This window comes from Staurois parvus, unplaced genomic scaffold (assembly GCF_062004578.1).
Source record: "Staurois parvus isolate SC_StPar_1 unplaced genomic scaffold, SC_StPar_1.0 ptg000609l, whole genome shotgun sequence".
NCBI classification, from domain to species: Eukaryota; Metazoa; Chordata; class Amphibia; order Anura; family Ranidae; genus Staurois; species Staurois parvus.
This window is the reverse complement of record NW_028318405.1, coordinates 694,047-802,006: the sequence shown is the minus strand read 5'-3', so window position 1 is coordinate 802,006 and position 107,960 is coordinate 694,047. Positions and strand designations below refer to the sequence as shown.

Genomic DNA, 107,960 nt, shown 5'->3' with positions numbered 1-107,960 from the left:
ACAGGGTATCAGCAGGGCAGAGGATAGAGCCAGCCATTTGTAGGGCATTGCACAAAAGCCTTTATTTTGTGGGTACAGTGTAAAGGGGCCGGGTGAGGGTGAGGACAGGGTGTTGGCAGGATAAAAGATTAGAGGTCAACAGGAGAGTATACAGGAATCAGTAGGGCAGTGTACAGGGGGTCAGTGGGGGGGGGGGGACTGGGGTCAGTAGAGCAGAGGACAAGGGACAGCAGCGTAGTGTAGAAGGAGCCAGCAGGGCAAAGGATTGGACGTCAGGAGGAGAGTGTACAGGAATTTGTAGGGCAATGTACAGGGGGTTAGCAGGGCAAAGGATGGAAGGTCAGTAGTAGAGTGTACAAGATTTGATAGGGCAGTGCACAGGGGGGCTAGTGGAGGACAGGGGTTAATAGGGAAGAGGACGGGGACAGGAGGACAGTGAACAAGGGCTTTGTGGGGGGCATCTGAAATCAGAGAGGGTGTATCCTACCCCAGAAATCCCGGCCCACCCCAGCAATCCCTTAGATTCGGCCATGATCTGACGAGTTCCATCTTGATACAATTTCCACTCTAGAGTTACATAAATATGAAAATACTTAAATTGCTTATATGAGAGAAAAAAACTAACATTGTGGAAATGGGTATAAGATGTCACAATAATGGTGGTGGAAGCAATTGTTTACGCTGGGTATACGTATCAAAAGTCAGCAGGGGGAACCGGACAGATTTCGGTACAGGTGTACCACTGCCTGTTCAAAGAAAGTAGGTCTAATGATCGTCTTCTGTTGAACAGTCATGCAGGAAAACCAGCATTCCAGCACTGATCAATATATTCTGATGGGGAGGAGTCACCCGGTTGGAATACAAAAACAGAGCACTAGAGATCCCTGCATCCGCATCACATATTTTGATGTGAGGATCTATGAGGTTTTGCTTTGGGGTGGAAGGAAGGAAGGAAGGGAGGGGTGGGTGGAAGGAAGGGGTGGGTGGAAGGAAGAAAGGAAGGGTGGGTGGAAGGAAAGGAGGGGTGGATGGAAGGAAGGGGTGGGTGGAAGGAAGGAAGGGGTAGATAAAACGAAGGGAAAAAGAGGTGGGTAGAAGGAAGGATGGGTGGGTGGGAGGGTGGGTAGAAGGGAGGAATAGGTGGGCAGAAGGAAGGAGGGGGGAAGGTAGGGGTGGTAGGAAGGAAAAAAGAAAGAAAGAAAGAAAGAAAAAAAGAAAGAAAGAAAGAAAGAAAGAAAGAAAGAAAGAAAGAAAGAAAGAAAGAAAGAAAGAAAGAAAGAAAGAGAGGGGTGGGTGGAAGGAAGGGGTGGGTGGAAGGGTGAGTGGAAGGAAGGAAGGAAGGAAGGAGGAAGGAAGGGGTGGATGTAAGGAAGGAAAGAAGAGGTGGATGGAATGGAGGGGTGGGTGGTTGTAAGAAAGGAAGGATGTTTAGAAGGAAGGGGTGGGTGGAAGGGATAGAGGGTGTTTGGGTGGAAGGAAGGGAGGAGTGGGTGGAAGGAAGGAAGGGTGGGTGGAAGGAAGGAGGGGAGGAAGAGAGGAGTGGGTGGAAGGAAGGGAAAGGTGGGAGGGTGGGTAGAAGGGAGGAATGGGTGGCCTGAAAGAAGGAGGGGGGGAAGGGAGGGGTGGTTGGAAGGAAGGAAGGAAGAAAGGAAGGTAGAGAGGGTGGGTGAATAAGTGGAAGGAAGGGAGGAGTGGGTGGAAGGAAGGGTGGCTGGGTGGAAGGAAGGAAAGGAGGAGTGGGTGGAAGGAAGGGTGGGTGGGTGAAAGAAAAGAAGAAAGAGTGGGTGGAAGGAAGGAAAGGAAAGGAGGGGTGGGAGGAAGGAAGGAAGGAAGGAAGGGGTGGGTGGAAGGAAGGGTGGGGGGAAGGAAGGAAGGAAGGAAGGAAGGAAGGAAGGAAGGAAGGAAGGGGTACGTAGAAGGAAGGGAGGGGTGGGTGTAAGGAAGGAGAGGATGAAGGGAGGGGTGAGTGGAAGGAAGGGGTGGAAGGAAGGAAAGAAGGGAGGGAAGGGTGGGTGGAAGGAAGGAAGGGGTGGGTGGAAGGAAGGGAAGAAGAGGTGGGTGGAAAGAAGGGAAGAAGGATGGGCGGAAGGAAGGGGTGGGAGGGTGGGTAGAAGGGAGGAATGGGTGGGCAGAAGGAAGGAGGGGGGGAGGGAGGGGTGGTTGGAAGGAAGGAAGGAAGAGAGGGGTGGAAGGGAGGGGTGGGTGGGTGGAAGGAAGGAAGGGGTGGAAGAAAGGAAGGGTGTTTGGAAGGATGGGGTGGGTGGAAAGGAGAGAGGGTGGAAGGAAGGAAGGGTGGGTGGAAGGAAGGAGGGGAGGAAGGGAAGAGTGGGTGGAAGGAAGGGAGGGGTGGGAGGAAGGAAGGAAGGGGTGGATGGAAGAAAGGAGCGGAGGAAGGGAGGGGTGGTTGGAAGGAAAGAAGGAAGGAAGGGAGGGGTGGGAGGAAAGAAGGGGGGGGTGGATGGAAGAAAGGAGGGGAGGAAGGAAGGGGTGGTTGGAAGGAAAGAAGGAAGGGAGGGGTGGGAGGAGGAAGGGGTAGATGGAAGGAAGGGAGGGGGGGTAGGTGGAAGGAAGGAAAGGTGGGCGGAAGAAAGGAAGGAAGGGGTAGATGGAAGGAAGGGAGGGTGAAAGGATGGAAGGACAGGAGGTCAGATTCACTATGACTCCTTCAGAAGCATCAGAGCTGTTGGCTGCAGTGTTCAGTTTCCCGCCCACACATCCTCTGAAGCTGCACGGACTTGAGTGGGGGTGGTCACAGGGGGATGCAAAGCAGATCCAGCCACTCTCCCCTCTTCTCCTATTGGTGCAGAGGATGGAGGGAGAGGCTGGGCACTGAGAAGAACACAGCAGATGGGAACACAGCGGCGGTGGAAGGGGGAGGGGGTGCCAGAAAGAAAACTGAACCGTTCTCTGCAGAGGTGGGGGCAGCAAGTAGTGCCGGGACTAGGGGTGTGTGGGAGGAGTGGCAGTGGTTGTGGTGACAAGCAGTGATCTCCTGTATGGCTTTCAATAAAGCAGCTGGAAGCCGGATCTCCTCCTCTCTTTCCTGCGGCTTCCAGCTGCTTCATTGAAAGCTATACAGGAGATTGCTGCTTGTCACCACAACCACCAACCCTCCCACACACCCCTAGTCATGGCATTGCTTGCCACCTCCACCTTATTTCGACTCGCGGGTGAGTGGACATTTTGTGGACTGCAGCCTGCAAGGATGGTTGGCAACTCTCCTCTGGGGGAGAGGGGGGGGTTCAGACCCCCCTGACTTCCTCCTTATCTATGCCCTTGCCATCCTTAAAGGTAAGACTGGTGACTGTGCTTTGAGTTTTATGGTGGTACCATTGTTAAGGGTGAGACTGGTGAAGGTGATACGTGTTTTATGGTGGTACTATTGATAAGGGGAAGAATGGTCAAGGGGATATGAAGGTGATTTATTAATCCAATTCTGAATCATTCTGCAAAGGACATTAGGGCATGGTGAAACATACGGCTTTTTCTTCAGGGCAGAAACAGGTAGGAACCTGTAACGTTTGTTAAAATCCCTGCAATGTACACAGATCACCCAGAGGGGATTGTTTTTTACCTCAGCAAAAGTGGAGTTATTATTTAAACTATATCTCCATCTAACACTGGTCTGTTCACAGGGTGAACCTTATGGATTGACATACAGTTTAAAGAAATCATATCCATATGGGGTGGGGATGATTTAAAAAAAAAACAGTATGCCCCCTCCCAATCCAAAAAATGTGAATGTTTGGTGACCTCCCAAAAAAATCTATACCGTAATCTTATACTGCTGGTCAATCTCACTGCTCGATAAGGGTCTGGTATAGGTTTTTTTTGGGGGAGGACTCCAAACATTTTCTTTCTTTGTATTAGGGGGAGGAGCCATGCTTTTTTTGTTTTTTTTTTAATCATTCCTACCCTATTTGCCTACATGGCTGAGGATTTCTGACCATGTAAGTAGGACTGATGACATTACTAACTGTTAAGAAGGCAGTGGTACCTGCATCCACTGGCATGCTTAACAACCATGGCCAGCAGGAAGTTATCATGTATAATAGTGGAAATAATACCGTTTTTAATGGGGGAATGGTTTAGTGGCTTTAAATAAATTCCTCTGTAAATTACCTTTTTTCTCAGACTAAAGAAAAACAATTTATATTTCAGCTATCACAGGGCAAAAACTCAATGGATATGGGAGAAAACAAGACACAAGTAGCCATGTTTGAATTTGCTGGTTTAACTGATGATGAGAAACTTGTCCCATTCCTCTTTGCATTCTTTTTGCTTGTCTACATGGTGACCATCCTTGGAAATGTTGGGATGATAGTTATTGTTCATATCTCTCCAAGTCTTTACACTCCGATGTACTACTTCTTGAATTATTTGTCTATGGTGGACCTCTTCTACTCTTCAGCAGTGACTCCCAAAATGTTGTCTGACCTCCTTTCTGAGAGGAAGCAGATTTCCTTCATTGGTTGTGCTCTTCAGTTCTGCTTCTTTGCTGGTCTGGCAAGTACGGAGGTCTTTGTCCTGACAAGTATGGCATATGACCGATATGTGGCTATTTGTCATCCGCTCCACTATGTCTCGATAATGACCAAGAAGAAATGTCAAGAGATAACTCTCACTGCTTTCTTATTTGGCATTGTGCAGTCAACATCATCAACCAGTTGTATGTTCACTCTGCAGTACTGTGGTCCAAACCTGTTGGACCATTTCTATTGTGACATCCCACCAGTACTCAAATTGTCCTGTTCAGATACTCATTCTTGTGACATTTTAAATGTGTTCTATGTATGTGTTGGCACAGTAAGCACATTGACGACCATCCTGGTCTCCTATACTCTTATTATGTTGGCCATTCTACAAATGAAATCCACCAAGGGTCGACAGAAGGCATTTAGTACATGCTCCTCCCATCTAATGTGTGCTACCATATTTTATGTCACTGTTTTCGTCACCTACTTACACCCCTCTTCTAGCCATCTTGACAAACAAAATAAGGTGGCCTCTGTCTTCTATGCAATGGTGACCCCAATGCTGAATCCTCTTATCTATAGTCTGAGGAACCAGGAGGTGAAAAGGGTTATATTGCAATTATTACAAAAACATGAACATTAATATGGGTAAAATATTTCTATATGGAAGACCTAAACCCCATATACAATCACCGGACACTTTATTAGGTACACCTGTTCAATTGTTTGGTAACGCAAATTGCTAATCAGCCAATCACATGGCAGCAACTCAATGCATTTAGGCATCTAAATGTGGTGAAGACAACTTGCTGAAGTTCAAACTGATCATCAGAATGGAGATGAAAGGGGATTTAAGTGACTCTGAACGTGGCATGGTTGTTGGTGCCAGACGAGCTGGTCTGAGTATTTAAAAAACTGCTGATCTACTGGGATTTTCACACACAACCATTTGTAGGGTTAACAGAGAATGATCCAAAAAAGAGAAAATATCCAGTGAGCAGCAGTTGTGTGGACGAAAATGCCTTGTTGACATCAGAGGTCAGAGGAGAATGGGCAGACTGGTTCAGGATGATAGAAAGGCAACAGTAACTCAAATAACCATTTGTTACAACCAAGGTATGGAGAAAACTATCTCTAAATGATGTTTTTTTAGTAGAATAGTTATTTGTGAGCCACCAGGAGTTAACTTACTCTATTATTAGTGTTAATTGTGTGCTTAAGTGAATATTAATTAAATATTGGATCGCCAGGCACTAATTACACCCTCTCTAGGTGTATGAAATTTAACTATGAATTCTTATACTGTACCGCGCTCCAATATTATCAACCTTTTGTGATTAACCTTTTTTGGTTGTGTGAATTTCTTAATATACCACCTATAATCCAATCATTACTTACTTCTATGGTGCTTAAATATACAATTAACATAAATTAATTTATAAATATGAATTAGAAAATTATATGTGATTATAACAAATATTAATAAAAAATTAATGAAAAATTGGAATGTCAATTCTATGTGAATAAAATAATAAAAAATTAATAAAAAAAAAAAAAAAAAAAAAAAAAAAAAAAGAAGGGAAATGTCAATTATTTTCTTTGAATTTGAGATGGTGTTGTTATTCAATTTAGTTAATGTGATAAGTCTGTGTTGGCAGCTTGAACCTCTCCCTCGTCTCCTCTCCTCTCTTTGTGCTTTCTTCACTGGCTGCTTTGTTTATTCCTCCATATACGGAACATGCAGAGAAGGGAAAAGAAACATAGTGTCTTATCCGGGATATAAGTGATTTATTGCTCTTTGATCTCCCACTCACATTGTGTAAATGTAAATAACGCTTTGAATACAATGTAACAAGATCCTGCTTCAGCCAGGCTGTCTGAAGCAGGATCTTGTTACATTGTATTCAAAGCGTTATTTACATTTACACAATGTGAGTGGGAGATCAAAGAGCAATAAATCACTTATATCCCGGATAAGACACTATGTTTCTTTTCCCTTCTCTGCATGTTCCGTATATGGAGGAATAAACAAAGCAGCCAGTGAAGAAAGCACAAAGAGAGGAGAGGAGACGAGGGAGAAGTTCAAGCTGCCAACACAGACTTATCACATTAACTAAATTGAATAACAACACCATCTCAAATTCAAAGAAAATAATTGACATTTCCCTTCTTTTTTTTTTTTTTTTTTTTTTTTATTAATTTTTTTTTTTTTTTTATTAATTTTTTATTATTTTATTCACATAGAATTGACATTCCAATTTTTCATTAATTTTTTATTAATATTTGTTATAATCACATATAATTTTTTAATTCATATTTATAAATTAATTTATGTTAATTGTATATTTAAGCACCATAGAAGTAAGTAATGATTGGATTATAGGTGGTATATTAAGAAATTCACACAACCAAAAAAGGTTAATCACAAAAGGTTGATAATATTGGAGCGCGGTACAGTATAAGAATTCATAGTTTTATCTCTAAATGATGAACCTTGAAGCAGATGGACAACAGCAGCAGAAGACTGCACCGGATGACACTCCTGTCAGCTAAGAACAGGAAACAGAGGCTACAATTTGCACAGGCTCACCAAAATTGGAGAATTTAAGATTTCAGCTGCAACATTCAGATGGTAGGGTAAGAATTTGGTGTAAACAACATGAAAGCATGGATCCATCCTGCCTTGTATCAACGGTTCAGGCTGGTGGTGGTGATGTGATGGTGTGGTGGATCCATCCTGCCTTGTATCAACGGTTCAGGCTGGTGGTGGTGATGTGATGGTGTGGTGGATCCATCCTGCCTTGTATCAACGGTTCAGGCTGGTGGTGGTGATGTGATGGTGTGGTAGATCCATCCTGCCTTGTATCAATGGTTCAGGCTGGTGGTGGTGTTGTCATGGTGTGGTGGATCCATTCTGCCTTGTATCAACGGTTCAGGCTGGTGGTGGTGGTGTCATGGTGTGGTGGATCCATCCTGCCTTGTATCAACGGTTCAGTTTGGTGGTGGTGTCATGGTGTGGTGGATCCATCCTGCCTTGTATCAACAGTTCAGGCTGGTGGTGTGATGGTGTGGTGGATCCATCCTGCCTTGTATCAACGGTTCAGGCTGGTGGTGTCATGGTGTGGTGGATCCATCCTGCCTTGTATCAACGGTTCAGGCTGGTGGTGTCATGGTGTGGTGGATTCATCCTGCCTTGTATCAACGGTTCAGGCTGGTGGTGGTGGTGTGATGGTGTGGGTGAGATTTTCTTGGCACTAGCAAGGTATACTTAATAAAGTGGCCGGTGAGTGTAGATAACATTCAGATTGTAAACAGGTTATTATAGACAATTGCCCTTTTCCAGATATTACTGTTGTTAACTATTTTACTCATTTTTTTTAGCTCAGTGATACCTACATGCACTCACTCCAGCGTGGGAAGCACATCACTGCTCTGGACTGCCTTCCTTGTAATCTCCATCAGAAGCCTGATCAAAGCCTGAATAAAGAACTTCATGGCCGAATCACCATAAAGCTTGCATGTGATTTTAATACTTGGGTTTAGATCAACATACATTGCTTAGGCTGAACTATGGATCAGAGGCATATTTACCACAAGGCAAACAAGGCATTTGCCTAGGGTGGCATTTTTCAGGGGGGCAGCACTGCCCCTGGGGAAGAAGCGATGGAAGAAGGGACACATGTGGCTTGGGAACCACATCCCCCAGAGGAAGCTACGAGTCCCTGTAGTGTAACGCGTAGGGGAGGGGCAGTTGGGAATCTGTGTACCGGTCTCAACACTCACCCCAAAGGTTTGATTTCTACCTTAAGTCCTCTTTTGAGGCTATCATAGAGGCAGCAGCCCAGGACTGAAAGTATTTTCCTACACAACATAGACACTGTTTTCCTGCGAAGGAGAACTCCCTCTGGTGCAAATGGAGAGTCACCAATATCTCACTTCTAATAGATCAGTGCTACCACACATATGCACCAGCTGCCTTTTTAACCAGTTCCTGACTATAGGAGATTGATCGCTGAGTGGGACTTTTGCTGATACGGGTGGACGTCATATGACGTCCTCCCGTATCACCGACTTGCATGTGCCAGTGTGGCTGCGTTGCAGCGAGATCTGTCACTGGCTGTGTCCACTGATCTGTGTACCGGCCTCAATACTCACCACAAAGGTTTAATTTCTACCGTAAGTCCTCTTTTGAGGCTATCAGAGAGGCAGCAGCCCAGGACTGGAAGTCTTTTCCTACACAACATAGCCACTGTTTTCCTGCGAAAGAGAACTCCCTCTGGTGCAAATGGAGAATCACCAATATCTCACTTCTAATAGGTGCTACCACACATATGCACCAGCTGCCTTTTTGACCCGTTCCCAACTCTAGGTGATTAACGGATGAGTGGGACTTTTGCATATACGGGTGGACGTCATATGACGTCCTCCCGTATCACTGACTTGCATGCGCCAGCCGGGACGTGTTGCAGCGAGATCTGTCACCGGCTGTGTGCACTGATCTGTGTACAGGCCCAGTTCTAGTACCATGTGGCTGCTGTGACCAATCACAGCAGGTAAAATGACAATTGTAAACAATGGATGGCTTCCTTTCATGCCATCCATTGTATACAATTGTGTTGCTAGCTGTGATTGGTCACAGTGATCACATGATACAGAATGGGCCAATCACAGCCTATCTGTGTCATGTGATTAGTTGTGGCCAATCACAACTAAAAACACTGAATGAATATATTTCATTCAGTTAAATACTTGCCTATAGCAGTGAAATTAGCTTTTTTCAGTTTTTTTTTTCACACGCTCAATAGTCCCTGACCAGTTATGGTATGACGCTGTACTGCACAGTGACAGTATGTGAAAAAAACAAAAATGTGATTTTTTTTCCCCAAAAAAAATAAGCCAAAGAAAAGACAACTTAAAAATTCACTTTTAGCATTTTTTTTTTACACACGTTCACCAGTCCTTGATCACCGCCACACCAGTTATGTGATGACGCTGTACTGCAGTGACAGTATGTCAAAAAACAAAAATAAGATTTTTTTTAAATTTTTTCAATTCCCAAAAAATAAGACAAAAAAATGACAACTTCAAAATTCACTTTAATCATTTTTCTTTACATGCGGTCACCAGTCCCTGATCACCGCCACACCAGTTGTGATGACGCTGTACTTGCAACTGTATATGATGACGCCATTCTGCATGGTGACAATATGTGAAAAAAAAATTGTGAATTTTGTGTTTTTATTCTTCATTTTCAAAATAATTGTTAAAAAAATTATAACTTCAGAATTCACTGTTTTAATTTTTTTTTCCACACGTTCACCAGTCCCTGATGACCGCCACACCACTTACAGTATATGATGATGCCATTCTGTATGGTGACAGTATGTTGAAAAAATGTGAATTTTTTTTTAAATGTCTTCATTTTCTAAAAAATTGTGACAAGAAATTGCAACTTCAAAAACTTGCCATGCCTCTTACTAAATACCGGCTGTCTGCTTTCCAAAACGGGGTCATTTGGGGATATCTATACTGTCCTGCCATTTTTGGGCCTCAAGAAATGAGATCGTCCGTCAGTACATTAGGACTGATCGATTTTCAAATCTATATTTCGAATATATACTGATTTTCCTACAGACGAAATAATAAACACTGATTTGGGTTATTTTCACCAAAGAAATGTATAAGAATACATTTTGGCCTAAATTTATGAAGAATAATTACTTATTGGAAAAACTGGATTTGGAAATGAACGTTTTTTTCCCCCCCATATTTTCTGTCTTTTTTCATTTATTTAGCAAAAAATAAAAACCCCAGTGCTGATTAAATATCACCAAAAGAAAGTTCTATTTGTGTGAACAAAAAATGACAAAAATGTAGTTTGGTTACAGCGTTGCATGACCGTGCAATTGTCATTATGTGAGTGCCGAAAGCTAAAAATTGGCCTGGGCAGGAAGGGGGTAAAAGTGCCCGGTATTGAAGTCGATCACCGGGTCCCGGATGGTAATTACTCGCTGGCTCCCAATGATTGCTGAGGATCTCCGATGGGGAGGAGAACTGTTTGTAAAGAAAACAGTTCTCCTCGCTGTCATCTGCTCCACAGCACAGCCATCCAAAGCAGTGTGCTTACAGTGAAGTACACACAGCACACAGTTAACCCTTTGATCGCCCCTCATGTTACCCCCTTCCTACCCAGTGCTATTAGTGCTTTTTATTAGCACTGATCACTATATTGGTGCCACTGGGGATGTCAGTGACACCAAGTTAGTTCCCCCCCCCAGTGTCAGAAGGCCCATCGCAGTCCCGCAATAAGTCGCTGATCGCCGCCATTACTAGTAAAAATAAAAAAAAATCCCAGTATATATACCACCAATTGTAGACGCTATAACTTTCACGTAAACCAATTACTTTACACGTATTGTGATATTTTTTAGCAAAGATACGGAGCAGAATACATTTTGGCCTAAATTTATGACGAAATTTGAGTTTTAATTTTTTTTACTGTACATGTTTTATAGCAAAAAGTCAAAAATATTGTTTTTTTTCCTGAAAATTGTCAGTCTTTTTTTTGTTTTTAGGTCAAAAAATAAAAACCGCACAGGCGATCAAATACCGCCGAAAGAAAGCACAATTAGTGGAAATAAAGGACGTAAATTCAATTTAGGTGTAGCGTTGCATGACCGTGCAATTGTCAGTTAAAATAACGCAGCGCCGTATCACAAAAAAATGGACTGGTCAGGAAGGGGGGGGGGGAAATCCTCTGGAAAGCAAGTGGTTAACTTATGTATTTAATAAATTATCATGATGAGTTTTGCCCCCTTAAGATGTTGGCTTCATTATAAAGGCATGACTCTGGAAACATATGGGTGGGTTGTTCGGTGCCTTAGATGGCCACACACATTTTCCAATGGTGCTGCAAGCATAAAAAACATTCAGCCTTTGCAACCACTTGAATGAGCAGCTGATGATGATGATGATGATGATGGCAAAAACAAAAACTGACAGTTCTACCACCCTGAAACCCTATTTTAAATGAGGTTAAATACCTTGCCCCACTCAGAGCCCCACTCAGAGCCTCTACAAGCCATAGGTACACAACAGTCCAAGATCAGGTAGCTTAACAGATTAAAGTCTCTTCTTCTTTATTGAAAACAATGTTGGGGGTAAAAACCAAGAACAAAACAGTTGATGCATTACAGCCTATGCAGGCCTTACGGTTATGATGAAGGCCTACATAGGCTAAAATACATCAACTGTCAGGGTCACAAGCTGGGTTCAGTAACTCACGGGCAGCGCGGTACAGAGGATCAGGCAGAAGGATGGTCAGGCAAGCCAGGGGTTCAGCAGGAGATGGTCAGCAGAGGTCAGGATCAAAGCAGGGTCAGCAACTAGGCAGAAAGGCAGGAACACAGGATACCAGGTACAGGGGCTCATGGGAAATATACACCAAGGCACTGACTGCAGGTCTGGCCATTCCTTAAATACACCTCCTGCAATCAGCCCCAGGTGTTGGCTGATTGCAGGAGTGAGCTTCTGGCTGCTGAGAGCACCCGCTGGTCAGCCCTGGTACTGCAGCCCACACGGCAGGTGAGTCCCACCACCAGTGCTCTTGATCTTAGTTTTTACCCCCAACATTGTTTTCATGATGATGCCCAGGGGCGGACTGACCATTTGGAAACTCGGGCACTGCCCGAGGGCCCGGGGTCAGTAAGGGGCCCCATGAGATGCCCCTGGTACCTTTTTCATAGGCTTTTTTGAGTTTGGGCAAGGACACAGGGGCCCCATGATCCCTTATTGTCCAGGGGCCCCTTGAGTTGTCAGTCCGCCCCTGGTTCTGCCACTGCTTTCTAAACTTTATGATGAAGGCCTACATAGGCTAAAATGCATCAACTGTTTTGTTCTTTTCCCCCCAATATCGTTTTCATGATGATGATGATGGATCCCTGTTCTGCCACTACTTTCTAAACTGCTTGATCCCCACTGACACACACTTGGTCGTGTACTAAAGCTGTCTATACCTGTGGATTCAAGGATTAGCAGATTACCCCTATTTCAGAATACTCAAGAAAAAGGCCACTGTCGGGGATCTGGGTGTGACCAGAGATGTGTGGACTGACACAGGGAAGTAGCAGGCTTCAGGAACACAGGCGTAGTCAGGGCTGGAGAGGTGGAATGGTCAGGCGTCCGTAAGGTACTGTCAGGCACCGCCCGGCGGGATCTCTAGTGACCCACAGAACAGGATTCCCCAGGGCGCGGAGTCTAAGCCCCAGTCTGCCTTTTCACCAGAGCCCCTGATGGTGGGGATGGACTTGGCGCAGGACTGAGACCAGGTTGCGGCCCCTGAGTGCACCCAACTGTGGTAGAGGGGTCCGCCGAGGGTATGTACCGGGGGAAAGCCTGATGTGAAGGGGCTGGCAGGTTTGCACAGTAGTGACTGGATCCGTGCCGGATGGATCGTCTGGGTAGTGTCAGGCATAGTCAGGCAGGCCAGGTCAGCAACGTGCGGGCAGTGAGGTACCGGAGGAGCAGGCAGAGAATAGTCAGGGTCACAAGCCGGGTTCAGTAACTCACGGGCAGTGCGGTACAGAGGATCAGGCAGAAGGATGGTCAGGCAAGCCAGGGGTTCAACAGGAGACGGTCAGCAGAGGTCAGGATCAAAGCAGGGTCAGCAACTAGGCAGATAGGCAGGAACACAGGATACCAGGTACAGGGGCTCATGGGAAGCATACACCAAGGCCCTGACTGCAGGTCTGGCCATTCCTTAAATACACCTCCTGCAATCAGCCCCAGGTGTTGGCTGATTGCAGGAGTGAGCTTCTGGCTGCTGAGAGCACCCACTGGTCAGCCCTGGTACTGCAGCCCACATGGCAGGTGAGTCCCACCACCAGTGCTGAGTCCATTCCTGACAGCCACAAAGAACTTGGAAGTAAATCAATGGAATGTATTAAGGCAAGTCAATGCAATAGGGCGTAAGTCAACAAACAGATAAAGTCACAGACTCAAGAGAACTATGATAAGAAAAAAGGCAATGTACCAATAACTTGCACTTAAAGAACTATAGCAAGGGTAATATGAATTATAACCGGATAATTAGAGTATCTAAACATCAATAAGTTCAGGGTAATAGAAAAGGGTCCTGGTGTACACCTTGTGCATACAACCCCAGTAACAAATACACATTCCTAATGTAAGGGTACCCCTAGAGGTGGTAGAAAGTACCTGTCACCTAGTGACTAATGTTGGCCGGCTTTCAGTGGGGCCCTTCTTTGAATGGTGCACTGTCCCCTTAAGGGTGTTAGTGGATAACAGAGGTTATGCTGCTAAGTGAGAGAAGTCTTCATTTGGGCTAACAGAGTGTGGTAGACGTGTAGGGCATGTAGTTCAGCTCACTACTTCATGATAGGTGGCTAATCAAGTCCCAAAGACTTGGCGATCAGCAACTACCAGTAATTAGGTCCTGGATCCTCACACAGGCTGCAGTCTTAGCTTCAACCCTGAAATTGCACAGACTCTCTCACTCTCAAACTCAATCTCTGGAGGCAGCTCTAGTAAGCTCTGGTGCAGATTTGTCCCCTCTTCCTGGTGTTCAGAAAACAGGAACAGCGACAGGTCCTCTTAGCTCCTGTTTAATGGCTCCTCAGATGTGAGACACAGATCCCAACAACAGATCTGTACCCATTTCACTCTCCCCTGGACTGCCCTGATTTAGATTAGTTTGCCCGGGAAAACAGTGAAGCTTCTTCTCCAAGTGCAAGGATTTTTGGGAATTGAAGTCCACAGCCTGTTAGCCTCAATTAACAAGTATGGTATAGTCCCTTTTAGGAACTGCACTCCTAGAATCCATTGCTTCTGCCCAGCGAGCTCTCTCTGACACCTTTGGTAAAAAAAGCAGGCAAATTGCAAAGCAATAGTCATCAGTATTGCCTGTGATCTACCTGCAGCTAATCTTGTTCCCTATTACTAGCACCCAATGCCTTGTTCTGCACTGCATGTAGACAGGACCAAATGTTCGGTACGCCACAGTAAAGTAAATGCACACAAAGACCAAGGAATGCAGAACACTGTATTAGAACAGAATCCAACAAGGTGGCAATAGGCCCTGAATATCATGGCCCAACCCAGTATTACAGTTTCTTACAGTAGGATTTATTGACCACAGTCTCTATGCTGTAGAAAACATGAGAGCAAGTTTATGATACCCATCAGCATCTGGTGAAGGAAGTGGCTGAAAGGTGGTCCGGCAGTGAGGGCACTTGAGAGGCTGAAAGAGTTCCACACCCAGACCCACAGGCTTTGCCAGTTGGTGGAATCAGGCCTGAGGTTCCTACTTTCTCCCTCATCCACCGGAAACCTTTCCATGTGCTAAACACACTGTACCTCACCACGGGTTCCTATGTCTGACCCAACTATTTCCCAACTGCAGTGGGATAGTGGTATTTATTAGTCCTGCCCTCACCAACAATGGCCGTGGAGGTTATTCAGCACAGCCACTTCCCAACTGCAGTGGGATAGGGGTATTTATTAGTCCTGCCCTCACCAACAATGGCTGTGGAGGTAATTCAGCACAGCCACTTCCCAACTGCAGTGGGATAGTGCTATCTATTAGTCCTGCCCTCACTAAAGATGGCTGTGGAGGTAATTCAGCACAGCCACTTCCCAACTGCAGTGGGATAGTGCTATCTATTAGTCCTGCCCTCACTAAAGATGGCTGTGGAGGTAATTCAGCACAGCCACTTCCCAACTGCAGTGTGATAGTGCTATCTATTAGTCCTGCCCTCACTAAAGATGGCTGTGGAGGTAATTCAGCACAGCCACTTCCCAACTGCAGTGTGATAGTGCTATCTATTAGTCCTGCCCTCACTAAAGATGGCTGTGGAGGTAATTCAGCACAGCCACTTCCCAACTGAAGTGTGATAGTGCTATCTATTAGTCCTGCCCTCACTAAAGATGGCTGTGGAGGTAATTCAGTACAGCCACTTCCCAACTGCAGTGTGATAGTGCTATCTATTAGTCCTGCCCTCACTAAAGATGGCTGTGGAGGTAATTCAGCACAGCCACTTCCCAACTGCAGTGGGATAGTGGTATTTATTAGTCCTGCCCTCACCAACAATGGCCGTGGAGGTAGTTCAGCACAGCCACTTCCCAACTGCAGTGGGGTAGTGCTATCTATTAGTCCTGCCCTCACTAAGGATGGCTGTGGAGGTAATTCAGCACAGCCACTTCCCAACTGCAGTGGGATAGTGCTATCTATTAGTCCTGCCCTCACTACAAATGGCCATTCAGTGAACACGTGTGCAGTCGGACAGTTGCTCCCCAGATGACTCCTAGGCCTCGGAGGAAAATGAGCTCCTTTTACCTCCATTATCCCCAGAATGGTGGCTGCCCAGACAGTACCATCTGTGCAGGGAGGCTGAACCACACCTGTGTACATGTGTCTATGTGGAGATGGCAATCTTGGTGGAGGCAAGGCTTTCCTGCCTCATGTCAGAGCCTTCAACAAGAAGGATGCAGCAGAAGCGGGGAGATCTTTGTACTGCAGATCATCAGGTACAGCTCCCTCTCCAGCCATAAGAACAGTGGACAAAACAGAAGTGACCACCAAATCTCCCTGTAAGTCTGGTGCAACCAGCAGTCCAAGGCAGCAGCATCTTAGATCTCACACTGCAGATATACAGCTATGAGACTGTAGTCACAAGGGTTCCTAGGCACATTCACATATCAGGAAGGCTATACTATTTATCAGGAGGCATTCAACGTAAAAGGCACATTTTTCATACACTTAGGCACAATTTTCCTTCTAACATAGCAAATGTTCACATTCTAATTTCAGTTCTATTTTAATCTTAGTATTTGCAAAGAATATTTATTTTTTAAAATAATAAACATGTTATACTTACCTGCTCTGTGAAATAGCATTGCACAGAGTGGCTCCTCTTCTAGACTCCTCTACTTCTCGGTGCACTACCATAGGAAGCTGCTTTCTATGGAGACCCTTCTGCCTGCTCACTCCCGAGCGTGGTTATGTGCGTCTATTGACACACATGCGTGGCTCTTCCCCGCCCCCCGCTCTCTGCTCACAGGATATGACTGACAGCAGCAGGTCTGTCTGTCTTTGTGTTGGAGACCTAAAGGCAACACCTGCGGTCATGGGGGAGATCCTCCAACTGTTGTCCAACCAGCCTGGAATGGAGCTCACCAGAAGGAACTGTGCTGTGGCACTGGAACTCAGAGTCAGCCTACCTACTCTGCTCTATAGTTCCTCCCAATAGTTTTTATTCTGACATGCGACTTAACCTCTAAGCTAATGATCCCAACGTGGGCACTGGAAGCCTAACCTTATTCTAGCCTATGCTAGTTATTGAGCCCTAAGGGAAAACTAGCTATAGAATCCCAAACCAGAAGGGACAGGGTTAACTAGACTAACATGAGCTGTGTATAAACTCTATTGCAATAAACAGATTCACCTAACAATATACTGGAAGATGGCTACTACACATACGGTAGCAGAGACCTAGCTATCTGGAACTGTACATGTAAAATAATAACAAGGACTGGGCAGAGTTACTCTATCTGTCACAAGGATTTAACTATACGCTCAGCAACATGATTGTCCCTTCAGTCTTGGGGTTTAGCAGCACGGACAGGACATGTGGCTGAGACTTTCAGCCACAGCACAGTTCCTTCTGGTAAGCTCCATTCCAGGCTGGTTGGTCAACAGTTGGAGGATCTGCTCATGACCTCAGGTGTTGCCTTTTGGTCTCCAACACAAAGACAGACAGACCTGCTGCTGTCAGTCATATCCTGTGAGCAGAGAGCGGGGGGCATTGCAGAGCCAAGCTGTGTGTGTCAATAGACGCACATAACCTTGCTGAGCAGGCAGAAGGGCCTTCATAGAAAGCAGCTTCCTATGGTGGTGCATCGAGAAGTAGAGGAGCCCACACTATACACTCAGCAACATGATTGTCCCTTCTGGCTTGGGGTTTAGCAGTACGGACAGGACATGTGGCTGACACTTTCTCTATCCCTCCACTTCCTTTTTCTGGGGTTTATGGGGTTTCAAAGCCAACAACCCAGGGACAGGAAGTGAATACATAATATATGAGTATTTAGAGGCATTTAGACAATAGAGTGCCGTAGATCCCTGCATGACAAATATTTGAATAATTGAGTAAAACAATTTCCGTGGTAAATCGTGTTTTTCAATGCAGGCCGAAGACCACTGGGTGTAATTTGCCCTGAAGTGCCTGTGTCCCTAAATCAACTGCTAAAGTCCATCAGCTGGAAGATGGGCAAAGGTAGGGAATACAAAGGGCCATTTACCCTAAGTTCACACCTGTGCGAGTGATTGCCACTGTGGGACCACGCCTGTTCCCGCAGGCGCAACCACCCGCACAGACAAATGGGCTGCCATTCAGGAGATGCCTGCGAGCGCCATTTATCCTAATGGCACCCGCATACACTGGAAATTGCAGCAGCTGCTTCTTGCACTGGGAACTGCACTGCACCTATGGTTTCTGTGCAGGCTGCGATTGAAAAAAATGGAGGAGGGACCTTTTCCCAGCAGTTCGGGAGGCACACCAGGGCCGCAATACCCATGGAAAATACGGCTCACAGAGCCCCAGTAGTGCCCCAGTGGGGTTAACCAATCAAGAAAAAATTTAGAAAAAAAGGTTTTAAGTCAAATAAAGTCTTCAAACTTCAGGTCAAATAAACTAAATAAATAAAAACTATAATAATAATAATAATAATAATAATAGGAGAGGCGTCCAAGTCAAACCGGGACTTCTGAGTTTATATAATAAAAGAACAAATTTCAAGAAGTGGAACTGCATTATTTTTCAACATACTCCCCTGTTACATTTATACACTTATTCCAGCATTTACCTAATGCCTGTAAAGTTTTGACATAGAAAGATTTGTCTGAACCATCCTAGGATGACCGGCTTCACTTCATCATCAATGAGTTCACCGTTCCCACATAAAGATTTGTCAGTACACCTGAACCATCCTAGGACAGCCGGCTTCACTTCATCATCATTGAGTTCACCGTTCCCACAGAAAGATTTGTCAGTACACCTGAACCATCCTAGGACAGCCATCTTCACTTCATCATCGAGTTCACCGTTCCCACAGAAAGATTTGTCAGTACACCTGAACCATCCTAGGACGGCCGGCTTCACTTCATCATCATTGAGTTCACCGTTCCCACAGAGAGATTTGTCAGTACACCTGAACCATCCTAGGACAACCATCTTCACTTCATCATCGAGTTCACCGTTCCCACAGAAAGATTTGTCAGTACACCTGAACCATCCTAGGACAGCCATCTTCACTTCATCATCATTGAGTTCACCGTACCCACAGAAAGATTTGTCAGTACACCTGAACCATCCTAGGACAGCCATCTTCACTTCATCATCATTGAGTTCACCGTTCCCACAGAAAGATTTGTCAGTACTCCTGAACCATCCTAGGACAGCCATCTTCACTTCATCATCATTGAGTTCACCGTTCCCACAGAAAGATTTGTCAGGACACCTGAACCATCCTAGGACAGCCATCTTCACTTCATCATCATTGAGTTCACCGTTCTCTGAGGGGCTCCAGAGTACTTGTTTGATGCAGAGGAAAGTGGCTTTTCTCTTTTGTTTGTAAACTCCATTTTGGGACCTGGAGCCTGAAGATTTCAAAGTGATTTGGAAGAGATGAAATCTCCAATCCTGGGACCAGTTTTGTGTCCGGAGGACCGACCGCTGTACGGGACCTCTGTATGAGGTCTCAATCATGTGATCACTGATTGGCCAATCAATGATCACATGAATTGTAGTAAGCAATGATGTCACTTCCTGACATCATTGCTTACTACGTGTGAAATCTGTGAATGATCACAGAGGTCACATGGTACAAGGCTATTCACAACAGCCTTGTACCATGTGACAAGCTGTGACCAACCACAACTCTCACAGTATTTCTCAATGGCTGCAAGAATGCAGCCAGAGAAAAGGAGAAATGATTGCTTTTACAGCCTTTATGAGTGTAAAAGCAATCAGTGCAAAGAAAAAAGAAAAAAAATCTTCATCACCCCCCACAAGTAGTACAGTGTCCCTATGGTGACACTGTACTGCTCGGGTGACAGTATGTTTAAAAAAACAAAAAAAAACCCATAAATAATAATATAAAAAAAATAAAATGTAAACATTTTTTTTTAAAAATTATAATTTTTGGTTATAAACTAGTTTGGGTTCTTTTTGTTTTACTAAAAAGATAGCTGAATACGTTTTGTCCAAGATTTTCAAAGAAATATTATTTATTTGCAAAATTTTGTAAGAAAAACACTTTTTAAAAACAAAAAATATGGACTTTTTCTTTTATATAGCAAAAAAATAAAAATCCCAGCGGTGAATAAATACCACCAAAATAAAGCTTTATCTGTCTCATAAAATGCTAAAAAATTCATATGGGTACAGTGTTGCATGACCGCGCAATTGTCATTCAAAGTGTGACAGCGCTGAAAGCTGAAAATTGGCCTGGACAGGAAGGGGGTGAAAGTGTCCGGACTGGAAGGGGGGGAGTGTCCGGACTGGAAGGGGGGGAGTGTCCGGACTGCAAGTGGTAAGTAAAATAAAGACTTCTTCAAACATATTTTGTTATACACAGTGCATTTGTATTACCCCAAGAAGAAGTTTGTGTTTTCTATTGACAATGACACAAAGGGTGAATTTTTTGCAGTTTGCAAACAAATATATATATATATTAATAAAAGATATAAACAGATCCAGTAATTGTCTTGCTCCTATGTTAGAACAAATACTGATTTGCTCGGAGCAGAAGAGATTTAGACTCTCGGGAAACGGAATCTTATATAACAATAATGTGTTTGTGATGTGGGGTCGATGCACAGACTTCTTGTGTATAATGATCAGGAAAGTGACTACATGGCTGACAACGGTGCGCAGGATGTTCCAGGTGATGAAAAATCAAATGTCAATAAAATGAATGCAGCAATCCAATAATACTGGAGAAATGTAAAGCTTAATTTCGCTGTTACTCTGAATTTCAGACACACAGCGACATACACATTACAAATATATACACATTATATACTGCCAGACAAACATTTTAGTATTTATTATTATTATTAGTATTATATTTAATATTATTAGTATTATTATTAGTAGTAGTAGTATTGTTATTATTATTTGTATTATATTTATTAGTAGTAGTAGTAGTAGTAGTAGCAGTAGTAGTATTTGTATTATATTTATTAGTAGTAGTAGTAGTTGTTGTATTATATTTATTAATATTATTATTTGTATTATATTTATTATTATTATTATTATTATTATTAGTAGTAGTAGTATTTGTATTATATTTAGTAGTAGTAGTAGTAGTATTTGTATTATATTTATTAGTAGTAGTAGTTGTAGTATTATATGTATTAATATTATTATTTGTATTATATTTATTATTAATATTATATTTATTATTAATATTATTTGTATTATATTTATTATTAATATTATTTGTATTATATTTATGATTATTAATATTATTATTATTATTATTAAAAGTAGTAGTAGTAGTATTATTATTTGTATTATATTTATTATTATTAATATCATTTTTATTATTATTAACATTATTTGTATTATATTTATGATTATTATTATTTGTATTATATTTATTATTATTATTATTATTATTAGTAGTAGTAGTAGTAGTATTTGTATTATATTTAGTAGTAGTAGTAGTAGTAGTAGTAGTATTTGTATTATATTTATTAGTAGTAGTAGTTGTAGTATTATATGTATTAATATTATTATTTGTATTATATTTATTATTAATATTATTTGTATTATATTTATTATTAATATTATTTGTATTATATTTATGATTATTAATATTATTATTATTATTAAAAGTAGTAGTAGTAGTAGTATTATTTGTATTATATTTATTATTATTAATATCATTTTTATTATTATTAACATTATTTGTATTATATTTATGATTATTATTATTATTAAAATATTTTTATTATATTTATTTTTATTATTATTATTTTTTTTTATAATCTTCATATTATTTTAGTATGACCTTTTTTTTCAGATTTTATTCAAACCATAAGTAGCTAAATGTGTAAGTGTCCTCTGAAATGAAAGCATGGAGATAACAATGAAATTAATTGAAGAAATCTAAACGTGGAAGTCCAGCAAAATCAAAAACTGAAATACGACGGCGTCTGACAGTAACACAGCAGTTTTTGTTTTCCCGAGTCCCCTCTGCTGACATAGTTTTATTATGTACCGATCGTGCTCTAGATATATTATGTTTCTACTTCTCCGAACAGACCAAGTTGTCCAGCAACAGGCACATTTACAGGGACTTATAGCACTGCTGGGGGTGCTTCCAAAAAAATAGGGCAACTGCTTAGAGTGGTGTTAAATCCAAAAGAACATTTCTTTTGCAGCCTACCAATGCTTAGATGTGGTGACTGCATTTGTTTTCATTTCTAGGCTTTCTTTCTTTTATTTTCTTCTGATAATCCAGCCAGTAAGTCTGCTGTTTTTCAAAAGCTCAAGCACTTCCAGCAGAATGTGTCAGTTACAGGGCTGAGGCCAGGGCTTTTTTTCAGTGGGAACATGGGGGACCGCACTGGATTTATGTAATACCAAGGGGTGCTGGAGTGTGCTGGAGGGTCTATTGATGCTGGCTGCTGGGGGATCTATTGTTACTGGCAGGGGTGCTATTATTGCTGGGGTGGATTTATTGTTGCGGGGGGCATTTTGTTGCAGGGAATCCATTGTTGCCGGGGGAAACTATTGTTGTTCATGGAGGGGGTCTTATGTTCCTCAGAGGATCAATTGTTGCTGGGAGGGGTCTATTTGGCCAAGATTTATAATGAAATACTATTTATTTGCAAAATTTTATAAGAAAAACACTTTTTTTCTAAATTTTTGGACTTTTTCATTTACATAGCAAAAAAAAATTTAAATCCCAGTGTTGAATAAATACCACCAAAATAAACCTTTATTTGTCTCAAAAAAATGCTAAAAATTTATACGGGTACAGTGTCGCATGACCACACAATTGTCATTTAAAGTGTTATAGTGCTGAAAGCTGAAAATTGGCCTGGACTGGAAGGGGGTGAAAGTGTCCGGACTGGAAGGGGGTGAAAGTGTCCGGACTGGAAGGGGGTAAAAGTGTCCGGACTGGAAGGGGGTGAAAGTGTCCGGACTGGAAGGGGGTGAAAGTGTCCGGACAGGAAGGGGGTAAAAGTGTCCGGACAGGAAGGGGGTGAAAGTGTCCGGACTGGAAGGGGGTGAAATCGTCCGGACTGGAAGGGGGTGAAAGCGTTCGGACTGGAAGGGGGTGAAAGCGTCCGGACTGGAAGGAGGTGAAAGTGTCCGGACTGGAAGGGGGGGAAAGTGTCCGGACTGGAAGGGGGGGAAAGTGTCCGGACTGGAAGGGGGTGAAAGTGTCCGGACTGGAAGGGGGTGAAAGTGTCCGGACAGGAAGGGGGTAAAAGTGTCCGAACAGGAAGGGGGTAAAAGTGTCCAGACTGGAAGGGGGTGAAAGCGTCCGGACTGGAAGGGGGTGAAAGCGTCCGGACTGGAAGGGGGGAAAGCGTCCGGACTGGAAGGAGGTGAAAGCGTCCGGACTGGAAGGGGGGAAAGTGTCCGGACTGGAAGGGGGGAAAGTGTCCGGACTGGAAGGGGGGGAAAGTGTCCGGACTGGAAGGGGGTGAAAGTGTCTGGACTGGAAGGGGGTGAAAGTGTCCAGACTGGAAGGGGGTAAAAGTGTCCGGACAGGAAGGGGGTGAAAGTGTCCGGACTGGAAGGGGGTGAAAGCGTCCGGACTGGAAGGGGGTGAAAGCGTCCGGACTGGAAGGGGGTGAAAGCGTCCGGACTGGAAGGGGGTGAAAGAGTCCGGACTGGAAGGGGGTGAAAGCGTCCGGACTGGAAGGGGGTGAAAGCGTCCGGACTGGAAGGAGGTGAAAGTGTCCGGACTGGAAGGGGGGGAAAGTGTCCGGACTGGAAGGAGGTGAAAGTGTCCGGACTGGAAGGGGGTGAAAGTGTCCGGACTGGAAGGGGGTGAAAGTGTCCGGACTGGAAGTGGGGGAAAGTGTCCGGACTGGAAGGGGGTGAAAGTGTCCGGACTGGAAGTGGGGGAAAGTGTCCGAACTTAAAGTGGTTAATTAGAACACAATAGAAGCCAGCTTCCAGACCTGGTCAGAGCTGTACACAGCTAATTAGTCTTGGCAGGATGTCTGTTTCCACAAAACCATGAAAAACTCTTTCCTCTGCCCTATCGTAAAACAATAATAACTCAGTCAAGCCATCACACATGACCTGTAAGGCCATTAAGGCTCTGGAGCGTGCCATAAAATGTCTGTTCCACAACCTAACAATTCCACATACAATTCCTAGCATTCAAGAGGAACAGGGCACATTAATATCAGGTATAAATAATTCATTAAGTTATTTATTTATTTATTTGTACTTTTTGCTTTTTTTTTCCCATCTAAATGGGCAAACAAAACCCTCTTGAGAGAGCTTTTGGACAGTGACAGGTGCTCTTTACAGTGACATCAAGGGTTTATTAGACCCCCCCATGTACCCCCTGCTGTCAGGGGATAACCTGGAGAAGGAATGTGCTGGACCTGGCACACTTGCCAATATCCAGTATGGCTGTGCTCATGCAGGACTGCATGCAAACGTAATGGAATGGAGCACTGGCACACACTGGTCACGACAGTTCCTGGTGCCTTCTGGTCTTTATAAGGATGGCAGATGCACTCAGGCTTTGCTGATTGGCCTTCAGCTCCTTGTAACCCGTGTTCCTGTGTGCTTAGCACTTTTAGATTCCCTGTTACCGACTTGCTTCTTGACTTACTTTGACCTTCACCTTGCTTCTCTCCTCGCACTGACCTTGACTTGCTCCATGGACCTACTCCTGCTGATTCCTGTATATGACCCTGGCCTGCCCTGACTACGTTCCTGTTCACTCCTCTGCTTGAATCCTGTGATTTAACCTTGGCTTCTGTTCCTGATTACATCTCCTGTCTAGCCTTTCCTGCTGTGATCTGCCTTTACATTCCAGTGTGTCAAGGACCAGCTGTGTCAGGCACCATCGCGACGCATGGGTCTACACATGCGTAGGCGTCTGTCAAGACGTGCAGGTAGCAGGGCAATAGGACCCAGGCGCACCCGTCGTCTTGACAATACTAGGCAGGCACTGGGACCTAGGCGGCGCCTGTCAGGTGCAGGGCGGGCTACTTAAACCAGCCCTGCACAGACGCTTGTTGCCGAATGGTCTTTTGTATCCTGTTGCCTGTGTTGTGAGTACTCTGATCTGGATTGTCTGACCTTGTTGCCCTCTCCTGTCCTGACCCCTTGGCTTGCCTGACTCTGCTCCTGGATGTTCCCTTATAGATCTGTTTTTTTGGTATTGACCCTGCGTGTGACCCGACTATCCCTTGCCTATCATCTTGTACCTCACCGACCCGTTAGTTATCGACCCGGCTTGTTTGACTCTGACTTTGCTCGTCCGTCCATCCATCCCTCAGATCCCTGGGCTCCCTCACATTAGACTCTTAACCCACTGGAGCCCTTGGCCGACTCCTCTACTCTGGTAGAGATACCTAGCAGCTGCGACCTGGTCCCGGAGCGCTCCAAGTCCATCCCCACCATCAGGGGCCCTGGTGAACAAGTGCTCCGGTACTTAGACTCCGCACTCTGGGGAGGCTCTATCAGGGGACTGATAGAGGTACTGTCAGGCGGTCTGTTACAAGTTGCCTTCACCACCTGGCTCTCATCTGAAGAGGCTTTGTCACTACAATCCAACCGGCCACAGTACAGCTGGCATCCCATGCTTCTTTGGGCTCAGCATCCCCTGTCACCATCCTCAGGGGTCTTGTGCACTCAACTGCAAGGAAAGCCCTCTCATCAGCTCGGCCTCAAGTCCAAATACATGGCACCTGCCTTCCAAGGCAACTGATCAAACTCAAGTTGTGTTTGTTCAGCTGTGTGCCTGGTTGTCCTGGCCAGGGAAAGACAGCTTTGACAAAATCCTCATCGCTTGCGTTGTTCATTCATCAGGGGAATGAATGTTCCTTCATCTCCTCTGTGGGAAGCCATCCTGACCATTAGTGTTGGGCTAGATCAGGGGTAGGCAACCTGCGGCTCTCCAGCTGTTGCAGGACTACAAGTTCCATCATGCCTCTGCAAGTCATAGCTGTAACTGTGAGTTCTGTAATGTTGCAATGCCTCATGGGGAATGCAGTTCCACAACAGCTAGAGAGCCGCAGGTTGCCTACCCCTGGGCTGGATGTTCAAGTCGAACATAAGTATGACTCGAACATTGGCCGTTCATGTGTTTGGTCACCCCTGTCCCCTTGAGACGTCATCACAGTATTTAAGAACTGTCATCCTGGCTCAGCTGTCAAACGGCAGGAGCCCGCGTCGAGAGTGGAGCGGTTTTTTTTTTTACATTTTTCGGATTGGTGGTGGTGATGGGCATTGTGATTGATGTTGTATCAACTTCGAGGGATATTTTTTTAATTTTTGTTTTTAATAAAGGATTTGTCAAAGACTGTCTCCTGTCATTTTTTATACAGAACTTTTTTTTTTTGAATGAGTAGCGGTACTATGTACCCCCTACTCATTCACATGGGGGGGGGCAGGATCTAGGGGCCCCCTTGTTTCGATAAGCCTCTGACCCACAGGCCCAACACAACCACTGTACTGTTGTGGGGAGGAGGCCCTTGTCCCCATCAACATGGGGACAAGGTGGTTTGGGGGGGGGAGCCCCCCTGCCCCAAAGCACCCAACCCCCTCATCTGCTGCAGAGCAGACACAGACATAGCCCACTTTTTTCTGTGGGCAGTCGGATGGAAATGGAAAGTCACCTAATCCACCAGATGGATGGGGAATGTTTTTGGCATACAGGATCGGATCGTATGCCGTCGGGAGTCAGCAGACACTTGTCCACTGACACCCGTCGGTCCATAGAGTTCTACGTGTGGTCCGATCAGGTCCACCATGAAAAACTGACAGGCTGACCTGATCGAAATGTCAGTGTGAAAGAGGCCTTTATGGAGAAATCTGGGGTCAAAAAGATCCCAAATCCCTCCTCTGCCCTTAAAAGCATTCAATCACACGAAGATCGGGGCGATTGCACACTTTTATTTTTTAAAACTAGTTTACTATATAATGTAGATGAACAAAGCCAATCCGGTCTTTGTTCGGCTCCGTGACCAGTTGTCAGCAGCCCCGGCTGGTCGATTGGTACTACCGGTGGGACAGGAAATCCCGGTAAAGCCACTGCTTGTAATAGCGATCGAGCAGATAGTTAGTTGCTCTGTTTCTCATTGCAAGAAAACTGAGTGTCGGCTCTAAGAAATGGCATCAGGCAGCTGCAGGCATTATTTCAGTAAAACCACCTGAAAACCAATGATGTGCCAGATACTTGACTGGCCTGCAAGTGGTACTATCCCCACCCCATTTGCTTACATGGCTGAGTATTTCTGGTCATGTAAGTGAATAGGGCTGATGACCTTGCTGGCTTTTAAGTACTCAGTGGTTCCTGTACCCTCTGTCATCCTTAACAACAATTTACTGTGAGAAGCTGTCATATATAATAGTGGAAGTAATACATCTATAATGGAGGTGAATGGTTTAGTGGCCAGACTTCAGCTTTAAACACGTTTTTCTGTAAATTACCTTTTTTTATCTCAGATTAAAGAAAACCAATTTACGTTTCAGCCATCACAGGGAAAAAGCTCAATGGATATGGGAGAAAACAGGACGCAAGTAGCCATGTTTGAGTTTTCTGGTTTAACTGATGATGAAAAACTTGTCCCATTCCTCTTTGTGTTCTTCCTGCTTGTCTACATGGTGACCATCCTCGGAAATGTTGGAATGGTGGTAATTGTTCATATCTCTCCCAGTCTTTACTCTCCGATGTACTACTTCTTGAACTATTTATCTTTGGTGGACCTCTTCTACTCTTCGGTAGTTACTCCCAAAATGTTGTCCGACCTCCTTTCTGAGAAGAAGCAGATCTCCTTCATTGGTTGTGCCCTTCAGTTCTGCTTCTTTGCTGGTCTGGCAAGTACAGAGATTTTCATCCTATCGAGCATGGCATATGACCGATATGTGGCTATCTGTCATCCGCTCCACTATGTCTCAATAATGACCAAGAAGAAATGTCAGGGGCTGGTTCTCATTGCTTTCCTAATTAGCATTGTGCAGTCAACATCATCAACCAGTTGTATGTTCACTCTTCAGTATTGTGGTCCAAACCTGCTGGACCATTTCTATTGTGACATCCCACCAATACTCAAATTGTCCTGTTCAGATACTCGTTCTTGTGAAATTTTGACTGTGTTCTTTGTATGTTTTTGCACAGTAAGCTCATTGACGGCCATCCTGGTCTCCTATACTCTTATTATATCAGCCATTCTACAAATGAAATCCACCAAGGGTCGACAGAAGGCATTTAGTACATGCTCCTCCCATCTAATGTGTGCTACCATATTTTATGTCACTGTTTTCGTCACCTACTTACACCCCTCTTCTAGCCATCTTGAGAAACAAAATAAGGTGGCCTCTGTCTTCTATGCAGTGGTGACCCCAATGCTGAATCCTCTTATCTATAGTCTGAGGAACCAGGAGGTGAAGAGGGTTATATTGCAATTACTGCAAAAACATAAACATTGATATGGGTAAAATACTACTTTATAGAAGATCTAAACCCTAACTTGATGATATTTAGTTTAACACAGTTTGTCATAGACAATTCCCATTTTCCAGAAATGACTTGTAGCACCTTCCTACAATAGGTTGCTAGAAAGATTCAGGTAAAATTAGTTTTTTAGCTCCTCTGTAATCATTGGGGCAGAGTGTGATTATTTTTGGCTGTTCTGGTTCTCACTTACTGTAGGCTCAACTGCTTCCCGCTGCTTTCTGGTGGATTCTAGAATGTAGTAGGTTGGAAAAGGCAGACCATTGACCTTAATATTTATTTGGTCTCAACCAATCCCTGGGAAATAAGGATGCCTCGTAGATGGCTGAGGAGTACATAAATAGTATGGGGTCTGGAGCAGCCAGGAAGGGAAGTTCCCCAGCCTGAAGGGCTGTTGCCCTTTGGGCAGTATTGGTGAGGTTTGTAGGAATTCATCAAGGTCCCAGTGCAACAAAGGGGCATATTCTCTGGAAATAGCTGGAGCCAAATCTAGGGATTTCACTGAGGATCTGGTCTGGGAATTCACTGGAGAAGTGATTGGCCAATATGGGGCCAAGTATCTGGGGACATTGTGAGTACAGGCCTGAGTGCAGGATCCTAGTGACTGTTCATTTCTACTTTCTCTTTGACCATTTTCTCCAGTGCTGCTGGTTTGGGACCTTACCGATCCCTTGAGGGTCTCAAAGTTCCTTATCCCCCTACAGTCTGCTAAGAGGGGGCTACCTTAAGGAGAGTAGACAAGTCAAAGACTGCCCTCTGATTATAGCACTGTTCTGGAGTATTCTGGAGTACCCTACAGCTCCCTGAACCCCAACCAAGTTGAACTGGCAATGAAACATCTAACGACACCCTAAGTTTGAGCATTGAGCTGTGAGATTGGCTATGCTGCTGTGCACCTGTCTGCTTCTACACCAAAGTGGGAAGAGAACCTGGGACAAACTAGCGGGCCCATCAGAGGGCTAGTGATACATACTGTTTTTAATTATGTTCTTAATTTCCTTTAGCTCTGAGGCTGATCTATTCAAGCCACTTTCAGCAACTTCCTGTCTACATGTGTGGTATGCATATTATTGATCCAGACTGACTCTGGCAATGGTAGGCTGTGCCCAAACAATGTTTATTGGCACAGACACTTGTGGTCTCCACTAAGAGGGCATGGGACAGGACAATTAGGAGACGTCAACCCATAACAGGAAAGCCTGAACAAAGACAATCAGGGCAGGATTGCAAGGCATTATTTCAACCACTTGCTGCCCACCTACAATAATTGTACTGTGAGCAGATAGCAGCTCCAGGCTGGGGAAACATACCTGTAAATCTTTCTTCTGGGTTCAAGGTGTGAATGTCCTCGTCCTCTGCTGGCCCGTACTGTGGTTGGACAGAGCAAGAGTTTGGCAGCTGATTTCAGACAATAATTTTTATCATGCCAGGAACAAACATTGAATAATATTTTACCAAGATTGCCAACTCCTCACAACCTTTTTACTGACAGATTACATATTTATTGACAACCTTAAAAAATAAACTTCACTGCAAACTAAAACATCCAATGTTTAAACAGTGCAAACAATACTTTTAATACCCCAACAAGTAAACCATTTTTATAGTTTTCCCACTTCCTGTCCAGCCAATTTACATAGACAGCCAAGTGGATGCTATGTTGTTCCTGGAGGATATACTTGAATTTTAGAAATATCTTATTAACTGGCAACTTCTTGTAAAAAAAATAATTTTCATTTTCTTTCCTGCATTTTCCAAAAACTAGTGGCAAAAAATGATATTTTCAAAAGACCCTCTATGCCTTTCAGAAAATACCTTGGAGTGTTTGCTTTCCAAAATGGGGTCACTGATCCTGGTGCTCCAGGGCCTCGAGGAATGTGAGAGGTAGTCATGAAATTTGACGTGTAATTTTTGCTTCTTAAAAGCCCAAAGGTGCTCCTTGGATTTTGGGCCCCTCTATGCACCTAGGCTGTGAAAAAAATCTCACACATTTGGTAACCCTATAATTTGGAGGAGTAGCAGAATGTGTTTTTTTGTGTTCAGTTGCAAGAAAAAGTATGTGAACCCCTTGGGATTACGTGGAGTTTTGCATGAATTGGGCATAAAATGTGCTCTGAACGTCATCTAAGTCACAACAATAGAAGAACACAGTCTGCTGAACATAATACTACACAAACATTAGATGTTGCCATGGTTTAATTGCACATAACATGTAAACATTCACAGTTCAGGGAGGAAAAAGTATGTGAACCTTTGGACTTAATAACTGGTTGACCCTCCTTTGGCAGCAATAACCTCAACCAAACGTTTCCTGTAGTTGCAGATCAGACCTGCACAACGATCTGGAGTCATTTTGGACCACTTGCAACTGTAATTCTAAGTATGTCTATGCCATGTGTGTGAAATAACTTGTCAAAAGGGCATTTGTAAAAAAAAACACATTTTATTTATTTTCTTCATTTTCCAAAAAAAGGGGGGGGGGTATTTGTACTGTCCAGGCATTTTAGGGCCTCAAGAAATGAGATAGGCAGTCATAGGCATCAGAAATTATCAGTTTTCAGATATATACCATAGTTTGTAGAGACTATAACTTTCACACAGACTTAGTAATAAACACTGATTTGTCTTTTGCTTTTTTTTTTTAACAAAGAAATGTAGCAGAATACATTTTACAAATTTATGAATAAAGATTATTTATTTGTTAAATTTTGTAATAGTAACAAAGGAAAAAATTACCTTTTTTCATATTTTGTATTTTTTTTCTTTGTTTATATCGCAAAAAATACAAAAACCTAGTGGTGTTTAAATACCACCAAAATAAAAATCTATCTAGTTGTTAAAATAATAAAAATTTAATTTGAGTACAGTGTTGCATGACCGAGTAATTGTCATTCAAAGTGTGATAGCACTGAAAGCTGTAAATTGGCCTGGACGAGGGGGGTAGAAAGTGCCGGTATTATGGTGGTTAATAGTCAAGCAGAGAGAATGACAAAAAATCAGCATGGACAATTGAGTGTTTTGAAGTGACGACTACTCTGGTATTGTATTTTCTCTTTGTTGCACTGAGGCTAGGTTCACACCTTGCGTGTTGCGATTGATGCATTTTTCCGGTGCACTTTGCACTGCGTTTTGCATTTTTTAACATGCATTATTGGAATGTTTTTTGATCTGTTTTTGCCTTTTGCATTTTTTTTGCCAATAGGAAAGTATTAACTTTGATGCCACTTTGATGTGACTTTGGATGGGCATGACTTTGATGCAACTTGGATGTGACTTTGGATGGGCATGACTTTGATGCCACTTTGATGTGACTTTGGATGGGCATGACTTTGATGCCACTTTGATGTGACTTTGGATGGGCATGACTTTGATGCGACTTGGATGTGACTTTGGATGGGTGCAACTTGGATGCATCTTTAATGCTTCTGATGCTACTTGAGTGCCAAGTCACTTCAAAGGTGCATCAAATTTGCACCACATGAACAAAACTGTTGTACTTTCCTATTAGCAAAAAAAAAGTTGCACAAAGTCACACCTATCCAAAGTAGCATCAAAGTGGATACTTTCCTATTGGGAAAAAAACAAAATGCAAAACATAAAAAAGTAACTACATGGGTTTCTGGAGAGTGCCCTTTAAAATCTATTGAATCAAATACGTTTGATTTAAAAAGTTCTTTCCAAAAATGCAGCGGCTTAGAAATGCATAGATGTAATTGAGTCCCATAGGAAACCGTGGAACTGGACTGTAGTGCATTTCTACAAAATGCACTAGAAAACACATAGGTGTGAACCAGGCCTTAATATTCCAAACTACATCACCGATCTGGTATCCAAATACCACCCAAAACGCACTCTCCGCTCCTCACAAGACCTCCTACTCTCCAGTTCCCTGGTCTCCTCTTCCCATGCCCGTCTCCAGGACTTTTCCAGGGCTTCCCCCATCCTTTGGAACTCCCTACCCCAATCCATCAGACTATCACCTACTCTCCTCACCTTTAGGCGTACCCTGAAAACCTATCTCTTCAGGGAAGCCCACCCCGCCCTCAGCTAATTACTGAACTCCTCCACTCTTCCTACCACTCCATCCCCCACAGGTATTTCTTCCTGTACCACTCTCTTCTCTCTCCTAGATTGTAAGCTCCAAGGAGCAGGGCCCTTGAACCCCTTGTGTATCGCATTGTATTGTTACTGTACTGTCTCGTGTACTGTCTCCCATTATAATGTTATAATGTACAGCGCTGAGCAAACTGTTGGCGCTATATAAATCCTGTATAATAATAATAATATCATATGTGAGACTTTTTAAAAGTCAGTAAGGAGGTCTATTTATAAAACATTCATTGCATGAGTGTTAGAAGCTCCTTCTAGTGGCCAAAATGTGGTATAGTTTTTTGAACTATCTCATTGAGAAAACTATACCACATTTTGACCACTAGAAGGAGCTGGCGATACAGGTATTAATCTCTTGGAGAAAATACGGGACATTTCTACCAACTTGTAGGAATGCTTCTGATGTTCATGCAATGAATGTTCAATAAATAGACCCCTCAGTGGGAAATAGGGCACAAAAAGGTAATAACAACTAGTGTGGTGTGACTCATTAAAACAGAGGTGTCGTTTTTGCAGTAAGCAATGTGACAAAAGAAAACACAGCATTGATGGCATCATTGGGAGGGAAAATGTTACAGCATTGGTGGTTTCAGAAAAAGAAAAAATAATGAAAATCAGTAGTTCCCGGGAGGAAAGACAATGCCTCATGCCAGTGGTAATATAGAGGGGAAGACTGCCCTGGCATCAGTGGTGTAGGAAGAATGGACATGTAGCACTGCAAATTTGCAAGCAGAGCCTGCAAAAAAAAAATTTATTTATGGACACCTGACCATCACACCGATATGAGCTTGTTGGACATCCCATTCCAAAAACCATGGCCGTTAATATAGAGTTGGCCTCCATTTTTCTGCCATAACAGCTTCCACTGCCCTGGGAAGGCTTTCCACAAGATTGTGATTGCATCTATGGGAATGTTTGCCCTTGATGAGGTCAGGTACTGAGTGGTGAACCTCAATGGTAAAGATTGGGGATTTTTCTGCATAGTATTTTTAATCTCAGCTTGGCTTATGGTCATGTTGGTATAGAATGTAGGCCTCCTGAATTAGTTCTGTAGGATAACATTTCTCCTTAAACTTTTGTTTAAGGAGTTCACCCTGAAGGGCATAATCTTCGTCCCGAGAGCAGTTGTGACAATGTATGCAGAACTGACTTTTTGGGATGTTCGGCATCCACCTAGGGTGGTGGCAACTATGGAAATAGCGGTAAGAATTACCAGCAGTAGATTTGGTGTAATTTTTTGCATAGATAGCTGTGTCCGTGTGATATAATTCTAAGTCTAGAAAGGCTAGAATGGCTGGATCACATACATGGGTAAAAGATTGGTGTCACAGCTGCTTCCCCTCCATCCCCCCTTTAGGATGACCTCCCCCCCCCCGCCGTCTCCTGTCCTGCCGCGGCTCTTTGAAGCCGAGCCTCGCAGGATGAGAGGCGCGGCCCCTCGCACCTCTGCCACTATCTTGTCCCCATCCGGCGAGGCTGGAGGAGACCGGATGGCGAGGTTCACACCTCTCTATGGAGAGGTGTGAGCCTCCTGCAGAGATGAGAGGGATCATGGCGATAAGCTGATGCCGAACGATCCCTGTCATCTGCAGCGTGGGCACAAGAAGTTCCCGCGCTTGCAGATGTCCCTGGACAAAGGTCGCGTTCATGAGAAGCGTGGCCCGTGTCCAGAGCGCGTGCCTCGTTGCCGAGCGACGAGGCCCACCGCCCCCGGCCCGCCCCAGTTGCCAGGACGATCGGAGAGTGTCCTGTATCAGCTTAAGAGGTTGATGCCGAGCTCTCCGATCATCCATTCTGCTGTGCAGTCACGGAGGGAGCCCCAGCTGCGGCAGGACCCTCGTGACCAGACTCTGCCTGAGACCCCCAAGGCTAGGGGGAGATGACCCACACCTGCCTGAGACCCCAAGAAAAGGGGGGAGATTACCTGCTTCCTGCCTGAGACCCCAGCGGAGGGTGGATTACCTGCCAGCTGCCTGAGCCCCGCAAGCCTAGGGGGAGATTGCCTGCCAGCCTGCCGGAGACCCCCAGCCCAGGGGTAGATTACCTGCTGCCTGAGACCCCAGCGGAGGGGGGATTACCTGCCAGCTGCCTAAGCCCCCCAAGCCTAGGGGGAGATTGCCTGCCAGCCTGCCGGAGACTCCCAGCCCAGGGGTAGATTGCCTGCTGCCTGAGACCCCAGTCCAAAGGGGGGAGACCGCACAAGCCACACCTGCCTGAGACCCCAAGCAAAGGGGGGAGATTACCTGCTACCTGCCTGAGACCCCAGCAGAGGGGAGATTAAAACCAGCTGCCTGAGCCCCCCAAGCCTATGGGGAGGTTGCCTGCCAGCCTGCCGGAAACCCTCAGCCCAGGGGTATATTGCCTGCTACCTGAGACCCCAGTCCAAAGGGGGGCGAGCGTGCAAGCCAGGCTGCCTGAGGCCCCAGCGAAGGGGGGAGATTGCCTGCCTGCTACCTGAGATCCCAGTAAAAGAGGAGACCGCACAAGCCAGCCTGCCTGAGACCCCCTGCCCCAAAGGAAGAGACCCCTCGCCTGTCCCGGACCTCCAACAGGTAGCTGCATCTTGTTTTCTTATCCCTGGGAGACCGGACACCCTGACAGATCCGTGGGCATATGCTTTTCCCTGTTTTACCTGAACTGTGCCTGTGATGATCCCCTAACCCCCCTGTTAGATTACAATCTGCTACAGAGACTTTTTCTTTGCTCTTGATACTAGACTGCAAATGTTTTAGCCCCTCCTTGCTGTCCCCCTACTGGCGAGATCACCCTCCCTGCCATTTTCCCATTGAGTGACTGTCATTTTGTTCTCTCAATAAAGCTTTCTGCATTTGCCATCTGCTCTGTGTGTTCTGTCCTGCCTACCCTCCGTCACAATTGGCCCAGACTGTTTGAGTTGCAATAAGTAACAAGGGACTCAACAAGAGTTCTAGTGCTGTCCCAAATAATTACTATCATTTGGTTCCACACCCAACACAAAAATATGAAACAGATTTTCCATCATCACTGGGGAATACTTTTAGAAGATCTCCACCTGAAATCATCCATATCTGATGTACCCAAAATATCTTATAGAAAGGATCAAAATATTAAAAATAAAATAAATAAAATTGAGTTTGAAAAAATTGCTAACAAAGCAAAAATCAGTGTCTTCATAGCAAAAAACGGGAAAAAAAAATCAGAAAAAATCGAAGCTGAATCAAAACTTGTATTCTCCATCTCCATCCCTATGACAACCAGGAAGAATTAGTCAGTACTGCAATGGCAGCCTCTGTCCTCTGCCATCTTTATAGTGCACACCTTATTGGCAGTATTCAACTGCACTTCATGCTCCTGCTTCCGTAAATGTTTTAAATATAAAGAACCAACTTCAAAAAGTTCTTCAACTTTTTCATCCATGCCAAATGTCAGTTAATGCCTTCCTTACATCTTTATTCCGTAGGCTATATATAAAGGGATTACAAAGTGGGGTGACCATACAGTAGAAGATGCTGAGGACTTTACTGAGGCTTTGTGAGCCTTTCTCCATGTACATGACAATTGCAGTGACGTAATAGATGGACACAACGGACAGGTGGGAGGCACAAGTGGAGAAGGCCTTATCACGGCTAGTGGCAGAAGACATTTTCATTATCGTCACGATGATGAACAGATAGGAGATGAGGGTCCAAGAAAAAGGTCCAAAGGCCATTATGCAGGTCAAGACAAAGATGGAAATTTCAATCAGCCATGTGTCCATGCAGGAAAGCCTCAAAACTGGGAAAAGGTCACAAAAAAAATGGTCAATTGCTAGAGCAGAACAAAACGGAAGAGTAGAAATGGAAACCGTCGGTAATAATGAGGCCACAAATCCAATGCACCAAGTAGTCATGGTTAAGCTTTGACATACTCTTGAGTGCATCAGCTTTGAGTAGTTAAGGGGTCTGCAAATGGCTAGATAGCGATCATATGCCATAAGTGCCAGAAGAACACTCTCCGTTCCACCGCAAGAAAGAAAGAAATACATTTGTGTGAAGCAGGCAGCCAGAGAAATATTGTGAGAGTAGCCCAGGAGGATTTGTAACAGCTTAGGGGTTACCGTTGTGGTGTAGAAGACCTCAAGAATGGAGAGATTCATGAGAAAATAATACATGGGTTTTTGAAGATGGACATCCAGCCAGGAGACAAAGATGATCAACAGATTGCCTAGCAGTGTCAACAAGTAGATGATCAGGAAACATAGGAAGAGTGGAATTCTGGCATAGTGTAAATCAGAGAAACCGATGAGATAGAAGGTGATTGGTGGAGTGTGGTTCAGGGACATTCTGTGATGGACAATCTATCAAAGATGAGTTATAAGAATCATTCAATCTACTATAACAATACCCTTATATTTTTAAAAATTGCTATAGAGCTATCAATTTGTTTAAATGAGCGTTTGTTTTTTCATTGTTATTGTTTTGATAGGTTAGAGTAATGTTTGGACCTCTGTGGGGTTTTTTTTTTACCTGGATTTCCACCTATCTATCCATGTAATTATAAGGAATCATAAATGTAGAAGAAAATCTCCCATTGGAAGTACCTTCTCCCTACAATGGTGAACTGCAGAAACATTTAAGAGCCTCCAAATTATTTCTTCATCAGACAAAAGGGATAAAGGAATCCTTTTGCCAGGGGCGGACTGACAACTCATGGGACCCCCGGGCAATAGGGGATCATGTGGCCCCTGTGTCCTTGCCCACACTCAAATCACACCCAAAAAAGCCTATGAAAGGTACCAGGGACATCTCATGGGGCCCCCTACTGACCCCGGGCCTTCGGGCAGTGCCCGAGTTCCCCAATGGTCAGTCCGCCCCTGCCTTTAGCAGTTACAAAATGTCACCGCTGTTCCACATGTGACAAACAAAAGCTTGATGCTCAACATATTGGTGTTGAATCAAGGTGGAGTGGCACCATCTGATATTTAGTCAACACTCATTCCTTGTGCTCAATAGCTATACAGATTGCTTGTGAATTTAAATGATCTTAGGGTAGACAGCCAATACTGATTATTCATATACAGATAGTGAGAATTGACACATCAGGCTAGATTTAAAACTGTCTATATCTAGCTTTACTGTGTCCCTTGTCTCAAAAAAACATAATCAGCTTGTCCATATTAAACTTTAACTCATAAACATAAATTGTAGCCTCTCTAAAGCCATCTAAACATTGAAATCTCTTTCTAGGTGGAAAGTGGACCTTGTTCAGTTTAGCACTCCCCCACCCCTACAGTAGCATAGGATGCTAGGCAAATGTAGGTATCTCCTCTGTAGTCAGTGGAGCAGGGATTGATTGCTCTGGCCTGCTCCGTCTCTCAAAGGCTGATGCTCTGATTGCTTCCCCCTGTTTTTCAGAGGATTCTGGAGATATAGTGGGAGGGAAAAAGCCTGAATATTTATGGGACTCCAGCCAATCCCTGTGGAGGTGTGCCCAGTAGATAGTTGCAGAGCTAATCAGGGGCTGACTGACAACTCATGGGGCCCCCCAGGCAATAGGGGATAATGGGGCCCCTGTGTCCTTGCCCAAACTCAAAAAAGCCTATGAAAAAGGTACCAGGGGCATCTCATGGGGCCCCCTACTGACCCCAGGCCTTCAGGCAGTGCCCAAGTTACCAAATGGTCAGTCCGCCCCTGGAGGCAATAAATAGTCTGAGGCCTGAGGAGGGAGGAAGAGTTCCTTGCTCCAGTCCTACTGGAGGAGACCCTGTGCAAGGGCTCTGCCCCTGGGGCAGGAGTTCTAGAGGTGCCACTAAGAAGATATCAAGGTCCCAACTAAGCTGTAGCTGGGGGGTCTATTAGCAAACCAAGTCCTGGAATCAAGTTCCCCCTCCCTCCCCAAAGGTCAGCAGTCTCTGGTCATCCCCTTCACTGTCTGCAGTCTCTGGTCATTCCCTGCACTGTCTGCAGTCTCTGGTCATTCCCTGCACTGCCCGCAGTCTCTGGTCATTCCCTGCACTGTCTGCAGTCTCTGGTCATCCCCTGTACTGTCTGCAGTCTCTGGTCATTCCCTGCACTGTCCGCAGTCTCTGGTCATTCCCTGCACTGTCTGCAGTCTCTGGTCATTCCCTGCACTGTCTGCAGTCTCTGGTCATCCCCTGCACTGTCTGCAGTCTCTGGTCATTCCCTGCACTGTGTCCGCAGTCTCTGGTCATCTCCTGCACTATGTCCGCAGTCTCTGGTCATCTTCTGTACTGTGTCCGCAGTCTCTGGTCATCTCCTGTACTGTTTCTGCAGTCTCTGGTCATCTCCTGTACTGTGTCCGCAGTCTCTTGGTCATCTCCTGTACTGTGTCCGCAGTCTCTGGTCATCTCCTGTACTGTGTCCGCAGTCTCTTGGTCATCCCCTGTACTTTGTCCGCAGTCTCTGGTCATCTCCTGTACTGTGTCCGCAGTCTCTTGGTCATCCCCTGTACTGTGTCCGCAGTCTCTGGACATCCCCTGTACTGTGTCCGCAGTCTCTGGTCATCTCCTGTACTGTGTCCGCAGTCTCTGGTCATCCCCTGTACTGTGTCTGCAGTCCATTGGTTCAGAATATTTTTTTTTCTTGTTTTTCACCTCTAAAACCTAGGTGCGTCTTATGGTCAGGTGCGTTTTATGGAGCGAAAAATACGGTAATTGTATTGCAGTTTTACAGAACTATTCACAGAAGTATATTCAGTTTTGGAATTGAACAACGTGCTGCCTCTGTCATGTTTGTTAGCTAGCTGTTGGCTAACCGTCAGTAGGACAGCACAGCTATTGTGAACATTAAAAATAAGTGCCTATACTGTTTAAAATCCAGTAATACACTGTCACCCTGCTCTGCAAATGCTCAGTTGCTCTCTATTTTTAAGCACGTTGCTTAATTTGTAGAGGCTGATCTGTTGACAGTCTAGAAATGTACTGCTGCTCAGGAGTTCTGGGCTCCAGCAAAATGGCAGCCTCTGGAAGAAGAGACAGGAACAATGCTGGGGGCAATTTACAGTGCACACATTGATTTTGGTAGCATAATTATTAATGTGGAATGTATGTTCCTTGTGAAAGAACATTTAGGTTGATTTACTAAGATGAGAGAGTGCAAAATTTGGTGTAGAAGTGCATTGTAGCCAATCAGCTTCTAGCTTCAATTAAGCTGTGAAAAAAAAAACTGGAGGCTAGCTGGTTTCTCTGCAGAGCTGCGCCAGATTTTGCACTCTCCAGTTTTAGTAAATTGACCCCGTTATTTTTTATCAAGATGTTATGGGTTCCACATTAAATAGCGTGGTAAGCTAGTGGAGCAGAGGGTGATTGCTTTTGGCTGTTCTGGGTCATGCTGGCTGCAGGCTCAACTACTTCCCATTGCCTTCTAGTAGGTTCTGGAATATAGTGGATTGGAAGAGGGAGACCCTGGGATGAATAGTTATACAGTCTCATTCAATCGCTAATCAAGGGGATGACTAGCAGGGGGGCTGGGGAGGGGGGCAGGGGTGTGTTTATTTTTTTTTTTATTATATCTTTTTTTTCTATTTTAAATGTTTTTCTATTTTTAATTACAAAGCTCAACAATTTATCATATTCATCAAAATACAAACATTTCATCTGAATTTTACATCCCTATCTACCCTCCCCCCCCCCTCACCCAATCACCCCTCAACCTGCTCCAGTCCATATAACTCTTCCCATCTCTTTCCATCTTTCCAGTCCATGTCCATATCCCTTCCCTTTGATCATCTATTCCTACGCTTCCTCTTCTTTCCATTCTTTCTTTCTCTCCAACCTTTCTTTTCCCTTTTCCTATTGCTACGGCACTCCAGACGTTCCATTCAATTCTCCTGCCTCCAACCACCTGGTACTCCCACTACTTCCATATCTTTTTTAGATGTCTTGAATTCATGCCATCTTCCCCATTCCTTTCTAAATTTTCCCATTTTATCTTCATCTATATGGTATAACTCCTCCATCTTATTTATATATTCAACCCTGTCTATCCAGTCCCTCATTGTTGGAGGCTCCTGTACTTGCCAGAATTTGGGAATAAGTCCCTTAGCCATGCTAATTATAGGGCATAATAATACATTATTTTTATACTGTTTCACTGATATATCTGACCTAAAAAATTATTATTATTATTATACAGTATTTATATAGCGCCAAAGGGTTTGCTCAGCGCTGTAAAATAGCGAGGGGGACAGGACATGAGACAATACAGTAACAATACAATACACGAGGGGTTTGAGGGCCCTGCTCTTTCGAGCTTACAATCTAGGAGGGAGGGGAAAGTGGTACAGGAGGAAATGGCTGTGGGGGATGGAGTGGTGGGAGAAGTGGAGGAGGTCAGTTGTTAGGTGAGGGTGGCATAGGCTTCCCTGAAGAGGTGAGTTTTCAGGGTGCGCCTGAAGGTAAGGAGGGTAGGTGACAGTCGGGTGGATTGGGGTAGGGAGTTCCAGAGGATGGGGGAAGTCCTGGAGAAATCCTGCAATCGGGCGTGGGAGGAGGAGACCAGGGAGCTAGAGAGTAGGAGGTCCTGTGAGGAGTGAAGGGCACGGGTAGGGTAGTATTTGGGTATCAGGTCGGTTATGTAGTTTGGGGCAGTGTTGTGAGTGGCTTTGTAGGTCAGAGTTAGCAGTTTGAATTTGATGTGTTGGGCAATCGGGAGCCAGTGAAGGGATTGGCAGAGGGGGGAGGCAGATGTGGAGCGGTTGGTGAGGTGGATGAGTCTGGCCTCAGAGTTCAGGGTCGACTGGATTGGGGATAGCGTTTGGGTAGGCCAGTGAGGAGGGAGTTGCAGTAGTCCAGGCGTGAGATGATGAGGGAGTGTACAAGTTGTTTGGTAGTGTCTGGGTTGAGGAATGTACGTATCTTGGAGATGTTGCGGAGGTGGAGCCTGCATGATCTTGATAGTAGTTGGATGTGAGGTGGGAAGGAAAGGTTTGAGTCCAGGGTGACACCCAGGACTTTGGCATGTGGGGTGGGAGTGATGGTGGCGTTGTTAGTAGTGATGGAGAGGATGGGGAGGGGGGCGCGGGGGGGGGGGGAGACCAGGAGCTCAGTTTTGGACAGGTTTAATTTGAGGAAATGGAGCGACATCCAGTCTGATATGTCGTTCAGGAGGTGGGCGATGCGGGCGGAGAGTGAGGGGGTGAGGTGGGGGGTGGAGAGGTAAATTTGGTTTAAATAGACACACCCACGGATCCTTCTGTATAGTGATCCCCAATATCTTTTGTATAAATTGGATTATATCTTGTCAAAATCCCTGTATTTTTGGACAATCCCACCATATATGTGCCATTGTTCCCTTAAATCCCCATCCCCTACAACATAGGGGTGAGATTTCTACTCATTGTCTATGTGCAATACTCGGTGTCAGATACCATCTCGTTAGACATTCTAGTTCATTTCAACTCTGTTCATGTTCTTCACCCCATGTGTTAATATGAACATTTTTTTTTTCTGTTGTTCAGTCATTTTTGTTCCCAGTTCCCTTTCCCATTTCTCTAAGAATGACGGAGGATCCGCCCCCTTCAATTCAATAAGAATCTTATATACCACATGTTTTGGAGCTATATCACAACCCAACAATTTTTCAAATGGGAGCATGTCCTCCAACATCCTCAATGGTTGAGGCAACTTTGAAAAAAAAATGTCTTAATTGACAATATCTCAGTTCATCTAATACAACAAATATCTATTTTTTACTCTTTAAATCCTGAAAAGTGCGCAGCTTTCCTTAACTACTTTATCCGGTAAAAGTGCATCTACATCTTTAAAGCATTTCCCTGAAATATTGTCTTTCCCTGGTGGAAAAAACTCAGTGCCCACCTGGGGCATCAACAGTGAATTATACTTCCAACCTATTGCTTGTACATTCCATCCCACAGTTTCAACACCTCCTGTTTCAATGTGCTACTAATCTCATCCATAATACAAAACGTTCATGCTATCCAGGTAATCTTCTCTAATCGTGTGTTAAAAAATTAAAGATGAAAAAGGAGAACTGGTATACTCCACCACTGATATCACCAAAATGTTCCAAAAATATTATAGCAGGCTGTACGATGTGAATCCTAAGAACCGGAAAGTTAAAGAGGAAGAAAAGAGGGGGGAAAGGTAGGATTATTTAGCCCCTTACCTACCGGGCACTTCCAGCCCCTTCCTGTCCAGGCTTTCAGTGCTGTCACACTTTGAATGACAATTGTGCGGTCATGCAACATTGTACTCATTGAAATTTTTATCATTTTATCAAGAACGAGTGTAGATATTAGAGGAATTAAAATCAAAGAGTAGATCATAAAGTAGTGGCATATGCAGATGACATGCTGTTTTATATCGAGAACCCTGGATTAACATTGCCCAATCTAATGGGATTACTAAAATAGTATGGAGAGTTTACAAAAAGACTTTCTATTCACATGGAGGGAGAAGAATTAGGTTATCTAGGAATAAAGCTAGCCCCTTATATAAAGAACATAAACCAGGTAAATTATTTTCCATTAATAAAGGATGAATTGAGAAGACTCTCAAGGGGCAGGGTCTCCTGGATTGGGTGTATACATTTGGTTAAAATGATGATAGTTCCAAAAATTGTGTATAAATTCCATATGCTCCCAGTCCATATCCCAGGATCCTTATTTGGGATAATAAAAAAACGAATACTTAAATATATATGGGCCAGGGGCGGACTGACCATTCGAGTACTTGGGCACTGCCCGAGGGCCCGGGTTCAGTAGAGGGCCCCATGAAATGCCCCTGGTACCTTCTTTATAGGCTTTTTTGGGTGTGCTTTGAGTGTGGGCAAGGACACAGGGGCCCCAGGATCCCCTATTGCCCGGGGGCCCCATGAGTTGTCAGTCTGCCCTGATATGGGCTAATAAGAAACTGAGAATTAGGTATGAAGTTCTGTGTAATAATAAAGAGAAAGGGGAATTAAATCTGCCCAATATTAGGAATTATTATATTGCGGTGATACTTTCACAAATTGTAGATTGAACATAAATTCACAGGGGAAGAGTTGGGTTAAAATAGGTAATTCACCACTGAGACATACAGACCAAACAAATGTCAGGTTGATGGCACTCTAATGCAAATATCTTTATTCCATTAAAAATGCAGGGTACTGCAAGCCAGGGCCAGGACAAGGGGTGGGAAGAAGGGGTGGCTGCCCTGCCCACGTGGAATAAAAATATATTTTAAATATATGTTAAAAATATTCTTCCCAAATATATATATGTATATATATATATATATATATATATATATATATATAGTATGTTGAAATGCATTTTTTATATATTAAAAAGTATATGAAAAATATTTTTCAAAATATATTTTCAAATATATGTCTTTGAAAATACATTTAATCTACTTTTTTGGACTGCATTTACAAATGTATGTATATATATGTTAAAATTACTTTTTTTATATGTAAAAAAAAATCTGAAGAATATATTTAAAAAATATAATTTAAATTAAATTTACATTTGTTTAGAATATATGTTAAAATATATTAGTGTAGGCCAATTTTTTTCTAAATATATTGGAAATATATTTCTCTTCCATGTGGATGGGTACAGTGGGGATTGGGGGATTGTGCTAGAAGGGGGATTTGTATTAGGACCAGGGGAGGACTGACCATTTGGAAACTCTGGCACTGCCTGGGGGCCTGGGGTCAGTAGGGGGACCCATGAGATGCTCCTGGTACCTTTTCATAGGTTTTTTTGAGTTTGGGCAAGGACACAGGGGCCCCATGATCCCCTATTGCCCAGGGGCCCCATGAGTTGTCAGATCGCCCCTGATTAGGAGGGTGGGGTTTGTGTTAGTAGGGATGATTGGGTGGGGGGGGTGCTAGGAGGGGAGACCTGGGGGAAAGGATTAGTGATAGGAGAGTGGGGATTTGTGCTGGGAGAGGGGGGGTTTGAAGGGGGGGGGGGATTTATGCTCCGAAGGGAATTTGAGTGGTAGGGGATTTGTGTAAGGAAGGGTGATTTGGGAAAAAGAAAGGGTTTGAGATGGGAGGGGGAAATTGTACTGGAAGAGGGGGTAAGAAGATTAGTGTTCAATTTTTTTTGTGGAGAGGGGATTTTTCCTGACATATAATGCTCACACATTCGGGGGGGCACTATTTGGCATCTTAGCCCTGGGTGCTAGGTTACCTTGTTCCAGCACTGCTGCAAGCAGATAGAGCCCTGTACTATAATTTTTATGCAATAAAGATACCTACATTGAGAGCTTGGAATGCTGTCAATCTGACATTTATTTGCCTTGTGATTACACAGGAGAGCTATGATCCTCCGATGTAATCTGCAGGACTGAGCAGCCATTTTATCAGGCGACAATGGCAGGAGTGGACCAAGTCTCAACAGCACCCCTCGCTGCATTGTGGCCAAGGCTGGTGCCTCTTCTTCCTCTCCTTCTGTTGAGTCTTTCATCTGGACACACTGTCTTGGCTTAGTTGGTCCGTTGGTGTGGCCTTGTTTCTAACCACCTTATATATCCCCATTAGGAAAATAGGTTACCTGCAGTAAAGTAGAACCTGAATGCAATTAATCTTTACACAGCATCTACCAAGGGCAAATTTATATAGCTTTTGGCATAAGCCTAACTGGGGTTTGTAACCTGTCTCTGTAACTTCTGGCCTTTAGGGATTAATTATTATTAGGGAAGGTTAGAATTGGAGGGACCCCAGAGACGACCTCGTTGAAGAACTTTCATCAACAACAGCTGCATTATCATAATGGCATTAAAACTGCAAATACAATTATAGAGAAAGTATGTTGCATTTTCACTGAGGACATATATTTATTATTGTGTTTTTTTGTTAAAATATATTTTTGAATTTTTTTTAAAAAGGTGCCTATTTAAAGTTTTATTATATTATTAAAAAAAACACACTAACATGGACATTCCAACATGTCCAAAGGCAAAGAAGGCTATTCAGAGCCTATGGAAACACAGCCATCTTATACATAATATTGTACAAGGTTTTAAGAAGCCAACAAACATTCACACTCATATAAACACACAAATATCCGCTGCCCTCCCTCCCCAAATAATAAGACATGAACACCCGTCAACAGTGTAATGTCAACAGAGTATTGAAAGTTAAGGGGGGGACAACTAGACAATTGAGCAATAGAAACATTGGCCCATTAAAAAACAGAAAAATCAAGCCAGTGCTATAAAATTTTGGTAAACTATTTGGGCCAATCCATACCCATATAAATCAACTTATATTCGGGTAGAGCAGAGTTCACCAAACGATAAATTTGGTTTTAGGAACTGAAATGTTCAGGTGGGTATCCAGAAAATTAAATAGATTGATCCAACAGGTAGAGAGTAATGAAAATGACCAAAACATTTGTAGGAGGTCAGCAGAACTTTCCCTACGTTTATTGAAGGTCTAACAATAGTAGACAGAGTAAAAGAAGTTATGCCTTAATGCAGGGGTATCAAACTGGGGGCCCTCTAGGTGTTGGGAAACTACAAGTCCCATCATGCTTCTGCCTTTGGGAGTCAAGCTTGTAACTCTCAGCCTTGCAATGCCTCATGGGACTTGTAGTTTGGCAACAGATGGAGAGCATCCAGTTTGACACCCCTGCCTTAATGCAATGGGATACGATGGTGCAAGCACAATACTCAGAAAACAGACAGTATACCTAGAGGACATCTCTGAGTGACCATAGGATGACTCAGAGATATTAAGGCCATTGTGTTGTAGGCCATTGTGGTGGGCAAGAAAATAAATCTGAGAGAACAGAAAGAGAGTGTAGGAAAAAGACATGAAGCGCTTGTGAAGGGGGGGAATCTACAACGGGGGGAACTCATCCCACAAGATAATCTCTCCCACTGAGGCACCCAATAGAGATAAAGATGTAAAAGTGGATGGTCAAAGTTCAGGTGGAAATAGGTTTGGATCCAAGGGGAGATGAATTATTGTTGCTGAGGTAAGCCATCATTTTGTCATTGATCACCTTCCAGGAAACTCAGACATCGGACCCTGACATTGCATTGGGATCGGCCAAAGCAATGCACCTGACCACAGGTCAGGAGCACTGCTTTGGCCAATCACAGCATATAATGATGTCACAGGGGGTTACCCCATCCTCTTGTGATGTCATCACAATATTTAAGAACTATCATCCCAGAGCAGCTGTCAAATGGCGGGAGCCAGCGTCAAGAGTGGAGTGTTTTGTTTTTTTTTCGGGTCAGCAATGTTGGCTCGCATCATGATTGACATTGGATCTACTTCGGGGGACTTTTTTTAATATTAGTTTTTAATAAAGGACTTGTCAAAGAGTGTCTGTTGTGCCTGTTTTCCTTGATGTAGTGCCACTACTGGGTACTAAGTACTATTTTCAGTTTATTTCTGTGATATTGTATGTTCATACACTCAATCAAGTGTGTCAGAGGGGCTGAAATTCTTGAGAGGGTTGAGGCAAAGAACAGAAGACACATCCTATCTAGCGGCTATTCTACAGGGGTACCGCTACAACAGTAAACAAGATAAATAGGGAAGTCGAATGTTCCTAACAGGGACGCAGACAGCAATACAAACCTGGCAGGTGTTCTAATCCCTCTCCACTCTAACTAAAAAGTTTCACCTTTAGTTCTACTTTAAGATGGCTTGAGCAGAATGGGTAGGATGGGAGTTTCTCTTTGCCTAGAGATGAGCTTTATATGAGATTCTGGTGATTGTATTTAGATCTCTCCAGTTGGTATATCAAAATCCATTCGCCTTTAAACAATGTTCATAGAATTCATACCATGAAAATACTTGCAATCCGAAAACTGGATAATTGTGGTCTAAGTTCTCAGAGGATATGGAAGGAGCTCTCATGAGTTTGAATGGGAATGTATTTCCAGGGATGTCAGAGTGACTATTAATCAATTATTTTATATTTGTTCTAGTGGATTATTTCTATGTTATCCTCACTTTATAGAGTTTGATCGACTCTCTCCGCAGGAAGTACTCATTTGAGATATGATTTCTATGCATTCTGAATTCTTGGACATCAACATTATCTTCTATTTTAACAGAAGAAGGAAGAAAAATGACAACATGTTGATCTACATTCTACACCATTGTGACACTGACCTTGGTAAGGATTCCCAAGCAAACTATGGCCAGTTTGAGCTGACATGTTTTATCTGTTATCCTTGTTATAATAAGGGCACTTATAAATGGTGGAACAAGCTATCTTTATTAGTGAATTTGACATCCTGAATGACGCTGTGATTAGATGTGATGTGAATTATCGTGCTGAAAATAAATTGTTCTGGTGGATGGGTGATAGTTGGAACTGATATTCTTTTATGAAGGTTTCCCACGCTCTTGTGAAACTTTTTATACTCAGGCGCACAGTATTGGCAGCAATGATTTTATTATTATCTGTAGCTAGGTGCTGGACTACAGAAACATGGAGAAGTAGACTTTGTCCTCTTTACAGGCAGTTTGCTTTCACGGTGTACTGCTATGCTGGATGTTGTGTTGCACTATTCACTCCAGTCACTTCTTTGCAGAATGCTGAGGATCATGGGAATCAAAGTTCGGAACATCAATCATGGAATGGGACTCATGGACTCTAACACTACAGTTCCCATAGGACACTGAGGAGGAGGGGGAGTGGTGAAATAACTTGGACTGTACAGGAAACTTCTTCCTCTTGGGAATGTGGGAGTCCATGTGAACATATTAGACCATTGCAGAATATTCCTATCTTTACGCAGGAAAGGGCTGGTTGATCTCAATGCCTCTGGAGCTCCGGTCCTAGATATTGTTTCCTTGTTCTTCACTAGAACATGTCTGTGTGGAGCTCAGACATGCTCCAGTAAAAAACAAGTAAACAGTATCTGTGTATCACCTTAAATTGAGGAAGTGGCAAGTTTGAGCCAAAAAATATGTCTTTGGTGAAATAAATAATATTTATATTTAGTCAACACGATGACACAGATCCATTTCTGGAGGCGCCACACCAAACATTCCAATGGGCGACTCTGCTGTTCAATCTATCAACAGGCTTTTGTTACTTATCAAACCTCAAAGCTTACTTCTCAAAGCTTACAGTAATATCCTCCCGATGATTCCTTCAAGGATCCCTGAAGAGCTACCTATCCTGCTTGGAGACAATAATATTCTCTAGTTTTGCTGATCTCCTCCGCACTTCCACCACTCCATCTCCCACAGCTATTTCCTCCTGTACCACTCTCCCCTCCCTCCTAGATTGTAAGCTCCAAGGAGCAGGGCCCTCGAACCCCTCGTGTATTGTATTGTTACTGTACTGTCTCGTGTACTGTCTCCCATTATAATGTACAGCACTGAACAAACTGTTGGCGCTATATAAATACTGTATAATAATAATAATAGTACTAGGAAGGTTGCATTCTTTACCCAACAGGGTCACCACAACTTCACCAAATGCAAATTACAGTTTTGAATACCTCTAAATCACTATTACTGTAACTATTAGTTCTACATGGTTACTTTACTATAGCCCATCTTATTTCTTCTGTGCTGAACTGTATTGTAATCTCTGCACAAACTGTTGAGACTATGTAAATCCGGTATAATAATATAATAACAAGGGCTCTCCTGCCTCTCTTCTAAGTTTTTCAATAAATACCTTGGGTTGTCCCCTGGGTCATTATCCTACTACCTCGGCTATACCCAACTTGAATCCTGAGGATCACCACCACATAACCACGGTAAAATAGGTGGTTAAGGTGCATTTTTAACACTCACCCCAAGCACCTACCCCTCTAAGCTGCAATAGTAGTCATACAGGGATATACACATGCCTGGGTTTTAATGCTCTGTGTTGCACTATGTAGGCTGTGGGGGTTGGTAGGGCATAGTTAAGGAACTGCACACACTGGTTGAATTTTCAGGAGATGTAGCACTCACAGAAGAGTATACAGTACTTGCAGTGAGTGCTGCACTGAGACCGACAGCAACTGGCGCAGGGGGCAGCTGAGAAGCAGTAGGCAGCAAAGAAGTGGTAGAAGAAAGGTTCCCCAAGAAGCTCTGATGGTAGTCCATTTCCTGTGCTGTTCCTTCTCCTTTGGAACCTCTCCCTTACACTAGGAACACTCTCCTTAACCAGCAGGTTCTTGTCCCTGACCTAACTACACAAAAAATAACACCCACTGCAGTGAGCCAGTACTTTTTATAAGCACTGACCTCACTAAAGATAGCCATCATAGGTCATCCAGGTGGCAGCATCTGCTCAGACTGCAGCCCACCCAATGACATGTACAGAGGCCTAAGTAGAATGTGTATTTGACCTTTCCTCCACTCTCCCTGCAGGGTGGTTACAACAGCACCACTTGTGTAGGGAGGTCAACCTACACCTGCCTACATACACAGAAAAAAGTATCTCCCTGTCAAATTTGGCAGGCAGTACCTATTCAAGTGAATGGGCTGCCCCACAACCACAAGCCAAATGATAAGCTCACATTTGTTACAGTACATGGTCTCCCCATTGGGGTAATACCTGGAAAGTATCTCACCAAAACTGAAATTCCTATTGCAGGGGTCGTAAAATATGACTTCTGAGAAAATGATTGAGATAATCACATAGGAAGGAAATTGCATTTCTGTGGGCATTAGGTATACCAACCATATACAGAAGGCCACCAGGCTGCCATATCGCATGGAATTTTACAAAAAATGATAGCACCTGCAGATTGAAAAGGAAAGGTCATTTTTAATAACATCATATTACAAAATGGTGGCGATTGTACAGTATATGATATATTATTTTTGTATTTGCTACTTCTAAATGCTACATCATAAAAAGGCATTGTAGACAATTGGGGGTTTATTTACTAAAGCCGGAGAGTCCAAAATCAGACTCCCTTCTGCATAGAAACCAATCAGCTTCTAACCTCAGCTTGTTCAATGAAGCTTTGGCAATGAAACCTGGAAGCTGATTGGTTTCTATGCAGAAGGGAGTCTGATTTTGGACTCTCCAGCTTTAGTAAATAAACCCCTTGTGGTCTTCCAACCTTGTGGTTTGGCAAAGGTCCTTTTCTGTTACACCATGACTGTTCCCCTGTGTACAAAGCCAGCTCTATAAAGACATGGTTTTACCAGTTTGTGTAGTGGAACTTGAGTGGTCTGCATAAAGCCCTGATGTCAACCCTTCTGAACACCTTTAGCATGGATTAGAACATCAATTGATAGACAGGTCTTTACATTCAACATCAGTACCTGACCTCACAAATGTTCTTTTGGCAAAATGGACACAAATGGACACACATTCCAGCATACACCCTCCAAAATATTTTGGAAAGCCTTTCTCAGTAGAGAAAATCTGTTTAGAAAATTCTAGCTGGAGTTTAAAAAAGTCAAATTCTTGTGTGTGACCAAAATAAAGTGTTTTCTTACAGCATTGAGTTTATGCAAGGTAAAAAACGTTCTGTGTGCACCTCCACCTCAGCCCCCCTAATACTTACTTGAGCCTCCTCTCAATCCAGCGATTTGCAAGGGAGTCCCAGCTGTCCTGGGTCTCTCTCCTCATAGGCTGAGACACAGCATCGGGAGCCATTGGCTCTCACTACTGTCAGTCAAAGCCAGTGAAGATAGAGCATGAGGTGGGACTGAGCAGTGGCTTTATGTGTCTTATGGATGCATGGATCGGGGCAAAGAAGCGAGCATGCACCAGTGCCCCCATAGCAAACAAATTGCTAGATAGCAAAGGAGGATCGGGACTGCTCTGTGCAAAAACAGAGCAGGTAAATATAATATGTTTGTTATGAAAAAACCCCCGGAGCTTTAATATCACTTTGAAGCCCATTGCAACCTTAAAAACCAACAGTAATCACTCCACTTAGCTTCTCTATTGTCTCCAAAGAACTTTAGAGCCAAATGGTGAAAGTTCAATAAAATCTTCAAAAAAGGGAAATGAAAACTATCAGTTCTTTTATTTGTTAATTTTCTGTTTCAATAATGTTTATTGGAGATTAGATATAATACAAAAAAATAGAAAACAGTATAAAGGCCTTCAGCCAACAAATGGCCCTGTCAGGGATCGCCTCGGCGCTGGTCCTGGCGCAGGCGCAGTGCACCGTCTCGTACAGGGATGCGGGCGCCGGGTCCTGGCCAGCCGCGGCGACGTAGCTCACGCATGCGCACTAGGGTCCACGGGTGCGCACCTGGCGCCAATGACAGCGCAGGGCGCGATATTTAAATCCCCCTGAGCTGTCACTGGTTGCCGTTTGGTCTCCCTGTGTTCCTGAACCTGTGTACCTGTGTTTCTGATAAGTTGCTGACCCGGATTGTTCCTGACTGTGCTGTACTCTCCTGTTCTGACCCCTGGCTTGCCTGACCTCTCTCCTGGATGCCTCTTGTAGGATCTGATCTTCTCTTGCTGACCTGGCATGTGACCCGACCATTCTCTGCCCGCTGCTTTGTACCGCACCGACCCCACGGCTCCCGACTCGGCTTGTCTGACCCTGTACTCGCTCATCCATCCCATCGGTGTCTCCCGGCCTCCTCACATCAGGCTGTCACTCTGCAGGGACCTCTGGCGGACCCCTCTACCACTGGTGGGTATACCCAGCAGCCACGACCTGGTTTCAGTTCACTCCAAGTCCATCCCCACCATCAGGGGCCCTGGTGAACAAGTGAACAAGAACTTAGACTCCGCGCTCTTGGGAAGCCTGACCAGTGGGCTGCTAGAGGTGCCGCCAGGAGGTACCTTACAGGCCCAGTTTAAGGTGACCAACCATAAAAGGAGAGGCAGTATTTCCACACGGGCTATATATAGTAGGTACATAGGAACTCAAACAACAGTCAACCTGTAAACCAACAGGGTGGAAGTCATAAAGCACTAAGAAAGATTATCAACAGCAATGTTATCATATTACTGACTAAAGTGCCATAGAGTGAGGGGCAGAGGCATAAACAGTTTAGCCCACCTCTTGCTAAGCGGAGCACATCCTCCCCTGGCATACAGTCAACGTCAAATGAATTTATACAGCTGAACCAATACATACTGCTACTTGGGCCTCTGGTAGAAGCCATGCTTCCAGGAGGAAAAAGGAAAGAAGAAGATAAAAAAGAGATCGAAGGAAGAAAGGAAAGAAAAGGAGAATAGGGAAAAACAAGAGCAAGGCAAGAGATAGGTTGTCTGCCCCTCAGGTCACCGTCGAAACACTCTTCATGCAGAAGTTTATAAGCATTGTATCCAAGGACTCCAGACTCTCTCAAACTTTGGTGTAGCGGCACGAAGTATACCGAGTAACTTCTTTTTTGTCGGCATGCAACCTATACAGGGTGACACTGGACCCGCTCCAAGAAAAGGTAAGTTGTAAAGAAAGCCTACAATCCCCGCAGGATGGATCGGATCTGCGGATTGAGCATAATGGATCAGAGTCCGATCCATTATGCTCAATCCGCAGATCCGATCCATCCTGTGGGGATCGTCAGAGGGGGTGTCACCAAGTGTTACCGCACCGGGTGACACCGACCCTAGGGATGCCTCTGATATCCCCAAGCCAGGGATGGATGCCATATTCATGCAGGAGCCATATAAGATTAAGCAGTGAGGTAGCCAAGAGTGCTGCTGACTATTAGCTTTAATGCCTCCTGAGTCCTCCCGGATTCACCAGGCAGTACATGAGAAACATTAAGAAAAAAAGGGGACGCCTCACATGGTGAAATAATGTATATTTAAAACATAGAACAGGATAAATTTGCACTTACAATTATTAGACGTGGTCAGGCATTCACAGTTCTACACTATAACGTGTTGCTGGTATTCCAGTGTGCAATCCACCAGACCAGAAGTGACATATACTGGAAGTTCCACTCTATGCATTTCATCATAAACATGCAATGTCTTCAGAAAAATTGGTATCAAGAAAAACAGGCAACGACGGGCTCCACCTGTAAATTTTTTTAAAAGTGAAAAACAATGAAAAAGTAGATGAATAAATTAAAAAGATCTTCCATGGCTCATGAGAACTGCAGTTCAAAGTGTAATCAAGTATCTATATGAATACATAAATTCAACACTTCCCAACTTGCAGAAAGAGTGCTCCCATTGAATGCATCTTTGTGTAGATGTAGAACTCATCTGGCATGGCGTGAAAGCCGGGTTTGGGGATTCTGTTATCATAATAGTGATGAAGGATAACATTCCCTTCTGGGTCTCTAGAAAAGGGCCAAAATCCATAGAGAGTCACTTTGTCGCACAGTTCAATAGCAGCCGTGACTAACATGACCCCTGAAGATAGACGTCTGGCCTTAATACCCATCGCTCTCCAGTACCTGGAAATGTTGCTGAGGTAATCCGGATGGTAGAAGACAACTTTGTTTTTCAACTTGAATTCTTCTACAGAGTAAAAGACCCGAAAGGAAACATCTGTGTTACTGACGTAGGAGAAAGCTGGCAGTACGATCATTGCAGAACCGTAATCTTTGATATGGTTGATGAAAGGTTTTCGCCTTGAAAAGAGTCTTTCATACCTTCAATCATTAAGAGGATAGTTAACAAGAAAATGGAAGTTTATTTACTTTACAATAAAAAAAGAAATTAAAATGCTCACCCCCCCAAAATAAAATGGACTTGGTTGATTGCTAAGTCATCCAAGAGCAACTGTACCAATCCCTCTATGGCAATGGGCAATGGAAATGGGCCAAACACTTTGTCACCACGGTAAGGGGAATAATCCTCTGCTGCCATAGTAATGGATTTTAACCCTACATTGACACAAAAAATGGACCCTGTCCTTTAGAAACCATGACTATGGACCTGGTTGCTTGATCACCATGGCAATAGACTTAATTGCTGAGACAAGGTAACTGGGTCACAATTTTTCCTTTGCTATGGCAGGAAGGCAAGGTACTATGGCCATCATGACAATGGAATGGAACCTTTGGTCATGATGGCAATAAGGTCAAACCTTTGTCACCATGGCTATGTGTGGATCCTTTCATCGCTTTGGCAATTCAATTGAGTGAATGATGTGCTCACGATAGCAAGGATGTGTATCCTTCAGTTGCCCTAGCAACTGTGAGGATGTCTAGGTGGATATGACAATAGAGCAGGTTATAAGGCAAGTTGCTTTTCTCCCAGTGGTCAATTAACAGCTCCAGCATCTCCTTCTAGTCCACCCATGTCCTTCTGAATGATAGGGCAGTATAGAGCAGATTGTAATTCTGCCCGTGTTCTTCTCCAGTGGTCCATAATGAGCTTCAGCTCTGCCTTCTTTTCCTCTTTTAGCTGTCATGTACCTGGTCTTAGAGCCTGATGTGAAGAGGAAGGCCTTTTTTATAGCTCTAGCTCAGAAACCACTGGGAGTGAAACAGTGGCTGCGAGAGCATGGTGAGGTATGAGTGCCTGTAGTAAGTCCGGTAGTCGCACAGGTAAGTAACCGACGGGAATGAGCCAGGAGACAGAGGCGGCCAACAGCGACAGATGTAGCAGACCCAGAGCTGGCTGGCATCAGCCTAGCAGGTGCTTGGCTGGCTGGTGACAGGTTGTAGGTGCTTGAGCCAGTTGGCAAGAACCAGGCAAGACCATACTGGTCAGGAGGCGCTGTGGCAGACTGGATGAACAGGATGCAGGGTCAGACATGCCTGGTCAGTAGCAGACAGTCAGATCAGGCATAAACAGCAGGCAGAAGAATAGTCAGGACATAGGCCTAGGTCAGCAATGGTAAGGGAGATTAGACAAAGACAGGAGGCAAGAGCAGATTCTAGGGGTAAGCTGAAGTCAGGGCAGGTAGCGTTCAAGCATGAACAGAGGCAAACCAGGTCAGGAACAGAAGTCAGGCACAGGAAATGGCAACAGAGTACATGGAATGCTGTAGATCAGCAGCCCTATTTAGTGCCTGTTTTGTACCAGTATAAGTGACAGGCACGCCTGTGCAACCTGTCCCTGACACTCCCTGGCCTGCGCATTTGTGTATGTCTAGTATCATTGTCTGCACTATGGGCAAGCCTTCCCTGACACTAGACCACACATGTTCTTCTAAATAATATGAATCACTCAAAATGGTCAAAAAATATATAACTTTACTGAGTAATGAATGCTCATACATGAAAATCCTGCAGTTTTAGTACAAACATATGCAGCACCCACTTGGTTAGCTAGGGGGAGCTTGCTGATTATTTTTTAGTTAGAAGGGCTGAGTAGCAGCCTGGGGGAAGAGTCAGCAGGGTCAAATTTGGGTCAGGGATGAGGGGCTCTGCAAATCAATTCCTTGATACCTCCCCCTGCTGTAGAATTTTGGAGAAGATTCTAGAAGCAGTGGGCAGGGGTGAGGAGGAGCTGGTCTGCATACTCAAGGGACTCTGGCCAATCTCCAAGCAGAAGGCTTGGTATGGGACCAGATTAGCCCTTAAGTATTACTGAGCCTTCTCAGAAGCAAGAGAGTTTGGGTAGAAGATGTGAGGAAGGCTGAGATGCAGGAGCCTGGGAGGGGGTCCAGTAGGAAAGAGCTTACCTACAGGCTGGGACATAAAAAGGAGGATTGCTCAGCCTCATTGGTCCCCGAAGGGAGGACTACCTCTAGAACCAGGAAAGGAGCCAGCCCAGCAGAAGGCCTGAAGGCAGCCACCTTCCTAAACCAGCTCAAAGGAAAGAGACTGAGTAAGTAATCCTACACCTCCCTGGGCTATCTAAGGGGAAAAGAGTACTCTGGTGGGAAACCTGATTATCTCCTTAGCCGGGACTGTTTGATCCTAGAGTGGCAGACACTGGATCCCCTTGCCCAGGAATTCCTCCAGATAGCTGGATAGAAGAGGACTATCTTGGGTGGTACACCAGACAAGACTGGAGAGCTCTCCAAGAAAAGAAAACCTTCTATGGACTTGTACATAGTTGCTAAGGAGTTTATCCTCAGATACATTTCCCTTGGGCATCCCATACACCCCCTATCCCATTGATCAAATCCCCTAATAAAATAAAAAAAAACAAGCTCAAGGACTGTTTACTGTCTCGAGTATGCAACATGACGTTCAAGTCTGAGGAAAAGGCGTGTTGCCTGGCTATGCAGGACTATAGGGAGACCAAAATCTTCTGCGACCCTTAAGGGGGGTAGTGCTACAAATACACTGTTACCTTTCCCATGTAGGACAAAGTGTTTCTAAAACCATCATCTGACCAATCTATACCAACCTTGCCAGTGCTCCATTTTGTACACAGTACCAATGCCCAGCACTTCTGGATAAGAAGGACCATGTGACCTGCCACCCTCAGACTCTGGTCTATCAGCCAATCATTAGGCCCAAGGGTGGAGGGGCAAAGGCCCTCCTAAATTATGACGGTTTCCTTCAAAACCCCTATTTTATAGAAGAAAATCTCACTTTTCTCTCAGTATACTTGGGTTGCAAGTGATGAAATGGGACTTCGTTCCAATGTGTTCCGCCATTGTGAGAGGAGGCAGATTAAGCCTGCAACAGATTAGAGAGAAAAAGGTTTATGTACATAAATGATGAAATTGACATTTTATTGTATCCCCTGGCAATTGACTTTCCTTTGAATTAATAAATTATTCTACAAAGAGCAAAGGGCAGCAATGCTGTAATCAGCATACAGCCATTTCAAACATAGTTTTATGATTAATAAGCAATATAGATTGCTCTGGTTTTTTAATTTTCTTGTTCAATGAAAGACAATGTCCTGCAAAGATTAGGAGCTGTAGCTGAAATGGAAACCAAACATAAAAGAACCGTTCGCAGAGGGCATTTGAAAGACACAAGAAAGAAAGAAAAATGAAAAACTGATCCAAGACAATACAGTTTCCGTTTATAGTATATCTATAGGCAAAATGTTTCTTTTTACTTTTGTGTAGAGCAGAGGCCTTTAAACTGCAGATTGTGGGCCGTATGTGGCCCTTTGCTTGCCTTTATCTGGCCCTTGGGGCCCTATTCCATCCACTGACACCAATGCCGGCCATAGACGGGTCGAAAATCGGCCGATTTTTCGCACCATTAGTGGATAAATTGGTTGGCTGTTTTTTGGGCTTTTTGAACATTTTTTTTATCGGGCATGTTGGAAAATTCGTGGCCGATTTTGACGATTGGCCGATTTTCCTGGCAATGATGGGCAAATTGGCAGATCGTTTTACCAATAAAAAATCTGCGCATGAGCCGTGACCTGCAAGAAGAAGAAAAAGAAGAGGAAGAAAAATAAGAAGAAGAAGAAAAAGAAGAAGAAGAACAAGAAGAAAAAGAAGAACAAGAAGAAAAAGAAGGAGAAGAAGAAGAAGAAAAAAGAAAAAGAAAAAGAAGAAAAAGAAGAGAAGAAGAAAAAGAAAAAGGAAAAGGAAAAGAAAAAGGAAAAGGAGAAGGAGAAGAAGAAGAAGAAGAAGAAGAAGAAAAAGAAGAAAAAAAAGAGGAAGAAGAAGAAGAAGAAGAGGAAGAAGAAGAAGAAAAGAAGAAGAAGAATAGGAAGAAGAATTCCAGGCTGCTATTATATTTTATATGAAAAGTCTTGCGGTTGCAACAATGTATCCATTTGTATCCGAATAAAAACATCTGTACAAATAGATACATTTTCCACTCCCACTGACAACAGTCTGCCCCCCCCCCTTAAAGTTTGAAGGAGAGTAAATTGGCCCTTTGTTTAGAAAGTTTGGAGACCCCTAGTGTAGAGTGAGGAGGGGAAGACCCCTGCCAGTATATTTATTTCTTCCTGTGTTCTGTTTAAGGGATTTCCTTTCACTTTCTGTCACTAAAACTGGAAAGTAAATAATAGGTAAACCCCACAAAGTGAGGGGAATTGACCTCTTAGATCAGTGGTCTCCAAACTGCAGGAGCCAGATGTGCTTGCCCTTATGTGTCCCTTGGGGCACTATTCCATCAACTGACACCAATGATGGAGCACTATTCCATCAACTGACACCAATGATGGAGCACCATTCCTCCTATTGACACTATCAATGGGGCACTATCGGTTAACGTAATTTTCGGTTTACGAATGAAAATCCATTCAAAACAGTGCCTCAGTTTACTAATTTTTTTCACAAATTCCCTTGCAATACAAAGTGTATGTTGTGCCGATTTTTAAATGCAACTGCCAGCTTTTTTTTCCCTTCACTATTGCTCACAGAATTAGCTGTCACTTTCACAGTAGATCCAACGGCAATCACGATGTCCGCCTCCGACCCAAAAAAAGAATTAGCCTCCGACGATGGCTCCTGGCCCTCTGCCTGCTCCGGTGGTTTGACAGTTCTTAAATATGTAAGGGACAGGGCCACCCCGGGACATCATCCGAGTGACCCCAGATACCCCTGGCGGTATTCCTGAGTGTAGCTCGGGGTAAAGTTTCAGTACCAAAAGCGGTAACCCCCCCCGAGCTACACTCGGGAATACACTGCAGCGTTGCTCCGGGATCTGTTCTTCTCTTACCTTGTCCTGCGCTCCCGCGATGTCCCCCCTGCAGTGTCCCCGGCCATCTCCTCCAGATCATGCCGGCATCTGTCTTCTGGGTTTCCGTTCCCTGCGACGTCGGGACGTACGGGGGACGGAACTGGCGGGAAATTAAAAAACGTTAAAAGTGACATTAACTAAATTCACTAAAATCACATAGTATAACATTCCTGTATCAAACCATTTCACATACATTTTGTCCCGAGTGCTTTGTCCGGCGGACCTGCCTGCATTTTTACTGTTCTTTCTGCCTGGAAACTGAGAAATGTCCATGGCGTCCAAAAAGCGTTCCTTTAGGTCAGACGCGGTTTTAGACCGGCTAGAGAACAGCGATAGTAAATCAGAACCACTTGCAGAATTGAGTGATAATGATTCATGGGGGAAATTCCTCATCAGACACTGAAAACGATTCTGCGACTGAGCTCAGCGATGTGCGAACTTGGCGCTATATTTCACATTTCAGTGTTTTTGGTTTGATTATATTATTGAATTAAATGTAATATTATTATTTTTATGATTATTTATTATATTATAATTTATGATTTTGTGTTTCTAATTTTATCATCCCCGGGATGTTTAATAGACTCTTGTTCGGACAGATTTCAGTGAGTTTTTCCTAAAAATTACAGGCCTACAATAAAAAAAACAACATATTTCCATGCAAAAAAATGTACCGCTTTGAGCACAGAAATATGGACACAATCAGACCGCTAGGGAGGTTAATACATATAATCATCATTTAAATGTTGTTTTTCCTTGGGAAAATATTTAAATTTGTTTGATGATCTGAATTATTTAAGTGTGACAAATATGCAAAAAAATAAAAAATCAGGAAGGGGAAAATACTTGTTCACAGCGCTGTATATAATCGCAAATAAACATGAGCTATTTTCATACATCTGTGAATAAAAGGCAATGTCCAAAAGTGTTTTTCATATGATCGAAACTACAAGTGATTGTGTCACTCCAAGTGAATACATGAATGTACATAAAAGTTCAGTTCTTCTTTAGTGACCAATACACCAATGTCCACCATTACACATGTGCTCCAACCCAAACCGTGCAAAGAGTGCCCTCACCTTCTAACTGTGACCCACATCACATAGATTTAAAGTGGTTCTAAAGTCTCAAGGTTTTTTACCTTCATGCATTCTATGCATGAAGGTAAAAAACCTTCTGTGTTTAGCAGCCCCCAGCTCCCTCTAACACTTACCTGAATCCCCTTTTGATCCAGTGATGTTCATGAGAGCCTTGATTCTCCAGGTGCTTTCACTCCTGTTCAGCTGAGGCAGCATCAGGAGCCAATGGCTCCTGATGCTGCTGTCAATTTCAGCCAGTGAGCCCATCAGTAGAGGTAGGGGGCAGGCCCGAGTCTCAGCTCCCTGTGTGAATGGACATGCAGAGCTGCAGATTGGGAGTGTGTCTGCTTGGGTGTCCCCATAGAAAGCTGTTTTCTACGGGGGCACCCAACAGGAGGGAGGGACCAGAAGCGGGGGACCCAAGCAGAGGAGAATCCGGGATGCGCTGTGCAAACTACTGGACACAGCAGGTAAGTATGACATATTTGTTATTTTTAAGGGAAAAAAAACTAGACTTTAGTATCACTTTAGGAACTTCAGGCACTTCAGTACACTTCCGATGGTCTTAACTCATCCAGATCTTGCTCTTTCTTCCCCAAAATGATTTCTTAACAAATTTCAGTATCCATCGCCTGAAGAAGTCACAAGGTTGTGACTTAATGCATATCACGGTGCCGGGCGACGTCATCGCACTCTGTGCCCTGATGTTGAGGGGCCATTTTCCTGAAGCCTGATCCATACACTATGAGTTAACTGTTATTAACTTTTACTGATGTCACTGTAACTTATACAATGTACTTAATTCATTTCATCATATCCCTCCATACGTTGGTGTTCAATGTGAATGCTTCTATTACATTAGCGGTCAGTGTAAATCCCCTTTATATTGGTGGCCAGTGTAGAAACTCCTCTTTCATTGTTAGTCAGTAAAAAATCCTACCTTGCATGTGAGGTCAGTGTCGAATCTTGACACCACAAAAATGTGTTGCCCTTTAGCAGATACATAGCAGTGTCATCCATTGTTAATGACACCCTCACGCATCTGTTGCTGTGCGTGTTTTCATGTGCACCAGAATTCACGGTGCTGTTGCACTTAGATGCTTGATGTTATTTTGAAAAAGGACCAGGGACTTTTTTTCTGCACTTCTATTCTATTTTTGGGCAACCTATCGAAATGAATAGGCTACCCTACATGTGGCGTACAACTTTATCCATCCCTCCAGTACACCTTTGCATCCTGAATTTCCCTGCTAACCTCTGCAGCCCAAACCTCCCCCATCCTCTCTACTCCAACCTCTTCCCCTACCTTACTTCTTCATGCCCCTTCTGCTCATCTTTGCCTTACCTCTGTACATCCCCTCCTTGCTCACCTGTGCACCCCAAACTGCAATTCTTTTTCTGCCTACCTCTGTACATCCCTTCCTCCTCCATATACTTTGCTTACTTTCAGGGGCGGACTGACAACTCAAGGGGCCCCCGGGCAATAGGGGATCATGGGGCCCCTGTGTCCTTGTCCAAACTCAAAAAAGCCTATGAAAAAGGTACCAGGGGCATCTCATGGGGCCCCCTACTGACCCTGGGCCCTCGGGCAGTGTCCGAGTTTCCAAATGGTCAGTCCGCCCCTGCTTACGTTTGAACAGGCTGATGATAGTCTCAGTGATCACAGTTGTAGGCAGAGCTTTCAAGCATGCCCATGTTTATGTCCTCAGAGGGCTGCATTCAGCAAAGATGATAGGAACCTTCGGGGAGGGGGCATAATATACATATGACTGCCACATTGCCACCGCTATTTACATATGAATGATGCTGCTATTTGCATATGAATGAATTTATATGTAAATGTCGACACAGTCTGCACTTGTGAGTCATCTGTACATGGCAATAGGGCAGAGCATAAGTGACAACGCTTCAGACCAGGGGCGGACTGACAACTCATGGGGCTCCCGGGCAATAGGGGATCATGGGGCCCCTGTGTCCTTTCCCAAACTCAAAAAAGCCTATGAAAAAGGTACCAGGGGCATCTCATGGGGCCCCCTACTGACCCCTGGGCCCTCCAAATGGTCAGTCTGCCCCTGCTTCAGACTGAGATATCAGACACAGTCTGGGATGAAGACTTCAAGGGACAAGGGAATGTAAACCAGGACAGTTGGAATGTAGGGGCACAACAATGACTGGGCCCAGAGCAGCTTTCCTTTTTGCCCCTCCTTAAAGATGGCCCTGCCTGTGGATGATAGGTTGCAGACAGCTCCAAGGACATTGTAAGTAAAGACCTTTCTGTAGACTTTGGGTTTCCTTGTGCGAAATGGGTTCTAAGTGCCAGTGGATGCTACATGGACTGGGGCTGCTGTGATAGAGTCCTAGAGGATAGAGATAGAGGACTGCCTTTTCCTCACCTGAATACATAATCCATTCCATCAATTTGTTCACCACAAAAACTATTCAGTAAAATGCCACCATTGCCGACCACAGCACAGGTTTCAAAGGGTTTCTTGAGAAATGGAGAATTCTAAAAACACATAAAGATTAACACATTAACTGGAATTTATATATTTTATAAAATGTAAGTAACTATAGACACAGACAGCGCGGTTTTGCCCCGCCCTTGCTCACTCATCACATGATTTGATTGACAGCACCAGGAGTCAATCTGGTTGATTTAATAACGTTGGAGAGTACAAAATCTGGTGCACCTCTGCATAGAAACCAATCAGCTTCCAGGTTTTACTGCCAAAGCTTAAAGCGCAGCTCCACCCAAAAGGGTAAGTTCTGCTTTAAAAACTGGTTCCCCGCTCTCCATTAAGGATTGGCACCTTTGGGTACCCAAAATTGACAAGTACCCGCTCCCACTTCCACTGTGATAGCCTAGGTGATCAGAAGTGGAAGTTGTCCTCCCTCCCCATAGTCGTCTGGGACACGTGACAGGTCCCAGACTACGGGGCCATTCAGGAATCGCAGCGCTACTTGCGTATGCGCAGTGGGCACCCGGCTGTGAAGCCGCAAGCTGTCACATCCGGGTGTCCACACTGAAGATGCCAGTGCCTGGAACACCAGACAGCTGGTGAAACGGGCTGCAGGAGGACACCGCGGGATCCTGGGACAGGTGAGTGGCAGAATAAAGCAGGGTGCAGCACTACAATTATCCGTTAAATCGTATGAACATATTGTATTCAAACATCCTCATATAAAATACAATAAAATACAATAAAATGAAAATTCAATAACAAGGTGCAAATAGAAACGTCACCAATTGGTGACTAGTAGGTGTTTGGACACTAAACCAAATACAGTCTATAGCGTGAGTACAAAAAGATCCCAGATGATCTTCAAAAGTCCAATGGCTGGATCTGTGGGTGAGCTGATAGATGTATAAAGATTGCGCACTCACCAGATACGCAATCACAATGCGCATTTAGAGTAGATAACCTCAAGACATCAAGGATCCTTATGTGGGTCTGGTCAGATCTGGTCAAATACCCCTCACTGCTTGGTAGTGCTGCCACATTTGGAAATAGCCGCTCTGTAGGTGTAAACGGCTCCCACCGGAGCTCAAAGAACAAAGGAGGCCAGATAGTGTGATATCCTTATGACAAGGAGTGTTTATTCCAAATAGATACAGGCAGGAGCAATGAAAAATACTGACCCATATGAGTATGCAAATAGCTGCCGGGGCCCTCGTGGCGCCGGTCGGCGTGACGTCACACCGCTGTAGCTGCTGAGTGGCAGCTTTAGTAGCTGCTGACTTTTATTATTTTACAGTGTGAGTGGAACTCTGCTTTAATTGATCAAGCTGAAGTTAGAAGCTGATTGGCTCCCATGCACAGCTGCACCAGATTTTGCACTCTCCAGTTTTAGTAAATCAAGCCCAATGGCTCCCACTGCTGTAAATCTGCCTTGTGAGGAGAGAGAGAGTGAAGAACACTGAAGGTTTTTCCCCTTGACACAGATTATGCGTGAAGGTAAAAGCCCTTATGCCTATAGAACCACTTTAAGGATTTTGCACTCAAATGGTCCAATAACTAAACAATTATGCAGAAAAGGTGTACATCAGCATGGAGAAATGTTGGTTAAAATACAACCATTAAATCACACAGAATTGGCTGTGTAGGAGGAGTGAAGCTTGGTGAGGAACATCCATGCTCTACTAGCAAACCGAGGTCACCGAAGACAGTTCAATGTAATAAATCTTACAAAATGACAAGACTGAGCCAAGCAACAAGATATAGCTTGTTCTACTATCAACAAGGTTCCACACATGCAGACATTTAAAAAGAAGGAAGGTGTTTCAAGATGTGCTGCCCAAGCTCAATGGAACAGGAGATGTTGAGGAACAATAATGAAGTGCTTGGCTAAGGAAACAGTGGTTGGCTAGATGAATCCCATCATTCTGGCTTATTTTTGCCATCAGTCCAGTAGCACTATCAATTTAGATTTGGTAGAAACCAGTAAGAGGAAGGCACACCCATCAGCACAGTGGCTAAATGGTTAGCACTTCCACCTGGCAGTACTAGCATCACTGGTTCAAATCCCAACCATGGCCCCACCTGCTTAAAGTTTGCATGTTCTCTCTGTGCCTGTGTGGGTTTCCTCCCACTCTCCAAAGACATGCTGGTAGGTTAATTGGCTCCTGTCTAAATTGTCCCTAGTATGTATATGTATGAATATGAGTTAGGGGCCTTATATTGTACACCCCTTGAGGGTTAGGGACTGATGTGAATGTATAATATATATGTAAAGCGCTGCATTAATTGATGGCACTATCACCCCCCCCCCATCCTATCCATCACTACCAACAACACCACCATCAATCCCGCCCCGCAAGCCAAAGTCCTTGGCATCATTCTGGGCTCTAACCTTTCCTTCCAACCTCATGTCAAATCACTTACAAACACATGCAGGCTCCACCTCTGCAACATCGCCAAGATACGTACGTTCCTTACCCCAGACACCACCAAACTACTCGTACACTGCCTGATTATCTCACGCCTTGACTACTGCAACTCCCTTCTCACCAGCCTACCCCAGTGCAGGCTCTCCCCGCTCCAGACCATCCTGAACTCAGCAGCTAGACTCATCCACCTCACCAACCGCTCCACCTCTGCCACCCCCCTCTGCCTCTCCCTCCACTGGCTCCCGATTGCCCAACGCATCAAATTCAAACTGCTAATCCTGACCTACAAAGCCATTCACAACACTACCCCTAACTACCTCACCAACCTGATTCACAGGTACCACCCTACCCGTACCCTTCGCTCTTCACAGGACCTCCTTCTATCTTGCTCCCTGGTCTCCACCTCCCACGCACGACTGCAAGACTTCTCCAGGTCCTCCCCCATGCTCTGGAACTCACTACCCCAATCCATCAGACTGTCACCTTCCCTCCTCACCTTCAGGCGCTCCCTGAAAACCCACCTCTTCAGGGAAGCCTACATCTCCCTTACCTAACAGCCGTTCTCCTTCATTCCACCCACCACTCCACCCCCCACAGCCACTTCCTCCTGTACCACCTTCCCCTCCCTCCTAGATTGTAAGCTCGAAAGAGTAGGGCCCTCTTACCCCTCGTGTACTGTTGTTGTTGCTGTTCTGTTTCATGTATTGTCCCCCCCTCTATTGTACAGCGCTGAGCAAACCCTTTGGCGCTATATAAACTCAATGTAATAATAATAATAATCAGGGGCGGACTGACAACTCATGGGGCCCCCGGGCAATAGGGGATCATCGGGCCCCTGTGTCCTTGTCCAAACGCAAAAAAACCTATGAAAAAGGTACCAGGGGCATCTCATGGGGCCCCCTACTGACCCTGGACCCTCGGGCAGTGCCCAAGTTTCCAAATGGTCAGTCCGCCCCTGGGCACTATATGAGTACCTGTAATGAATAAAAATGAACAGCCTGGAGAAGTCTTGTTAGAAGTGTTCTTCGTGGAAGTCTTGAGGGTACAAATCTGTACCTCCAATATGGAAACAGGGCCAAAGGACCAGTCTATGCAGGAAAACACAAACTGGGGTGCAGAAAACAGACAACAGGTGCTCTGGACTGAAATATTTGACTGTAAGTAAATTCAGTTTGTCCACTGAAGACCAGGAGAGTTGTACAAGGATGATTGTCTACAGGCCACAGTAAAGCATGGTGGATGTTCCTTGCAATTTTGGGGCTGCATTTCAATGGATGGAGTTTGGGATTTTATTGGAAGTAAAGGTCTCCTCAGTTCTAAAAAGTACAGGAAGATACTTATCAATGATTTAATTCCATCATGGAGGCGTTCAACTGGTTTAAAATGTTGTAGCAGGATGATATACATGTGTGTGGCATTTTCATCCACACAATTTCGGCTCACTGGATATTTTCTCTTTTTTGGACCATTCTCTGTAAACCTTGTGTGGCTACAGGAGAAGCTACTTGTAGGTAATCTTATCTTTTAAGACTGTTTGCACTAGAAAGCTAGGATTCTGAACAGACAACCATTAAAAAGACTCAAACTTATCACCAACTTAAAAAATTGTAGGTAAAAGCACAGAACAAAATAGGCAATTTGCAGCATTTTTCTTGCTATATATAATATTTTATTTACTTGCAATGTGCCCCTGAACTTGTTAACAAATTTGACTACTTCAGGAACAGTCAATTCCATGGCATTGCCCCCCCCTTCTCCATGTATGTCATAGTCCTCTCATCTTCTGGGGGTGTCTAATTACTTTCTGTGCTGGCCTAGCTCCTCATCCTCCTTGATACCCAACCTGCAGGAGGAGCGAATGGGAATGCTATAGCGCGTGACTTGACTGACAGTTCTCAGTCTGCTGGAGCTGCTGACATCACAATTAAGATGGCTATACTCCCTACAGTAGACATGTGTGATTTGTTTCCTTTACGAAACAAAATTTGGATTAATTTTTTATGATTCAGATGCGTCTGAATTTCTGAATCACAATAGTAACAGATTCAACAACAAATTCAAAATACATTATAACAAAATGAATTATTCGAATTCAAAATGGAAACATATTGCAATAAATACAGTAAAGTATAAAAGTGATTTCTACTTGCTTTATAGAATAGAAAATAATAAAACAAAATAGAATAAAATAGAAAGGTATAGAATAAAATAGAAAACAATAGAATAGAATTGAAAAGAATATAATTAAACAGAATAGCATATCAATTATTATTATTACACAGTATTTATATAGGGCCAACAGTTTGCTCAGCGCTGTACATTACAATGGGAGACATTACATGAGACAATACAGTAACAATAAGATTCAATACACGAGGGGTTTGAGGACCCTGCTCCTTGGAGCTTACAATCTAGGAGAATAAATTCTATTAGAATAAATTAATAGAACAGTCAGCGGTCTCCAAACTGCGGCCTGGGTTCCAGATGCGGCCCTTTGCTTGCTTTTATCTGGCCCTTATGGTGCTATTCTCGCACTGACAGCAACAGTAAAGCATAGTTCCTGCCATGGACATTGACAATGGGGCACTTTTCCTCCCATTGACACCAATGATAGGACACTATTCCTCCCACTGACACCAATGATGGGGCACTATTCCTCCCACTGACACCAATGATGGGGCACTATTCCTCCCACTGACACCAATGATGGGGCACTATTCCTCCCACTGACACCAATTATGGGGCACTATTCCTCCCACTGATACCAATGATGGGGCACTATTCCTCCCACTGATACTAATGATGGGGCACTATTCCTTCCACTGACACCAATGATGGGGCACTTTTCCTCCCATTGACACCAATGATAGGACACTATTCCTCCCACTGACACCAATGATGGGGCACTATTCCTCCCACTGACACCAATGATGGGGCACTATTCCTCCCACTGACACCAATTATGGGGCACTATTCCTCCCACTGATACCAATGATGGGGCACTATTCCTCCCACTGATACTAATGATAGGGCACTAGTCCTTCCACTGACACCAATGATGGGGCACTATTCCTCCCACTGATACCAATGATGGGGCACTATTCCTCCCACTGACACCAATGATGGGGCAATATTCCTCCTACTGACTCCAATGATGGGGCACTATTCCTCCCACTGACACTAACATGAAGCACTATTCCTCCCACTGACACCATGATGGGGCACTATTCCTCCCACTGACACCAATGATGGGGCACTATTCTTCCCACTGATACCAATGATGGGGCACTATTTTGCCCACTGATACCAATGATGGGGCACTATTCCTCCCACTGATACCAATGATGGGGCACTATTCCTCCCACTGATACCAATGATGGGGCACTATTCCTCCTACTGATACCAATGATGGGGCACTATTCCTCCCACTGATACCAATGATGGGACACTATTCCTCCCACTGATACCAATGATGGGGCACTATTTTTCCCACTGATACCAATGATGGGGCACTATTTTGCCCACTGACACCAATGATGGGGCACTATTCCTCCCACTGACACCAATGATGCGGCACTATTCCTCCCACTAACACCAATGATGGGGCACTATTCCTCCCACTGACACCAATGATGGGGTACTATTCCTGCCACTGACACCAATGATGGGGCACCATTCCTCCCACTGATACCAATGATGGGGCACTATTCCTCCCACTGATACCAATGATGGGACACTATTCCTCCCACTGATACCAATGATGGGGCACTATTCCTCCCACTGATACCAATGATGGGGCACTATTCCTCCCACTGATACCAATGATGGGGCACTGTTCCTCTCACTGACACTAATAATGAGGCACTATTCCAGCCACTGGCACCAACGATGGGACATTGTTTGCGCCCACTGGCCACAGTCTGGCCCCCCTAAAGTCTGAAGGACAATAAACTGTCCCTTAGTTTAAAAAATATGGAGATCCACAGAATAGAATATAATTTAATAGAATAGAATAAAACAGAAAAGAATAGAAAATAAATTAATAGATTAGAATAGAATTTAATAAAATAGAATAAGTACAGCCATCTTCCTAAATCCAAATTTTGAATCTCGAAATTTGAATTTCAAATTCAAATTTCAAATCAATTTGAAAATAACAAATGTACAAAAAAAAATCTGAATATAAGAAACAAATTCCAAAAATGAATAATTCTAACATAACAGGTATGATGACAGTAAATTATTAACTTAATAAATGAATCCGAAGCAAAACAAATTGTCCCATTGTGCACATCTCTAGTACTAAGCAACAGTCTCTGGGCTTTTGGAAGACTACATAGAGAGGTGTGACAGGTAATTAAATAGCATAAAATATATTAAATAAACATGTAATCGTATCAGAAGATTTTTGAAACAAATGGTCTTACACATGGTTGCTACAGGGGTTCCTGGAAAAGACCAGAAAATTTGTAGACCACACCTACCACTGGTCATATGGAGGATCCACATGGTGCCATGTCAGCCTCTTTGCTGAGGTCACTTAGCAGGAATGGGTATTACCTATATACAGAGAGCCCCTAGAGGGCGCACCTACACATCTGGACATAAAATATGATCATTAAAATATGCCTCCTCCGGTATGTCTCATTGTGTTAACAACTTTCACAGTTACTTTCAAGGAAGTGATACCTTTGGCACCATTCTGTAGATTCCCTCTGTCACCGTGATATTTTTGTTGGGGTGTGTCTCATATTTCAATACATGTCCAAGGGGAGCATTATGCTTGGTGACCAGTAACATGCGTCGTGCATCGCAGCAATTTTTTAACTCCAACCTGTCAAAGATTCAAAGATGATTATAACAGCTGATGTTTCTGTATCATCCATGGTTAAGTATCCATATATTAATCATACAGTATATCCCTCCCCACGTTGTTCAAAGGAACATGGGGGACTTGCCCTAAAGATGTGTCACCCCTCTGAAAAACTGGAGCTTAAAGCCATACTCTAGCCATTCTTTCAGATGTTTATATACAGTAGTAGAGAATAGGGAGGAGGGAAATTGGGAGTTTGTCCTTTGCCATTTTGGCCAAATGCAATAGGAAATGCAAATTTAACATTTTTTTCAATATTTCGGTGGTTCCTGATGGTTATATAATGGCATTTAAACTATTCTAGACCCATTAACACACAAGAAGTAATCCCACATTAACACCAAGATGTTAGGAACACTGACTCTGACCCGATTCCTAACCCTACTAACCATGGCTCTAACTCTAATCCTGACTATAATAATCATAGCTTTAACCTAATCCTAACCCTACTAATCCTAGCTCTAATCCTAATCCTACTAATCCTAGCTCTAATCCTAATCCTACTAACTATAACCCTAATACTGATCCTACTAACCCTAGCTCTAACCGTAATCCTACTAACTATAACCCTAATCCTAACCCTACTAACCCTAGCTCTAACCCTAATCCTACTAACTATAACCCTAATACGGATCCTACTAACTCTAGCTCTAACCCTACTAACTTTAGCTCGAATCCTAATCCTACTAACGATCACCCTAATACGGATCCTACTAAGCCTAGCTCTAACCCTAATCCTACTAACGATCACCCTAATACTGATCCTACTAACCCTAGCTCTAACCCTAATCCTACTAACTTTAGCTCAAATCCTAATCCTAACCGTACTGATCCTAACACTAACCCCAATCCTAATCCTTCTAACCATAGCTCTCACCCTAATCCTACTAACTATAACCCTAATACTGATCCTACTAACCCTAGCTCTAACCGTAACCCTACTAACTTTAGCTTAAATCCTAATCCAAGCCCTATTAATCCTAGCTCTCACCCTAATCCTAACTCTACCAACCATAGTGCTAACCCTAATCCTAAACCTAGCTCTAACTGTAATTCTAACCCTAGCACTAACCCATATCCTACCTCTACTAACCCTAGGGCTAAACCTAATCCTACCTCTACTAACCCTAGCTCTAACCCCAATCCTGACCCTACTAATACTAGCTCTAACCCTAATCCTAACCCTACTAACCCTAGCTCTAATCCTATCCTTACTAACCCTAGCCCTGTGCCTAATCCTAACTCTACTAACCCTAGCTCTAACACTAATCCTAACCCTACTAACCCTAGCTCTAATCCTAACCCTATTAACCCTAGCTCTAACCCAAATCCTAACCTACTAACCCTATCTCTAACCCTAATCCTAACCCTGATAACCTTAATTTGAATCCTAATCCTAACTCTACTAACCCTAGCTCTATCCCTAATCCTAACCCTACCAACCCTAGCTCTAACCCTAACCCTACCAACCCTAGCTCTAACCCTAATCCTAACCCTACCAGCCCTAGCTCTAACCCTAATCCTAGCCCTACCAACCCTAGCTCTAATCCTAATCCTAACCCTACCAACCCTAATCCTAACCCTACCAACCCTAGCTCTAACCTAATCCTAACCCTACCAACCCTAGCTCTAACCTAATCCTTACCCTACCAACCCTAGCTCTAACCCTAATCCTACTAGCTTTAACCATACTAACCTTAGCCCGATGCCTAATCCTAACTATACTAATCCCAGCTCTAATCCTAATCCTAACCCTACTAACCCTAGTACTAATGCTGCCCTTTCTATCTAGTATATTTTGAGAAGCTTTTTTTATGATTGTGTCATTTTATTATGTATCAGGGCTCTAATGAGAATCAAACTAATATTTTTTCTACTTGTTTTGCATGTGGTTTTAGCTCCAATAAAGGGGTGTGCCCGAGCCCCCCAAATGTATTGGCTATTTTCTTCCACCCTAGTATGAATTCATTAAAACTATGTGGACTGTACGGTTACTGATGCGGCTCTTTTAATGCATCCTCAAGCTTTGGAACTAATGCCTGAACTACCACAGGGATGTTAGTCTATATAGTAGACTTTTCGGCACCTTTTCAGCAGGTACCCCCATGGAAAGCCCCCATAAATACCTACTGAGCGACATATCAGATTGGATGTTGCTCCACTTCCTTAAACTGAACCTCTCCAAAATCCGAGTTTCTTGTCTTCCCCCCAGCCCAGACACCACCCCCCATTGACTTCTCCGTCACATCCAACAACGCCACCATCAAACCCGCCCCGCAGGCCAGAGTACTTGGTGTCATTCTGGACTCCAACCTATCCTTCCAGCCCCAAGTCCAATCTTTAACAAACTCGTGCAGACTCCACCTCCGCAACATCGCCAAAATCCGCACGTTCCTAACCCCAGAAACCACTAAACAGCTCATCCACTCCCTCATCATATCACGACTCAACTACTGCAACTCCCTCCTCACTGGCCTGCCTCGCCGCTGGCTATCCCCGCTTCAGTCCATCCTGAATACGGCTGCCAGACTCATTCACCTTTCCAACCGCTCCATCTCCGCCACCCCCCTCTGCCAATCCCTCCACTGGCTTCCGATTGCACAACGGATCAAATTCAAAATCCTAACACTGACGTACAAAGCTGTCCACCATACTGCCCCGAACTACATCACTGACCTAATATCCAAGTACCGCCCAGCACGCACACTCCGCTCCTCACAAGACCTCCTTCTCTCTAGTTCCCTGGTCTCTTCCTCCCATGCCCGCCTCCAGGACTTCTCCAGGGTGTCACCCATCCTCTGGAACTCCCTGCCCCAACCCATCAGATTATCACCTACTCTCCTCTCCTTTAGGCGCACCCTGAAAACCCACCTCTTCAGGGAAGCCTACCCCACCCCCTGCTAACTTGCCGACCTCCTCCACTCTTCCTACCACTCCATCCCCCACAGCAATCTCCTCCTGTGCCACCATCCCCTCCCTCCTAGATTGTAAGCTCCAAAGAGCAGGGCCCTCGATCCCCTCATGTTTTGCATTGTATCGGTATTGTACTGTCACATGTTCTGTCCCCTTTTGTAATGTATAGTGCTGAGCGAACTATTGGCGCTTTATAAATACTGTATAATAATAATAATAATATTAACAAGCTGGGCAATCACCAGCTCCCGCCCCTCAGTCCTGATCTGCTGATCGTCACACCTCGCCAACTGTGAGGATGACATTGCTGGCCGAGTGAGAGGCATGGAAGAGGATACCCAGCCTTGACAGTGGCATGGCTGCTGTCCGTATAGGACCGCGGTCCACTATTTGTCTGTACCGAGAGCCGCCATTTAGTGACCACTGTATTAGCGTGAGAAAGAAAACCATTATAGGGAATACTTACTTAAGCTTATTGTGTTCAGACTTGCTGTATTTCCATGGACAATGCCCCAGTTTATTAACAAGCCCTCTGAAGTCATTTGGCTCAAGCCTATTTGGAAAGAAGAAAATAAAAAGAACCTGTTGCCTTCAAACAACAACACTTCTAGATTTTAGAGCCGGGGTCTTCAAAACTTCTAAAAAAAAGGACAAGATTGCTGTCCTTCAGACTGTAAGTGCTCTGGACTGTGGCCAGTGGAAGTACAAAATGCCCCAGAAAATGTCTGAGGCCTTATGGTCAATGGGAGTAGAAAAATGACATGGTGCCTGTGGTCAGTAGGAGGAGGAATAGTGCCCCATTGCTGGTGTCAGTGGGAGGAATAGTGCCCCATTGCTGGTGTCAGTGGGAGGAATAGTGTTCCATCGTTTACGTCAGTGGAAGGAATAGTGGATCATCGTTGGTGTCCATGGAAGGAATAATTCCCCATTGTTGTTGTCATTTGAAGGAAAAGTACCCCATTATTGGCATCAGTGGGAGGAATAGTGCCCCATCATTGGTATCAGTGGGGGGAATAGTGCCCCATCATTGGTATCAGTGGGAGGAATAGTGCCCCATCATTTTTGTAAGTGGGCAAAATAGTGCCCCATTGTTGTTAGTTGAAGGAATAGTTCCCCATAATTGGTGTCAGTGGGAGGAATAGTGCCCCATTGTTGGTGTAAGGGGGAGGAATAGTGCCCCATCATTGGTGTCAGTGGGAGGAATAGTGCCCCATCATTGGTATCAGTGGGAGGAATAGTGCCCCATCATTGGTATCAGTGGGAGGAATAGTGCCCCATCATTGGTACCAGTGGGAGGAATAGTGCCCCATCATTGGTATCAGTGGGAGGAATAGTGCTCCATCATTGGTGTCAGTGGGAGGAATAGTGCCCCATCATTAGTATCAGTGGGAGGAATAGTGCTCCATTATTGGTGTCAGTGGGAGGAATAGTGCCCCATCATTTGTGTCAATGGGAGGAATAGTGTGCCATCACTGGCATTAGTGGAAAGAATGCTGCTCCGTTGTTGGCGTCAGTGGGAGGAATAGTACCCCATCCTTGTTGTCAGGGGAAGTAATAGTACCCCACCATTGGTGTCAGTGGGAGGAATAGTGCCCCATCATTGGTGTCAGTGGGAGGAATAGTGCCCATCATTGGTGTCAGTGGGAAAAATAGTGCCCCATCATTTCTGTCAGTAGAAGTAATAGTGGCCCATGATTGGCTTCAGTGGAAGAAATAGTGCCCCATCATATATATCAGTGGGGGGAGTTAAGCCCCATCATCAGTGTCAGTGGAAGGAATGGTGCCTCATCTTTGGTGTCAGTGGGATGACAGTGCCTCACATTAGTGAGAGAAGTAGTGCTCCAAAGACCGGATAAAGGCAAGCAAAGGGCCACACCAGGCCTACAGTTTGGAGACCGCTGTTTTAGAGGAAACGAAAAAAGAGCAAACAATATGAAAACACTTAAAGTATATTTTGTCCGCTACACTTTTCTAATCTTGTGAGGCTCAGACATCCTTTTTTTGAATCATTCAAATGAGAAGACTGAAGGAGTTCTGTGAGTGCAGGAAGGAGGATTGACCGCACTATGCGTCACTTACTATGTATATAATGAAGTAGACAGCAGAGCTGATGTGATTATGTTCTCTAATACTGAGAACCACCCAGCCTGGAAAAGATAATGAAAAGGAAGAAGACCATGCATACCATGGGACCTGGGGGGTATTGGGTGGTGGGGAACTGGTGGCCAGGGTCAACTTAGGGTGGGATGGGGAAGGCAGCTTGACTCCTTACCAGGCTACCTCTGACTCTTATCTGGATTACCCTTGTCTGTTCATGTCTGCTGCTTATCTATGTTACCTTGGCCTGAACTTTTCACCAGGATTCTGCCTTCTGATTTTGTACTTCACTGCCAGCATGCTGCCAACCCTTGCTTGTCTCTGCCCTGGAGTCTGTTCGTGATTTAATACGTATCCGCCTGACTGTTACTAAACTCGGCTTGTGACCTGACTCCACACTTCTGCTCGGCTGACATCAGTACTTCCAAGCTCAAGTTTGCTGGTTCAACTTCCTGGCACCCACATCCTTCCACTGCCCTAGCAGTCCCTGCCTCCACTGTCAAGGGTGCTTGGACAGAAAGTGGGCAAGAGGCCACCCTCGTCATCTCGAGCTCCACGGACAGGTAAGTGACAATATGTAGCAACATTTATAACATATTCTATTTACAAAATCCACCTCTTATGCTACATCCTCAAAATGCTCTTGGCATAAATCCCCCTCCATCAGCTCCACTGTTCTGCATGTGTGGCTATTGGAACAGTAAATGCTTGTTGATGTGATATTACCCAGAACGGGAACGTAAACCTATTTGGGAACAGGGGCGGACTGACCATTTGGAAACTCGGGCACTGCCCGAGGGCCTGGGGTCAGTAGGGAGCCCCATGAGATGCCCCTGGTACTTTTTTCATAGGCTTTTTTGAGTTTGGGCAAGGACACAGGGGCCCCATGATCCCCTATTGCCCGTTGGCCCCATGAGTTGTCAGTCCGCCCCTGTTTGGGAATATTTTAGCCAAACTTCAGAGGGGCAGCAAATGGCCAACAGGTGTAGCATTTACAGGATTCATTTTTTTTAAATAGCTTATCAGATTGTTTTAACCTACTGGGGCCCCTTGTTACATACTTTATTGAAAGCAATGTTTTTGTTTTTTTGTGGTTCTTTTGAGCGTGCGGTGCGATGCACGAAAACTAAAGACCAATGTGTACAATGGGTGTCATGTACTCCCCTCTAGAAGAAGAAGGACCCTTCCCTGACCCTCTGTAGGAGAGGGGCTTAATGACGTTATGGTGCTCACGGTCAGCTGGCAAACTGGCATGACGGATTGTGTATGTGAGAGCAAGGGGAGATTTATACACCCATACGGTGTTGGATATTGTGAGTTTACAATGTGAGTTTACAATTTTAATATTTTAATTAACAAATGTGTTGAAGGATAAAGTACTATTGTTGTTTTGCCTATGTATGCAGACTGGAGGAGGAGGTATTAAGGAGGCCACTATATGATTGAAGGAAGACTCTGATTCAAGAGACATCTTAACCCTATGTCCACATCAAGGGACACGAACTTTATGTGAGGTCAAAGGCTCCAGGTGAGGGCACATTTGGTGTTTTGGTGGTGGAGAAACACAAGCGGGATTAAGAAGATATGGAGTGATTATGGGAATGCAATTCACTGTTTGGGGATTGTTAAAGCGGAGTTCCACTCACACTGTAAAAAAAAATAAAAGTCAGCAGCTACAAAAACTGTAGCTGCTGACTTAAAAAATAGCCACTTTCTCGACAACCTCTTAGTCTTCGATCAGGCTTAGTCTTCATTTTATCCAGGATTACTTGGTATATGGTTAGCTTATCTCTTCTAGGATAGTCAATGGTACTCATGACATCTTCTCTTATACTGCGATGCTCATTTGGCCTCATGATAGCGCACTGCTTTTGGTTTAGGCTCTGAAGGTTCATTTTCTCCTTGCATAGGCCAGTACGCCGATATTCACTTGGTGGAAGTAAGCTGTTATTACCTTCTCTATTGTACATTTTTGAACCTTGAGTACTACAGGCCTATCTCTGCCGTAATTTGCCATGCTTATGTTATCCACAGTGTCGCACTCTACCATGTTGTTTCTTCCTGTATTTTGGTTTAAGCTGTAACTATGACCTGATTGATGCTGTATGTGCATTTCTTTATATTTTCCTGTAACATGTTGTCACTTCTAAATAAACGTTTATGGAATAAAAAAAAAAAAATAGCCACTTACCTATCCCTCGGTCCCGTGGTGTCCTCCCCACAGTCTGTTTCACCAGCCGTCTGGTGCTTCAGGCTCCGGCATCTTCAGTGTGGGGACAGCTTGCGGCATCACAGCTGGGTACCCACTGCGCATGTGCGAGTAGCGCTTCCTGAATGGCCCCTGTCACGTGTCCCAGAAGACTATGGGGAGGGAGGGTAGGAGGACAACTTCCTCTACCAATCACTTAGGTGATCGCAGTGGAAGTGGGAGCAGGTGCCTGTCAATTTCGGGTACCTGCTCCCCCCCCGCTCCCCAAAGGTGCCAATCCTTAACCTCCTTGGAGGTATTCCCGAGTGTAGCTCGGGGTTAAGTTTCAGTACCAAAAGCGGTAACCCCGAGCTACACTCGGGAATACACTGCAGTGTTGCTCTGGGATCCCTCCAGCACTTACCTTGTCCTGCACTCCCGCGATGTCCCCCCTGCAGTGTCCCCGGCTATCTCCTCCTGCCAATGCCGGCATCTGTCTTCCGGGTTCCGTTCCCTGCGACGTCGGGACGTACGGGGACGGAACTGGCGGGAAATTCAAAAATGTTAAAAAGTGACATTCACTCAATACACTAAAATCACATAGTATAACATTCCTGTATCAAACCATTTCACATACATTGTGTCCCGAGTGCTTTGTCCGGCGCCCTGCCTGCATTTTTACTGTTCTTTGTGCCTGGAAACTGAGAAACGTCCATGGCGTCCAAAAAGCGTCCCTTTAGGTCAGACGCGGTTTTAGACCGGCTAGAGAACAGCGATAGTAAATCAGAACCACTTGCAGAATTGAGTGATAATGATTCGTGGGGGAGATTCCTCATCAGACACTGAAAACGATTCTGCGACTTTGCTCAGCGATGTGCGAACTTGGCGCTATATTTCACATTTCAGTGTTTTTGGTTTGATTATATTATTGAATTAAATTTATTATTATCATATTATTATTTTTTATGATTATTTATTAAATTATAATTTATGATTTCGTGTTTCAAATTTTATCCTCCCCGGGATGTTTACTAGACTCTTGTTCGGACAGATTTCAGTGAGTTATTCCTAAGAATTACAGGCCTACAATAAAAAAAACAACATATTTCCATGCAAAAAAATGTACCGCTTTGAGTACAGAAATACGGACATAATCAGACCGCTAGGGAGGTTACTGGGGAGCGGGGGATCAGTTTTTAAAGCAGAACATCCCCTTTTAGGTGGAGCTCCGCTTTAAGAAAAAACACTTTTAGAGACTCACTGCATCATTGAGATTATTCATGTTTTGTTTTGAGGGTATGATTGATGGGTGATTTATTTATTTTAAGAAAAATTTTGTTTTATGTTATTTTGAGCACATTTCTTACGGTATGTGTAGGTGTAGGCAGCTTTCTACATCATTTACTAATTTATCAATTATTTGGTTTATTAATTAATTAGTTAAAGTTTAATTTTAATTGTTAAGGCTGCTCGTGGGGCTATATTGTATTCAGGGGCGAACTGACCATTTGGAAACTCGGGCACTGCCTGAGGGCCCGAGGTCAGTAGGGGGCCCCATGAGATGCCCCTGGTACCTTTTTCATAGGCATTTTTGAGTTTGGGCAAGGACACAGGGGCCCCATGATCCCCTATTGCCCGGGGGCCCCATGAGTTGTCAGTCCGCCCCTGATTGTATTATTAGAACAAAGACATTGATGTAACCTACAGTAAGCGGTATCATTATTTTAGAATACTTACGATTTTAATGATTCTGTTAAAGTGATGTTTCTCACATTCTCACAGTCAGTAATCGAGCCCCTTACAAAACGAGCTCTCCTCCTGAAGGGGGTAAAAAAGAAGAAACCCTAAATTGTATTAGTAGAAGCGTATGCATAGACAACATTTTTTTTTGTATATGTAATGAATAAATGGTTATTTTTTTGCTTTTTGTACACCATTGGGGATTTTAATAGTAATTTACTTCTCAGCAGAGATGAACATAAAGTTTGTCTGTTTGGGTGTTAATTTAAAGACTTTCTCCTCATGTATATTTACTATATTTCTACTACTACTCTACATAGCACCTTTCTTGCTGTCAATGGTTGCTAAGGAAGCAGAGGGTGCTGGCAAACACTATGACTCACATCTAGGGACACACACCAAATGACAGGTACACATCATGGGACATGTCACTCACCTAATGACAGGTAGGCATGGGACACCCAGTGATGCCACCACGTGACCCCCATCCCCATGTTTATCATGTTGCCATTTGGCGTGTGTCCCTGGGGGGGAAAGGCCAGCATTTTTTTTTTTCAAGCAGCTCGGCGTTCATCGCAAAATTAATGTCAAATTAGATCTACTTCAGGAGACATTTATTTTTTTGGGGGTATGGAGGTTCCACCATCACATCAGAGCCCCCCTTCACATCAGCGGTTCCCCCGTCACATCAGAGTCCCCTTTCACATCAGTAGCCCCTATCTGATTAGAGGTCCTCCATCATGTCAGAGATCCCATCATGTCAGAGGTCCCCATAATATTAGAAGTTTCTCTTCATATCATAAGCACCCATCTCTTCAGTGACCTCCATCATTTCAGAGGTCCCTCTTCACATCAGAGACCCTCATCATTTCAGAGGTTCCTCCACCAAATCAGAGTTCCCCTTCACATCAGAAGTTCCCCTTCATGTCAGAAGGCCCCATCATGCCAGAGATCCCTATCATGTCAGAGATTCCACTTCACATCAGAAGCCTCCATCACTTCAGCGACCCTCATCATTTCAGATGTCCCCCTTCACGTCAGACACCCCCATCATGTCAGAGGGTGCGACTTTGAGTTGGAGGCTTCTATAATTTCAGAGGCCCCCCTTCATGTCAGAAATACCCATTACATCAGTGTCCCCCATCACATCAAATTTCCTGCTATACATCATAGGCCCCTCCATCTCCACATAGTCCCTCCATCACAGTGTCAGAGGCCCCATCACATCAGAGTACCCCCATGGCAGTCCCCCCCCCCCCATTACATCAGAGTCTTCCTATCACTACAGAGTCCCCCACATCACAGAGTCCTCTCATCTTGGTATGATCCATGGCAAAACTGGGTCTCATGCTCGCAACACCCCGGAGGAACCCAAATGGCATCCCATGACACCACTGCACACCGGTTGAGAAACACTGTGTTAAATTCAAAAGACATACATTTCTGGGGAAAAAAACATACAAACACATGTGCATGGTAATAAAAGTGAGAAAATTTGTCAGAAAGAGAATAGAGAGGTGTGCTAAGGAATGGACCCATTGAGGTTAGGATGGTCTTAAAACTATTTGATAGTGTTTTACCTGCTTCCACGCCTCCCTATAGCAGAAATACTGCTACAGGGCGGTAGGGGGCGCAAAATCACGTATATACACATGATTTTGCAGTTCCAGGTAGGGGGCCACGCGGCCTACCCGCGCTGCCATTCGGAGCCTCGGCTGTCAATCACCAGGTCCCAGCAGGGGATTCCCCGCCGGCAGCCGGTGATCTCGGAGAATTTCCGAAGGGGGAGAGACCTGTGTATAAACAATACAGATCTCTCCCCTGCCAGCCCCTGCACACTGCTTTGTATGGTTCTACATAGCAGAGCCATACAAAGCAGTGTGCTTACAGTGGAAAACACACACAGCACACAGTGAAACAGCACACAGTTAACCCTTTGATCGCCCCCAGATGTTAACCCCTTCCTGCCCAGTGCCATTAGTACAGTATCAGTGCTTTTAATTAGCATTGATCATTGTTTTGGCGTCACTGGCAGTGACACCAAGTCAGTTCCCCCCCCAGTGTCAGAATGCCCGCCACAGTCCCGCAGTCCAGCTATAATTAAGTTACTGATCGCCGCTATTACTAGTAAGAAAAAAAAAATCCAGTATCTATACCGCCATTTGTAAATGCTATAACTTTCACGTAAACCAATCATTTTACACGTATTGGGATTTATTTTTAGCAAAGACACGGAGCAGAATACATTTTGGCCTGAATTTATGATGAAGTTTGAGTTTTTAATTTTTTTTACTGTATATGTTTAATAGCAAAAAGTAAAAAATGTTGTTTTTTTTTCTCAAAATTGTTGGTATTTTTTTGTTTATAGCACAAAAAACTAAAAACACACAGGCAATCACATACCACTGAAAAAAAACTCTATTTGTTAGAAAAAAAGACGTAAATTTCATTTATGTACAGCGTTGCATGACCGTGCAATAGTCCGTTAAAATAATGTGGTGCTGTATTGCAAAAAATGGCCTGGTTAAGAAGGGGGGTAAATCCTCTGGAAGGCAAGGGGTTAAGCTTGCCATACTCTAGTAAAATTTAATTTGAAAATGTTGGAATATTCGTTCGATTTTCTGATAATTAGTGGGGTCAAATAGATTGTATTTCCAGCTGTAGTAATGAGAGCATTGAAAGGAGCAGGACAGAAAATGTTTCTCAAACAAATTTCTAACAAAGAATGTGGTTTTAATTCAGGAAATGACATTCATTCCAAACTCATATAATAAAAGCAAAAAAAAATTTTAAGTACTTTTGAATGACATTCGTCAAGTCTCTGTAGGCATTATCGATGGTATTGATGAGACTTTCTTTCATACAAACATATTGTTGGAAAATCTACTGGTGTATGGCCAACCTTAGAAAGCCGAAGTCTACATTCAGCCTCTTATCTCTTATGTCAAATAGTAATACTGTTCGTACTTCAAATGTTTTCCTTCCCTGATTATTTTTATTTATGGACAGTATTTAACTTCGGGCCAATTTTTTACTTTTTTGTTCACATGGAAAAATCAGTATTTTGTGCCAGAAAATTACTTAACATTATATCTAATCCTGACCTACAAAGCTATTCACAACACTGGCCCTGACTACCTCACCAACCTGATCCCCAAGTACCACCCTACCCGTACCCTTCGCTCCTCACAGGACCTCCTTCTATCCTGCTCCCTGGTCTCCTCCTCCCATGCACGACTGCAGGACTTCTCCAGGTCCTCCCCTATCCTCTGGAACTCACTGCCCCAATCCATGCGACTGTCGCCTTCCCTCCCCACATTCAGGCGCTCCCTCAAAACCCATCTCTTCAGGGAAGCCTACTCCACCCTCACCTAATGGCCATTCTCCCTCATTCCTCCCACCACTTCATCCCCCTCGGCCACTTCATACCCCTCAGCCACTTCCTATTGTTCCACTACCCCCCTCCCTCCTAGATTGTAAGCTTGAAAGAGTAGGGCCCTCTTACCCCTCGTACGCTGTCTGTTTTTGTTGTACTGTGCCATGTATTGTCCCCCCTATTGTACAGCGCTGAGCAAACCCTTTGGCGCTATATAAACTCGATGTAATAATAATAATAATTATATATTTTCATATTATTTAGTTATTTTTTCACTGTCCCTTTACATTATTTTGTCACTTTTATTGTTATCACAAAGGATGTTAAATCCCTTGTGATAGCAATAGCCAGTGACAGGTACTCTTTACGGAGACATCAGGGGTCTATTAGACCCCCCATCTCTCCTATGCCCTTCTAAGCGTTGGATCATACCAAGATCGCCTTCTTTCTAGGAGTTAAAAGCATGCAAGCAATGAATGCCGTACCAAAAGTCGATGGTCATCCTCCTGTGCAGATTGGTGTAGAAGCCATGGATAGCCAGTGCTGAGAAGAGGAAGAGGCACCATCTACTCAGCATACGATACATATCAATATCCAATATCCAGATGGTCTCTGTAGAAGTTAACAGGATATATTCCTTCCAAGGGAGGACATGGACAACTACTGAAATCTTGCAGGTAGACTGGAGATCAGCTTTGACCTGGTTACTCAGTGCAAAAATATTTGTTGGGTCAAGGAACGATATTGATTCACTGGACTGTCAGGAGGTGTGCCGAGGGTTGGGATCCCAAGTACAGGAGAGCCAGGAGGGAGGTGGAAGACTGTATACTTAATTTATTAGCAGGATTTACCACAATATTGAAATCAGGTCCAAGACTTCTGCAGAGATAAGGTATATACACATACAACAAAAGGATAGGATTCCCAACACTAGGAGCAACATTTTAGGAAAAACAGGCAATGCGATTTATGTAAGGGTACATAGTGAGCTCCTTATCTCTGCCATTTCTCTTTTCCCTTTCTGTTCATCTTACCTGATTCTTTCCCAATTCTTTTTATGGATATACAGTACAGTATTGATCTATCTAGTTCCCTTTCTCTATCCTGATCCTTTTACCTATCCTGTTCCCTATTTCCAATGGGTTTTCCCATCCTGTTCCCTTTCCCTCTCTTTTGCCATTTTTTCTTTTCTGTTAACTATCTTGTTCCCTTTCATTATCCTGGTCCCTTTCCTTATCCGGTTGCCTTTTCCTATGGTTTTCCCCATTTCAAATCCTGTTCCCTTATCCTTTGTTGTTTCCATTTTCTATCCTGTTTACTTTTCCTATGTTGTTTCCATTACTTATCCTGTTTATTTTTCCTATGGTTTAGCCACATTTCCTGTCCCGTTCCCTTTCCTGTGTTTTTTTTTTACCATTTTCAATCCTATTTCCTTTCCCTATCCTTTTCATTTTTTTTCCTTTTCCTTGATTTATTGTATTACCTTTTTCAAACTTGATCCCTTTACATATACTGCTCATGTAAATTATTCTGTTCCCTTTCCCTATGTTGTTTCCATTTTCTAGCCTGTTTCCTTCCTCCTTCTTGTTCCCATTTTCTGTTCTGTTTCCTATGGTTTTTCCCATTTTCTATCCCATTACCTTTCCCAAACCTGTTTTGTTTCCTAATCCTGTTCCCTTTTCTTATCCTTTTCCATTTTTTTAATTTCCTTCATCAGTCTTTTTCCCTCTTCCTATCCTGCTCCATTTTATTTTTTGGTTACTTCTTCCTTTTACTGTTCCCATTCTGTATTTGGTTTCCCTTTTCCTATCTCATTTCCATTCCCTATTTTGTTTCCATGTTCTAAATTGTTCCCTTTTCCTGTGCTGTTCCCATTTTCTATCCTGTTCGCTTTTTTATGGTTTTCCCCATTTCCTATCCTGTTGCCTTTCCCTATCCTTTTCCATTTTTTCTTTTCCTTTAACTATCTTGTTGCCTTTCGCTATCCTGATCCCTTTCTTATCTTGCTCCATTTTTCTATGGTTTTCTCCATTTCCTATCATGTTCCCTTATCCCATGTTGCTTCCATTACCTATCCTGTTTACTTTTCCCATAGTTTTTCCGCATTTCCTGTCCTGTTCCCTTTTCCTGTGTTTTTTTCAATTTTCAAACCTGTTTGCTTTCCCTATCCTTTTCATTTATTCTTTTCCTTGATTGATCATGTTCCCTTTTCTAACCTTGATTCCTTTACCTATCCTGTTCATGTCAATTATTTGTTCCGTTTCCCTGTGCTGTTTCCATTTTCTAACCTGTTTCCTTCCCCCGTGTTGTCCCCATTTTCTATCCTGTTACCTTTCCCTAAGTTGTTCTTTTTCCTAATCCCGTTCCCTTTTCTTATCCTTTTTCATTTTTTTAAATTTCCTTCATCTTTCTTGTTCCTTTTTCCTATTCTGCTCCATTTTCCTATGTGGCTCCTTCTTCCTATCCTGCTCCCATTCTGTATTTGGTTTCCCTTTTCCTATCTCATTTCCTTTCTTTATCTAATTTCCTTTCCCTTTTAGGACCATTTTTATAACTTGTTCCCTTTCCCTGTGTTGTTCCCATTTTCTATCCTGTTTGCTTTTCCTATGGTTTTCCCCATTTCCTGTTCTGTTCCCACTCTGTATTTGGTTTCCTTTCTTTATCTTGTTTCCTTTCTCTATTCTGTTCTTTTCCCCAATCCTGGTTCCTTTCCCTACCCTTTTCCATTTTTCTTTTCCTTGATATCTGTGATCCTTTTTCCTGGCCTGTTTTCTTCTCCTATTCTGTTTCCTTTTTCTATTCTGTTTCCATTTTCTAACCCCTCCTCCTGTGTGTTTTTCCAACTGTCTATCCTGTTTCCTTTTCCTTTGTTGTTTTATTTTTTCTCTTTCCCTGTGCTGTTCTTTTTCAGTTCCCTTTTTTTATCCTTTTCCATTTTTGTTTGTCATGGATCTATCTTATTCCCTTTTCCTATCCTGTTCGCTTCCCCTATCTTGTTCCCTTGTCTCAGCTGGTTCCTTCTTCCTATTCTGTTTCCATTCTGTATTCAGTTCCCTTTTCCCATCTTCTTCCCTTTCCCTGCATTGTTCTTGTTTTCTATTCTGTTCGCTTTTCCTATGGTATTCCCTATTTACTATCCTGTTCCCTTTCCTTGTCCTTTTTTTCTTCTCCTTCATCTATCTTGTGCCTTCTTTGGTTCCCTTTTCCTACCCTGTTCCTGTTTCTGATGTTGTTAGCATTTTGTATCTTGTTTGCTTTTCCTATGGTTTTCCACATTTCCTATCCTGTTCCCATTTTCTATGCTATTTTTATTTTCTTGCCTCTTCCTTTTCCCCATGTTGTTCTAATTTGATATCCTGGTCCCTTTTCCTATGTTTTTTCCATTTTTTTAATTTTCTTTTCTCCTTTTTCCCTTTCCCTGTCCTTTTCCATTGTTTACCTTTTCCTTCATCTATCTTGTTTGCTTTCTCTATCCTGTTTTCTTTCTGTTTCCTGATCTCTTTTCCTATCCTGTTTCCTTCCCTTATGCTGTTCCAATCTCCTATCTGATTCCCTCTTCTGAAACCCTTTCCCTTTCTGTATTCATTTTCTTTTTCCTATCCTGTTTTCCTTTTCTATGTTTTTCCCATTTTTTATCCTGTTCCCTCTTCCTATCTTGTACTTCATGTCCAATCCTTTTTTTTCCCTAATCTTGTTCCCTTTCCCAATCTTTTTTCTCATTTGTCCATGCAGTTACCATTTACTGTCCTGTTCCTTTTCTCCTTCATTTTTTCCCCTTTCTCTTTTTTCCTCTCCCTATCCTGTTCTCTGGTCCCTTTTATTATTCAGGAAAATGATACCAGCTTCTGATTGTTAAACTGGTTCTGTGACTTTTCCAGAATATAAACATTTAGCTAAAAAATAGGGCACCAAGCGAATGTTCTATAACCTAGACAAGCGTCACACCCCTAACTGCCATACCAAGAAGCTACTGCCTAAAAGAAAAGGAAAAAAAAATGCATATATACATACCAGCAAGTATTTCAGCCTCCAGCTTCCATGCTAAAATGTGCAGTTGATATGTTTCTTAGTTGAAGTAATGAATGCATTATTCAAGGAAAAATATTCAACTTATTACGTTTCTGACGTTTAGGTGGGGCACAGTCCACCTTTCCATGTATGATAGCCGTGTGTTTGTTGAAGTTGTAAAGTTGGATTCCTGCCACGTCAAAAATTATACTAAAACAAATAAAGACCGCAAATTAAACTGTTTTAAAGCTTTAGTTCCTTGACAACAGGAATGGCTAACTTTTATAACCCAAGGCTTCCACTGTGTCACATCCAAGAATATCTAGAAAGGCAAAGCTGACAAGAGTATCTCCTTGTACAGAAAATATTGGACTTTACCGGCACAGCATGAGACCCTACATACAGCACAAAATTCATACATTTTATTACAAACATTTAAAATAACATGCAAAGCTTAAAGAGGATGGGCAACCCCCGGTGGAGGGGCTAATATATAGGGATGGGCTGAATGTTCGACTCGAACATTGGCTGTTCGTGTGTTTGCAGAACACATGAGCATATGGGGCATTCAGTGGGAGTTTCGCACCCCACAATGCAATGTGCTTTGGCGGCGCATTGTAATTGGCCAAAGCATTGCACCTGACTGCAGGCCTTCGGCCATTCACAGCTTGAGTTCACAGGAAGAGCCATGATTGGCCAGAGTCTTTGTGACTTTGGGCAATCAAGGCTCAGGGGCAGGGGTGGACTGACCATTTGGAAATACGGGCACTGCCCGAGGGCCCAGGGTCAGTAGGGGGCCCCATGAGATGCCCCTGGTACCTTTTCCATAAGTTTGTTTGAGTTTGGGCAAGGACACAGGGGCCCCATGATCCCCCATGAGTTGTCAGTCCGCCCCTGCTCAGGGGCTAAGTTCACTCCCCACACTATATAAGGCTGCTTATATACCAGCCTTGTATAGTGTGTTAGAGGAGCAGATTTGTGCAGTGTTATATAGGTCCAGCCATGTGCACTGTTATAGGAGCAGCCTTGTACACTGTTATAGGAGCAGTCTTGTACATTGTTATAGGAGCAGCCTTGTACACTGTTATAGGAGCAGCCTTGTACATTGTTATAGGAGCAGCCTTGTACACTGTTATAGGAGCAGCCTTGTACATTGTTATAGGAGCAGCCTTGTGCACTGTTATAGGAGCAGCCTTGTACATTGTTATAGGAGCAGCCTTGTGCACTGTTATAGGAGCAGCCTTGTACATTGTTATAGGAGCAGCCTTGTACACTGTTATAGGAGCAGCCTTGTGCACTGTTACATAGGTCCAGCCATGTGCACTGTTATAGGAGCAGCCTTGTACACTGTTATAGGAGCAGCCTTGTGCACTGTTATAGGAGCAGCCTTGTACACTGTTATAGGAGCAGCCTTGTGCACTGTTACATAGGTCCAGCCATGTACACTGTTATAGGAGCAGCCTTGTACACTGTTATAGGAGCAGCCTTGTGCACTGTTATAGGAGCAGCCTTGTACACTGTTATAGGAGCAGCCTTGTACACTGTTATAGGAGCAGCCATGTGCACTGTTATAGGAGCAGCCTTGTATACTGTTATATAGGTGCAGCCTTGTGCAGTGTTATAGGAGCAAAAAATAAATAAATAAAACAGTTTATAGTTCCAAGCACAAACATATTGCACCCAAGCACCAAAATCCCATCCCACACAGAAAATAAAGTGATATAAATCCCCTAAAAAAATCCTCATCATGTGTGAAAGGCCAAGAAGGGGAGACAGATGCTCATGGACAGCTAAGAGAGGGCAAGCAGCCACAGTGAAAAGTGGTGGACGTGGACATAGTACAGGCAGGGCACGCTTGTTCTTTTTTTCTGGTGCTGGCCGTATTATTGAGGCACAACATGCAGAAGAGTTGGTAGAGTGGATAAGTCAGCCATCCTCATCCTCTGTCACCCAGGTTCATACTATTTTGCCTTCCACCGCAGCTTCCACAGGCTCCTTGTCCACCACAGCTGCTGCTTCTGTAGCCCCACCATCATGCATGGAGGAGTCACTAGAATTATTTGATCATAGTGTCAGTTACATGCTGCTGGAGGATGCGCAGCAATTTGAATGCTCCGATGTGGGTTCCTAGTTTGAGGAAAGGAGTGATGTGAGCTTTGAGAGAGGGGGTGCCAGTGAGGGAAAAGAAATTGCAGTCCTGTTCCCCCAGTCACAGCACACTGCCAAGTTGGCTGCAGTGACGAGGAGGAAGGGGATGATGAGTTCACGGACTGTACTTGGGTGCCTGAGAGAACAAAGGAGGAGAGTGAGGAGGAGGCAGAATTCCAATGAGGCAGGATGTCCTTCAAGGGCAGGCATAAGGGCAGCCAACTGATGGCATCACAAGACAGAGCTCCATAGGTACAGGGCGCTGCTGACTCCTGGCAGACTTCCAAAAGTTCTCTAGTGTGGGATTTTTTCAACACATGTGCAGCAGACCGCAGCATTGCTGTTTGCAGTCTCTGTCTGAAGCAGATCAAGTGTGGCCAAAACACCAGACAAGACATATGATGAACTACTAGGCTGCCAGTTGGCAACAACACGTGAAAGACCCACATCTGAAAAAAGTGCAGACTTCTTGCTCTTCATGTGAGATCTCTACCTCTACTGTAAAACTTCCGGTCTTCTCAGCAGCCTCCACTGAGAGGAGTGATGGTACAGCAGTGGGTGGCTGCCTATCTGATAGCAGTACACCACCTGTTGATTTCAGCAGGCAAATTTTGCTACCCATTTGCTGAACCATAAAAAAAATACTGTCTCACCCATCCACATGCTCAGCATCCAAACTCTAGCCTGTCCAAATTTCTAGCATTACAACTGCTGCCTTTCCATCTGCTGGACTCTTCCCCCTTCTGTGAATTTGCAAAATGTACTGTACCACAGTGGCAGGTTCCGAAAAGACAATTCTTTTCATGCAAGGACATTCCAGCTCTGTACCATCATGTGGAAGGCAATGTTTTTGCTTTGTTGGACAGGTCGGTCAGCAGCAAGGTCCAGTTAACTGCTGACACATGGTCCAGCAAGCATGGTCAGGGACGTTACATATTCTTCATGGTGCACTGGGTAACTCTGCTAGCAGCTGACAAGGATACAGGACAGGGTTCAGTACTGGAGCTTGCTCCGCCACCACACCTCCAAAAAGCTGGTGGTGATTCTGCCACATTTGTCCACTCCACCCCTTCCTCTTCCTCTATGACCTCTTCTGCTGAATTGTCCTCTGAACCAGCAGTGCTCCATGAGTGTTCAAGGGGCTACACATGCAGTCAGGCTAAAAGATTCCACACAGTGCTTCAGCTGGTCTGTCTAGAGGATAGGAGCCAAACTGGGCCAAAGATTCTGTCAGCTCTTCAGGGGCAGGTTCAGAGGTGGTTGATGCCATGGCAGCTTGAGCCAGGAATGGTTTTATGAAACAATGGCACCAACCTTCTCTCCACCCTCCAACAGGGACACTTGACACATGTTCCATGCTTGGCACACGTCCTGAATTTGGTGGTGCAGCATTTCTTGAACAGGCACCCAGGCTTTCAAGATCTTCTGAGACAGGCCAGAAAAGTCTGGCCATTTCCAGCGGTCATATATGACCAGTGTTCAGCTGGCTGAAATTCAATGGGAATTCAACCTGCCCACCAACTGACTCATTTGTGACATGCCCACTTGCTGGAACTCCACTTTGGCAATGCTGCAGTGGCTGCGTATGCAGCAGAGGGCGATCAATGAGTACCTGTGTGAATATGGCACAAGAACAGGCTCAGGGGAGCTTGGCTTCTTTTCTCCATGCCAGTGGTTGCTGATAATAGATGCATGCACTGTCCTGTCACCATTTGAGGAGGCCACAAGGATGGTGAGCCACGACACTGCATGCATCAGTGACACTATCCCTGTAGTCTTCCTGCTGGAGAACACACTATGTGGAATCATGGACAGGGCACTTCAGCAGAACAGTGGGAGGAAGAGGAGATTTCCTATCCTCTCAAGGCCTCTTTTATGCAGAAACCATTCCTGCGGAACCGCAGAACACACAGCAGGAGGAGGAAGTGGAGGAGGAGGAGAAAGAGGTTTGCAGCAGCATGGAAGTAGAGGATCACATGGAGCAGTCTTCAAGGGGCGGTTTTCAGTCCCCAGAAACCCAGCCAGGAGTAGTACATGGCTGGGAAGAGGTAGTTCCTGACAATCTCATCCTCAGTGACCTAGAGGACTTAGAATTTTCTGCCTCCTCAAACTTACACTGCATGGGCTCCCTAATTCTGCAAAGCCTGCGTAAGGACCAGAGGATTTGTCTTATCAAGGAGAGGGATCAATACTGGTTAGCAACCCTTCTTGATCCACGTTACAAGGGTAAAGTTGCAGAGCTCATCCAGTCTTCACAGAGGGAGCAGAGGATGAAACATCTTGAGGACGCCTTGAAAACAAATTGTGTAACACCTTTCCAGACACTTGGAGGTTACCGTTTCCTGGACAACGTGTTTCTGAGGCCTCATTCTGCCAAAGAAAGAGTGGTGGAGAAGGCGTCCGGCTGACTGATGCCTTTAAACAGTTCTTTAGTCCTCCTCGCCCAGGGCTGTTAGGTTTAAGCACCCATCGGCAGCATCTGCATCATATGGTGCAGGATTATCTAGGGGCAAGAGCAGACTTGGAGACCTTTCCAACTGAGCATTCACTGGGTCTTGAGGATGGATCATTGGCCAGAACTTTCTCAATATGCCATTGAACTACTGGCCTGTCCTGCATCCAGCGTGCTTTCTGAATGGACATTCAGTGCTGCTGGAGGTTTTGTGATGGATAAAAGAGTGTGTCTGTCCACAGACACCATTGACCAGCTGTCAAAATGTATCAGTCCTGGATCAACAGCAACTATCTTGCCCCTGATGCTGATGTAACTGATTCATTTGTTAGGGATCTGGGATCCCTTGAAGACTGCCTATGCTGCCTATCCTATTTCTCAATGATGATTTTACTAGCTTCCGACAATTTTTTTGGTTTAGGGAACCACCAACACCCAAGACCCAAGGTTTTACAGGTGCATGTAATTTAAATTTTTTGCTACTTATCTATAATTGTTAACAGTTTTTAACAGCAGGACTCATGCCTGCACCCAGCAAGAGTAACTGTGAGGAGTTACAGTGTTCAGGCACCACCAACACCCAAGACCCAATTTTTCTGTACCTGTATGACAGGTGCATATAATTAGAATTTTTAGAGCAAGGTCCAATCCTGTACTCATCAAGAATAACTCTGAAGGGTTCTGGTGAGTCCTGATGACACAGGTTCTATACATTGTACAGATGTGCAACTTTGCGGGTAGTTTAAAGGGACCTCCCAGGCATGATATTTATAGGAATATTTCACTTTTCTTACTTTAAGCAATGAAATATGACTGCCCCTTTAACCACTTATTTTCCTATTGGCCGGACAGGACTCTCTTCGATCCGGGTGGGCATCATATGATGTCCTTCCCAGATTGTGCCTTACATGTGCCCACAGGGCAGTCCTGTGGTGAGGTCTGCCACTGGCTGTGTACCTCGCACACATCCGATGACAGATCTGTGTACTGGCCCATTACCAGTACCATGTGACTGGCTGTGACCAATCACAGCAGGTCTCATGACAGTTGTAAACAATGGATGACTTCCTTTCATACCATCCATTGTATACAAGTATGTCTAGCTGTGAATGGTCACAGCGATCACATGCACATGTCCTTTTTTAATAGAACGCAAATGTGCGGCCACTTGGCGTCTAGGCCGCACATTTGCGTTCAGCCGGCGTGAAGAGGTTAAGCTGCAAAAGGCAGTGGATGTTGGTGTTTACATGCTGCTGCCATGATGTTTTGCTTTGTGCCCCCAAGTAGCAAAATTGACCCAGCTGCAGACAGTTTCTTTCTCTGCAGCCTCAGCTGCACTATGGTTCAATGAATAGAAGTCTGTATAGAGACTCCTATTTATTCACAAACTGAAGCATAGTAAAAACAACAGTTTACTATGCTTCAGTGATGAATGAATGCAGTGAGCGATCGGTACAATCACTCACTGTGCTCATTTGGGAAAATAAGGTGGATGGTAAACAGGCTTACCAGTCCACCTGCTCTCCATCCTAACACTGATCTCTCTGGCAGCAGTTGCAGCCAGTGGGAGGGCGTGGAGGGAAAGCCATCCAGAAGCCAGAGAGATCGTAGAACCATTGTCAAGTTTATATTGCTCAAGCCATAGGAATACAGAAAGAAGAGCCAGACCAATACATAAATTAAAGGACCCAATATAATTTTAATTGTTGGTAAAAAAAAGTCATATAAAAATAGCCAACAAATTTTGATAGCAACATCATTCCCCCTTCATGTCAGTGGGAATAGTGTCCCATCATTGGTGTCAGTGGGAGAATTAGTGTCCCATTGTTGGTGTCAGTGGGAGGAATAGTGTCCCATCATTGGTGTCAGTGGGAGGAATAGTGTCCCATCATTGGTGTCAGTGGGAGGAATAGTGCCCATCATTGGTATCAGTGGGAGGAATAGTGCCCCATCATTGGTATCAGTGGGAGGAATAGTGCCCCATCATTGGTATCAGTGGGAGGAATAGTGCCCCGTCGTTGGTGTCAGTGGGAGGAATAGTGTCCCATCATTGGTATCAGTGGGAGGAATAGTGCCCCATCATTGGTATCAGTGGGAGAATTAGTGTCCCATTGTTGGTGTTAGTGGGAGGGTTAATGTCCCAATTGTCCAAAATGTCTTGGCATGCTAATGCCTTAAGAGTTCCCTTCACTGGAGCTAAGTGGTCAAGTCCAACCCCTGAAAAACAACCCCACACCATAATCCAACCTCCACCAAACTTTACACTTGGCACAATGCGGTCAGACAAGTACCATCCTCCTGGCAACCACCAAACCCAGACATGCCCATCGGATTGCCAGACAGAGAAGCACGATTGGTCACTCCAGAGAAGTATGTCTCCTCTGCTCTAGAGTCCAGTGGCAGCGTGCTTTACACCATGGCATCTGCCGCTTTGCATTGCACTTGGTGATGGAAGGCTTGGATGCAGCTGCTCTGCCATGGAAACCCATTCCATGAAGCTCTCTATGCACTGTTGTTGGGCTCATCTGAAGGCCACACCAAGTTTGGAGGTCTTTAGCTATTGACTCTGCAGACGGTTGGTGACTTCTGCGCACTGTGCGCTTCAGCATGCGCTGACCCCGCTCTGTCATGTGACATGGTGGCTGAGTTGCTGTTGTTCCCAGTTGCTTCCACTTTATTATAATCCCACTAACAGTTGACCGTGGAATATTTAGTAGCCAGGAAATGTCACGGATGGACTTATTGCCCAGGTGACCACCTATCATGGGACTACGCTTGGAGTCACTGAGCTCCTGAGAGCGACCCATTCTTTCACCAATGTTTGTAGAAGCCGTCTGCATGCCTAGGGGCTTGATTGTATACACCTGTGTCCATGGAGGGGATTGGAACACCTGAATCACATGATTTGGAGGCCTGGCCCAATACATTTGGCAATCTAGTGTATGTTCAATAAATGATATTCAGTAGATGATATGATGTTTCTAGCTGCATGTGCTGATATACTTGACAATCTCATTTTACTTGTATAAACGTGTTTGATCGAAATTAACTAGCATCAGAACATTATGCGAACACCTAAATATGCAATAAATAGAAAGAGACATCTTGGGGCAGCACAATGGCTAAATGGTTAGCACTTCCACCCGGCAGTACTAGGATCTTTGGTTTGATTGCCAACCACGGCACCTCCTGCCTGGAGTTTGCATGTTCCCCCTGTGCCTGCATGGGTTTCCTCCAAGTACTCTGGTTTCCTCCCACACTCCAAAAGACATGCTGGTAGGTTAACTTGATCCTATCAAAATTGTCCCTAGTATGTGTATGTATGAATGTAGGTTAGGGACCTTAGATTGTACGCCCCTTGAGGGTTAGGGACTGATGTGAATGTACAATATATATGTAAAGTGCTGCGTAAATTGAAGGCGCTATATAAGTACCTGAAATAAATAAATAATTTTGCAAAGAAAATTTAGAGTGAGAGAACTAGAGTCTTAAAATGAAGCACATCAACCAAGAGCTGTATGATACATTGGATAACAAAGCTAAGAAATGGTAGTGTGATAAATACAAAAAAGTGGAGGGATGGGGGGTATGTGAGTAGAAATCTCAGGCACACATCCAAAGTTTGGGAAATTGTTGACTATCTCAGATAACAATGTCCATCAGTTTTTGCATTTTAATATTCACTTGTCCTTTGATATTATCCACATGTGATTGTAGGTAGTATAATTCTGAAAGAGACCATAAACACCCTTTCTCACATACAGCATCCAAAAAAGAGAACTTAGAACATAGGTTCATTCAGGACACAGGTCAATACACAACAGCTCCTTGGAGGAGACAGGAGGTGCCGAAAGTAAAGGACTGGGTGGATAGGGTGGAACAAATATGTAAATTGGAGGAGCTTTATCATTTGAATGAAGATAAGATGGAGAGTCTCTATACAAGATGGAACAAATGGGAGGAATTCAAAAAGGTTGTGGGGGATTAACATAGAATAATATGGAAACATATTTTGTTCTTCTATAGGGATTACGATCTCCAGAAATGAACAGGAAAATGCAGAGCAGAAGGGGTCAGGGATTGGATGGGGGGGGGGAGGGATGAAACAATAAATGTTTTGATAATATGCTAAGGTTTTAATGAGTATGTTTGTATAACTTGTTTATCTGAAAAATTAATAAATATTTAAATAAAAAAAAAATACACAACAGCTTTTGATTCTCCATTTTTCATCTTAAACTGGCCACACGCTGGTAGAATTTCATTAGAAAATGTTAATTTTCAGAAAAGTTTCTTCAATTTTCTAATTTGGACAAAAGACAAACATTGTGAAAGAATACATTTTATAGCTTGGGTTTCCCTCATCCTGAAGAAGCAGACAAGACCCGAGAAACGCGTAGACAAATGGGACACCCTTTTGAAATCATGTGTGGTTAGAACTGTCGGTAGATATGCACTGTATATATATATATTTTGAACTATACTGAATACGGCCAAAATTGTAGTATTTCACATATGTTAATATATTTGAGAATAATATTTTTAAAATATATTTAAAATATATTTTTCTTCCATGTGGGATGTCTCCAACATCTTGTTGAATCTATGCCATGAAGAATTAAGGCAGATCGGAAGCAAAAGGGGGTCCAACTCAGTACTAGCAAGGTGTACCTAATAAAGTGACCATGGAGCAGGGGCAGACTGACAACTCATGGGGCCCCCGGGCAATAAGGGATCATGGGGCCCCTGTGTCCTTGCCCAAACTCAAAAAAGCCTATGAAAAAGGTACCAGGGGCAAGTCATGGGGCCCCCCACTGACCCTGGGCTCTCGGGCAGTGCCCGAGTTTCCAAATTATCAGTTGGTCCCTGCCAGGGAGTGTATATATGCAGTATATATACACATGTACAGTATATTTGTAATCTTTTCCGGGCCGAAAGATGGATCCACACTGCTCTGATACGGTCCGGATGCTCTTTGGGCAAAGCCCAGCTAACCTGAAGGTTTCATGTGGGTTATCTGCACTTTCCTATAGACCTCTAAGCTGCAATTTTGAAGCGGTTTTTGAAACCAGAAGTCTATGGGACCCACAGAGCAGTGTGAAAGCCACCCTTATATTTGTTCCTAGGAAGATGTATTGAAATATATTTTTAAATACATTGAATACGGGCAAAATTGTAGTATTTCACTTTTTCGATTTTTGTGTTGCCTAGAGCAGCACAAAACCTAAATACACCACTGTTCATACATACAGTAATCTTGCACTGAAAGCCGTATCTCAGACATCAATTCAGGAATTGGAAAATGATTGACTATCTCAGATACTGTCCATCAGCTTTGGCACTTATATATTCATTTGTCCCTTGACAACATCCACGTGTGATTGTAGGTAATATAATTCTGAAAGAGACCATAAACACCCTTTCTCACATACAGCATCAAAAAAAAAAAAAGAAGTTAGAACATAGGGCAGCACAGTGGCTAAATGGTTAGCACTTCTGCCTGGCAGTACTAAGGTTGTTGGTTAGAATCCCAGCCATGGCACAACCTGCCTGGAGTTTGCATGTTCTCCCTGTGCCTGCGTGGGTTTCCTCTGGGTACTCCAGTTTCCTCCCACACTCCAAAGACATGCTGGTAGGTGAATTGGCCCTAGTATGTGTATGTATGAATGTGAGTTCGGGACCTTAGATTGTACACCCCTTGAGGGTTAGGGACTGATGTGAGTGTACAATATATATGTAAAGTGCTGCGCAAATTGACGGACCTATGTAAGTACCTGAAATAAAAAAATAATAAACATAAAAATATATGTGTGTACGTTCGTTTGGAAATCTGCTAGCACATGGCCAGTTTTACTCCATTGTGTTCCCATCCTATCAATCACACAGCATTTCTGAATGGCTGCAAGAATGCAGCCAGAGAGAAGGAGAAATGATTGCTTATGGGTGTAAAAACAATCAGTGTAAAAAAAAAAAATCTTCATCACTCCCCACAAGTAGTACAGTGTCACCATGGTGACAGTATGTAAAAAAAAAAAAAAAAAATAATACTATAAAAAAAGTTTTAAAAAATTATAATTTTTGGTTATAAACTAATTTGGGTTATTTTGTTTTTAACTAGAAAGATAACTGAATACATTTTGGGCAAGATTTATGATGAAATATTATTTATTTGCTAAATTTTATAAGAAAAACACCTTTTTTCAAAATGTTTGGACATTTTCAATTATATAGCAAAACAAAAATCCCAGTGATGAATAAATACCACCAAAATAAAGCTTTATCTGTCTCAAAAAAATGCTAAAAAACTCATATGGGTACAGTGTTGCATGACCGCGCAATTGTCATTCAAAGTGTGATAGCGCTGAAAGCTGTAAATTGGCCTGGACAGGAAGGGGGGGAAAGTGTCCGGACTGGAAGGGGGGGAAAATGTCCAGACTGGAAGGGGGGGAAAGTGTCCGGACTGGAAGGGGGGGAAAGTTTCCGGACTGGAAGGGGGTGAAAGTGTCCGGACTGGAAGGGGGTGAAAGTGTCCGGACTGGAAGGGGGTGAAAGTGTCCGGACTGGAAGGGGGTGAAAGTGTCCGGACTGGAAGGGGGTGAAAGTGTCCGGACTGGAAGGGGGGGTGAAAGCGTCCGGACTGGAAGGGGGGGAAAGCGTCCGGACTGGAAGGGAGGGAAAGCGTCCGAACTGGAAGGGGGGGAAAGCGTCTGGACTGGAAGGGGGGAAAGTGTCCGGACTGGAAGGGGGGAAAGTGTCCGGACTGGAAGGGGGGGAAAGTGTCCGGACTGGAAAGGGGGAAAGTGTCCGGACAGGCGGGGGGGGGGGAAAGTGTACAGACTGGAAGGGGGTGAAAGTGTCCGGACTGGAAGGGGGTGAAAGTGTCCGGACTGGAAGGGGGGAAAGTGTCCGGACAGGCAGGGGGTGAAAGTGTCCGGACTGGAAGGGGGTGAAAGTGTCCGGACTGGAAGGGGGTGAAAGTGTCCGGACTGGAAGGGGGTGAAAGTGTCCGGACTGGAAGGGGGTGAAAGTGTCCGGACTGGAAGGGGGTGAAAGTGTCCGGACTGGAAGGGGGTGAAAGTGTCCGGACTGGAAGGGGGTGAAAGTATCCGGACTAGAAGGGGGGAAAGTGTCCGGACAGGCAGGGGGGGGAAAGTGTACAGACTGGAAGGGGGTGAAAGTGTCTGGACTGGAAGAGGGGGAAAGTGTCCGGACTGGAAGGGGGTGAAAGTGTCCGGATTAGAAGGGGGGGAAAGTGTCTGGACTGGAAGGGGGGGAAAGTGTCTGGACTGGAAGGGGTGAAAGCGTCCGGACTGGAAGGGGGTGAAAGTGTCCGGATTAGAAGGGGGGGAAAGTGTCCGGACTGGAAGGGGGTGAAAGTGTCCGGACTGGAAGGGGGTGAAAGTGTCCGGACTGGAAGGGGGTGAAAGTGTCCGGACTTGAAGTGGTTAATTCTCAAAAAATGTATGCGTGTACGTTCGTTTGGAAATCTGCTAGCACATGGCCAGTTTGACTCCATTGTGTTCCCATCCTATCAGTCCTGTCTATTCTCAAGTTCTTTTGTCACACTCTTAGCCTGACCATACACTGTACACTTTTCTGTCCAATTTCCTTTAGATATACCTTCATCTATGTAGTACTAACTGGATATAAGTGAAAGTGTTGTTTGGGTTTGACCTCATATTATATGGTTTTTGGTAAATCTAAAGCAAAAATCTCAAGAAAATTGTATAATATATGGCCAGCCTTACCGATGAGTCCAGAAGTCACCATCTCATAAGTAGAATGAAGGCCTGCAGGCTCATGAAGACAACGTTTAACCATAGTTAAAGTGGTTGTAAAAGTTGAAGGTTTCTTATCTCACTGAATTCAATGCAGTAAAGGGAATAAACCAATAATAATAAACTAGAACCCACAAGGACATGAGATGGCACAGACCTCCCCCTCTGACATCTAATACAATCCCTGATCTCCAATTCTTTACCTGTGACAAAAGACGACAAGACTTTTCTTTTCCTCCGATTTCCTGTGAACCCGAGAAATTACATCTGCCACACGCAGAGAATCCTTTAATATCAAACAGGGTCATAATGTTCTTCTTAGGGGGGTCAATGACATTTTTCACTATCCTGTTCCTAAGGGCGGGGGCTTTCCGATAAATAAATGTAGGTTTATCAGGTAACTGATTGAGATGTTCATTAACAGGGGCGGACTGACAACTCATGGGGCCCCCGGGCAATAGGTGATCATGGGGCCCCTGTGTCCTTGCCCAAACTCAAAAAAGCCTATGAAAAAAAGGTACCAGGGGCATCTCATGGGGCCCCCTACTGACCTCAGGCCCTCGGGCAGCGCCCGAGTTTCCAAACGGTCAGTCCATCCCTGTTTATTAGCCTCCCTAGCGGTCTGATTATGTCAGTATTTCTGTGCTCAAAGCGGTACATTTTTTTGCATGGAAATATGTAGTTTTTTATTGTAGGCTGTAATTTTTAGGAATAACTCACTGAAATCTGTCCGAACAAGAGTCTAGTAAACATCCCGGGGATGATAAAATTTGAAACATGAAATCATAAATTATAATATAATAAATAATCATAAAAAATAATATTAAATGTAATTCAATAATATAATCAAACCAAAAACACTGAAATGTGAAATAGAGCGCCAAGTTCGCACATCGCTGAGCAAAGTCGCAGAATCGTTTTCAGTGTCTGATGAGGAATTTCCCCCACGAATCATTATCACTCAATTCTGCAAGTGGTTCTGATTTACTATCGCTGTTCTCTAGCCGGTCTAAAACCGCGTCTGACCTAAAGGGACGCTTTTTAGACGCCATGGACGTTTCTCAGTTTCCAGGCAGAACGAACAGTAAAAATGCAGGCAGGGCGCCGGACAAAGCACTCGGGACAAAATGTATGTGAAATGGTTTGATACAGGAATGTTATACTATGTGATTTTAGTGTATTTAGTGAATGTCACTTTTTGTCATTTTCAAATTTCCCGCCATTTCCGTCCCCCGTACGTCCCGACGTCGCAGGGAATGAACCCGGAAGACAGATGCCGGCATTGGCCGGAGGAGATGGCCGGGGACACTGCAGGGGGGACATCGCGGGAGCGCAGGACAAGGTAAGTGCTGGAGGGATCCCTGAGCAACGCTGCAGTGTATTCCTGAGTGTAGCTCGGGGGGGGGGAGGGTTACCGCTTGTGGTGCTGAAACTTTACCCCGAGCTACACTCGGGAATACCGCCAGGGGGGTTAAACATTGATAAATTCTTAGGAGAGATAAAGAAGAGATGTCTCCAAATATCACCCAAACCGTACTCTCTGCTTTTCGCATGACCTTCTGCTCTCTAGCTCCCTTGTCTCCTCCTCCCATGCTTATCTCCAGGACTTCTCCAGAGCTTCCCCCATCCTCTGGAACTCTCTACCCCAATTTATCAAACTATCGCCTACTCTACTCACTTTTAGGCGATCTCTGAAAACCTATCTCTTCAGGGAAGCCTATCCTGCCCTCAGCCAATAATGGAATCTTCTACTCTTCCAACCAGTCCATCCCCCACAGTTACTACCTTTGTACCACCAGCCCCTCCCTCTTAGATTGTAAGCTCCCAGGATCAGGGCCCTCCTATCCCTCTTGTATTGAAATGTATTGTTGCTGTATTGTCTCCCGTTATATTGTAAAGTGCTGAGCAAACTGTTGGCGCCATAAATCCTGTATAATAATAATAATAATAATATATAAATCCTGTATAATAATAATAATATTATCATCAATATCCTCTGCATTCCACCCTTATATTTTATTGTTTTTATGATATTTTTTGTATTATTATAGTTATTATCAGCTAATATCTGCAGTATCCTCTGCTATGCCACCCTTATAGGGTATTATTAATATTAATAATAATAAATTGGATTTACATTATTATTATTATTATATTTTGTATTTATATTATTTTCTATCAGCTAATATCTGACATATCCTCTGCTATGCCACCCTTATACGGTATAATATTATTACACTGTATATTTTTATTTACATTATTATTTGTTTTATTTATATTATTATTATTATCAGCTTACATGTGCAGTATCCTCTACTATGCCACCCTAATAAGGTATATTATTATTATTAATATATAGTGCTTTTTTGCTGTATTGTCTCCCGTTATATTGTAAAGTGCTGAGCAAACTGTTGGCGCCATAAATCCTGTATAATAATAATATATAAATCCTGTAAAATAATAATAATAATAATAATATAATAAGAGATAAGAACACTATGACTCTATATGATATTAAAGGATTCTCTGTGTGTGGCACATGTTATGCGTGTAGCAGGTCCACATGAAATCAGAGGAAAAGAAAAGTCTTCTCATCTTTTGTCACAGGTAAAGAATTCGAGATTAACCACTTCAAGTCTGGACACTTTCCCCCCCTTCCAGTCCGGACACTTTCCCCCCCTTCCAGTCCGGACACTTTCCCCCCCTTCCAGTCCGGACACTTTCCCCCCCTTCCAGTCCGGACACTTTCCCCCCTTCCAGTCCGGACACTTTCCCCCCCTTCCAGTCCGGACACTTTCCCCCCTTCCAGTCCAGGCCAATTTTCAGCTTTCAGCGCTATCACACTTTGAATGACAATTGCACGGTCATGCAACACTGTACCCATATTTTTTAGCATTTTTTTCAAGACAGATAAAGCTTTATTTTGGTGGTATTTATTCACCGCTGGGATTTTTATTTATTTGCTATATAAATGAAAAAGTCCAAACGTTTTGAAAAAAAAAAATGTGTTTTTCTTATAACATTTTGCAAATTAATAATCTTTCTTCATAAATCTTGGCCAAAATGTATTCAGGTATCTTTTTAAAAAGTAAAAAAAGTAACCCAAATTAGTTGATAACCTAAAATTATAATTGTTCAAAATTTATAATTTAATTTATTTATATACTGTACCCGTATAAATTTTTTAGCATTGTTTTAGACAGATAAAAATGTATTTTGTTCTACTGCTCTTGAACACTTGGACGGAAGGTAAAAAAAATCTTCTTCCCCCGCAGCCTCCCCTAAATACATACCTGCAGGGCTGTCTTAATGCATGGGCACCCCTGGTCACTGCCCAAGGACCCCAGGTGCATGGGGGCCCCCTGATAATTTTGCATTACATCATACTTGCCAACTGTCCCGGATTTGCCAGGACAGTCACGCTTTTTACTAAGCTGTCCCAGTTTGGCCAGTATTAGTCTTTGATTGATGGCACACTTTCTTATCATTTAATATTAAATTTATTAAAAGTACTAATAAATATATGGGAGTAACTATAATTATATACTCAAGTTTGAATCTCAGTTTTACTCCTAGTACTGAAATTGTTTTTATGTTTCTGTATTTTTTCCTTTTTTTGTTGTGCTTTTTAAAAAATAGGAAATCAAAAATATATAACTTTTTAATATGTTTGGTATTCATGTTCATGCACCCTGAAAGTCCCATCTTCTCTATTGAAAATTTACTAATAAATATAAGTTTAATTCTATCAACTATTTATTCTTTAATTGATAATAGGTGCGTAAATTGGAGCAGGTTGGTAAGGGCCCCAGTACATTACTTTGACCAGGGTCCCATGATGCTATTAACCACTTCCTGTCCAGCTGCTGTTTATAAATGGCAGGATGGTGGCAGTCCAGGGGTGGGTTGCTGTTCATAAACGGCACCCGCATTTTCAAGCTGTGCATTCTCCCTGGGAGATCCGGTGCGCGCTGTGCGCGCTGTGTCCTCCGTGGCCAATCAGTGATCACATGCAGAGTAGTAAGCAAGATGTCACTTCTGACATTATTGCTTACTACATGTGAAATCTGTGAATGATCACAGAGGTCACATGGTACAGGGCTATTCACAACAGCCTTGTACCAAGTGACCAATCACAGCTCACACAGCATTTCTCAATGGCTGTAAGAATGCAGCCAGAGAGAAGGAGAAATGATTGATTTTACAGCCTTTATGGGTGTAAAAACAATCAGTGTAAAAAAAAAATAAAAATCTTCATCACCACCAAGTAGTATGGTGTCACCATGGTGACACTGTACTACTAGGGTGACAGTATGTAAAAAAATAAATAAATAATATAAAAAAAATAAAAATGTAAAAAAAATTTAAAAAAAGTTATAATCTTTGGTTATAAACTAATTTGGGTTATTTTTTTTTTTTACTAAAAAGATAATTGAATAACTTTTTTTCACAATTTTTGAAAAAAAAAACCCCAGTGGTGAATAAATACCACCAAAATAAAGCTTTATCTGTCAAAAAAAATGCATTTGTCACTCAAAGTGTGATAGCGCTGAAAGCTGAAAATTGGCCTGGGCAGGAAGGGGGTAAAAGTTTTCGGACTGGAAGTGGTTAAGATGGTCCAGCATACCAGAGCTCAATCTTGATTCAGTAATGTGCACTAGAGCCGAGGCTCTCGTCTCTCCCCTCCCCTTCATTGGTTCAGATACAGCAGCAGGAGCCATTAGCTGAGAGCCAGTGAGGAGAGAGCTGAGTCAGGGAGCGAGCCAGAGCAAGAATACACATGTGCCCCCAGAGCAAGTGGCTTGCTATGGGGGCACCTGGCATGGGCCCAGAACCGCCGGCAGGGGACCCAAGGAGAGGAGGATAGGGACTGCTCTGTGCAAAACCATTGCACAGAGCAGATATGTATAACATGTTTGTTATTTTAATTTAAAAAAAAAAAACCTCCCAATCAATATTAATCAACAAAACAAAGGGTATCCTGAAGCCAATAAAATAGAGGATTTCATGTAAGATTCCAGGAAGACATCTGTAGACCAACTGGCAAGATCGTTTTAGTCAATCGTACTGTCTGAGTCAATCTATAAACTTTTCAAAGTTCAATGCCCAAAACTCAGGTTTTGTTTTATAGCTTAACCACGGGGGTTAAAATTGTATTCTCAGCTTAATATTGTGGTATTTGGGGGTTTCAACCACTAGCCAGCTGTATTGTAATAGCAAACAGTCTTTACTTTCAAAAAGGCAAACAAAAACAACTTATTTGTTAGCATGAAAAACAAAACACAGTCCATTCATTTCTGGAACAAAGCCAAACTTTGGATCACCGCCAGCGTAAACTGGTCCTTTAAAAGGATTTAAAGTCCCCACCTGCTCCAGGGGTCCAAAGAAAATGGTATCATGGTTCAGCAGTGTCTCAGGAACCAAATGGAGCACAGCTCTTTCTCACAAGCATGTCCTAATGCACACAAAATCTCATGGAAACCCTGTAGCTGCTTCCTGCCCTCTTCAGCCATCTCTCACAGGCATATTAACCCTTTCAGGACTAAAGAATGTGTAGTCAGGGACGAAGGCTCTTTCCCACCCAAAGTCTCTCCAAGTCTATGAGTTCTGGATCCCATATTAGGACTTAAAGTGACACTAAAGGCTCTTTTTTTAATTTTCTAAAACAACAAACAGGTCTATGCTTACCTGCTCTGTGCAGTGAGCAGCCCCAATCCTCTCCTTTTTTGGGTTCCCTCCAGCGCTCCTGTCTCCTCCTCCTTGAGCAGTGTGTCTTGTCAGATAGTGGAGGAGGAAGTAGTGCTGGATCAATATCCTCTATATTAGGTGACAACAGTGGCGGACTGTCCATTCGAGTATTCAGGCACTGTCCGAGGGCCCGGGGTCAGTAGGGGGCCCCATTAAATGCCCCTGGTACCTTTTATATGCTTTCTTGGGTGTGCTTTAAGTGTGGGCAAGGATACAGGGGCCCCATGATCCCCTATTGCTCGGGGGTCCCATGAATTGTCAGTCCGCCCCTGGGTGACGTTTGTCTTATCATAAAGTGGAGGAGGAAGCAGTGCTGGATCAATAGTCTCTATATTAGGTGACAACGTGTGTCTTGTCATAAAGTGAAAGAGGAAGCAATGCTGGGTCAATATTCTCTATATTAGGTGACAACAGGGGAGGACTGACCATCCGAGCACTCGGGCACTGACCGAGGGCCCGGGGTCAGTAGGGGGCCCCATGAAATTCCCCTGGTACCTTTTATATGGTGTGGGCAAAGACGCAGGGGACCCATGATCCCCCATTGCCCGGGGGCCCCATGAACTGTCAGTCCGCCCCTGGGTGACAACGTGTGTCTTGTCATAAAGTGAAGGAGGAAGCAGTGCTGGATCAATACTCTCTATATTAGGTGACTACATGTGTCTTGTCAGATAGTGAAGGAGGAAGCAGTACTGGATCAATACTCTCTATATTAGGTGACGTGTGTCTTGTCATAAAGTGAAGGAGGAAGCAGTGCTGGATCAATACTCTCTATATTAGGTGACAACGTGTGTCTTGTCAGATAGTGGAGAGGAAGCAGTGCTGGATCAATATTCTCTATATAAGGTGACGTGTGTCTTGTCATAAAGTGGAGGAGGAAGCAGTACTGGATCAATACTCTCTATATTAGGTGACGTGTGTCTTGTCATAAAGTGAAGGAGGAAGCAGTGCTGGATCAATACTCTCTATATTAGGTGACAACGTGTGTCTTGTCAGATAGTGGAGAGGAAGCAGTGCTGGATCAATATTCTCTATATAAGGTGACGTGTGTCTTGTCATAAAGTGAAGGAGGAAGCAGTGCTGGATCAATACTCTCTATATTAGGTGATTACATGTGTCTTGTCAGATAGTGGAGGAGGAAGCAGTGCTGGATCAATACTCTCTATATTAGGTGACAACGTGTGTCTTGTCAGATAGTGGAGAGGAAGCAGTGCTGGATCAATATTCTCTATATTAGGTGACTACATGTGTCTTGTCATAAAGTGAAGGAGGAAGCAGTGCTGGATCAATACTCTCTATATTAGGTGACTACATGTGTCTTGTCATAAAGTGGAGGAGGAAGCAGTGCTGGATCAATACTCTCTATATTAGGTGACAACGTGTGTCTTGTCATAAAGTGGAGGAGGAAGCAGTGCTGGATCAATACTCTCTATATTAGGTGACTACATGTGTCTTGTCAGATAGTGGAGGAGGAAGCAGTGCTGGATCAATACTCTCTATATTAGGAGACAACGTGTGTCTTGTCATAAAGTGGAGGCGCAAGCAGTGCTGGATCAATACTCTCTATATTAGGCGACAACAGGGGCGGACTGACCATTCGAGCACTCTGGCACTGACCGAGGGCCCGGGGTCAGTAGGGGGCTCCATGAAATGCCCCTGGTACCTTGTATATGCTTTTTTGGGTCTGCCCCTGGGTGACAACGTGTGTCTTGTCATAAAGTGGAGGAGCAAGCAGTGCTGAATCAATACTCTCTATATTAGGTGACTACATGTGTCTTGTCAGATAGTGGAGGAGGAAGCAGTACTGGATCAATATTCTCTACATAAGGTGACAACGTGTTTCGTGTCATAAATTGGAGGAGGAAGCAGTAGTGGATCAATATTCTCTACATAAGGTGACAACGTGTGTTGTGTCAGATAGTAGAGGAGGAAGCAGTGCTAGATCAATATTCTCTATATAAAGGTGAAAACGTGTATCTTGTCACAAAGTGGAGAAGGAAGCAGTGCTGGATCAATACTCTCTATATTAGGTGACAACGTGTGTCTTGTCAGATAGTGGAGGAGGAAGCAGTGCTGGATCAATACTCTCTATATTAGGTGACAACATGTTTCATGTCATAAAGTGGAGGAAGAAGCAGTGCTGGATCAATACTCTCTATATTAGGTGACTACATGTGTCTTGTCAGATAGTGGAGGAGGAAGCAGTGCTGGATCAATACTCTCTAAATTAGGTGATTACATGTGTCTTGTCAGATAGTGGAGGAGGAAGCAGTGCTGGATCAATACTCTCTATATTAGGTGATTACATGTGTCTTGTCAGATAGTGGAGGAGGAAGCAGTACTGGATCAATATTCTCTACATAAGGTGACAACGTGTTTCGTGTCATAAATTGGAGGAGGAAGCAGTAGTGGATCAATATTCTCTACATAAGGTGACAACGTGTTTCGTGTCATAAATTGGAGGAGGAAGAAGTAGTGGATCAATATTCTCTACATAAGGTGACAACGTGTGTTGTGTCAGATAGTAGAGGAGGAAGCAGTGCTAGATCAATATTCTCTATATAAAGGTGAAAACGTGTGTCTTGTCAGATAGTGGAGGAGGAAGCAATGCTGGATCAATACTCTCTATATTAGGTGACAACGTGTGTCTTGTCAGATAGTGGAGGAGGAAGCAGTGCTGGATCAATACTCTCTATATTAGGTGACAACATGTTTCATGTCATAAAGTGGAGGAGGAAGCAGTGCTGGATCAATACTCTCTATATTAGGTGACTACATGTGTCTTGTCATAAAGTGGAGGAGGAAGCAGTGCTGGATCAATACTCTCTATATTAGGTGACAACGTGTGTCTTGTCATAAAGTGGAGGAGGAAGCAGTGCTGGATCAATACTCTCTATATTAGGTGACAACATGTTTCATGTCATAAAGTGGAGGAGGAAGCAGTGCTGGATCAATACTCTCTATATTAGGTGACAACGTGTGTCTTGTCATAAAGTGGAGGAGGAAGCAGTGCTGGATCAATACTCTCTATATTAGGTGACAACATGTTTCATGTCATAAAGTGGAGGAGGAAGCAGTGCTGGATCAATACTCTCTATATTAGGTGACTACATGTGTCTTGTCAGATAGTGGAGGAGGAAGCAGTGCTGGATCAATACTCTCTATATTAGGTGACTACATGTGTCTTGTCAGATAGTGGAGGAGGAAGCAGTGCTGGATCAATATTCTCTATATTAGGTGACTACATGTGTCTTGTCAGATAGTGGAGGAGGAAGCAGTGCTGGATCAATACTCTCTATATTAGGTGACTACATGTGTCTTGTCAGATAGTGGAGGAGGAAGCAGTGCTGGATCAATACTCTCTATATTAGATGACTACATGTGTCTTGTCATAAAGTGGAGGAGGAAGCAGTGCTGGATCAATACTCTCTATATTAGGAGACAACGTGCGTCTTGTCATAAAGTGGAGGAGGAAGCAGTGCTGGATCAATATTCTCTATATTAGGTGACAACAGGGGCGGACTGACCATTTGAGCACTCGGGCACTGACTGAGGGCCCGGGGTCAGTAGGGTGCTCCATGAAATGCCCCTGGTACCTTGTATATGCTTTTTCGGGTGTGATTTGAGTTTGGGCAAGGACACAGGGGCCCCATGATCCCCTATTGCCCGGGGGCCCAATGAATTGTCAGTCTGCCCCTGGATGACAACGTGTGTCTTGTCATAAATTGGAGGAGGAAGCAGTGCTGGATCAGTAAAGCAGGCTATAGATTGTTCAAATCTCGGCAAGTTCAGCAGAAACCTGCTGAGGTTCGAACCATATATAGGCAGGCTGAATGTACCCAGGTTGACTGACCAATCATCTTGGGTACAACCAGCCTGTCAGATTTTACATACGATTATCTCCAATGGCTGCTATAGCCAATAGCAATAATCACTGTCCTCTCCTAGCGGTGATGGCTTCCTCCACCCCCATCGCCTCCATGCTGGGAGAACA

General features: G+C 43.9%; 3 protein-coding genes across 3 annotated transcripts; 2 read left to right on the top strand and 1 right to left on the bottom strand.

Annotated features, from left to right (window-relative positions):
• Positions 1 to 4,179: 4,179 nt before the first annotated feature.
• LOC149449638 (olfactory receptor 5AR1-like) lies at positions 4,180 to 5,118 on the top strand. Its single transcript, XM_089692977.1, has one exon. It carries the CDS (start codon positions 4,183 to 4,185, stop codon positions 5,116 to 5,118), a length of 936 nt encoding a protein of 311 aa, XP_089549103.1. The 5' UTR covers positions 4,180 to 4,182.
• Positions 5,119 to 27,256: 22,138 nt separating this feature from the next.
• LOC149449637 (olfactory receptor 5AR1-like) lies at positions 27,257 to 28,195 on the top strand. Its single transcript, XM_089692976.1, has one exon. It carries the CDS (start codon positions 27,260 to 27,262, stop codon positions 28,193 to 28,195), a length of 936 nt encoding a protein of 311 aa, XP_089549102.1. The 5' UTR covers positions 27,257 to 27,259.
• A 24,811-nt stretch (positions 28,196 to 53,006) lies between these two features.
• Positions 53,007 to 82,421, bottom strand: LOC149449636 (alpha-2,8-sialyltransferase 8F-like). Its single transcript, XM_089692975.1, has 7 exons — positions 82,321 to 82,421; positions 78,457 to 78,537; positions 72,901 to 72,987; positions 69,338 to 69,482; positions 62,154 to 62,266; positions 56,615 to 56,701; positions 53,007 to 53,770 (listed from the first exon to the last, which is right to left on the bottom strand). The coding sequence occupies exons 1-7, from the start codon at positions 82,419 to 82,421 to the stop codon at positions 53,311 to 53,313; spliced, it is 1,074 nt and encodes a 357-aa protein (XP_089549101.1). The 3' UTR covers positions 53,007 to 53,310.
• Between the last annotated feature and the right edge of the window lie 25,539 nt (positions 82,422 to 107,960).

Bases quoted from the DNA above. Each gene is read 5' to 3' on its own strand.
- LOC149449638 (XM_089692977.1), top strand. From the start codon at position 4,183: ATGGATATGGGAGAAAACAAGACACAAGTAGCCATGTTTGAATTTGCT.
- LOC149449637 (XM_089692976.1), top strand. From the start codon at position 27,260: ATGGATATGGGAGAAAACAGGACGCAAGTAGCCATGTTTGAGTTTTCT.
- LOC149449636 (XM_089692975.1), bottom strand. From the start codon at position 82,421: ATGTATCGTATGCTGAGTAGATGGTGCCTCTTCCTCTTCTCAGCACTG. The intron at 78,538-82,320 runs GTACGGCATTCA...TACCCCCTTCAG, and splicing joins AGGATGACCATCGACTTTTG to GAGGAGAGCTCGTTTTGTAA. The intron at 56,702-62,153 runs GTGAGGAAAAGG...AATCTGTTGCAG, and splicing joins GGAATGGATTATGTATTCAG to GCTTAATCTGCCTCCTCTCA.